Source organism: Rhododendron vialii, chromosome 1a (assembly GCF_030253575.1).
Source record: "Rhododendron vialii isolate Sample 1 chromosome 1a, ASM3025357v1".
NCBI lineage: Eukaryota > Viridiplantae > Streptophyta > Magnoliopsida > Ericales > Ericaceae > Rhododendron > Rhododendron vialii.
This window is the reverse complement of record NC_080557.1, coordinates 30713851-30858029: the sequence shown is the minus strand read 5'-3', so window position 1 is coordinate 30858029 and position 144179 is coordinate 30713851. Positions and strand designations below refer to the sequence as shown.

The 144179-nt window shown below is 39.5% G+C and overlaps 5 protein-coding genes, 2 long non-coding RNA genes and 1 pseudogene across 9 annotated transcripts; 4 read left to right on the top strand and 4 right to left on the bottom strand.

Moving 5' to 3' along the window:
- Positions 1 to 26453: 26453 nt before the first annotated feature.
- LOC131318613 (CAAX prenyl protease 1 homolog) lies at positions 26454 to 39332 on the bottom strand. Its single transcript, XM_058348521.1, has 14 exons — positions 39174 to 39332; positions 37877 to 38024; positions 37708 to 37792; positions 37533 to 37628; positions 36774 to 36839; positions 36545 to 36643; positions 36323 to 36436; positions 36115 to 36225; positions 33799 to 33861; positions 31682 to 31774; positions 30353 to 30466; positions 28343 to 28414; positions 28179 to 28244; positions 26454 to 26886 (listed from the first exon to the last, which is right to left on the bottom strand). The coding sequence occupies exons 1-14, from the start codon at positions 39202 to 39204 to the stop codon at positions 26770 to 26772; spliced, it is 1275 nt and encodes a 424-aa protein (XP_058204504.1). The 5' UTR covers positions 39205 to 39332; the 3' UTR covers positions 26454 to 26769.
- A 35959-nt stretch (positions 39333 to 75291) lies between these two features.
- On the top strand, positions 75292 to 78019 carry LOC131324450 (protein BPS1, chloroplastic-like). 3 transcript variants are annotated; one of them, XM_058356416.1, is made up of 2 exons: positions 75292 to 75506; positions 76741 to 78019. In XM_058356416.1, the coding sequence occupies exon 2, from the start codon at positions 76754 to 76756 to the stop codon at positions 77810 to 77812; it is 1059 nt and encodes a 352-aa protein (XP_058212399.1). In that variant the 5' UTR covers positions 75292 to 75506; positions 76741 to 76753; the 3' UTR covers positions 77813 to 78019. The 3 variants fall into 3 exon arrangements, with proteins under 3 accessions (XP_058212399.1, XP_058212405.1, XP_058212414.1); XM_058356422.1 differs by having other exon boundaries at positions 75401 to 75536; XM_058356431.1 differs by lacking the exon at positions 75292 to 75506 and adding an exon at positions 75528 to 75649.
- A 1939-nt stretch (positions 78020 to 79958) lies between these two features.
- LOC131325679 (mechanosensitive ion channel protein 1, mitochondrial-like) lies at positions 79959 to 92677 on the bottom strand. Its single transcript, XM_058358073.1, has 6 exons — positions 91893 to 92677; positions 91528 to 91802; positions 89703 to 89803; positions 87043 to 87150; positions 82139 to 82360; positions 79959 to 80263 (listed from the first exon to the last, which is right to left on the bottom strand). The coding sequence occupies exons 1-6, from the start codon at positions 92675 to 92677 to the stop codon at positions 80153 to 80155; spliced, it is 1602 nt and encodes a 533-aa protein (XP_058214056.1). The 3' UTR covers positions 79959 to 80152.
- On the top strand, positions 80997 to 81143 carry LOC131308867 (small nucleolar RNA snoR100; annotated as a pseudogene).
- A 16338-nt stretch (positions 92678 to 109015) lies between the features above and the next one.
- LOC131326039 (uncharacterized) lies at positions 109016 to 110573 on the bottom strand. Its single transcript, XR_009199904.1, has 2 exons — positions 110142 to 110573; positions 109016 to 109226 (listed from the first exon to the last, which is right to left on the bottom strand). It is a non-coding gene; the product is annotated as an uncharacterized LOC131326039 (long non-coding RNA).
- A 52-nt stretch (positions 110574 to 110625) lies between these two features.
- On the bottom strand, positions 110626 to 111141 carry LOC131326038 (uncharacterized). The gene is made up of 3 exons (XR_009199903.1): positions 111085 to 111141; positions 110929 to 110979; positions 110626 to 110797 (listed from the first exon to the last, which is right to left on the bottom strand). It is a non-coding gene; the product is annotated as an uncharacterized LOC131326038 (long non-coding RNA).
- Positions 111142 to 127304: 16163 nt separating this feature from the next.
- On the top strand, positions 127305 to 128626 carry LOC131330491 (uncharacterized). Its single transcript, XM_058364101.1, has 2 exons — positions 127305 to 127625; positions 127775 to 128626. Exons 1-2 carry the CDS (start codon positions 127305 to 127307, stop codon positions 128624 to 128626), a joined length of 1173 nt encoding a protein of 390 aa, XP_058220084.1.
- Positions 128627 to 135436: 6810 nt separating this feature from the next.
- LOC131330471 (probable receptor-like protein kinase At5g24010) lies at positions 135437 to 136834 on the top strand. Its single transcript, XM_058364068.1, has one exon. It carries the CDS (start codon positions 135437 to 135439, stop codon positions 136832 to 136834), a length of 1398 nt encoding a protein of 465 aa, XP_058220051.1.
- Positions 136835 to 144179: the final 7345 nt, after the last annotated feature.

The following is a 144179-nucleotide window of genomic DNA, read 5'->3' as shown; positions in this document are numbered from 1 at the left end:
AAACTGTAGACACCCCGATCTGACTTCCCGATCGTTTTACTTTGTTCTTCGGTTTCTTGATTCCCCGATGATGAATCAGGTCGAAAACAGTCTCGAGAACTTGGAATGGCTTGAGTTTGGCATGTGAGGAACCCATTCTTAGCCCTTAAACCCTTGAATCAGAACCTGGACCTTGGGTTTGAATGTCGCGCGACACACTGGGATCCTCGCGCGATGGTCCATTTGCCAGGTGGTGGTCAAAGTCAAAGCTTTGACCATTGACCCTCGCGGGGTTGGCTGGACCCTCGCGCGATGCTCTCACTTCATCGCGCGATGGTCAACACCTGTCATTTTCACCCAGATTGCGTGGTGGTCAAGGGGCTACAGGCCTATGTGACCCCATTTTTCTCGGCTGAATAGCGTTCTGGGGGGGCTCCCCTTGCACCACCTCACCCCCCATTCTCCCATCACCTTTGCCACCCCACTCCTCCACCAAGCAATTGTAACCAGCATTGTTGGCTGGTTACAAGGCCTTGGCTAGCCACCAACTAACCCCTTTTTCTATAAATACCCCCCCCCCCATGCTTCCTTGCAAAGGGTTACCAATCTCTCTCCAAGAAAGAAGAAGGCAAACTCAAGCACAAACATCTCACACCCCACTCACTCCCACATAATCACCCTCCAAATCTCACCACCTCATCATTCAAGTCATCTCCAAGACACTCAAGCAAAGGTATAATATCTTTCTGCTCACTGTTCGAACCCCAGAGGGGGGCTGGCAGGGTCAAGGCTGGTAATCGATACCAGTTCTGGCCCTAAAGCTAGCAGGGTTTCAAGAGCTGTTACCTGGGAAACCCTTGCGCGATGATCCCATATACTCGCGCGACAATTCTGTCTGCGTGAGATTGGACCACGTGGGGAAGGGACCCTGGTTTTTAAGTTTATTATTGTGTTTGTAGTCTTTTTAAAGTCTTTTAAGGAACTTTAGCTCACTGCTTTGCTGTTTTGCATGTTGAAAATCATTGTTTAGCTTAGTTTATAACACCTCTTGGTTTGGAATGCTCTTGGGATGCTCCTGAACATGTCTCAGAGCCCTAAGTATGCAAAGCAATTCCTGGAAGTCCAGTCTGAACAATCGCACGCCTGTGTCACTCTGTCGCGCGATGGTTCTCTGTCTTCCAGGGACTGCCCTTGCACGAGCAGTTTGGCCTTGGCTTCTGTTTAGACACCCCCACTATTTAGGGGTTGCGTTTTTATAATATTTCCATCTGTTTGTTGTAATATTGTTTACTTTCAAGTACCTATAAACTGCTTGGTTTGCACCTGGGTGAGCACTGGTCCTTCCAGAGCCCAGAAGGGGGGGTGAAATTCAAACCATTGGTGAAGCGTCAATACTCGTGCGAGTATATGGTTATGTCACGCGATGGTTTGCTTGCATGCGGATGAACTCAAGCATGCAAGCTGGCTGTTTGTTTGTGCCAAAATCATACACAGCGCTGTCTTGATGTATGATCGACGTTTTGAACTTCATTCCATTTATTACTTGTCATCTCACTCATCCATGCTATTCATCACATCCTGCAAACATGTTACAGTTTTAAATCCCCGATTAACTGTTCCCGTGCCCTAATTGGCTAAAAATTGATTAATCAAACAGAATCGCAAACAAACATCTTTCGCAAATGCCTAAGTAGAGACCGATCTCCGGATTGGGCGAGAGGGGTGCCATAAAACCCTTCCCCTCTCGTAACCTGGCTCCCGAACCCAGATATGGTTATGACGGACTGGTTCCTTAACTTTTTCAAATCAAACAGCGCAGCAAGTGCTTCGAAATATGGTTCCTTGGGTGTCGGACCTTCAAACCCGAGTGGCGACTCTGTATTTTTGCGAGCGTTTGCTTCCCCGCTCGCACTCCCTCGACCCGGGCATCTCGCGTCTCGGAATCCGGAAATTCCGAAGGGCACGCTGCCCACATAAACGTCCACTTCCTTGTGGATCATGTCATGCAATAAGGTCGTGGCAGCCCGCTAGTAAGTAGATCCTGCATTTTTTAACCCGAAAGGCATCACCCGATAACAGTATGTTCCCCATTTAGTGACGAACGTGGTTTTCTCCCAATCCTCTGGGGCCATGAGGATTTGGTTGTACCTTGAGAAACTGTCCATGAAGGAAAGCAAGGCATGCCCGGCAGTTGACCAACACATCAATGTGTGGTAGTGGGAAGTCATCTTTCGGGCTTGCTCTGTTGAGGTCCCTGAAATCAACACAAACCCTAATCCTACCATCCTTTTTAGGGACGGGAACAATGTTTGTGACCCATTGAGGGTATTCAGTTACCATTAGAAACCCTGCGTTGATTTGTTTAGTGACTTTTTTCTTTATTTTAAGCACCTAATCAGGTCTCATACGCCTCAGTTTCTGCTATACGGGTTTTGCATCAGGGTAAAAGGGAATCCGATGTTCCACGATTTCAGGATCGATTCCGGGCATGTCCGCATGTGACCATACGAAAACATCTTCGAATTCTTTCAACAAACTTGTGAGAGCTTAACGCTCTTTGGCAGACAATGCGGAACCAATCTGAACCATTCGGGAATCCCCTCTGTCCCTCAAATTTATTGAAACAATTTCTTCTTTTACAGGCTGAGCATGCCTTTCCTCTTCCCTTTCGATTAGGGATCAGATTTCTTTGGAGACATCCCCATCGAAGTCGATCTCTACATCATCAGGGTCAACATAATTTATTCTAAAGTCAGGGAAGTGATCGGAATCAGATTCATTTATTTCATTGCTAACGAAAGCCTCTAGGGCACCATACACACAAGTAGACTCGAATTCAAAGTACAGACTATGAGGAGTGGGGCCAAGAGGTGACTCAACAAACTCAGAAGACTCAGAAGATTCAGATGACTCGGACTTAGATTTGGACTCAGCGTCAGACCCTTGGCATGTTACACTTGGTATGAAGGTCAAATTCTTGTAATCTCTTGCGGCATCCATAATGAGCGAAGTTGGGTCTTTGGGGACCTCCTGTCCTAGCATCAACACTTTAGCTTCTACGACTGTACCCATTGGCTCGTCCTCCTTGAATAGGACCACTAGACTCCCCATGTTGAAGACCTCAATCCAATTAGCTGGCTTCCCTGGTACCTTTTCAGCCTTAAATTCTTCCTCGCTTTCTGGGCAAATATCGTTGGCAAATATCTCAAATCCCGACAGCAGAGTATTAGTTTCCTTATCCCAAAATGGTTCTGGCTGACCTTGATAGACCTGCATTGCCTTCTCTTTAACAAAATAGTCTTCCAGTCTGTCTCCCATGTTTGTCTTACTGCCATTTGAGGGTGAATAACCAAGGCCGGTAGTGCGCACGAGGGTTCCGCGGGCCTCAAACTCCTTAGGCCCTTGGAGGTTCTTTCCCAGTCCTAGACCTGGCATGTAGGACATTTTCTTCATTATCTTTATGGCGACATTGTTAATGACAAAGTCGTCATCAATTCTGACTGAGAAGACAACATTGGAAGTATCCAACGAAACCTCCCGGAGCAATGTCTTTCTCCCCATGCTGGATTTCCAAAAGTGGGGCATTGTCTTTAGTAGGTGCGCGGATCCTAGAGTCTCCGTGAATGGTGAGTATTCTGGTCTTAAGTCCTAAACGGATTTTCTGGTGAAGAGTGGAGGGTACAACCATAATGTCTAGTCGATGCAGCCAGGGCCTTCCCAGTAACAAGTTGATAGAAGTAGGGATACTTACCACATGAAACTCCACTTCAGTTTGATAGGATCCAAAAGTCATAAGGAGCATGAGGGTTCCAACCACATCGCTACAAGTGTTGTCATATGCTCGGACCTTGACTTCTGATGGAGAGAAGTCCTTATTTTTGTACCCCAAGTAGTAAACAACACGGAGTGGGGAAACGATGATGGCTGACCCATTGTCAATTAAAATCACTGGGACCCATTTGCCATGGCATTTTAGAGTGAAATGGAGTGGCTTATTGTGATATGTCCCCTCGGCAGGCAGATCTCGATCAGTAAAGGTTATGGCATGCTTGATGGGTATGGTTTTAATGAGTGCCACAAGTTCATCTGGGGTTATACTGAAGGGAACTTCCAGGTGAGAGAGGGCTTGGATGAGTCCTTCTCGATGTCGAGTGGAATGAACGAGCACATCCCAAACAGACATTTTAGCTTGAGTCTCTTCGAGTTGTTGCTTGACCATCCCTTCAGGGTTTTTCTCAGGGAAAGGTTTTTTGGCTGGTGGGGCGAAAGGTTGGAAAGTGTTTTTGGTTAGAGTAATGAAAGAGTTTGAGGGCTATTTGGCTAGTGGAGCTGCAGGGTTAGAGGATTCTCCAATTTGGAGGTTAAGAGGATAATACACATGGCCACTCCTAGTCAAGTGATCGATCTGGCGGAACTTTGATTCTTCACTCCATAAGTCGATCGGGGCCTTGCGCTTGGTTCCAATGGAGGTATCTTGAAGGTTGGATGCTAAATCGGCGATAACCAAATCTTCCCAAAGATCTTCTGGTTTCCACTGTTCAGCTTCCATTATTGCCTTGTTTACAGTCCATTCCTCATTTCCCACTTTTATGTTGATAACTTCGGAGGTGGCCCATGGTTTGGCTCCTGGTTCATCTTCCCATAAGTTCATTATGGCAACATCGACGTCTTTCGGGAAGGTGACCAAGGGTTCTGATTTCGCTTCTTCCATGATGTAATCCATGGGGTTAAACTCACTACTAGCCACCTCCTCCTCAGGTTCTGGAGGTTCATTATAAAAGCTTGGATAAAGGGGGACAGGCTCCAACCCACCATAGGCTGGCATCTCGGGTTGGTATTCCTCAGCCAACATTGCAGGTAAAGAGAACATATCCAACGGGTCATTTCAGACTAAAAGTTGATACTCTATCGGGGTTGGGTCCCATTCCCACTTTGGAACTCCTTGAGGGATCTGGTAGTCATTGTTTTGCCCTTCGAACATCATGTATAGAGAAAACCCATCAAGGGGGTCAGCATAAACATTCTGCCAATCAACTTCCCATGCAGGCCCGAATGGTGGTTCAACGTCCCTCTGGAAACTAGCTGTTTCGAATTCCTCCCAATCAGAAATGAGATCTCCCCATGTGTTTTCCCATTTCCCCAGGAAGCAAAGAGCAATTTCTTCAGGAATTTTCACAACCGGTTTAGGTTCGGTATTCGGGGGTAATGAAAAGGGTTGGGTCAAAATCTTGGGTGGTTTTATCCGGGGTTAAGGTGATTTGATTAATGCGAAAAGAGGTGTTATGTTGTGGTAAGGGATTTGAGACGGTATTTGGTTTATCTGGAGGAGGGGTTTCAATCACCTTGTTGTCGATGAGGTTCTGGATCTCATGACGAAGGCGAATGCAGTTGTCGGGTGGTATGGCTAGGCATCTGATGAAATTCACAATAAACACTTTGGTTTAGGTTTGGTGGAATAGTTTGTGGTGGCGGGAGAGGTTTTAGTACCCCGGCTTCTGCGAGTTTCTTGAGTAAAGTAGATCTGGGGGTGCTGAATTAGGTAAAGGCTCAATTCTGGGATTTTGGTTTTTCGAAGATCTGGTTAACTTCTACAGGCTTGGCTGAAGAAGTTCCAGCCTGATTGGTATTCCCGAGGAGGACATTGCTGTTACCAGAGTACGCTCTTTTGGACTTCGATCCCGTTTCCTTCTTTTCCAAAGTACCATCCCGTAAGGCTTCTTCCACAGCCAATCCAGAGTCATTGAAAGTCTCAAAATTTGGCGCAGCCTGGGAAAGAACCATATATGGGGCGAAGGAGCTTGGCAGGTTCTTGGTTATGATTCGTATCTATTCTTTGAGATCTGGCTTGTTTTGCATTTGAGTAGCCTTTGCCCTCCATCGTTTTACAAAATCAGCAAAGCTTTCCTTTTCACCCATCTTGGTACTTTCTAACTCCTGAGTGGTCATTTTTTGATCGACATTGAAGTTGTATTAGACCACAAAGGCTGTCTCAATGTCTTCCCAAGTTTTTTTCTTGGATGGCTCAAGAGTGAGGAACCATTGCAAGGCCGAATCGGACAAGGACTCATGGAATAACTGTGCCATAGCCTCCTTTTCGATTCCTCGCATGGAAAGAGAGCCAACATACCCTTGGAGGTGTGCCTTTGGATCATCGGTGCCATTAAACTTCGCAAAGTCCATGCCTTTGAATTTTTCCAGCAACTTGGCGTAAGGGAATAAGCATAGCTTGCTCATGTCGACTTCACCCTTCCCAAGTTTCCTAGTTTCTTGAACGGACTCCTCTAACTTGCTGATTTTGGCAACGAGAACGACCATCTTAGGATCTATAGCTGACGTTTCTTCTTTGGGCTGCTCAGGTTGTGGTGAAGGTTTGGTTTGAAGCTTATCACTAATTTCTTGCATGGCCTCCATCACCATGATTATGTCACATTCTTCATGGACACAATGGAAGCCTTGAGCTTTGCATCGACATTGGCAATGGACTGTTTAAACTGAGTATCTAAGGCAGCCATGTTTTGCCTAAGCTCCTCTACCATATCCCCTTGGTCAGCCATTGGTAAGGGGCTTTTAAGTGGTATTTCTGCTAACGGTTCCTGTGGTGTTTCTATTGACGGTTGCTCTTCCTGTACTACCGGAACCTCAAACAATTGAGTGCCTTCCAGGGTGTCTTTGCGAACCAGTCTTTGGAGGGGGCAAAACCAATTGGGTACAGTTTCTTCTCGTAGGTGACCAATGTTTCAGAACTGGCAACAAAGCAAGAGGGGAAACTCAAGACTCATCACAGATACGTAGCCTACCCTTCCTCGTGCCTCCTAGAAACTAGGCCTAAGACCTACCGTGATCTGGATCTCACTTAAGATGTTTGCACAAAAGATTTCTGACAATCTGGGTAGGTGCTGTCAGGCAGGTTAAATTTTGAATGTTTCGAAACCAGAGCCAATCTCCTTACCTTGACCATTCAAGGCAGAGCAATATGATTGCCGAAATCCAAATAAGTACACACTTAAGGTTAGTTCTGGACCAGGGGAGCCGTTCAAGCACGGCAAACACCAGAGGTATCTCAAACTCCATGGATTTAAAGTCTCCTGGACTGACCAAATCCTAAGGGAACCTTACCCTCTAGCCTGCAGAATGCAAAGATGCATGAATGATATGTATGTACGGAAATGAAAAGCACATAAACAGGATACATCACATAAGTCCTAACAACGGGTTCCTGTCTTAGTTGGGATGGTTCAATGGTTATGTACAAGTGCAAAGGCCGGTTTGGGTCTCAAAAGGGTTCCCCGGACTAGAGCCAAGATGTACTCCCCATGTCAAGTGTATTGCAAGACAATGGTCGAATAGCACGATGGCTCATCATCGTCGAGGGTTGCAAGGCATTCTGGGAGAGCTTGTCACCGGCAAACCGGGCAAGATTACCGAAACACACTGGCGAGGCTTGTGCGGTGTAGAGTGTACAAGATAAAAGAACTTTATTTTTCCAAAAGATATTAAAAATTCCCTTTCGAAAATGTTCTTCAAGCTTGGCTCACATTATTAATCAATATTTTGGAAAAAACTACACAAGCGAACAATAGTAAAAGTCCCAGTTCGGATTATTGGATGTAAAATCATGTTACTTCACCATTCTGTTCTTCAGCAGCATGGAGCGTACTGTTTTGACAGACTTTTGAAAGATTGTTCATTTGTGTATTAATTTCCAAACTTTTGATTAATGCAAAGTCCCCAGCAGATTCGCCACTGTTGGCTCCCCGACCGGCGCGCGCCCGAGAGAGTCGCCACCCGGATTTTTGAGATGGATGATCCGAGAAACCGATGACTCGTTTGAAAAAGGCTTTTGGTCTAGCGAAAAACGTCGAGACTTTGGGTCGTTACGAATGGGGAAGATTTTGTCGAAAAGCACCCCACTCGCCCGTTGAAATCGGACTCTACTAAACATTTTCAAAAGGAAAAATTTTCATGAATCTTTTGGAAAATAAAGCTCTTTAATAAGCAAGTAAGAGGGGAAGGGACGTGGGAAATATATCACATTGACGTGTACGTGGTGCTATTTGTACAAAGGTGATAAAGATGATGCAGTGCATAAAAGAAAAGGAAATTTTCTGGACAAACTGTCTGGACCACTGTGATCTCCTTCACGGCATACTGTAATGCCGCGCACGACTTTACAATATGTCGTGCGGGGTATCTGTTCTGTTATCAGACTGTCATTAGCTCTCAGAATATTACTTTCAACATTTTTGAGAGGCATCTGAAGATGCTCTGTCGTTGGATCACTTTAGGACAGTACCATTTCATCAAGTCATGGACGTAAAAATAACTTTTAGCACGTATAATCGCTTGAGATGGTCAAGACAACCTTGTTTATAAAACGGAACATGGCTTGTAGATATGGTCTTATTCTGAAAACACTGATAACTGATTTCTCAATAACAGAAATAGACCTTATGAAAGATAACTTTGATGCAGAGAGTTTAATCAAGAAATCAGTAGCTGATGAAAGACCGTGCGCTTGAACACACTATGACGCGCGACGCATCAAAACGCTGCGCGGCGTGGTGCCTTCAGGATCGTGGCTGCTTTATTTTCTAAAAATGATTTTTAAGTCAAAACTTAACCAAATGGGGTTAAACCTGATAGTAGAAAAAGCTCCCTCAGGGTCAAGACTGAGCCTAACCCAAGGAAACTTGGTTTTTACCTTCGATTTTGAGCTTGAATGAGGACGGATCACAGTGGATGAGCGTTGGTATGGTCAGTTGAAAAGAGAGGCGTGGATGTGTGTAATAGATGAGTATATTGGGTAGTTGGGATCTTAAAGTGAATAAAAGGACTCACTTTTAATGGTGAGGAGAAAAATGGAGGACTTTGAGAAAGGAGAAGCTCAGAAAATGTTTTTGGAGCAAATTTTTTCAAGACTTGGGAGTAAGGAGTGGGTGTGAAAGCATGATGAGAGAAAAAGAGAGTTCAAGTCCCCTTTCCCTTGAGTGGAGGGGTGTATTTATAGGCAAGAGCCAATGATTTTGAATTCAAATGGTGAAGGTATTTTCTGGGCGGGCCAGAAGTGCCTTTTCAGCTTAGCTAACTTGTAGCTGTGGCTCAAGTGGGCATGGCCGACAGCTAACTAAGCCAGTCAGAACTTTACCGGAAATGTCGTGCGGTTAACCACATGACTTCGTGCGGCATAATGAATTCTATTATGCCGTGCGGTGTAGAAGTGTTCCACTCGGTATTCTAGGTCCAGTACATGGTTTTTGGGCTTTTGGTTTGGGCTGAAGGAGTCTCTTATCCAAGCTCTCAAAGGTATTGTTTCATTTATTTCATCATCGTGATGTTCAAAGACCCTCCGAGGTCCGGATTGAGGTGTCTACGCTCATTTTTCACACAAGTTAGTTAATTTTGATCATGTGAGAGATTTGGCAAAGTAAAAGTGGTGCATGATTTTTTCAGTTTTTTTTTTTTTATTGGAAAAATAGCAATGAATGAACATGAATTTTGTTATTAAAAAACTTACAAATTGGGAGCTTAACAAATGCGAAATAAATTTGAATAAAGACATGGATATTTCCAATATTATTTAGGTAAAAGTAAAAAAAAAATTGGATTTTCCGATTCTCTCATCGAGACGCATCAAGAATCCATAAATATTTGGCGCAAAATTAACAAATGCAAAATAAATTTGAATAAAGATAAAATACCAAAAAGCTCGTAGGAGAACAACACCTCATTCCTCTTTAGTCTTTCCCACGCCAAACTCTCTCACCCTTTCGTTACCAAATAAAAAAAACTCACTCACCCTTTGCTAGAAAACAAAACGAAGATAAAGATAGGATCCAAATTAGTACTACTTACTTATGCATCAACCCCATATTGGAGTAATATAAATAAAGATATAATAAAGAAAATAGAAACCTTATTCTGATCGATGGGGCTTCAAATCAGAATCCTGTTTCTTTCTAACGATTGTTTTGATTAAAAAATAATTCACAACCACAACCAAAACCACCACACCCGATTTAGTGTTCATCTTTTTAATCCTCTTCTATAATAGTTAACATAGGAGTAGTTTTGGTTGAGAGAGGGAAGAGAATTGAGAACTGATTAACGGAGATCACAAGGAACCCAATAATTGGTTAATTTACTCATAATTCTCAACTAAAACATTACAATAATCCCACAGTTTATGTAGACCAACTTCAACTAATTAATCACCCCTTTTTAACCAATCTTTATTTTGCCAATCAACTTAGGTAAGAGTGAAAAAAGAACTCCGCGTGAGAGGGAGACGGAGAGGAAGAGAGGGGAATCTTGTTGGATTATTGTGGTAGGGGTAAGTGGTGGGCCCAGGAGTTACTGCTATTGCCACATAAGATTCGTTAAGATTTGAAGGGCGAGGGACATTTTTCAAATTTGAAGAGATTGAAATTGTATCTAAAGGGTGGCTTCAAATTATTTGACGTTTGAGAGATGTGAAATGTTAGGGACACGTCAATGTGTCACATCTTCACCACACTTCTCTCACATGCATATGAGAGAATTTCACAATATATGTTAGAGACCCGCTAGGGTTTGCTGAAGCACTGATTTCATGATTAATCCCTTAAATTTTCTGAAATTTGAGATTTGAGGAATTTGCTGAAGATGCTCTTACTAAACTTTCCGAAATTTTAATGGTACAAAAATCTTTTAGAACTCATTGGTTCACACTCTTCTTAAGTAATCGGTGCAACATGATTATTTTTTTGTGTTTTTTTATCCAAGTCAACCATATTTTCGCAAGTTAGCTAAAATGTTGCTCCATCTATCTCAATCTTTTCTGGATAAGTCTTTCTCTAAAGTTTAAGCATTTGTACTTGGTGGGTGTGGGCGAAAAACTATTTTGATAGATTTTTAAATCGATTTTGCTAACCTCCGTCTACTAGGCGAAAGATAATATGCACATAATTCCACACAACTTTGGATATCAATATATATCTCTTGGATATTAATACATTTCACAAATATCAAAACATTTTTCTCGGATATCAATGCATTTTTTACCTATTATCCTACACTATTTGAGTCGAGGTTAGAATAATAATCCTTTTTAAATTATAGCTTCTAAAAATCAATTTATAATGTTTGTCAAAGTTCTACGTAATTGATTTTGGAAATCTAAAGATTCTGAGAACCTGAAAAATCAAAGAAAATTTTAAAAATTCCGAAGCTGAGTTTGGATAACTTTTGGGATGTTGCAACACAAATTGCAATGACCCGCACTAGCTGACCTGCTACCCATTCGCCTAACCACGTGGCTCATAAGGTTAACCTCAAATTATACAGTAGCTCAGTGCGAGCCATTATATATCACTTTTGTTTCCCAACTTCTTGGGTTCTCACACATATTCTATAAAAAAAAGAAAAGAATGAAATTCTCAAAATCTAGCAGTTGCCACAAACAGGTTTCTCAACTTCTACTAAAATTCGGAATCTAAAATCTACAGCAAAATCTCCAACTAAAATCTAAAAATTGTATCCACAGTCATCGCAAATCATGTACGGAGTAACAATTTTTAGTTTTATGCGCTAATACTTTCAATAATTCCTAGTCAACGAATGAGAGACTTAGCTTTAAATTAAGCAACAAAAAAGTTACATCCACCCAGGTGTACTAATCATGCGGGCATCAATTCTACATGTTCGAATAAATATCTTTTAGATAGATTTTTGTGTGTTCCTTTAATAATTGAGCTGTCTTATTACTTTCGACATTAAATATTTGCCACAGGCAGTCCTAAAACTCATCTTTCTAGAGTAATGATCCCCGACTTCTTAAAGATAATGCCAATTGGGGATAGTGCTGTTTGACAAAAAAAACAAAAGAAAGAAAGAAAAAAGAAATGGGATTTCGGTTGTTCAATATTTTAGGTACAATAATAGTCATGGAATTATTGGAGAATGAATTAGGGCAGTCCCTACTCCCTAGTGGGAATCAAAATGGACCACATCAAGTGTGCCAATGTAGGAGTTAAGAAAAGCAGAGATGTCTTTTCTTTTGCTGCTTTTTTTTCTTCTATATAACTTAAGTTTCGAGCTAGCTTATGCGTCCCTTGACTAATTTTGGAGGCTTGATTCCACCGTCCACCTGCAGAGAGCCTAATTAATACCTGAATGACCCCAAAGGAGTTGATAACACATTCAAGGTTTCAAACTTACGATCATGGGAAAATGACGATCAATGACGTATTTTGATAATTAATTCAGAGTACTAGCCAATGACATGGTGAGAATATTTGTTAATGCTAAAAATGTCCTTGGCAGGTATTAATTATCAAAACACGTCATGGGCCGTCATTTTCTCTAAGATCATAGGAGGAAATAGGCCCATAAATTACATGTCTTAACCACCAGGCCAACTCCTTGGATGCCAAGAGTACTGGATTTTGAAAGTGATTGATCTATATCTACGTTACATAGGGCCGGCTTAGAAGAGAAGCGAGAGAAGCATGTGCTTCGGGTCCCAAAAAAGGCTAAAAATGAAAGCCCCCAAAATTTTAGAACCCCTATATATATCTATATGTATGTATGTATATATGGCCCCAAAAAAATTTGCACTAAGCCTCATTTACACAAAATAGGACCAATTGAAATTTAGAAGCCACAAAATATGCCTAACGGTGGAATTACTAATTAGTAACACTCATTATCAACTCCCATAAGCCATAACTCATTATGGCATTACACTAAGAAACGCTAGAGGCGATCAAAAAACAAAAGAAAAAAGAAACGCTTGACATCTGACAACTTGAAGGGAAGGGACACAACGACCGTAGATGAAAAATACTTGCATACGGCACACCTTGAGGCCCCTCTTTTACCATCTCTAACTCTCCATCTCTATCAAGTAAGTTTTTTATTATCTCAAGTAGTTGACCTAATTGATAAAAAAATTTAGAGTTTTTTTATTTATGGTGATGAATATAATAATGTGGAGTTTGAATTGTTTGATTTTAATTCATGGGTGTTCATTTTTGAATATTTATATGCTTATATTTTGTAATGGTAAATCTTTTGTAATGGTTTTTTTATGTAACTCTTTGTAGACCAACTTTTGTATGGAAAATATAGGGAAAACTTATGAGCCGACCCAACATAATGTACTAAGCACGTATATCACACACGATGCGTTCTCGTTTTTAGACCAAAAAAAATATCACACAAAAATATACCTCAACGTACCACAAATCTCTCTCTCTCTCTCTCTCTCTCTCTCTCTCTCTCTCTCTCTCTCTCTGCATTTTTCAAGCACAGGTACATCTTTTGGTAGGAAGTGATTTGTGCTCACAACAATCTATCTTCTCTCAATAGAGGAAAAAGTCTGCACAATTACACATACTGTATTTGGATTATGGCTTGTGAAGGGATTGTCAAGGAATAAAATAAGAGAGAAAAAACTAAAATGAAAATGACCTTTCCAAATTTATCTGTCATTTTTCCTCCATAAATATAACACAGCCTGCCTGTTGAAAACCCAACTTGTAGTCAGAAAATGCCAAAGCAAGGAGGAGAACTTCAAGACCAAAATTTTATGCCAAAAAAAGAGCTCAAAATTCAAATTCAGAAATGATTTGGATAAGAACAAGAGACAAGGGTAAAGAGGAAGAAAATCCATCTCCAAAGGTGATGAGATAGGCAGCAATTTGTTCTTAAAAGACAAGACTTGTGGGCAACGTGCCCTTTAAAAGGATTCCGTTCCTTTTAAATGCCAAAATCGAGGGAGCGCTAAGCGGGACGAGCACTCGTAATTCAGAGAGTCACCACTTGGGTTTGAAGGTCCGACACCCAAGGAAACGAATTCAAAATGCTTTATACTCTGCTTTGTTTTGAAAAAGTGAAAGCACCAGCCCTTCATAACCATATCTGGGTTCGGGAGCCAGGTTACGAGAGGGGAAGGGTTTTAAGGCATCTCTCTCGCCCAATCCGGAGATCAGTCTCTACTTAGGCATTTGTGAAAACATTTGCGATTCTTGTTTGATTAATCAATTCTTTAGCCAATTAGGACGGGGGAACAATTTAATGGGGATTAAAGCTGTAACAATTTGCAAGATGTGATAGATGGCATGTTCGCTTATTGAAACAGTTAGTATAGGATGAAAACAGACTGCTATGGGAGTTTTAAACAGACTGGAAGGCCCCTGTTTTGGAGTGTCATACGCAAGAAAAAACCAGCATGCACTGATCAGGACACTGCATGCTGATCACACCTGCGCGCGCTACTACAATACCTGCGCGCGCCAGTAAGCCTAAACCCACAGCTCTTATTTTCAAACCCTTTGGGCTCTGGAAGAACCAGTGCACACCCAGGACAAACCAAGCAGTTTATAGGCTGAAAATCCCTACAAATTAATAAAGCATCCCATAAACATAGGGGACAAAATAGAGGCCTAAGGCCAAGTTACCAAAGCAAAGACCACTCACTGGTTAAGGACTGACCGGCGCGCGCGGGCACAAGGCAGGCGCGCACGGGTATGAGTCAACCTTCCCGTGTTTGGTTTTGCTCATCTTGTGTTCTAGGACAAGTCCAAAAAGATCCCAGAGGTACTCCACAGCAACAAGTATGAACATTGAACTAAAACTAACAGTTTTAACTAAGAAAAGCAGTAAACTGGTTATTAGCATGCTTAACAGTGACCTATATACAAAGCAGAACACAAAACAACAAGGCACCAGTCCCCATGCAAGACTTACGCGCGCAGCCACACAGTGGCGCGCGCGTATTGACGGCCTGCGCGCGTTGGTCCTTGCCACTACGATTTTTGAAACCTTGCCAGCTTTAGGGCCAAGGCATGGTATTGATTACCAGCCTTGACCCTGCCAGCCCCCCTCAAGAATCAAAATAGAGAGAAACATAAAAGCGTGTGGGTCAACGGTCAAGCCTTGACTGTTGACCACCACCTATCTGTTTGACCGGCGTGCGCAGGTTTGGGTGAAGTGCGCACATGTACCACCTACTCACCCTTTGGTCAATGGTCAAGTTTTGACCATTAACCAACACCTGTCAAGTTGATCTGCGCGTAGAGGCTCCAAATCAGCACGTTCCGGTAGGGTTTTTGGCTAAGGTTAGGGGTTCAAGGGTTTTCCAAACACTCAAAGCTCAAATACTTATCATTCCCGGGGTGTTCTTAATCCGTTTCATCATTGGGGAATCAAATACCGTAAGTAAACTAATTTGGAAGCCCAGATTGGGGTGTCTAAGTAGCCCCTCTTTGACGGCACTTAAAGCACCATCGACTTGGTACAAGTAACGACAAAGATTTCTAGACACCCCTCAAGGCAATGCAAAGCAGAACATACTATTAAAGTAGACAAGTAAACTTAAGGAACCTGATTAGCGGAATGGACGAATAGTCCATTGTCGGGGATGGAAGTAGAAGTGAACGAGTGAATTGCCGCTTGTTGATCGAATTCGGACAGGACAGGCTGTCACTGCAGATTGGGCAGGACAGGTCGTCGTTGCTGGGGATCAAACTATCCTCGGCATAAAGCATTCCAACAATCACGGGTAGGTTGTGTCATGTAGGTTGAATTCCATTTGTTGGGAATCAGAGCCAATCTCCTTATCAAAGACCATTCGAGACAGAGCAATAAGATTGCTGAAAGATGCGCGTGAAATTAGACTGAAGTAGAGGTGGTCGTTTGGGGTAGGCCGAGGCGGACTCTCTTGGGGAACAATTAGTTACGGATGGGTGGACCATCAAACGATATTTTGATCGTTGTTGGGGCTTGAAAGGACGATATTCTGATCGCCATTGAGAGAGTGAACGCGGACGATAGTGTGATCGTCGTTGACAGATTGAAAGGGGCGATATGGCTGAACATCGTTGACGGATCGAAACGGACGATATGGTTGATCGTCGTTGATGGATGAAAATGGACGATATGGCTGATCGCCGTTGATGATATGACTGATCATCGCTGAATAACTGAGATGGAAATGGACGAATCATTCTTCAGGATGATCGAGCCATTGGATTGGACAAGACCGGCTATCATGGATGGGGACGAGCAGATCGGGCCGCCGTTGACTTGAGACGGGCAGATCGTGCCGTTGTTGACTTAGACAGGCAGATCATGCCATCGTTGATTTGGACGGGCAGATCGTGCCGACGTTGACTTGAGACGGACAGATTGTGCCGCCGTTGATTGAGATGGGCAGATCGTTCTGCCGTTGATTGAGACGAGCAGATCGTGCCATCGTTGACTTGAGACGGCAATGGACGATATGGCTGATTGCCATTGATGATATGACTGATCATCGCTGAATAACTGAGATGGAAATGGACGGATCATTCTTCAAGATGATCGAGCCATTGGATTGGACAGGACCGACTGTCATGGATGGGGACGAGCAAATCGTGCCGCCGTTGACTTGAGATGGGCAGATCGTGCCGTTGTTGACTTAGACAGGAAGATCATGCCATCGTTGATTTGACGGGCAGATCGTGCCGACGTTGACTTGAGACGGACAGATTGTGCCGCCGTTGATTGAGATGGGCAGATCGTTCTGTCGTTAATTGAGACGAGCAGATCGTGCCGTCGTTGACTTGAGACGGGCAGATCATGCTGTTGTTGACATAGACAGGCAGATCGTGCCGTCGTTGAGTTGGACGGGCATATCGTGCCGCCGTTGATTGAGACGGGCAGATCGTGCCATCGTTGATTTGGACGGGCAGGTCGTGCTGCTGTTGATTGAGACGGGTAGGTTGTGGCGCCGTTGATTTGAGACAGGCAGATCGCGCCGCCGTTGATTTGAGACAGGCAGATCGTGCTACCGTTGATTTGAGATGGGCAGGTCGTGCCATCGTTGACTTAAAATGGGCAGGTTGTGCCGCCGTGGACTTGAGACAGGCAGATCGTGCCGTTGTTTATTTGAGACGGGCAGATCGTGCCGTCGTTGACTTGAGACGGGCAGATCGTGCCGCCATTGACTTGAGACGGGCACATTGTGCCGCCGTTGATTTAGATGGGCAGATAGTGCCGTCGTTGATTTGAGACGGGCAGATCATACCGTTGTCGACTTAGACAGGCAAATAGTGTCGTCATTGATTTGGACGGGCAGATAGTGCCGTCATTGATTTGAGATGGGCAGATCATGGCGTTGTTGACTTAGATAGGCAGATAGTGCCGTCGTTGATTTGGATGGGCAGATCGTGCCGCCGTTGATTGAGACGGGTAGATCGTGCCGTTGTTGATTTGGACGAGCAGGTCGTGCCGCCGTTGATTGAGACGGGCAGGTCATGCCGCTGTTGATTTGAGACGGGCACATCATGTCACCATTGACTTGAGATGAGCAGGTCGTGCCGCCGTTGATTTGAGATGGGCAGATCGTGCCGCCGTTGATTTGAGACGGGCAGATCGTGCCGTCGTTGATTTAAGATGGGCAAATCGTGTCGTCATTGATTTGAGACGGCCAGATCGTGCAGTTGTTGATTTGGACGGGCAAGTCGTGCTGCCGTTGATTGAGACGGGCAGGTCGTGCCGCCGTTGATTTGAGACGGGCAGGTCGTGTCGCCATTGATTTTAGACGGGCAGATCGTGTCGCTGTTGATTTGAGATGGGCAGCTTGTGCCGCCGTTGATTTGAGACGGGCAGATCGTGCCGTCGTTGATTTGAGACGAGCAAGTCGTGCCGCCATCGTGCCGCCGTTGATTTGGGATGGGCGGATCGTGCTGCCGTTGACTTGAGGCGGGCAGATCGTGTCGTCGTTGATTTGAGACGGGCAGGTCGTGCTGCCATTGATTTGGGATGGGCGGATCGTGCCGCCGTTGACTTGAGACGGGCAGATCGTGCCATCATTGATTGGTTTCGCAAGAGATTTCATTGCATCCTACTATGAGAATAATGCCGCAAGAGATTTTCAATCGCATCCGTCGACAAACAAATCGAGGATTAGGGAGATTTACATTGCCTCCGCTAAACAAACGATAACGATACCATAGGAGATTTTTCAATCGCATCCGTCGGCAAACAAAAACTTGATGGAAACCATTCGGGCATAAACTCCCACAAACTGGCCACCTTTCTGTTTTCAACAGTTGATATACACAATATGCAAATGATGTATACTATATGAATACATAAACTGAAAATGCAGACCCTAGCTAAGGGCTGCTCCTTGGAGGAAAACGATGCTTAAGGACTATCACTGAGCCCCAATACGTTACTGTCTTTTTTTTCTGAGATGCACACCCAAATAAATAAACGTTTGAGCGGGTCGGCGTGCTCCAGTTGACATTTAGCGGTGGTGGCAATGGGCCTGTGAGCACTTTCTCTGATGTTTGGGCAGATATGCCACATAGATATGCTTTGCTTGGTCTTGGGCTAATGTGCCCTTGCCGTTCACGAGTTTCCACAGCTTAAGGATTACATATGTTTAAGGTAGCAATGTAAAAATTGCATTTTCCAGTTTATTGACATATGAACCATCCGCAGATATCTAATTTGCATTGACAAGTGAATTGAGTCGATACATAGATATGCACACATGCACAAACTCGCCTAGCTCGAACGAAAAAGAAGAAGAGCCCCCGGATGCGACACTGACTCTTAAACACATAGAAAATAATGAAATTTTGGGCATTAACGAGCCAAAACTCAAATATCCTCTTGACAGGTGAAACTGACACTTGCGTAAGGTCAAATAGGTGTATAATGACTTGTACAAACTAACAAAACAGAGAAAAGCATCCCAAAATGACAATGGATTGAAAAACTGGAAAAATGTCACAAAGATGGACATAAGACGCAAATGATGACTCATATAGGCCCGGACTGAAACCGACACCTCCATGCAGTCACATTAGGTCCATATAACTTGCACGGCATGACAAAACTTGGCAAAAAAGCCCCTTGAATGACATTCAAAGTGCTTTGAACCTAAGATGAAAAATGATAAGTTGGAGGCAGTAGCTAACTGCTTCTGACTGCTGTTGAAATTAAAGAAGTCATGTGCAGGTTTGAGACTAATGCGCATAACTTTGAACAAACGCGCGTGTCTATAAGTCTACTGCAACTACTCACATCGGACTTCGCTGAACTTAACATAAACTGCGAGCCGTTAGGCCTCGCCAGCATTTCGTTCTATTTTTTATGCTTAAAATCTTTTAAAGCATTTGCTCAGCTTTGAAATTGAAGTAGTAGTTGAAAATAAGATTGAAAGACAAAAGGTTTTTCCCCTTCTGCACAGATGAAGTTTGTCTTCTTCTCAACCACGGCAATGTACCAAAGCCTTGGATCAAATTGATAGGTTGTGACCGAGTCTCGAAGCAAGACTGCCTACGTATTCCACGTTTTGGGGAATTAGGTCAATACATAGTTCAGGCCAAGGTTCACTCGTTTGTTTTACCTCACCTTTTACACTCTAACTTTTGCCTATAACCACCCATCCAGGTTTTCGGTCTAGCGAGCTTTCAAATATTGCCTATTTACTTTTGCATAGACCTCCTTCATAGGTTCTCGATCTAGCAGGCTACTCTAACTTTTGCTTGCAACTGCCCACCCTTGTGGTTTTGCAATCCAACGAGCTTCTCTCAGGGAAAAGCAACACTTATGTTAATCCAGGTTGACCAAGGTATTGAATTTATTGCTATAGAGGTCGATGATCTTTGGCTGTAGCCCCAGATAAAATGGCTTTGATAACACAGGGTCTAGAGTGCTTCAGTTGACATGCCTCGCCCCAGGCCAATTTTGAACTTTCTAACTTGTGCTTGGCGGAACGTTGTTCCTGCAAACTTGAACATGGTATGAGGTGTTGGACCTTCTGAGCTTTGCTTTACATGGTTTGGCACCCGATAACAAAGGGATTTGATACTTCTTTTATCTCAGGATCAATGCCAGGCATGTCTTTTGAGAGACCATGCCAAGATGTCGATGAACTCTTCGAGCCTATCTGACCGAGCACAATGCTCCTCTGGGGACAGTGTTGAACCAATTTGAACCATTCAGAGATCTACCTTATCTTTCAAGTTTATTGAAAACTACAATTTCAATTAATAGGCTTAGCATGCCTTTCGTCTTCCCTTTCGGCAAGGGAACGCATTTCCTTGGGGATGATCCCATCGAAATCTATCCCCCTTCGTCGTTAGGGTCAACACATTTTATTCAAAAATCAGCGAAGTACTTAGAAGCAAGATAATGCATATCAAAAGAAAGCCCCTCAGGGTTGCCAAGTACAGCAAAAGACTTGATTTAAAAGTAGAAGCTACGATATGGAGGGCCAAGAGGCACAAACTCCGACTCAGAGCTAGACTTAGACGACTTGACAGACACTGTGTTAGGGCTTGTTTGATAACTTAAATTCAGCACTTAAAACTGAATCAATTAAGTAATAAGTGATTCAGTAGGTTTGATAACTACATTTTACATTGCTTAACAAATTAAGTACCACTTAAAATATAGGCTAAAAAGTTGAAAAAAATTAAGTAGCTTTAAGCTACTTAATTCTGACTGAATTTTTGTGAACTTACGTTCAACCATCATACCACCACTCCACCACCACCACCACCACCGCTCCTACCACCAATACACCACTTCCACCACCTACACCACTCCACCACCACCACCACATCACCACCACCAACTCCACCACCACCTCTCCACCACAACCACCACCACCACTACCACTACCATCACTACACCACCACCATCGTTCCTACCACCACCATCCCCACCACTCCACCACCACCGCCACTCCACCGCCACTACCATCACTACACCACCACCACCACTCCCACGTACCACTGCACCACACCACTCCACCACCACCACCACTCTATCACCTCCACCACTCCACCACCTCTGCCACCATCGACACCACCATTGCCACCACCACTCCACCACCACCACCACCTCCACCACTCCTCCACCATTACACTAAGAATATTATGACTATTCGTAAATTAAAAGAGAATTGGAACAAAATTAATTCATCATTTTTTTAATTCAGTACTTAATATATTTATCAAACAGCTTTTCAGCTTAAAAATTTCAGCATTCAGTTTTCAGTACTTAATTTTTCAGCTTTCAGTTTCAGTTTCAGTTTTCAGTTTTATCAAACAACCCCTTAGACTCAGACTCAAAAGTGTCAATGCAAAATAGACACAATTGAAAATGTAACTCTTATAGTTACCCTTGGCTTCCTCACAGAGAGGTGGGATCTAGGGGATATTAGGCCCAAGCAACAGCACTTCGGCTTCCTCAGCTTCTTCGACCAAACCTACTCGGTGCTCCCTTGAACAATTGACCTCAGTCCGTTAGTTCCTTCCTTTGATTGATCGGTCCGGTTCTCAACCAGTGCTTTCCAACTTTCAGCCCCATCTTCTATTCCTCAACCTACAGCCATCATGCCAACCTCAGGTTCAGACAGGGTAGACACAATCGGTTTGGGTTGGTTTTGAGGGACGATATAATGGCTAGGGTTGAATATGGTGGAGCTTGGGTTGATTTGAATGGAGGTGATGGATATCTGACCAACTTGAGGGTCAGAGTTGTGTTGAGACAAGGAGTTAGAGACAGCATTGGCTTTTGATAGGAGCGGGGCTGGAATGATGCCATTATCGATGAGATCTTGAATGGCGTGTCGGAGACGATAGCAGACATTAGTGGAATGGCCAGGCATTTGATGGTAGGTGCAATAGAGATTAGGTTTGAAATTGGCAGGTGGATTTTTGGGTAATGGAGCTGGATTGAGGGGCTTGATGGAACCAGCATCGAGGAACTTTTCATAAACTGAGGCCAAAGGTGCAGAGAAGCAGGAAAAAATCCTTGGTTGGGTTCGGCGACTGAATTGAGGGTTCAAAGTGGAACCTTTGCTTGTTTTACAACTGCACAACATTGCACCATCAACAGAATGCATTCTTTTATCTTTAGGGCTGACTTTGTCATTAAGCATGTCTTCCCCTTCGGCACTGACTTTGAACAAGGATTCAGCATCCTCCTTCGAGAAAGTCCTAGCCTTATGAAATACAGCCAGGTCTTTGAACATGTCTTTTGAGCACAGGTTGATTTCGACAGTAGGAGTGTGGCATGCTTGAGGAGGTTCTTTGACTAGCCTCGTGTCCTGTTGCAGGGCTATGGAGGTAAAGAGGTTAACCAGCCCTTGGACCAGAGTTATTTGCTTGTCCATTTTGTGACTAATTTATTGTATAGCCATCTTCAGCTCAGCCAGCTCTGTTTGTGCTGCCATTTTGGATTGATGATCGAGGAAGGTGATATGGCCTTAGAAGTGACAGTGAAATAGCCCCAGCAGACGTTCCCAAGCAGGTTTGGCTCTTCCCTTCGGTGAAATGGCCTAGAGTTTTGGACAGCAAAGTAAATGAGAACTTAGTGAGGTTCCTGCAGCAATTAGAATGCAATGCACACATCATCATCGGTGTCTTCCTAGACTCTACAACTATAGACGAGTCTGTTTCAAGATGTTCGAATGCTACCAGAATCCTCGAATTTCTTTTCGAGGGTGTATCCTTATTTGAATCGACTAACACTAAGAGATGTCAAAATAGTCTAAGCCTTTGACTACTCTGCTCTCGAAGTTTCAATTTTGGAGTTAGAACAACTCGGTGTAGATGACGTGATACCAGAACCAGGGTGGCATAGGCGACATAGCGCCATAGCCTAAACAGTGTACGTGCTTAGCACGATAACCAAGGTGGTATAAGCATCACGGCTTCTCTCCGTTGTTCTTTGTTTTCTGTTTGAAACCTCAATCGGGCATTAGACAAGGACTTAGAAAAGTCTTGATTTCCCAAAGTCTCGTTGATCTAAGGACTTTGAAAATTGATGACATGCACCATCAAGATGCATGACTCTTCATCGGGTCATAATAGTGTCCTAATAATCCTAAGACAAACTCGAAAGAACGAGAACCTAGAAGCCGCCCTAAACATGCTTTTACGCAGAACGATTGAATGTATGTATGTACAAAACCAGAGACGAGTTTGCCTCACGAATTTCAGACGTTGCCAGAATCCTCAATATTTTTTTCGGCGATGTGTCCCTAAGTAGATCGATGGATCCTAAAAGATGTCAAAATAGACTAAATCTTCGACTAGTCCCATTTTAAGCTTCAGCTTTGAATTTGGAACAACTCGGTGTTGATGACATGGCACCTTAACCTTGAACGCGCTGTGTAGAGTGACTTTGCACTTCAACCTGGGTGGCGCCAGTGACACGACATCATTACTTTGTTGTTCCTTATTTTCGGTTAAATCCTCAATCGGGCATAAGCCAAGGGTGTAATAAATTTTGATTTCTCAAAGTCTCATTGAACTAAGAACTTTGCAATTGATAACAAACATTCGACAGAATGAACGACTCTTCATCTGCTCCGACAATGTCTTTAGACAGCGCAAGACAAACTTGAAAGAAAGAATCATTCTAAGCATGCTCCAATGCAAAATAGTGTATGTACAGTACATGCGATAGGGAAGACGGTAACACATAGACAGTATAAGGGGGTTAGATGCAAGTAGATCTTACCCTGTAGGTACCTGTCCTAGTTTGGAGAGTGTTAGTGCTTTATCTATGCAAAGGCCGATTTTGGCTTGTAACAGGTTCCTCGGACTAAAGTTAAGATATACCTCCCGCTACCCATGTAATCATAGAGCAATAGTCAAATGGTAGAATGACTTATCATCGTCGAAGGTTGTTAGGCGTTCGGGGTCCCTTGGCTCCGATAAGCTGTGCTAGATTGCCAAAACACTCCAACGGGGCTATCCCACATCGATGAAAATGAGAAATGCTAAAAATTGATTAAGAAGAAGAAGAATCACAATGCCGCAAAATGCCTTTTCAAATTTGGCTCACTTTATTTAGTCCATCTTTAGAGAAAACTACACAAGTGATCAATCGGAAAAAGTCCCAGATCGGATTGGCCGGACACAAGGTCCTGTTAAATCACCATTCCAACCTTCGCCAGCGCAAAGCTCACCGTTTTGACAGACTTTTAAAGGATTATTCATAAGTGTATTAAACTCTAAGTATAGATTAATATTGGTTCCATCAGTCCCCAGCAGAGTCGCCATTGTGGGCAACGTGCCCTTTAAAAGGATTCCATTCCTTTTAAATGCTGAAATCGAGGGAGCGCTAAGCGTGACGAACACTCATAATTCAAAAAGTCGCCACTTGGGTTTGAAGGTCCGACACCCAAGGAAACGAATTCAAAACGCTTTATACACTGCTTTGATTTGAACACCATTCCGTCATAACCATATCTGGGTTCGGGAGCCAGGTTACGAGAGGAAAAGGGTTTTAAGGCACCCCTCTCGCCCAATCCGGAGATCGGTCTCTACTTAGGCATTTGTGAAAACATTTGCGATTCTTATTTGATTAATCAATTCTTTAGCCAATTGAGGCGGGGAAACAGTTTAATGGGGATTAAAACAGTAACAGTTTGCAAGATGTGATAGATGGCATGCTTGCTTATTGAAATAGTTAGTATATGATGAAAACAGACTTCTGTGGGAGTTTTAAACCGACTGAAAGGCCCCTATTTTGGAGTGTCATGCGCAGGGAGAAACCAGCATGCACTGATCAAGACATTGCATGCTGATCACACCTACGCGCGCTAGTAAGCCTAAACCCACAGTTCTTATTTTCAAACTCTCTGGGCTCTGGAAGGACCAGTGCACACCCAGTACAAACCAAGCAGTTTATAGCAGTTAAAACTACACAGTTTATAGGCTGAAAAGCCCTACAATTAATAAAGCACCCCATAAACAGAGGGGACAAAACAGAGGCCTAAGGCCAAAGTTACCAAAGCAAAGACCACTCACTGGTCAAAGACTGACCGGCGCGTGCACAAACACAAGACAGGCACGCTCGGGTATGAGTCAACCTTCCAGTGTTTGGTTTTGCTCATCATGGGTTCTGAGACAAGTCCAAAAAGATCCCAGAGGTACTCCACAGCAACAGGTATGAACATTGAACTAAAACTAATAGTTTTAACTAAGGAAAATAGTAAACTAGTTATTAGCATGCTTAACAGTGGCCTATATACAAAGTAAAACACAAAACAACAAGGCACCAATCCCCACGCAAGACTTGCGCGCGCAGCCACAGAGTAGCGCACGCGTACTGACAGTTGGCGCGCGCTGGTCCTTGCCACTATGGTTTTTGAAACCTTACCAGCTTTAGGGTCAGGGCATGGTATTGATTACCAACCTTGACACTGCCAGTCCCCCTTAAGGATCAAAACAAAGAGAAACACAAAGGCGTTATACTTGTTGCTTTTGATTTGAAAGATGCTTGAGCTTTGAGGTTTGAGTTTGTTTGAGGTGTTTGAGTGATTATATAGTGTTCAAGAATAAGCTATGTTCTTTAGGAGTTAAAATTCTTTCCACCACAGTCCATTACGGGTCTCACCAAGCATTTTTTGTTATAATCTAAATCGTTCATCTTGTAAAGTCCATATAATAGTATATGCACGTAAAAAATGAGCTTGATCGGACATCAATAGGTATATTAAAATTTGAATTTCAGTTTAGGAAATGGACTGCCATAAACAATTTAACTTCAAAATCTCTGACCCTCCATTCTGTAAACCAAAATTCAAGTTTTGGTATACCTATCGATATCCAATCAAGCTGATTTTTTTTAGGGGTATACTACTCTACGTGTTCTACAAAATGAACGGTTCAGATTGTAACAAAAAAAGTCTTATAGGACCCACATGCGGTGGTGGAAACCCCATGATTTCCACCTATGACGGATAGAATTTACACTCGTTCTTTAGTGCCTTTGTATTTTTGTGGTTTACAAAGAAGAGTGCAAAGGTGTGGAAATTTGTAGCCTAAAACTTTGTAACTTGGTAACCCTTTTAATGGAAGAACCATGAGGGGTATATATAAGAGAGAGGTGGTAGGTATGAAGCTGCAAAGAAAAGAGTTCAGTCAGTCCACGAGGCTGGCTTTAGTTACTTGGTGACTAAGCTTCCCAAACCATAAAGGTGATAGGGACAGGCTTTGACTGGCGCGCGCGTCATACTAACACGCGCGTGAATCAACGGTCAAGCTTTGACTATTGACAACCACCTGTCTATTTGACCGATTCGTGTGGGTTTGGGTGAAGCGTGACGCGCGCGCATGTACCACCTACTCACACTTTGGTCAACGGTCAAGTTTTGACCATTGACCTACACCTGTCAAGTTGATCTGCGCGCGCAGGCTCCAAATCAGCGCGTTCCGGTAGGACTTTTGGCTAAGGTTAGGGGTTCAAGAGTTTTTCAAACACTCAAAGCTCAAATATTTATCATTCCCGAGGTATTCTTGATCTGTTTCATCATTGGAGAATCAAATACCGTAAGTAAACTAATCTGGAAGCCTAGATTGAGGTGTCTACAAGACTACACCATATCCGACAGTAATTAAAACAGTCACCATAACCAAAACCTGCATAGAAACCCAGAGGTGAAAAGCACCAACTATCGAACATACAACCCGTTGAGTTGAAACTTATGATACAACTTAACTGATAGGAGCGTAAAACACTGTTACGAGTTCGTAATTGATAACAAATTTGGTAAACAACATCAATCTATTCTCCAACTCATCTTTTGATGTTTCCTCTCTCCATCTCAAAACTACCTTCGGGAATCAAATTTAAAACCAGGTCATCGAAATGTAAAGTTCCAACAGAATTTGCACGGGAAAACTAAAAACCAACGACCCTGGAGCTTGGAAATGCTCCGGTTGAAAGTATGATGAGTATGAAATTGCCTCGAATGTATTCACCAACTTTAGCAAGCCCATGTTCGTTTTAGTCTTCCTTCTTGTCAGGTTCATCAATTGCAGCCAGTCTTTCAACAAGAGGAGGATGAGAATAATGGTAGGTAGAATACCAAGGATCTGTGTTCATAGCTGAGAGGTTTTCCTCCTGAAAAGCCATTACCGCAGTTAATCAGTAATTCACACTTTTTCATCAGGTGGTGTAGTTCTAAGAGAATCCATATTAGTAATAGGTTTAGAATAAAAGCATTTAACTAGAACAATAGGCAAAGAAGTACGACTAACATGCGCGATAAGGTGTTATTCCGACATACCTTTACTACCAATTATGAGCTTTTGATTGTTTTAAAAAAAAACATATCCAACCAGGACAGTGAAAAGTCCTCACTATTCAAAGAATGTGAGAAGCAGATGAAGATCACTTCATGTATGAATAACTCAAGGAGCCAGTTCTATGTTGCTATCACATAAGAGCTTTGTGGCCCCTGACAGGAAAAAAATCTATACTGCCCAAATTATGCCTTTTTCAAGATCCGTTACCACAATTCATATCCAACATATATGCTGCATCCCCCAAGAACAAGAACCAAAAAGAAAACAGTCAGGTGAACCAACATGTAACTAAAAGGTCGTGGGCAAGATACCTTTGTCTTCTTCATGAAGGTTTCTTCAAGTTTGTTTAGATACAAACAAAACTAAACAATTTCGTAAGATCAAGATACCCAAAAGGTTTGATAGTCGGAGATACATAGTGACCATTTATAACTCATAGCAATAGCAACAGGGCCTGCCCTGAGCTTTTTCCGTGTATGTGTGGGGCTTGTATGGCTGAGAAACCACTTTCGCAATTATATCATTAACAATAAGTTGAAAAGCATCTAGTGTCTTGCAAGTTCATATTGCAACGAAAACTCGTCTACAATAAGAAACAACACGCACAAGATTTAGAGCTGTAACACCAAGCAAAATTAAACAAGTTGTCTTTTAACCACAGCCCTTCTAGCGTTCATTAGATTCAAAATTACTTGTTAAGCACGTGACCAAATTTTCCTGTTCAAAAGAATTCTTCTTCATTCTCAACAAGAATGCATCAAGAAAACTACCCTTCCATAAGAAAACTACCCTTCCATATAGATCGTCATGGCATGATTAACTTGTCTACCACATACTCTTCAATGCATGATGCAGTTAACTCATCAAGTCTTTCTTATGACATGATTGGACATGAGTTGGGCCCTTCATTCAGATGAGGCTTATTCAGAATAGTTTTGTTTTTATGCATAACACTAAGACTAGCAAACTTAGGGGCCCTACTCTTAGGCAAACATTGGGGGCCTAAAGCTGTTGCTTTGGTGGCATATCCCCAAGGCAGGCCCTGAAAACCAGCACTATTCGAATCATTAAAAAGTAACTAATATATCCCTTGAGAAGGAAAATCACCTGAAGTTTCACAAGACCAGCACGAAGTGGAGCGCCATAGCCAAGTTTCTTAGCAAAAGCATCAGCCTAAATCAATAGAAGCAAAATAAAAGAAGTCAGCCTTCCATAAATGGGGGAAAGAGACACTAAGAACCACAACTACTACCTCTGTGGCAAACAATTACCTGAAACTCAAAGGACCGGCTAACGAGATTAAGACCAAAGCTTACAAGATGCTGGAGAGGTGTTACAGTGTGCTGCAACCAAGGAGTTTATTTGATTATTATAAACACAATTCTGGAAGCATGTTTCACTGCTTCTCAAAATAATTACTTAGAAAGACAGTAAAGATACCATAGACTTATTTGCTGCATGAAATTTTTCTTGCTTCTAAACAAGCATCATTAATGTCCTCCGGCCATTTGAGTGTCCAGAAAAACCAGCATACCAAACAAGTTTGTGGAATAAATAAAACGAGCAGAATACTTCCCAAGTGCGTTGAATGTCTTCCATTACATTAGGCTGTTGTTCCCATGTGCTTCAACCTCTTCATTGACCGTTTTACTTGTGTTTTTTTTTTTTTGCTCAGCAAAATAAAGATTTTATTAATCATTGAAGTTACAACGATCAAATGGAGCCAAAAAGTGATGGCTTCACTACAAGGAAAAACCGGAACTCCAACAAAGTTAGAATCACAACCCTCGACAATTATATGCCTCTAAGGACCCAGTGGAAAGGGGAGGGGGAACCAACCAAAGGTTGGAAAAATCAAATGGGCCAAAAAAGCCCGAAAACCTGAAAATCTGAGATGAGCCCAAAAAAACCCATCTCAACCCAAGAACCCAAAACAACCCTAGCTTTAATAAAAAAAACCCTAAACAGCACCGCCGCCCTGATCTGCTGCCACCATCCACCACCAGAAAAGCCCACACGTGACCGAAAGAAATCTGGATCCAGAAACAGCAACGGACACCAGCAGCCCCCACCGCCAAGGAGAAGTCCGAACTCTCCTCAAGACCGGCCAAGAACCTCTGCCGCACGTCACCACCACATCGTCCCCCTATGAGATCAGCGAGTACCAGAAAACGCAGCACACGATCAGACGACCAAAACCACCGGCAGCCACGAAGTTTCCCCTTAGCCATTAGGCCTGAACCGAGATCACCCAACAGTAGATCTTGGGCAGAAACAACGAGGTCCGAACTACCACAGTTCCGCCGACCATACCTCACCGTTAAGTCCAAACCGATATTAACCAAGGAGAAATACCAGTGGATGATTGGAAGAGACAGGCAGTGGACGAAACAAATCGGGAAGGCAGTTCTGCCGACCATACCTCGCCGTTAAGCCCAAACCGATATTAACCAAGGAGAAATACCTGTGGATGATTGGAAGAGACAAGCGGTGGACGAAACAAATCAGGAAGGGAGAAACCAAAGGGAAACAGTACAAAACCAAGAGTTGGGGGAAGAAAAGAGAAAGGGGGGAGAGAAAAAAGGGAGGGGGGAAGCAAGTAGAGGAGGAGGAGAGAGGCGCCCGGGGGGAGGAGGAAGACGGCGCCGCCGCCGCCCCCCCAGCGGTGGACAGAAATCGCTAGATACAAGGGGGAGTTGGATCATTTTAGAGAGAGAGAGGAGTTGGAATGACCGTTTTACTTGTTACAAGGGGACAGAAATGGAATAGCATAGAGGAGAGCAGTAAACTGGAGTTGGGAAAGGGATTTTCCTCCTTCGAAGGCATTGACAGAATTGTCACCTCATGATAGTAATACAAGTTAGTCCCAGGATATACTTGCATGAATCCAACGACTTAAAATGGATTAAGCACTAGATCCTGATACTGGAAGTCAGCATTGTGTGCAAGTGTTTTTTCATCGCTCCTTCAAGAGGATTGTTAAAAGTAAAACAAAGAGAGGATGACCGTTCAGGTCAACATTGGTTAGCGATAAGAAAGGACAGCCGTTAAGGGTATCGCTTCTAATAGCCAACTGGGGGAAATCAGAAATGGATCCCAATGTAATAGGGATGAAGGCTTCTCGGGTTCAGTTGTTGTGATTGTATTAGCACATTGTAGTTACCTCACACGAAAGAAGAGAACAAGTTTGGCCCGAGATATTCGTTTAAGTGTTACGAGATGTTCAACTCATGCATGTGCTACATCCCTCCATAACATTTATCACTTCACATATTAAGTACCTGAAATATGATGAGCCCAATGAGGACCGGTTGCGTATCAAACCCGAAACTATGAAACAGATCCTTTGAGTTCCTCACAAGAGTGTACCCTCCAAATTGCAAGAATGTGAGAATCTGCAACGGCACATCAAACAAAAGATAAAGCTTAGAACTCAGTCAAAAAGCTCCTTCATAATAAAATTTTCAACAAGATCACCTAAGAGTCAAAAAGGCTGCAAAACTTACAAAAAAAAAAAATGAGCTGCACAAAAATAATACCCAATTTCATGCTCAAAGATGCTAATATGAGGAAAACTTAACCAAACTAAGCCTTGTATCCTAACCAATTTGGGCTGGCTAAATGAATCTTTCTTTCACCATTATGCACTGTCGAAGCCCATAAAATCCACTAAACTACATATCCTTCATAGGCGATCATAAGTTTTTGTCCTCTTGGAGCACAAAGAAAGGCGGAAAATGCTTGGGTGAAATATGATGTTAACAATGAAAACGCCAAATTGCACTACTTTATAGCAAAAAAAAAAAGGATTATTAAAGTAAAAACTCAGAAGTAACTTGACTCAACACATTCATGGAGATCAGGGTCATTAAAGATCCGGCCACGGCATGCGGGCCAAATGGACTCAAAGTACCCATGATCAACAGTGGTGACGCCAGGATAGAGGGATCGCACTGCAACAACCCGGAACCACCAGGTTGTGACATGTAGCTGCTCTAATACCGTGAGTAAAACCCACAAGAACCAACAGAACTGGCCAGCCAACAAGGTATAATTGGGTTCATTGCACCCACTAATAGACCCAAAAAATCCACTGTGCTATATTCTGATGCGGGTAGGGTCATTATAACAATTGTCCTTGGTAGGAACACATTTATTAACATTAAAAAAGAAAATACTCTACGAAAAAGAAAATACCAAAAGGACAACAAATCCTCTTCAGGCTAGGAAAACCCAATTCTCCCGAAGTCAATTTCATGTATCACTAAAAACTACCAAATCAAATTATCAGACACTAAGAAGCCTTATAAAAGATCCAGCCAGAGGACTTTGATAACTCTTCCACAGAATCAAGACAGGCTATGCGTTCCCTCAAACCATCATGCAACGACATGGCAGTGCCTTCAGTCCTCAAGCCTCTTCCGACATCTCCTAGTGCAATCCTGATGAGTTAAATAACTAAAGCAAACTTATATATTATGCCAGAGGGGACCTCTTCCTAATCAATTATAAAATGCACACTATTTGGAATTATTGTGAGCAACATAACAAATAATTGAAACCACTCAGGCCCTAATGCCCTATTAAAAAGTTACAGGCCTAAAGCATACCTGAACAGCAATGAAGGAGTACATCGTGTGATTGAGCTTCCAATGACCCAATTCATGTGCAATCACTGCAACAACCTCCTCCACATTTTTGCACTGCGCAAAAAGATACTTATTCAGCCCTACTAAACAAGAAAGGTGGGGTGAGGCAGTGAGGGTGAGGATAGAAAGAGAGAGCACCATTGATAAATGAAGACATGAAAATCTAAGTTAATTCGATTCTCAAAACCAATGCTGTGTTTGGATGAGTTTTTGAGAATTTTTTTATGAGAGTAACGATTGGAATGAGGGGTAATGAGTGGAGAGAGATAGAGAGAGAAATAAGAATAATGATTGGAGATAGGGATAATGAGTAGAAAGTAATGACTGGAAGTAGGGGTAATGAGCGTTTTTTAAGTTGGAAAAAAAATTTCAGATCTTGATCCAAACAAGGCACAAAATTCATCAGACGACTGTTTTAACCAGCCATAGACAACACCAACATTTCAAACTAATGGCAACCCACAAAACTAAACTAAAAAGACCCAACAAAGAGCCAATTTATATCCTACATCAACGAACTACATGAAGAATTCTAGTTCACGAGAACCCATGCCTGACTTTCAAGAATTTCAGTGGTAGCTCAATCCCCATGAACTAGACAATACCATTAAAGCAAAAGCCAAAACAAATAGGCACATTATTTATATGTCAGAGAATATGCAGGGGTGAGCAAAATGGCTTGTGATAAACCACTAACAGTAATTAAGTCTGCACAAAATGTATACACTCAAACACATACCGCAACTTAAGAACAGAAGAAGGTACTACAAAACGAATGAGAAAAAATGGGCTTCATGATACATGCAGAACTCAGAAGCACAACACAAGCTAGGATGTAATGTAAACAACTCAAATGACTTGCTTGATGTTTATGGGCTCAACAGCTGTTCTCCAATTTCTAATATTTAAACAATAGCCTTCTTGATCAGAAAATAGGGTACACAAAAGGAATGCATATTTGGAAATGAGTTGGAAAACGGGGCCACAACAATGTTCACATAGAATTCTACTGACAGAAGAAAGTGGGCATTGACTTCGTCCAGCGAGACATAGGCTTGAGCACGTCAATCAGGGTTTTAAAAAACGCCTGTTACATAACATAACGGCCGTTGTGTAACGGGTTTTTGAAGGCCCGATACCATTACGGGTGAAAATAACGGCCTTACGAAAATTCACGTGTATTGGCCGTTACGTATCGCCATTGTGTAACGGGTTTTTGAAGGCCCGATACCGTTATGGGTGAAAATAACGGCCTTACGAAAATTCACATGTGTATTGGCCATTACGTATCGCGTAACGGCCGCTACACCCTATTATGGGACAGTTACATCTACAGAACACCGAGAGCTTCTTTCTTTTTTTTCCTTTCTCATACCTTCATGTGATCCTACAATGTATTCTTTGTAACTTTTTGAGATACCTTCACATGCAAAAACAATATTTTGAGAACCAAACTCTTGTTAGAATGAGGAAAAAAACTTCAATTTTGTTCTTAAAACGCATTTTTTATCAAATCTTACTTAAAAGTACTTGTAAAACGAAAATATTGCTTCAAAACATTCAATTTAGTCATAAATAAGGTTAGAGCATGTGTATCAATGAAGTTTCCAGCACTTGCCAGTGCTAGAAAAAAATTCACGAGTGCGGTGTCCGATCCTATTTCCGTTACACATTGACCGATACTGCAATTTAAAACCATGATGTGAATACAATAAGAAATCAAGAACTCAAAGATAAAGAACTTTTTAAGTATCGCTTCATGTAGGAGCCAGCAAAGTAGCTTTGTTTTTCAATGCAGCCAAGCTGACATATAAAGTTTATGTTGACAAAAAACAGAACAAGGATTTATTTCATCCACATGTGCAAACTGCAAACAAAGAGGAATGATTCCAGAGACCCTGCTGGATCAAACTGAGCAAAACTTCAAACACGAGACCGCTTAACATTTATTTATTTTTACAGAACAGTAACCAAAATGAGCAGATTAAAGTAAACATAAGGAGCAGCCAGCAAGTCACAAATGGATGAAAGTCTAGAAAATCAACATCCTAATTTCCAACTGTGGAATGCCTCCATACCTGCTGAATCAAAGTGTCGTAGAGGACAATGCGCTTGTTCTTAAAGAATCCGTACATATATGCCTGCAAAACAGTGGCGAGCAGGTCAGCCCACAATAAAAACCATGGCATCTCAAATTGAAGTAGTCATTAGCCAGACGGTAGTAGAATATTACCGTTCCACAGTCCACCTCCAACCATAATGGTCATCATAGCAACAAAAGTATAAGCATTCAAAGCCGGAGCATAGGAAGCCTGAAGCCGGTTTAGAAATAGAAGGCAAAAAAAATTCTTTTCCATAGCGGAGGAGATGGGATGGCAAGAAAGGGGTTATTATTTGGGCTCTTAACAGATGGATTCACAATGGCAGCACTGTTAGAGCATGGTTCGTGGAAATAATAAGGCAGTACTTACTCTTTTACATTGTTTAAAAAACCGGCCTAGGTGTTGCCCAGGCACTAGGTCGCCACCTCCAACTAGGGGCCAAGGTGCTGAACTAGGCAGCGAAAAGATTAGTCGGCTGCTAGGCGGGATTAGTTGGGGACTAATCAGCTAGGCGGTGGGGCAGGACTTGGCGGCATTAGTCGGAGAATTAGGCATCCAGGCGGGAATAATTGAGAACTAGGCCACCACTGGACAGCGACTAAAGGGCTAGGCGGGACTAGGTAGTCCTTGCAAAGTGAAAGACCATAAGGATGACAAATGTAAGTTGCATAATGATCTCCAATAAACAAAACAAAAATCCATTTGGCTTTAACCAGATTTTGGATGCAACCCTTGGTCGCAAATGAATGTCTAGATAAGAGACTTACGATTGGCAAGTATTATGTGTGACTGTTTGTCTCCAGCATGACCATTCGATGAAATGTGGAGGGAAGAGGGTTAAATGGTTGACAATCGCGGAAGGATTCCTCTTCGGCTAATAGTAACTGTCATTACTGACAATGTACCTGGTATTCTTGGTGTTAGGCATTATATACAAACTTGATACATGGCCATGTTCGAAGATATTTTGATGATTGTGGTGGTCAAGATAGGATTTAGGGCAATACAGAGGCAACGGATTGCCGATGTTTTCCCACAGGAGATTTTTGGACGTGTGAACGATGTACCAAAATGTATCTTCAATGGCTTTGAATTTGTGAGGCAAGGTGATACTTTTATCCTAGGGGTGAAAGTTAAATCGGAAAAACCGAACTGGGCGAAAAAAACTGGTTTGGTTAGGTCAGGTTTTGTGATATGGAAAATATTTGTTTTTGTCCGTTTTAGGTTTTTGTAGAGTTTGGTCGGCTTTGAACCAGACCGAATGGAAAGCTGAAGAGAAGCTAACGCAAATTAATCTTGATTCTTGACCATTCACGTTATACACCTTCAAATGATCAGTATCGATCACGATCATCCATCTAATCCACCCTAAACCTAATCTCTCTCAGAAAACATTAAGGATGAATCTCAAACCCTCAACACATGAACCTCAAACCCTCAACCGATTTAGGCAGTCACAAGCACTAAAGTCGAATCCTCAATGGCAAAGGAAGGAATTCGTAGATCTAACTTTTGCAACTGTCCATTGATCGTCAGCAAAAACTACCAGCGTGACTGGAGATGGAATCACAAGTTGAAGTGCTCTCTCTTTTCATTCTCATTCAGTTTCCATCTCGTATGTGATCTGTGCTCTTTAGGTTTGGACTTACTTGACTCGGCTTTTTTTTTTTTTAAGTGTCCCTTTTCAATTTTTCCAACCGAAAGAACTGGAATTAACTGACCAAACCGAAAATGCTGAACAGGACCGACCCACTTCAGCTTTGGTTTGGTTCAGTATCTATTCTTCAAACCCAAAATGCTTGGTTCGGTTCAGAAAATTGGCGAAAACCAGACTGGTTTGCGCATAGACTTGGAAAAGATTAGCTTTCCACAAGCTGACATAAACTGCAAAAGCTCTGGCCAAAAAAATGGTGCAAGATTACATGAGCCTACCACTAGGTTCTTCCTTCAAGTCTAAGATAAAGCTCTGAAGAACCATTACAAATCATAAGATTATGCTAAGTTTCTAACATGGACAAATTAACTTACTGACTTAATCTAATCAAAAGTGTGGACATTAGGTTATGTACAATTTGAAAACAGCTTTCTCCAATCAGATTCTGCTCTGACTCCATAGATCTCATCTCCCAATAAGGCGGCAATATTTTTATGGAATCAGTGTCCCAGAACTTTTAAGGATATCCTTGCCAACTGGCCAACATCCCCATGTTAACCAAAATCCAATTCATAACTAATGACATGGTATGGCATATATAAAAAGTTCTCAACAGCATATACAAGAGAAAACCTCACATTGCTATGGCTTGACCTCGTAGATCCATCGACAACGAACAATTTCTTTAGAGGGAATCTGAGCGATGAGGCAAGATTCTCAATTTTCTCCCTGAGTTCTCCTTCTGGAAGCTGTTTGTCACAACATACCATGGATCAAGTACTCCTCAAACTAAAAAGGAATTTGATTTCTTCTACTAGCGGGGCAACAACTGATGATGGAACTTACTGGAGTGAACTTGTTAAAAAGTGGTGCAATTAAAGTTGGGTAAATAGTCATCATCACAAGAGATAGAACAAACATAAAACCCCAAAGATAAATGGCCAAGTAAGGACCTCCTTTCTGCAACCCAAACCAATAAAAATCTTTAGAAACATATGTGCATCATGCAGCAACTAAATCAGGTGGATCAATAACAACCACATTACCACCATAAGCAAGTAAAAGTACCTGTACTATTACAATAATTGCAGCAACCACAGGCGGCCCAATTATAATCGATAGCATTATTCCTTTGATCATATCCCGAAAGAATAACCATATTGTTTGCTGTATGAAATAGGGAAAAACCATTTTAGAGAGATACTTCAAAACAGGAGCAACAGTTTAAAACAAATATTCCTGGGCTAGAAAACAAAGTTATCGAACATGGCAAGCAGTTCTCAGAAAGAATACATACTTTATTGAAGCCATGACGGGCCTCGATGACAAATGTCGAGTACAGAGAAAATGGTAAATCAGTAATCTGCAAAGAAATCCAAAAGACGATATACCAGGCGAATAAGAGGTGAAGCCAAATCAGGCAAATTAGCTTCTCACCAACAAAACCACAAAAGATTGTGGCAGGACAGGGATCCAATATGTGCTTCCTCAAACCAAATCAACCAATTCACACAATCACACTCGAATAAAAGTTAAGAACAAGAAAAGAGAACCCCTCTGTTGATGTCAGACCTATCCGTGCAAAATTTCATATGGTAATAACTGTATGTCACAATATGCCACCTAAAAACCTCCGAGAATCTCTGGTGATATATTCCATTATGACAACAAAGAAAGATAGGAAAACAAAGAACATCAATATCCGAAACTAGAAAATACTATCATGGCACACGAAGATTAACTCCATGCTAAGCAACCACACAGCAGTGGCTTTATCTGGTCTTCAAATAGGCCGGAACCCATAATCAACCCCCATCATACAACTTATTGCCTCACTTAAAGATATCAACTGTTAATGCAATGCAACAAAGTCTATACCCATCAGAGTTGAGCCTCTTGGATGCTTAAAACATGATTCTAGAAACATACCTTTAAGACATATGTACCCAACAAAAAAAAAAAACTTAAGACGGCTAAATTTTTAAGCAGTATGACACATCACAAGAGAACCAGATATTCATTATCTTCACAGTGCAAAGAATGTTGACAAGTGCACCTGTGACCAAATCATAACGCCAGCCAAAAATGCAAGCGTGTGAACTATTTCATTCTCTGCACTAAGGCCAAGGTATACAAGAAAGTCTCCTGATCTCTGCAGTGAAGAACGGGATTAGATATAGAGAATAGACTTTCAGCAAAGCAAGTGAAGACAATAGCAATGGATGGCACACCTTCCAAAACCAAGGCAATACCCCAAAAACCAAAATTGCACAGTCCATCAGTATGGTTACGAACTCATGAAGAAAATGGAAGTGGCTGAAAGTTACAAAAGGCAAGTCAAGGTTCAGAGCACAAATATAACAGAAATGTCAACCAACAAAGAGAAAATAACTACTAGACCTCTTATCAATACTATAGGCCCGAGACTTTTCAAACTTTTCTTGGCTTATTACCCCCTCCAACGTTTTGGGAAGAGTTGGCAGTTTAAGAGCAGCATGTTGCCGCCAATCAAGATAAGTTTCGAAGATGTACATTAAAATCATAAATCCTGGAAAACAAAAGATGAGGCAATAGTTAACCGACATGCATAGAACTTCAAACCCAACCACTGTCACACTGTCGATTGGGAGGGGAATTCAAGCAGAACACAGAGCATATATCAAAACTTAGAGCACAGTACAATCCATACAACAAGAAGTCCACCGATAAAGTTACAGGTACAAAAATAGTATATTCTTAATTATCAAAATCATGATTTCTGCATGGTGCCATGGTCTGTAACCGTACATGCAGTCAGTATGCATTAGAATAGTTACTGAGGCTGGTAATATATTCCTTTTCCTGCTCCAGCAATTCACAAACATGATCTCCCACCAATACAAACTTTGTGTAATACATACGTTATGCATTGATTGCACGGACGGAATCGAATATTACAGCGAGAATCACCTGGTGACTTTGTGTTAGGTTCATAAAAACAACACCCAAACACCGCAGCAAGGGGGATGCTAGGTACAACTCACACAAGATTATAGGGTCAAATCAACCTCATCCAATAGTGAGAAAAACTAGATACAGACAATACATTTGCATGCTTAGAATGAGATTTCCCACATTATCCCGTCAACTTAGGGAGTGTATGTAAAACAGGATCTTGAATTCAATCTAGTATATGATTTTCTATGTACCATTCCCTTCTGTATCAAAACATTAAGAAAAAGAATTACGGAAGCAAAGAAATTGAATTCAGTTGAAAGTAAACAAGTTTTTTAGGGATAATTCATAAGTAACAGCAGTTTGGTGTGGAATGACATACTTAAAAAAAAATAACAACCTTAGCGGAATGGGGCCCAAATGACCCTATCGAACGTAAACTCCCGGAGCCGCCACTGGGCTCTAGGCATAGTTCCTTCTCACAAAGATGGTTTCTTTGTTACGCAAACAAGTATCAAAACCAAAACCCTAATGTAGGACATAAACAAAAACCCTAATGTAGGGCATAAACCCTCACCCGTAACACTTAAAATTAACTCCTGCAGAAACAAAACGATTGGAAAAGAAATCCTGAAAATAATGCTTGGAAAGCGGAGGATTTCAATGAGCAGCTCGTTCAAGGAAACAAGGAAAGCATAAATTAACTCGAAACCTTTTAAACCGAACACACATAAGCAAAATTTATAGGGAGGCTCGACCATACCGACGACGGCTTCCATGTAGGGAAAAGCCATGGCTGGTTCAGTAGTTGCAGTCTTCGCAGAGAGATAGAGAGACAGTCTTCGCAGAGAGATAGAGATAGAGAGAGAGAGAGAGAGAGAGAGAGGTATTTTTCTTGAGCTCGAAACGCTAAGCGGTGATTTATATAGTGCAAATGATATTTAGGGCAAGGATTAAGTAATTGATTAAAAATGTTTAATATATTTAGTCAAAATTAAGTGCATAAAATCTTTTATGCATTGCAAATTTTGAGATTAAAAAACTTTCTTTTATTGAACTTGATTATCTCGTTAACTCTCAAAATTGGTGCGGTGTTCCAGATTTATCCTTGGTACTTCATATACGAGATAAATAATCTCTTCTATTGATTGGCAAAAAAACGCCTATTTCAATTTACAAATAAAAGGAGGAAATTCTTGTTATGATTATCAGATATTAATAGATTAAAGAGTAGGCGTAAAAAACTTTCGCATATTGAGAAAGAAAAAGACACTCTGTTGAAACACCATTGTGTGTAACCTAGAAACGAGAAAATACATGTAAATTGTTAAGTACGTTGTTTTAGGAGTTTGAATCATAGAAATCATTCTCTTAAAAAATACTTCATCCGTTCCAAAAAGAGGGATCTTTTTGGGAAAGCGTGTCATTTTCAATTGCTTATATCTTTCAATGTTAGTGTTAAAAAATATGCAATATGGATCTTTTTTGATAAATTTTAATTAGTTCTATTAAACAAAGTTTTCAAAATAACATAAAACTTCATAAATCGGAAGATATAAGCATTTTAAAATGACATGAAATCCCAAAAAGGTCAATCATTTTGGAACGGAGGGAATAGTAAGATTGTGGATGTTTAAAAAAAATGTTTACCTTGCGAAGGCTTATTGACGGATGAAATCAGCTTATAAAATTATATAACTCATAATTTTTATGAATGTGAAGTAGGCATCAAACTTAACTCTCTCCATTTCAGAATTATGTTTTTTTTTTTTTAGTTGAAAGATTCTTATCTATGAAAAGAATATCTTAAAATTTTAGAATTCGAACCAAACAACTTTTTGCCGTAAAAAGAGAAAGAATCGACAAACTCGACTCTCTACAATCGCAAAGCAGCCCTTCATTTCCTTTTTATTTACGAGAGATAATTTACCATATTTCAAAAAGTTAACTCAATATTTTATTTTATTTTATTTTTGATCCGTAGAAAGTTACTCATTACCACGCTGCTTTTGCATATAATGGTTAGTTATACTCTGAGGATATAAAGAAAATGCAAAATCCACATTGAGGGTCCACAAAATATTATAATTCAAATATAAATAGAGCGCATAATATGTGTGTGTGAGAGTAGAGCATGGCAAAAATTGATATATAATCGAACTATGCTTTTAAAGGAACTAAATCTATAAGCATTGACAAATAGATTCCAACCGAGTAAAACTAAATTATTACAAGACATTGCATTCAACACCATAATCCATCGCTTTTCTCACAAGACTTCAAGTCTCACATCATTAAATTGATTAGCGATAACTATCTAGAAAATAATATTACAGCTCAGTTACAGAGACCACATTTAACGTCAAAATTTCATAGCTTCTTTCACAAGAATTGTGAGTCTCACATCATTAACTCAGTACCTAATGATAAATTATGACAGTGTAAAATTACAATTCAACAATTTGCATGCATCGTTAAACATCAAAACTTCAATCCTCCTACAAGCCTTGTGAGCCCCATTGCATCACCAAGGCTTGCAAATCCCCAATCAACAAACAATTGATCAACTACAACAATTATACTAGAAATCAAAATTTTGTCGCTTCTCTCACAAGATTTTTGAGTCCCACATCATTGTGTTGCGTGAGACGCATCACCCAACAAAAGAGGTAGTAAAAAAAATTTCATGCTTCATTTGATGTGGGTGTTTCCAAAATTCTGGTGCTGAGCATATATAGTATTCATTCCAAAAGCAGAAAAACAAAAACCAAAAAGGTGCAGCCTCATATCTACTATTACAAATTTTCCTTAAAGCTAGTGACGCAAACATTTTCGACAATGATTTTTTATCTTCAAAAAAAAAAAAGGGAAAAAAATATATTTTCTTCGAAAACCAATTTCTGAATAAAGAGCATTTGGTGTAACCACACATTGACCGTGACTCGATTAACTTAAACCTTTCTTATACGTTGAATGGTAAAGATATCGATATAAACGTCTACCCAACCAGTTTTCATTTCGTATTGTATCTACCTAATCAGTTAAAAGTATTATATTTGAATTTTGATGTTAAAATGACTCAAACTTGAAATCATAATTGCAAACGGTTTAGTGGGAGCATGATGTCGGATAGGGCTTTATTTTCCCAAACTCGGATTCGACTTTCACAATTGGGAAAGAACTCAGTAGACCACTAACAAAGTTGCACAATAGACTTCCAAGACTCTGAAAAATGGGCGAGGTTATTCTAAACCAGCGCGAACAACAGTTATCAAACAAAAAACTTCTTATTTTTCTTTCTATTGGATCTAATTTACTGCAAAATATCAAAAAACTTGTTCGTAAAACTCTCAACTTGAGAAACATTAAAGGGAAAAAAAATGTAATGATAATGCCAAAACTTGTTTTGTTGCTGCCAAAACTCACACTGGTTAAATGACTTCTATGTCCTCCTCTCAATCCCTCATTCAATGCCAACACTGCCTCTTCTTTCCGTTTCTTCTTCCTCTTATAGAATCAGTTATCACCATTCCTACTCTCTCTCTCTCTCTCTCATCATTTTGTCTACCTGCAACTCAAGCTCAAACATCCCCAATTTTACTCTCCTCATTTCTCAAATCAACTCCTTTACTTGCAAGAACCGATTGTATGACATTTATACTAATCATTGAGCATGAATCCAAACAAAACCCGCGTTTTGCCCAAATATAATCAACTCAACAATGGAGAAAGCAATTTGTTTGCTTCACCTGTTTCGAGTCTTCAAATTACAGGGAACCATTTTGAGCTCCAATTTCGATGATTAAGTCCTGTGATCCAGGATTGAACCCTTGACATAGCTAGTCGTTAGTCTAAATCTCGGACTTGATCATACCAGCGACTCGATAGATTTCATGAATCGAGAACGATCTCAGCTTGTGTTGACGACTCGCTCAGGATTTCTTGGTGTTTCGGCTCAAAGATGGCTCAAGGACTGAGCGGGCGTGCCAGGACTTGTCGTGTCTAACGTAAAGGACTGAGTGCCCCTTTTTTGACTTCTCAATTGTGAAGGCAATAGAGCTGCAACCTAAGGGTTGGATTGCAGTAAAGGTCCGTGGTTTTGCCTCTACGAGCGAGGACTAAATAATTTCCTAACCGTGTTAGGAAAAGAAGTAACAACGTAAGAATAACTTTATTATATCGTAATAATAAAGTTGGGGGTACAAGAGAGATAGGAATAACTTTGTTATATCGTAATAACAAAATTGGGGTACAAGAGAGATAGAAATGAGGGAGAAATGAGATAATTACTTCGCTAGGAAGACTTTGGTTTTAAGCGTTGAGCTTGATTGGTGTGTGAACCATTTTTTATTCTTGTCTTCTAGTATTTATAGGCCAAGGGTCTTTGATTTTTTGCATGCAAGGGGCTTGTTGTCCTCTTCTCGTGGCGCCATGTGTCCCTTGTAACTTCCAATTCATGGGATCATGGGATAATGGGTAGTTATTGGAAGTTACAAAAGATTGTGGGCAAATATTGCACTGGTCCAGATCTAAGCCAAGTTTCCTGCCTTCACCACGAGCTGACATGTGTCCCGAGTTGGCTCCAAATGTTGCCAAGTGTCTGAAATAGTTACCTACTAACATATTTAGTGGGATCATGGTTGGTTATTGGAGATAAATAACAGTTACTCATGTGCTAATTCTTGATTATGGGCAGTTAGGAAGATAATGGGCCTATTTCCCTCCTTCTTTTGTGGGCAGTAGTAATGAGCCATTTTGACCCGGTCAAACGGTCAAATGGCTGAGTAATGCATTATCTCCATGGGCCCACTTCCTATTTGCATGAGTCCACTTCCTATTTGCATGGGTATTATTCGGAACAACCCAGATAAACAATTCCAACCATGGGCTTTTATATTTCACTTAGCCAATTAAGCCTTAAATACTCTTAGCCCGTGATCGAATCAAGTTAAAATCAATTGGGCCTAATTTGCCTAAGCTTGGCCCATTGTTTTTAACCCAATATAACTTCATTTTACAGCCCAACTTAATTAAATAATAGTTAAATGGCCCTCCAATGCTTGTCCAGGACTGGGTGCAAAAAACAGGTGTAAACAATGCCCCCCCCCCCAGGCCTTGATCTTGTTCAAGATCTTGGCCTGTTGATTAGGACAGAGTATAGTTTTTGGCAAATCAAACGAGTCCTTTGATCTTTATCAAATCTTCAAAAAGTTGTTAGGCTCTATCTTAGCCTAAGAACTTTGTTAATGGTGGCCTAAACTCGAGGCCTTTATGTATGAATGAATGGCATGGCCTCAGTTCAGTCCTTTTTTATCCAATCTTCTATGGCTTCCTTGGTAGGTTTTCCCAAAAATCTCTCATTTTTCACATAGTAGGATAATGATGTTTGAGGTATTTTCCATTTGTCAAATGCTTATGTAAACCACCATCCAAGTCCATTAGAAGAGAGACGTTACCTCTAAGGACTTGAGCAATTTGGTAAGGTCCTTCCCAGGTTGGAGACCACTTGCCATATCTTGGAATCTTTTCTCCTAAGGGAAAGACAGCTCTTCAAACCAAGTCCCCTTCAGAAAAGCTCTTCTTTCTCACACGCTTGTCATAAGATCTAGCAATTCTTCTTTTCCGAACCAACATGTGATCCAAGGCCGCGAGCCTAACTTCATCCAAGTCTTCAAGCTCTATCAGCATGGCCTGAGTGTAATCTGCAGGAGTGAGGCCATGTTGATATGCTATCCTTGCTGACTTCACTGCTACCTCCATTAGTAGGACTGGATCGTGTCCATATACCAACATATAAGGGGTTATATTAGTAGCTTCCTTCTTTGAAGTTCTGTAGGCCCATAAAGCCTCAAAAAGCAATTCGTACCAAGCCCTTGGATTGTTTTCCACCATTTTCTCTATAATATTGACCAAAGTCCTATTGGTGGACTCAGTCTGGCCATTCCCTTGTGCATAGTAAGGAGTAGAGTTGGACATAATGATGTTTTGCTGGGTAGCAAAATTGACTACTTGTTCTCCCATGAATATTGTATCCCTATCTGCAACCAAGTGTTCAGGCAGCCCAAACCTATGGATGATTCTTTCCTTGATCACCTTGATTACTTCTTGTTGATCCATAGACTTTAATGGCACCGCTTCTGCCCATTTAGTAAAATAGTCCGTGGCTACCAAGATGTAAGTATGATTCCCAGAAGAGGGCGGATAGATTTTTCCAATTACATCAAGGGCCCAGCCTCTAAATGGCCAAGGTTTGACCACAGCATGATAATCAGCTGCAGGAACACGCTGAATTGGGCCGTGGGCTTGGCAAGGCTGACATTCTTTAGAAAAACGAATGCAATCCTCTAGAATGGTTGGCCAATAATATCCATACCTTCTGATTAACCATCTCATATTTATCCCTGATTGATGGGCTCCACAGACTCCTTCATGGACTTCGCTCATGACCCTCATGGCCTCGGGGTGCCCTAAACACCTTAACAGCAAGTCATCTTCAGGGCTTTTCTTGTATAGTTCATCACCCACGAGGATATAGCTCATAGCTCTTCTCCTCACCTTCCTAGAGGCCCTATGATGAGGCCTCTTTAGGAAAGAGATTATAGGTGTATGCCAATCGTTCTTGGGCTCATCATCTGATTCTTCTCCCGCGAAGTCAGAAGTGAATACCTCCAGTCCTAGACCTCTTCTCCTTACAGAAGGCAATAATCTCTTTTGGACTGTGATGATCTTACGAATAGTTTCTGGAGCTAACCTTAAGCCTGTAGAGGCTTGAGCCAAGCTGTTGGCTTCAATGTTCATACTCCTTGAGACATGTTTGATCATGACATTATCAAAATCTTGAATTAATTGCATGGCTGCCATATAATAAGGGGCTAAGTCCTCACTATAGCATTTGAATGTCCCTGCCAAGTGATTGATAACAAAGTTTGAATCCCCAATAACTTGCATTTCTCTGGCCTCTAGATCTCTAAGAATTTCAAGGCCTATAATAACCCTTCATATTCAGTTTGATTGTTTGTACATGGGAAATCGAATTGAAAAGACAATTCAGTCCTCAGGCCTTGGGGAGAGATGATAATTACTCCATAGCCTGAGACCTCTTGAGTCCTTGATCCATCAAAAAGTAGTGTCCAAGGAATGAGTGATAATTCAAAAGTGCTCAGCCCTTGTTCCGATCCATCGTCGATATCTACGCATGAATGATCAGCAAGAAAATCTGCTAAGGCCTGGCCCTTCACAGCTTTTTGTGGAATGTATTGAAAACTGAATTCCATTAGAGCTAAAGACCATTTGCCAATTCTGTAACATCCCGTATTTTCCTTAAATGGTAATTTTATTTGAGCTGAATATTTAGACAATATAGGAAATAAAAAGAAAAAAAATATGAAAGCGGCATTCGGTGGTGGCGAGAGGAGCTTTGCGTGAGTGTGTGAACACATGGTAAGTGTATAGAAATAATGGGTAGGTGGCACACCTTTGTCGCTATAAGTGCTTATGTATTAAAATGGTAAAGAAACTTGTCATCTTCGTATATATAAGTAATAAAATGATACTATCCATTTTACTATGAGTTCTTCGAATACATGCAAGCCGTTGAGTTATCCTCTTTTGGAGCAAGAAAATCATGGGTGATTTGAGGTCTGGTTGAAATACAAATTAGGGTGCCGATTCTTGAGGCAGTGTTCATAGCTCATACGATAATTTTAAGGTACCAGGTAGTGTGCAATACATTCCTAGCTAAATCTCTTTGCAAAGAGTATTATTTGATTCTCTCATATTTGTACTCATTTGATGTCTAAGCTTGTTGATTCAGTTATTGTCACTTCTTGTTTCGTGACAGAGAAAGTATTTGGCTGAAAGCCATGGAACAGATTGGTACATGTTTAAGCCCACCGGGTCATAGAGTTATGAAAGATGTACGATGGACTGCCCCACGGGGAGTCCAGAATATTTATGGGGCCCATGTGCCCAATACAGAGTTTGACCTGGGTGGTGCTTGTCATGTTATCGAGATGAGCCGGGTATGAGGCTACAAATGAAAAGCATTCAGAATGATCCTACTTGATTTGTTATCCTAGTTTATTGAGCATATTCTTATTGCTAGCCATGTTATTGTCCTCATATTGCATATACTACCCGGGCATTTTATATTTTTTAGGCGCAGAGCAAATTAGTGAGGACCCGAGTTGGAGTATTTGAAAGATTTAGCTTTAAAAATCTGTATCATTTTGGAACTTTTTAGGGCCCACCATGTATATTTGTTCTTGAGGACTTGTAATTATTAGAGATGTATTAATTTTGAGGTAATGTAAAAAATTCGGGTCGTCACAGTTGGTATCAGAGCTTAGGGAATAGGTCTTACATGGAACTTGGTGGGCATGTGACTTTTGAGGTTATAGGAAAATTTGTTTATCAGAGTTCGCAGCGGAAGCTTAGTTATGATTTTTTGGGTTAATAGGTTATTGAATTTTGAGGGTATAAGAATCCCTGATTCTTTTTTGAGGTTACAGGGAGGAAAAATATTGATCAGAGTGCCCAGGGCTTCGAAAGACAATGGACTTATTCTTACAATCTATAGTAACACTATTGTTAGATAACTAGTCCATTCCTAGAATTGCATCAAAGTGACCTATAGGCATAGATATTAGGTCTGCTATCAACTTTCTACCCCCGAACTTCACATCAAACTCCCTATATATCAATTTACATATTGTGCTACCATTCAAAGGTGTTGACACTAATAATTCATATGCAAGTGGTTCAGGGCTTTTAGCCAGTTTGTGTTGAAGTTGCCTAAAAGCCCTGAACCACTTGCATATGAATTATTAGTGTCAACACCTTTGAATGGTAGCACAATATGTAAATTGATATATAGGGAGTGTGATGTGAAGTTTGAGGGTAGAAAGTTGATAGCAGACCTAATATCTATGCCTATAGGTCACTTTGATGCAATTCTAGGAATGGACTGGTTATCTAACAATAGTGTTACTATATATTGTAAGAATAAAGTATTGCACAAACTTCCTATAATAACCAGCCAAACCCATAAAACTCAGAATTTCGGTTCATTTGCTCCAGCACAGGTGACCACCTCAGCGCCTGTGCCTGATAGGAGAAGCACACCGTTGGTGGAATTTGAAAGATAAGGCAGAACCGGGTATGGAATGGAGGCGTTTTGTGGTAGTATTCAAAGAAAAGTACGTCCCTCAGGCGATCAGAGATGCGAAATGTTTTGAGTTTTTGGATTTAAAGCAAAAAGGGGGAATGATTGTATTCTAGATGTCAATCACTTTTTCGTTTTTCATCGATACGCTTCCTATGTCTTGTCATTCAGCCCAAATCTTTCTGTCCCATTCGGAAAACGGGAATTCGTGCCCTCATATGCATCTACTTCAGCTTTAGATGTTCTTTTCATATTTTTCTATCGAGATCTTTCCTTGTCAGCTTTGATTATGATGGCACCCTCTAGAATAAGTCCTAAAAACGTGTTAACAGTAACATTGTCTAAGAAAAATACAACTTCTTCTAAATGAGAACCTTGACCCGTTGATACTCCACCAATTATTCCCTATATCAACTTGTTTGAAACGTTCAAGAAGTTGAGTCAATTACTGCTTTCGAAATAGATGAAAATTAAGGAAAAAGAATCATATTCAGATTCGACATTTAACAAGTTCCATGGAGTAGAAGAAGCTTTTAGATTGATCAGATAAGGCACCATTTAGAAGAACAAATCTGAGCATATAGCAAATTTGGAGATCGAGCAAATTCTTAGCTTGGTTACAACACATTTCTTTCTGAGTTGTTTGAATAGGAATTGGGTTCAGAGGCAAGGGGCATGGAAGAAGAAAATGCACAATTTCTGATTTGTACATTCACTAAACCCACATAAGCCGAATGAAACCAAGTTTACAAAAGAGTTAGAAAGGAGCTGAAAATGGAATTGCACAAAGTCTAGGGATTAATCAACTTACTCAAAAGAGTTAGAAAGGAGCTGAAAATGAAATTGCACAGAGTTTAGGGATTAATCAAGTTACTCATATGCACATCTTAGAAAATATAATGAGGGCTGAAATAGAAGAATTTCTGAGGTTTCACCATTAGGATTCACAAAAAGCAAACAGAACAAAGTTATACAAAAGCTCAAAAGAAGACCACAAGGGCTAATTGAATCAAAGTTTCACAATAGAGTTCAAAAGAATACCACATGAAGCAATAGAATCAAAGTTTCACAATAGAGTTCAAAAGAATACCACGTGAAGCAATAGAATCAAAGTTTTGCATCATAGTTCAAAAGAAGTTGAGATTGGAATTTGTTGGGAGTTTAGAGACTAATCTAGATACTTTTCTTAAAATTGCGTCAGCCTAACGCATTTCAAACCAAACATCCAAGACTAGTCATGTGATAAAGGCAGAAAAATAATTTGGAGAACAATAATTAGTGTTCAAGGGCTGTACGGTACAGTTAAAGAGTAATAGTTTTCATCTTGCAATGTGATGAGAGCTGCGAACAATTATTGGAGTTCAAACTTCAAACAATCAATGGAACAATTCTCCTATTTTATTCCAGAATAAAGAACAGCAGTAGAGATAATTACTTTCAAGAAGGTGGAAGCAAAGAGTACGATTCAGATTCATTCGGATAACCCTCAATTATAAGAAGTTCAATAGAGAAACAATGCTAAGAAATAGGCAATACTTATTCGAAATATGCCCATCAAGTTCATATTTGATCACAAGAAACACAAAGAAAGAATTGAAGCCAATGAAACAAATGAGACTCATCAATAAAGAGTATTGTATGTCACAAATAGATTGAACAAAATTACCTTATGTCAAGAGGACTTCTAACAATATTGACACCATGAGAGTCAAGCAAATAGGCTTCATCTATAATGAGTGTGATCTTATAGCTCTAGATTATTGGAAAGTTACACTTGATAGCCAAGCTTCGCAAAGACTCTTTGTTATTTGATGATTATCAATATATTCAAGTTTGGAGGACCAAACTTCTTAAGGTGGGGAGAAATGTAAAGCCCGATTTTTAAAAAAATGCACTTATGTGACGCTAAGTAGGTTACGGTATTTTAAAAGAAATGTGATTAAGGTTAAAGGAATATTTTCAATCGACGTTTTTAGGACACAAGGATAGTATGATATAATTTTAGGGCTTCAGCACTTTTCTTTAAGAAGCGAACGACACGTTAATGATCTACACATTTTAATTAGTCTATGTTGGATTTTTGAGATTTTTAGGAGACTGAAATTCGTAAACTAATGCTCTGATACCACTTCTGTCACGACCCAAAACCTACCTTGGAAGTCATGACCGGCCAAGCGGGTGTTAAGCTGCCAAAGGCCTGCACATATTCTAGTTTAGGGATTTCTCACTTATCATTGTCAATTTAAACCATATAAGCAAAGTATGCGGAAGCGTAGAATAAATAACATAATCCCAGACCTCAAATCACCCATGATTTTCTTGCTCCAAAAGATGGATTACTCAATGGCTTGCATGTATTCGAAGAACTTAGAGTAAAATGGATAGTATCAATTTATTACTTATATATATGAAGAGGACAAGTTTCTTTACCATTTTAATTATGCACATAAGCACTTATAGCCACAAAGGTGTGCCACCTGCCCATTAATTCTATACACTTACCACGTGTTCACACACTCACGCAAAGCTCCTCTCGCCACCACCAAATGCCGCTTTCATATTTTGTTTCTTTTTATTTCCTATATTGTCTAAATATTCAGCTCAAGTAAAATTACCATTTAAGGAAAATACGGGATGTTACAAATTCGGCCTCTCATGATTGGCCGAGAAAGGAAGTATTTAACTAGGTCTGTTTTACTCATAATGTAAATCAAAACAGGGAGCATATAGTGCCTTAACTTTATTGCTGAAAAGTACAAGGCAAGACAGATGTTTTTAATAGGAGTGTATCTCCTATCACAATGAGTCAACAACCTACTTAAATAATAAACCGCCTGTTCCATTCCTTGAGCGTTGTCTTGAGCCAAAAGGCCTCCAATAAAGCCTTCAGCTGCTGAGATGTAGAGTTTCAATGGCTTGTTCTTGATAGGAGGCATAAGGACTGGAGCTGTTTCTAAGTAGCTTTTGATCTCATCAAAGGCCTTCTAATGGCTTGCCTCCCAAACAAAAGTGTCATGGTTCTTCAGCTTCAAGAGTTGAGAAAAGACCTGAACCCTTCCAGCTAGGTTTGAGATGAACCTTCTCAAGAAGTTGAATGAACCCAAGAGCTTCTGCAACTCCTTCTTGGTGGTAGGAGGCTTTGTTTCCATAATTGTTTTGCCCTTGTTCTTGTCAACCTCAATTCCTCTGTTGTGAACTAAAAATCCAAGGAATTTTCCTACGGACACTCTGAAGGCACACTTTAAGGGGTTTACTTTCAAATCAAACTGTTGCATCCTCAAAAATGACTTCCTCAAGTGTTCCAAATGTTCATCATAGGATTGAGATTTGACTACGATATCATCAATGTAGATCTCCATAAAACGGCCAATGAAATCATGAAATATGGCATTCATTGCTCGTTGAAACGAAGCACCTGCATTTTTCAGGCCGAAAGGCATCACGACCCACTCAAGGGTCCCTAGGGCTCCAGGACACCTAAAAGCAGTCTTAGCCGTATCGGCCTCGTCGATGAAGATCTGATTGTAGCCAGAATGTCCATCCATGAAGGACAAAACCTTGTGACCAGAAGCTCCATCCATTAACTGATCTACAACTAGTATTGGGTACTCGTCATTTGGAGATGCCAAATTCAAATTTCTAAAGTCCACACATTCTCTAACCTTACCGTTCTTCTTAAGGACTGGCACAATATTAGAGAGCCAAGTAACATACCTGGCCGTGCGTATGAACCCAGCGTTGAAGAGTCGTTCGATCTCATCTTTGACCTGCAAATAGACTTCATTGGACATCTTCCTTGGCGGTTGCTTGAAAGGTCTGAATTCTGGTTGAATAGGCAGCTTGTGCTGCACTAGGTCTCTGGACAGACCTGGAAGCTCTTCGTAAGTCCAGGCGAAACAGGACTTGAACTCCCTTAAGAGCTGAATAAACTTTTTCTTGACATCTTCTCGAAGATGTTGGCTAATATATATAGGCTTGGGATTCTCTGAATCTCCCAAGTTAACTTCTTCCAAAGGATCTTGCACGTCAGCTTTTAGATCATCCAACTTGGCTGGGGCTGCTTCAAGGTCTTCCAGTCTGATTTCGTCCAGATCTTCAACTAGGTTTTCATCCTCATTGATTACTTCGGCTGCACAGGCTGAATGATCTTCCTCTAATTCTTGAACACCCATCAGCCTCTTTTCAAGCAAGTAGGCTTCAAACTTTGACAGTGTGGCGTGAAAGGCCACACTATTTTCTTCTTCTGAAGGGTTTACTGACATTGAGAAGGGCGTTTGAATGAAGTTGTAATTGGCCTGCTTGACTTCGTGATCATTGGACCAATTAACTCTTGAAAAAGTGCATTTACTTCTTCCGCTGACTTGTTGCCATGTATAGGAGCTATCTTGTGGCGGTCATACTTGTCAAGGCCTGCCACTTTCATTGGACCCACCCCTTCATCGTATAAATGGGCCTCAGCATGATTCGTAGAGGCCTGGAAAGGTCTGCGGTCAGCCCATATCACCTCCACATCATCTTGATTCCAGAAAATAAGGCATTAGTGAAAGGTTGAGGGAACTGCCAGGCAAGAGTGAATCTAATCTCTCCCCAACAGAACGTTGAAAGAAGAGTGTGAATCAACAACAAAGAAAGGTGTTGTTAAGGTCTTGGACCCTACCGTTAGGTACCTGATCAGAATACCTTGACAAGCTGTCTCCTTTCCAGTGAAATCAGTTAACGTTGAAGTGCAGGAGACTAGGTCTTGATCAGTCTTCCCCAGCTTCTGCATCATAAACCTAGGAATGAGATTGGCTGCTGACCCATTGTCCACAAGAAGACGATTGATTGGCATTCCATCAAGACAACCCGTGATATACAAGGGCTTGATGTGTTTGTTCATCTTGAGACCTGGCCTCTCAAAGATCACACTAGCTGCCCGATCCTCAGTCTTTCCTTCAGTCTCATCCTTTAGCACAATCACTGAAGGCCCGTTCAGTCCTACAGAGAAGGACTCGTTTAGAATTTCAGCAGTTTGCCCTATCTCCACAATATCTCCTTCCATGGTTGTTGGAGTGTTGTCCTTGGCTTCCAGATCTGCTGGTAGGACCACAACCATGTTGCATTGCATATTAGAACCCTATTTAGGCTTGAACTCCTTGGCCTGTGGATTCAGATTTGACTTGCCCCCCGAGTCTAGCTTTCTAGGATCAAGGGCTATCTTCTGGAGCAAACTGACTTGTCTTGGTGGAGGCTGGATCCTAGCCTCCTTAAGAGTTCTTTCCAAGAGAGGTTGTTTCTTGGATACAGTTACTTGCTTTGGAGGTGGTTTGGTAATGGCCTCCTTGTACGTCTTCTTGAACGAGACTTGTTTCTGTGGTAAAGTCCTTGGAGGAGGCTCAACGATAGCCTCTTCCATAGTCCTTTCCAAAGATTTGTATACTCTTTTAGCCTTAGGTTTTTCGACCATAGGCTCTTCCATTGGGATCTCCATCTTTGTCTTCCCCTTGGGATCATCCTCAATCATTGGGTCATCCAATAGATCTGCTTCTTCCTCAGCCCTTCTTGTTGCCTGCCTGAATAGTTGGCGGCGCCTCTTCTGAGATCTGGACAAAGGTGGAGGTTCAGAAGGAAACTTAGGATGTTCAACCCTGTGACATTCATCTGGAGAAGTAACGGGAGGTCTCACAACTCTTGGCTTGCCCTTGGAAGGAGCAGAAACCTCAAATTGCCCAGCTCTTCTTCAACTTCAACCAACCGTGGCTTAATTCGGTTGAACACAGAATCACGTTCAACCCTTCTTCCTTTAGACTTGTGTGACTCTTCAGACCTTGGTTCAGTCCTTCCCACGATAATGCTCTTCAGGGCTGGTTTGCTAGGCCTGCTAGGACTGGCATGATGACCGCACTCCGTGCATATTATGGAACAGGTTGGCCTTTCTGGTTTCTTTATCCCTGTAGGTTTGGACCACCACGAATTTTGTTTTTCAAACATTCTGACCCTTTTAGTTATGAAATCCCCTTCATCATAATAAGGATCCCAGTACCTGCTGGGCTTGGACCTGTAAGCTGCCTTAGAAAGAGCTCCCAAACTTATCTTCTGCCTAGGAACAGTCCTAGGCATGCCTCTCATGTCCACAGAGACCATATTTGTACTCAGCCCTAAGGGGAAAGGATTGCCATCAACCCCCATGAGCTACTTGTCCTTCTCAGGAAATTTGAATTCTCCTCGATCAATTTTGTCCTGGATATCATTTCTAAATACTATGCAGTTATTAGTTGTATGACTCCAAGAATTATGGTACTTATAATACTCTTTGCCCTTCAGTTCTTCCGGAGTTGGAATCTTGTGACCAAAGGGTAGTTTGAGCAACTTGTCGGCCAGGAGTTGATCAAAGATAGCTTTAGCCCTACCAACGTCAAAAGTATAGGCCCTAGTTGGCCTATTGAAAGTGTTCTGGACTGGCTATTTTGTGGGCTCCATCTTGACAAAGGCCTTGCAAACGTATGGCTTTTTGTTGATGATTTCAGCCACTGCCATGTCGGGGTCTGCCTCTGCCTCCACTGCAGCAACCTCGTAATTAAGGTCACGGTAATACGTTCCTTTGGATGCTGTCTTCCTGTCCTACTCCTCTACCAAGAACTTTTCATAATGAGAAGCCTTAGAGGATAATTCAAACAAGTCTCTGAATTCTATCCCATAGAACTTCTTCTTCATTTCAAAGCCCAGGCCGTTTAATGCTATACGCACATATTTGGCCTCTGGAAGGACTATCTTGCACTTGAATCGAGCAGTCTTGAAACGTAAGAGGTAGGACTCCACGGATTCTAGATAGGTTTGACGATAGCATGACAGGTCTGCCAGCGTCACTTATGGTTCTACCCTATAGAACTGTTGGTCGAACATCTCCTCCAATTATGCCCAGGTCTGCACGGAGTTAGGCAGCAAGTTGATGTACCAAGTGAAGGCTATCCCTGTAAGAGAATTGGGAAAGAGCCTCAACTTTAGAGCTCAATGGTTCCAGCCTCTCCACATTGAACTTGAAACCTAGCAATGTGCTCCATTGTTGATTGCGCGCTTTCACCATTGAAGGTCTGAAATTCTAGAACTTTATAGCCCTTTGGGAAAGGTGTATTGTCCACCTCCTCGATATGAGGCTTCCTATACATTGGCCTTCCCAAAGGTCTGAAACCAGGCCCTAGTTGCTCCTGGAGCAAGTTTAGCGCTTGGTCCCTTCCCATAGCTAGGTCTGGCACAGGAGGCAGTTGCGAGTGTGCCTCTTGTGCTTGTTGGTTCTGGGCTGGACTTGCCCTCCAAGTATCAGAGCTTTGAGGAGTATGAGCAACTCCTTTGTCCTTTCTAGAGCCCTGGCCTCCTTGCAAAGGCCTTTTGTCCATCTTGTCAGGTTTGTTCAGATCTTCAACCAAAATAAACCTTTGATCGTTATTTACTGGAGGCGACTGGGCTCTTCCAATCACGACTCCCTTCTCCTTTGCCCCCCGAGTGCAGGGCTACTGGATGATGTAGCGTGATAGAATGTTTGAGGAGGGGGAGGTACCCCCAGTAAGCCAGCTTGGTCTTGACCGTTGCCATAAACACCAAACTGTGGAAAGCCCTGTTGCTGAGGAGCGAGCGATAGCCTCTCTATAAGCATAGCGACCATTTTATGGACTACTATGGTCAGAGGTTCCAAGGACTAAGAGAACGATTGTGAAATTGAGTGTGTCACATCGCGGGAGATCTCACGTCCTGCCAAAAACATATAATTTTTGACGCTGTCAGTAGCGTCACTAAGATCTTGAGCGCTAATTTGAGGACCAGCCTCCTCGAGTAATGACACGTCGACTGCCACTCCTTCAGGACTCTGTGGTGGATTCGGGATGGTTGGATCCGATTATTGCTGCTGTTGCTTCCTTGCCATAATAAAACACTTCGACGATTAGGGTCCCACCAGGCGTGCCAAAAACTGTTTCGGCTCCGAGATGGCTTAAGGACTGAGCGGGCGTGCCAGGGCTTGTCACGTCCAACGTAAAGGACTAAGTGCCCCTTTTCTGACTTCTCAACCGTGAAGGCGATAGTGCTACAACCTAAGGGCTGGATTGCAGTAAAGGTCTGTGGTTTTGCCTCTACGAGCAAGGACTTAATAATTTCCTAACCGTGTAGGAAAAGAAGTAACAACGTAAGAATAACTTTATTATATCGTAATAACAAAGTTGGGGGTACAAGAGAGATAGAAATAACTTTGTTATATCGTAATAACAAAATTGGGGTACAAGAGAGATAGAAATGAGGGAGAAATGAGATAATAGCTTCGCTAAGAAGACTTTGGTTTTAAGCGTTGAGCTTGATTGGTGTGTGAACCATTTTTTCTTCTTGTCTTCTAGTATTTATAGGCCAAGGGTCTTTGATTTTCTGCATGCAAAGGGCTTGTTGTCCTCTTCTCATGGTGCCATGTGTCCCTTGTAACCTCCAATTCATGGGATCATGGGTAGTTATTGGAAGTTACAAAAGATTGTGGGCAAATATTGCACTGGTCCAGATCTGAACCAAGTTTCCTGCCTTCACAACGAGCTGACATATGTCCCGAGTTGGCTCCAAATGTTGCCAAGTGTCTGAAATAACTACCCACTAACCTATTTAGTGAGATCATGGGTGGTTATTGGAGGTAAAAAATATTTACCCATGTAGATAATGGGCCTATTTTCCCTCCTTTTGTGGGCAATAGTAATGAGCCATTTTGACTCGGTCAAACGACTGAGTAATGCATTATCTCTATGGGCCCACTTCCTATTTGCATGAGTCCACTTCCTATTTGCATGGGTATTATTCGGAACAACCCAGATAAACAATTCCAACCATGGGCTTTTATATTTCACTTAGCCAATTAAGCCTTAAAATACTCTTAGCCCGTGATCGGATCAAGTTAAAATCAATTGGGCCTAATTTGCCTAAGCTTGGCCCATTGTTTTTAACCCAATATAACTTCATTTTACAACCTAATTTAATTAAATAATAGTTAAATGGCCCTCCAATACTTGCCCAGGACTGGGTGCCAAAAACGGGTATAAACACTTGGTCTAGAGCTCAAGCAGGGCTAGCAGCTACCTAGGGAGAAAAAATAAGGAGGCGTTTAAGACTTTAATTAGGAAGACATAAAAGTCATTTAACAAGTGTGAGTTTTGGCAGTAGCAAAATGGGTTTTGAACATTATCATTAAAAAAAAACATCCAACTTTGTTGCCGGAGTGCAATGCTCCTCTGTGGGGTCGATCAAAACTGCATCCTGGATTATGCCCTAACTCCCTGTTGGTGCTGAGGTTGTTTTGTTGTTTGGGCAACAAAATTTAACTCACCTCAAGAAACACCCCCCCGCCAAGCTCCCCCTACCAAGTGGGGTGCCGAGCGGCATCCGACCGTTCATCTTGACATGAACGACTCGAATTGAATTTGAGCACATAAATGTAAAGACCCGATTTTTTTTAAAATAATAATAATTATTCAAACAAAAATAATTATTTTGCTTGAATAATTATTTATGCCGTCATACAAAATTTTATTCCATTATCATTCGTGTGTGCGCGCGTACCGGCGAGTAATTTTCCTTGTGTGTACTTTGGTCGTACTAGAGTATTTTTCCTAACCTAACACTAATACCCAGCCTCACCTTCTTCTTGTAAGTAGTCTTTTACTTGCCATTTTCTCTAACCAAACCATCTCAAACCAACTAAAACATCATTTTCCTTCCCATCTGTCCATCAACTTCTCCCATCACCAGGTTTGGCCATTTCTGGCACTCACTTTTCTTTGGCCAATGAAATAGCAACACCCTAATGCAATACATTCCTTTAACTCCTAAACTAAACCTTAAACCCCACACTGCATTACCCAAGAGATATATACACCTCCCTATATTACTCTTCTTTCTTTCTTTTCTTCTTTTAACAACACCAATGCACACACACACACACTTCAGCAGAGAGAGGGAATTGTAGAGAGAGAGAACAGCTAGCCGGGCCTCCATTTCAACCCAAGACCACCACCTCCTCTTCTTTCCTCCGCACCAGCCGAGTACCACCAACACTACCACTTTTCGACCGAGCTCCGCCGCCGCTCTGACCCGCCACCGAATCACTCCGTAAACCTTTTTGTCAATCAAGAGGTAGTTAAAACTTACGTCCCTAAGTATATATATTTGTTGCTAGTATAATATTGAGATGCTTGGCGAGTAACCGTGATTAATCGAAAATGTCGGCATGGAGAAAGATGTGTTAAACTTTTAGCTCGTGTTCTAGAAATTTTGATTTAGAGGACCAGTTATGATTATGAAAGTCTTGGTTAATCTTAATTAGAAACTTTTCAATTTAGTATATATGTGGTTATGCATGCTCTAAACCTACATTTCGTAATGTTAGCTTACTGGGATAACAAGAAACAATGCCACGTAATCTCATGCTTAGTGACTTTCAAAATCCATGCTCGGACTTAGAATATTTTAATTTGACAAAAATGATTGAAGGAAGTTTATATATAATTTCGTTCAGTGTTAGTCATTATCAGAATTGATATGCATCTGTTAAATGCTTAACATTTCTATTAGTATATTAGTTAACAAAAGTCCTTGTGGATAAGCTATTGGATGAACAAAATAGAAAAGAAAAAGAAAGGTTTAATTATGTTTTCGTGTTTGTCAGTATTATTGTTAATGACATTCATTATTGATATTGTTACTTGTCTTGATAAATGTTATTGTCCTACGAGAACTTAGAACGGACTTAGGTTCACGTGGTGGTACACGATTAGAGAATCACGTAGACGCTGATAAGTAAAGGATAAATTGGAAACTGATTGAGTTATGATTTTAAGATGGGCGCTAACAGGGGCCCAGTCTTGTGTTAATGGGTGCTAACAGGGGTCCAGGTTGTTTGAGAAATGTAACCTTAGGTAGGGTGCAGTGGTGATTGGCGGTGAGAACAGATTTAGTTCCTTCCTTATGTGGTTGCGTCGACTGTAGATCCGAGTAAATAACTTGGTAGCTATCAGCGGGACACAACAAGGAGCTGTTTGAATCACACTGGGTTGCCTTACGCTGGAGGTTAAGGGTAGGACGGATCTCAAGGTGAGATCTTAGATTTCACATAAGTTAAGGAGTAGTAATTGAAATCGAGCGCCATTTATTATTTGCATTGCTATCCTTATCTTGTTATGTGTAAGTTATGGGTTTCGGGTAGGTTTTGGCTACTGAGCGTCATCGCTCATGGTACTATGTTGCCTTGGTAACTCGAATGCTAGGTACCGAAGACAGAACAGAAGTGCCGTACAATCCAACTGGAGTCAACACTGTTGAGGAGGGAGCCGAAGAATCTTGATTTCCATATGCGTAGTTGCTCTGATTTAATTTAAGTCAACTTTATTTTGGAAGCTCCAAGGTTTATTTGGAAAATTGTAATATTTGGTCAAATTTGGCTACTTAAATTAAATTCGATATAGTTGTACTATGATGACATCTGCTTTTTAAACAGTGATGTATTAAATCTATATATTTTAAATTGGAAAAATTGTCTTTAAAATGTTTTTATTAATATTCCGAGATTCAGGGCGTTACAACTTGGTATTAGAGCTTAGGTTTAAAGATAATCGTGAGGATGTGAGTAATGGGTAGAAGTAAGCTCGGGGATATTTAGTATTGGTAGCTAAGCATACCATATATTCACTATTGCCACGTTTCTTTCAAATTATCAATTTCTTTGAATATTTTACTAATAAAAAAATTAAAATTTAAAATGTAGGATGTCAAGCCATTCATCAACATCAAAGTCAGAATCCGACGACCTGAGCTTTGACACCTATGGATGATGGAGGCAAAGAGGACGTCATATCATTCCTCGAGATGAGCGTCAGCTTTAAGGAAAACTTAAATGGCAGGCAGAGAAAAGCATCATGTGGGACATCAAGAAGGTGCACGAGGACACCCCGGACTGCTCCCTGGAGAAATAGAAGCTACTGGTGGACTATTGCCTCAAGAACCACGGCTTGTAGTACAAGGAAGCTCGAAAGATTCTTGCCAACAATGGGCACTACGAGCACCTAAGGGCAGAGGCTTTAGCTCAGCCTTATGTGTCTTATCGACCACCGTCACCAGAGAGCATGGGGTCTTACGTTGTTGGTCCATCTTTGCCGCCAGATTCGCCTGGACAGACGTACCCACCACCTGCGCCAGCACCTCCAGTCTATATGGACATATCTTCGACTCGGAGGAGGAAAACACAGAGGAGCCACCGATGGACGACTCGGACTAGAGTACTATAGTACTTGTCAGCGAACCTTAGTTATACTAGTATTAAGAAGGGAAGGGTCGCTGTACTCTTGGTAGTACTCTTTTGTTCACGGTAGCAGTGTTAGTAGTAGGGTTTCTTGTAGTACTCTTTTGATGATGGTAGTGCTAGTAGTGTGATTTTCTTTGTGTATTGATAGAACTCTGATGTCGAGATTTGTGATTGCACTCTTTGACTATTAATGGAATGATATTTCAGTTCAATATTATGTATTTCTCGTCTTAAGTAAAATAATAATAATAATAATAATAATAAATTTTGCAAACGGGCAACACAACTAGAAACCCCTTTTTGATTTTCGAATCCGACTGATGTAGATGGTGGGGACATGAAATGGTAACGGCGGTAATAATAACAACTCGGGTGGAAACAACAACAATGGGGACACAAATCAGAACGTCGCGGCTGCCCTACAAAACGTGGCCCAGATACTCCAGAATCTTACCGCTAATCCGCGAGGACCTCAGCCTCGAGCAACCCCAGACCGTACTCATCTGCTTTCTGAATTTAGAAAACAGAGACCTCCAACCTTTCAAGGGGCACCTAACCCTCATGTTGCCGATGGATGGATCCGTCAGATCAAAAAGATGTTGGACACCATGGGAGTTCAACAAGGTGCTGACCAGGTGGCCTTGGCCACGTATCAACTGGAAGGAGAAGCTGACTATTGGTGGGAGGTTACCAAGAATACCGTGAATCTCGCCACAATCACATGGACTCAATTCGAGGAGATCTTTTTGGAGAAGTATTTCCCTACACCGATTAAGGACCAGATGGCACAGAAGTTTCTAGAACTTAGACAAGGAACAATGACAGTGACACAGTACATGCCACGGTTTGAAGAGCTATCACGACATGCACCGATGTATGTCCCTATTGATGCCGCTAAGGCAAGAAAGTTTGAGTGGGGGTTAGAGAACCCTCTTCGGGGAAAAGTCGTTAGGATGGAGCTTCCAACCTTCTCTCAGGTGGTGAGGGCCACTTTGATCAATGAAAGGGAACTCAACGACTCTCATAGAATTTTGAATCAGAAGAAGGCTACTCAAATGGGAGGACCAATCCGTAACAACAACCAGGGTTTCATTGCACCAAAACCGTACGCCCACAAAATCCAATCAAACCTGGAGGAACTTAAACCATAATCAGCCTCAGGCTCAATACCAGAAACAGAGTCGAGATTTGAGTGTAATAACATGCTTCAATTGTGGCCAGGAAGGCCATATCAAGCGCTCTTGTCCTTGTTTGGCCGAATCCGAAAGCTCTGGGTATGGAGGGTCACAACAAACTGCAGCCAAGGCAGATTATTGGAAGCCGCAATAAGGAGGCCAGAATCAACCACGTGTTGGTTGGAATCAATCACAACAGCAACCTCGGCCATTTCAAAATGCTGGAGCTAGGAAATGGCCAGTTGGGCCAAAACAAGCAGTGGGAGGGAGAGTTTTTGCACTCTAGGGGGAAGATGAAGTGTATGATCTGGCAGTGATACAAGGTAACCTTATACTTTTCAGCACTTGCGTACAAGCATTATTTGATTCTGGAGCATCACATTCGTTTATATCTGCTAAATGTGTACATGCATTGGGACTAGAAATTGAACACCTAGGATCAATGATGCGTGTTACCTCACCGTTAGGAGGACACATTTCAGTGGGTCTAGTTTGTAGATCTTGTGAAATAGAAGTGTCGGATCTGCGTATGACTTGTGACCTCCGAGTCCTTGATATGGTTGACTTTGATGTAATCTTGGGAATGGATTGGCTATCCGCCCATCGTGCTGTAATCGATTGTCATCAGAAGATAGTGACGGCTTATTCTCTGGACGGGATTTGTTTCCGATTTAAAGGGGATAAACAAGATCCTACCTCTGAGACAACCCCACGATCGAGGTGGAAGGACAAGCTGTCAGGATGGCTAGCGAGCCTCATGCTTGAAGAAGAAGACCGCATGGAGTTGGGACTACCACGGATAGTTTGTGAATACGCAAATGTATTCCCTGACGAGTTGCCTGGACTGCCGCCGCAAAGAGAATTGGATTTCATAATTGAGTTACAACCGGGGACTGCGCCTATCTCCATGGCACTGTTTCGCATGGCACCTGCGGAACTGCGGGAACTAAAGGTTCAACTTGAAGAGTTGTTAGAGAAGGGTTTCATCCGGTGGAGCACATCGCCATGGGGTGCACCTGCGCTCTTTGTCAAGAAGAAGGAAGGAACTCTTCGACTCTGTATTGATTACCGTCAACTCAACCGAGTTACGATTAAGAACCGCTACCCTCTTCCAAGAATAGATGATTTGTTCGATCAGTTGAGAGGAGCGAATTGTTTCTCGAAGATTGATTTACGGTCAGGATACCATCAATTGCATGTCTGAGATAGTGACATCAACAAGACTGCGTTTATAACTCGCTACGGACATTACGAGTTTGTTGTGATGCCATTTGGATTGACCAACGCGTCTGCCGTATTTATGTGCTTGATGAATAAGATCTTCCCGCCGTACCTCAACCGATTTGTTGTGGTATTCATCGATGACATATTGGTATATTCGCCGTCGGAGTAAAACCATGAGGAACATTTAAGGATAGTCCTGCAAGTGTTAAGGGAGAACCAATTGTACGCTAAGGCCAGTAAATGTGAATTCTGGATGAAAGAGGTGAAATTCCTTGGTCATGTTGTGTCAGAGAAAGGAATTTCAGTGGACAGAAGTAAGGTGGAAGCAGTCATGGATTGGAAGCAACTGAAGACAGTATTTGAGATCCCAAGTTTCTTTGGGTTAGCTGAATACTACAGGAGGATCATTCAGGACTTTTCCACGCTAGCCAAGCCGATGACTAGACTAACACAGAAGGGTGTCAAGTTTGATTGGAATGAGGCTTGCGAAAAGTCATTTCAGGAGCTCAAAAGAAGATTGACTAGTGCACCCATACTGATCGTACCAGAGAGGAACGTGGGTTATGCAGTGTATTACAATGCTTCTAAAGAGGGTTTGGGTAGTGTATTGATGCAAAACGGGAAGGTTATTACCTATGGATCACGACAGCTGAAACCACATGAGAGGAACTACCCGACGCATGATTTGGAACTTGTCGAGGTCGTGTATGCTCTCAAGTCTTGGCGTCACTACCTCTATGGGGATTTCACAGATCATAAGAGCCTCAAGTATTTATTCACTCAGAAGGAGCTAACTCTGAGGCAGAGGAGATGGATGGAATACTTGGAGGATTATGATTTCACATTGTCTTATCACCCAGGCAAGGCCAATGTCGTGGCAGACGGTCTTAGTCGCAAGATAAGGGGAGAGTTAGCTAGACTATCTATGAAAGAATGGGAGATGGTAGCAACTCTCAATGAATTTCAACTACAGCCAGCCAGTAGTGAAGGAAGAGCTTGTTTGTTTGCCATAGTCGCCACACCAGCATTGCATCGAGAAATTCTAATAGTGCAGACTTTCGATCAGGAATGTGACTTCATCAGGTATCAATTGGCACAAGAAAAGCCGCAGTAGGATGGACGATCCACGCTAACAAGAGCCTCAGATTCCGAGATCGAATCTTTGTACCTGATGTGAATACTCTGCGGGAAGCTATTCTGAGAGAGTTTCATCAATCAAACTTTGTCGTGCACCCTGGGGGAAACAAGATGTACCAGAACCTCCGCAGACTTTATTGGTGGGGAGGAATCAAGAATGACGTAGCCAAGTACGTATCCACATGTCTCACGTGCCAACAAGTGAAGGCTAAACACCAGAAGCCAGAAGGGACCCTTCAGCCATTACCGATTCCAGGATGGAAGTGGGAGCACATCACTATGGACTTCGTGACAGGATTGCCCAGGTCGGTCAAGAAGAACACCACTATTTGGGTAATTGTGGATCGACTGACCAAATCTGCTCATTTCTTACCCGTTCATATGACTAATACCATGGAATCTTTCAGTAGACTCTACATCAACGAAATCATTCGGTTGCATGGAGTGCCAGTATCTAGAGTTTCTGATCAAGACCCCTGTTTCACCTCCAAGTTTTGGGAAAGCCTGCATAAAGCATTGGGAATAGATATTCGCCTAAGTACAGCATTTCACCCTCAAACTGATGGACAATTTGAGACGACGATTCAAACCCTGGAGGACATGCTCCGAGCTTGTGTGTTGGATTTTAAAGGAAGTTGGGAGAGACACCTACCGCTGGTGGAGTTTGCCTATAATAACAGTTACTAAGCTAGTATTGGAATGGCAACTTATGAAGCATTGTACGGACGACCATGTTGATCGCCCATCTGTTGGACCGAGGTTAGAGAAGACACCCTACTTGGACCTGAGCTAGTCCGAGAAACTACTGAGAAGGTGAAGGTGATTAGAGAGCGACTCTTGACCATGCAAAAAAGGCAAAAGAGTTATGCTAACAAGAGGACTAGGCCTTTGACATTTAACGTGGGAGATCATGTATTCCTAAAAATCAAGGCGCGACGGGGAATCATCCGATTTGGCAAAAAAGGGAAGTTATCGCCACGGTACATTGGTCCTTTTGAAATTTTGGAGCGAATTGGAGAGGTAGCCTATCGCCTAGCTTTACCGCCGTAGATCGCTAAAGTTCACAACGTCTTCCACGTTTCTATGCTCCGAAAATACATGGCTCATCCCACTCATGTGCTCAATTGGGGGGAAGTCACACTGGATGAAGGTACAACTTTTGAGCAGCAGCCAGTGGAAATTCAGGATCGTGGAGAAAAGGTTACCAGAGGGCGAACGATCAAACTAGTCAGGGTTTTATAGCGACACCGCGCACTAGAGGAGTCAACTTGGGAACGCGAGGACACAATGAAAGCCAACTATCCGCAGCTGTTTCAAATCGAAGGTACATCTTAATTTTGAGGACGAAATTGTCTTAAGGGGGATAGGTTGTAAAGACCCGATTTTTTTTAAAAATAATAATAATTATTCAAACAAAAATAATTATTTTGCTTGAAAAATTATTTATTTTGCTCGAAAAATTATTTATGCTGTCATACAAAATTTTATTCCATTATCATTCGTGTGTGCACGTGTACCGGCGAGTAATTTTCCTTGTGTGTACTTTGGTCGTACTAGAGTATTTTTCCTAACCTAACACTAATACCTAGCCTTACCTTCTTCTTGTAAGTAGTCTTTTACTTGCCATTTTCTCTAACCAAACCATCTCAAACCAACTAAACCATCATTTTCCTTCCCATCCGTTCATCAACTTCTCCCATCACCAAGTTTGGCCATTTTTGGCACTCACTTTTCTTTGGCCAATGAAATAGCAACACCCTAATGCAATACATTCCTTTAACTCCTAAACTAAACCTTAAACCTCACACTGCATTACCCAAGAGATATATACACCTCCCTATATTACTCTTCTTTCTTTCTTTTCTTCTTTTAACAACACCAACGCACACACACACACACTTAGGCAGAGAGAGGGAATTGTAGAGTGAGAGAACAGCCAGCCGGGCCTCCATTTCAACTCGAGACCACCACCTCCTCTTCTTTCCTCCGCACCAGTCGAGTACCACCAACACTACCACCTTTTGACCGAGCTCCGCCGCCGCTCCGACCCGCCACCGAATCACTCCGTAAACCTTTTGCCAGTCAAGATGTAGTTAAAACTTACCTCCCTAAGTATATATATTTGTTGCTAGTATAATATTGAGATGCTTGGCGAGTAACCTGTGATTAATCAGAAATGTCGGCATGGAGAACGATGTGTTAAACTTTTAGCTCGTGTTCTAGAAATTTTGATTTAGAAGACCAGTTATGATTATGAAAGTCTTGGTTAATCTTAATTAGAAACTTTTCAATTTAGTATATATGTGGTTATGCATGCTCCAAACCTACATTTCGTAATGTTAGCTTACTGGGATAACAAGAAACAATGTCACTTAATCTCATGTTTAGTGACTTTCAAAATCCATGCTCGGACTTAGAATATTTTAATTTGACAGAAACAATTGAAGGAAGTTTATATATAATTTCGTTCAGTGTTAGTCATTATCAGAATTGATATGCATCTGTTAAATGCTTAACATTTCTTTTAGTATATTAGTTAACAAAAGTCCATGTGGATAAGCTATTTGATGAACAAAATAGAAAAGAAAAAGAAAGGTTTAATTATGTTTTCGTGTTTGTCGGTATTATTGTTAATGACATTCATTATTGATATTGTTACTTGTCTTGATAAATGTTATTGTCCTGCCAGAACTTAGAACGGAATTAGGTTCACGGGGTGGTACACGATTAGAGAATCGCGTAGACGCTGATAAGTAAAGGATAAATTGGAAAGTGATTGAGTTATGATTTTAAGATGGGTGCTAACAGGGGCCCAGTCTTGTGCTAAGATGGGTGCTAACAGGGGCCCAGGTTGTTTGAGAAACGTAACCCTAGGTAGGGCGCAATGGTGATTGGCTACGAGAACAGATTTAGTTCCTTCCTTGTGTTGTTGCGTCGACCGTAGATCCGAGTAAATAACTTGGTAGCTATCAGTGGGACACAACAAGGAGCTGATTGAATCACACTGGGTTGCCTTACGCTGGAGGTTAAGGGTAGGACGGATCTCAAGGTGAGATCCTAGATTTCACATAAGTTAAGGAGTAGTAATTGAAATCAAGCGCCATTTATTATTTGCATTGCTATCCTTATCTTGTTATGTGTAAGTTATGGGTTTCGGGTAGGTTTTGGCTACTGAGCGCCATCGCGCACGGTACTATGTTGCCCTGGTAACTCGAATGCCAGGTACCGAAGACAGAACAGAAGTGCCGTACAATCCGATTGGAGTCAACACTAATGAGGAGGGAGCCGAAGAACCTTGGTTTCCGTATGCGTAGTTGCTCTGATTTAATTTAAGTCAACTTTATTTTGGAAGCTTCAAGGTTTATTTGGGAAATTGTAATATTTGGCTATTTAAATTAAATTCGATATGGTTGTAATATGATGACATCTGCTTTTGAAATAGTGATGTATTAAATCTATAAATTTTAAATTGAAAAAATTGTCTTTTAAATGTTTTTATTAATGTTCCGAGATTCGGGGCGTTACAATACAGATCTGAACCGTTCATTGTTCGATCAAAATTCAAACCGTCAAATTTCAAGATGGCACTCGGCACTGCTGCCAAGCAAGCCAAGCATCTCCCAATCCCCAAAAACACATTCTTCAATTCTCATAAGCACTTTTTGCACACTGGAAAACAAGGTAAAATCATGTAGCACATACGTACGAACTTCCCATAATTTTGATTAGTCTTTTGTACTCTTACCCTTACTTTTTTTTGGCTCCATCTCAAGCCCACGATTTTGAGTTCCGTGAGCCCCAGGAAAAACAATATGCATGAAAACTTAGATGTTATCGGTAATTGCATAAAAATTATATTTTTATTACAAAATGAAAGACTAGTATAATATCTCAAATTTAAAATGTATATTTTAAATAATTTTGTTCATGTGCATAAGATCAAAGTTTGTTAATGCTAGTTATGTCATGACCCTACCCGCACTACAAAAAAATTGAGCTGACAGTGACAAAAAAGTTGTCACTTAGCTGTCACTAAAAGTTGTCATTGAACCATCTGTCACTATAGGTGAAAAGTTGTCACTAAAATTTTTTAGCAACACACTTTTAATGACAGCTCAGTGACAACTATTTTGTAAGTATCGCTCATTATTCATATCAATTTATAACATCAGGCGTCACAGGCGTGAATAAGCTTAGACGTTTTTGCATTATCCCATATCATATCATAATCATGTCTTGCTAGCCTTTTAGCACTGTTCCCCAGCTAGATGGGACGTGTTGGGATGCTATTAATAGATAATAAAACATTTCAACCTTCCATTTGATATCCATGGAGTTTATATCATTGCAAAACTTGTAGTTAAACTGTACCTTTTGTACTAGAATATAAAACATGTGCGACACCATGTAATTTATGTATTTAAGTCACTCACCTCGATCTGAACTTTCACCCAAGTCTCCTATTGTAAAAAAAGTAATGTAAAAACATATTAGGCATCAATAGTCATTCAAATTTCTAAGATAATCTTTCTAATTACCTCATGTTTTACTAACAAGATTCTAGGGTCAATGTATGTGGTTAGGTTGAGATTTAACAACTTAAAAGTAATGTGATCGTTAATTTGTGAGAACCCACTTGGGGCACAATCCCACATCGGTGGGTAAATTGAAAGTGAATTGATTTATAAAGTGATTCTACTGTATAACTTGAGGTTAACCTTTTGAGCCACGTGGCTAGGCGAATGGTTAGCATGTTAGCTGAGGTGGGTCATTACAAATTTCGGTAGCAAGACCATCGTTAACAAAAACTAGACTTCAAGAGCTTTGAAATGATAGGTCATAGGTTAGAAATGGAGTTCGGACAACATAACTACACCCATTTAAAGTTGGACATTTAGTTTCGGAAAAATGGAGTGCAGCTACACCAACTTCAAATCAAAATTTGATTTTGCTCAGGAAACATCAAGGCACAATCTTCACATATTTTGAAAGATACATGAGTCTAGTTTTAAAATCAAGAAATGGTGTACAATTTCGACTCTCGTGCTAAAAGATATAGTCGTTTTCCCAACATATGTCTGCGCGGACTGCACATTGATGCATTTGACTGCAACTAAGTCCTGAAAGCCTATTATACTTTATATTATTTTCTAAACTTTTACACAATATAGTAGACGCATGCATAAACAAATGATCAGTAAAAATATTGAAAATTCACAAGCTTTCTAAGTGCATGTAATATTTTCGTGAAAAAACAGGTATATATCAAGTTCAAAAGTTCCCGTCAGAGTTCCATCAAAACTCCATAAAAATGAGTTTCATAACTCAAACTCAAAGACACCGAAATTAACCCACTAAATTACGGATTTAAGCTTGTAGATAATGAAATCTAAGATGAAGGATTCAAGTTTGCCCAATCCTCCTACTCCTCTCCTTCTTTTTTTTACTTCGGAATACTTCTGTAACGCTCCGAATTTTCAAGGAATTTCGGAGGCAATAAAAATAATAAAATTTTATTGAAATAACTCAAGAGCGACTCTAGTCTCGATTCATATCCCAAGCATACTCAATCTCTGCTTCTGGTATTCCTCCTATTTCTGGCTCCTCCATTGAATCCTGCACCTTTTGGCAAAATTGATCGTCAAAGCAACCGATTTACCAGAATACAGACGTATTCGTGAGTGATAAATCACTTAGTAGAATAATCCAACCCAACACTCCTCATACTTTACAGCTAGCAGGTAACAAGATAATACTGAATCGAAAAAGTCAAGCAGAGATTTTACACATAAACCAGTTTTTTACTATCCATTAACCTAAGTGAAATCTAAGATCTTTTCCACAAGATCCTTTCCTCCCATATCCACTAACTATGACCGTGTCATGGAAAATTCCCCCTTGCTTGTCCTACACACGGGGTCCTAAATGAATACACCTAAATTATGTACTTAGCATGAATTCATTTAAGACCATAGCAGGGGGTACGATTACCCTTTGGAACTTTCATTGGCGTACCATACGTTAGGGTCGCCACCGTACTTAAGACACTAACTATGACTGTGTCATGAGACAATCCCCCCTTGCTGGCCCTGCAAGGGCACGATTATCCTTTGGAACTTCTCATGGCGTACCATACGTTAGAGTCACCACAACACTAACTATGATCGTGTCATGGGACAATCCCCCCTTGCTTGTTCGGCAAGGGCACGATTACCCTTTGGAACTTTCCATGGTGTACCATACATTAGAGTTGCCACAATAACATCACCGGGCCCCGCAGGTAACCCATTTCAATACAATGCCCAACTGGTAAACCTTACCATTGCAATGGTCCAAATCAAATCATCAATCTCACAACTTCAAAATTTTACCATTTTTCCATTAACTTAGTATAGTCTAGATGAAATCTATTCGCATACCACCTCATGTCTCTAGGGTCCAATCTAGCATTCAAATCAAGTATCGGTGCAGTATAATAATTAAAACAAATAACAAGCAATGGTATCGGTGCAATATACAATTAATCAAATAATAATGAAAACAAATAACAAGCAATGCAATCACATAACTTTTTATGAATGGGTCATTGCCCTTAGTCTTGTATGGCCAAGAAGTTAATAATTAAGCAAGAAACTTTTGTCTAATTAATAAGAAGGAAAATAATAATTTTGGTCAAAAATTAGTAAGCCTAGGCTTATACTAGTTTTATTTAAGAATTAAAATAGATTAATAACCATAATAAATACAAAAAAATAGATAATAATATTAAATGAAGTAGCATGACCTTAAAACAAGTCCTACGGTCCTATGCAACATGTTCGAGTATCAAAAGTTAGATCCGAAGGGTCGCGGGAATATTTAAAAAAGAAGAAGATATTAACGAAAGTTGTTGAAAGTAAAATAATTAGATAATAAATAATATAATAAATAAAATATGTTGAGATTAACAAAGTTTCATCTTAGGAATGTAAAGAGTCTAAAAAAATTTACTCGGGCATTAATAACATAGCTTATGAGGTCACAAAGATTTTTCGTTTGCAAAGTCTTGGAAGATAACGAATAAATAATTCGTAAATAAGTAATTAATAAAAAAAATTATGATCTTAACAAGATAAGATATGATCTTTAAGGTGTCAAGAGTCTAGGAAAAATAGTCCGGGCATCAAAAATCGTGTTTGGAAGGTTGCAAAATGGTTTCGAATGTATTTTAATAAAAACCGAATGGAGTTGGCATCTGGGGGTCCTGGCCGCAAGGTTGGACCAGGTCAACCTTGCGGTGAAGCTGTCCACCGCGAACTTTGACTGGCTCTTGCGGCCCGAACCTTGCGGCTGCAAGGTTGAACGTTGGATTCGTTTTTTTTTTTTTTTGCTTCTCCTCGGTTTCGATGCATGGGACCCTATGGGACTACGGGTTAGGCCTAAAAACACTTAAATATACTTAGAAGAGAGTTGGATAGGATTATAACACCTTAGTTTGGATCGAATTAAATCAAAAACGAAAATTTGAATTTTTGAGAAGGTGACTTCGGTTTCATCGATTGGGGAACCTTGGGACCGAATTGGTTGATGTTTGGGAATGCTTTGAGGTGTAGGAGGTGATTTGTATGGTTGAATTGGGTTTTGGTTGGGCGTAGATACAAAACCCGCTTTTTCTCTCTCACTTTCTCTCTTTAAAACTCCATAGATTGGAGTTTTGTTTTCTTTTGTTTTTCTCTTCTTCTTTGGTCGGTGGAGTGTGGGAAGTATCGTGGTGTGCTCGTGGGTCAATGGGGTGGGGTATTTATAGGTGAATTTTGGTGGAGTAGGATAGGATTGAATTTAATGGAGTTGGATTCATAGAACTAGGTATGGACAAATTGGAACTGTTTTTAGGGCTAGAGAAGAAGCAATGAATGGATATGAACGAATTGAATTTCGGATTTTGCTTGGGGATGAAGGATTTTTCGGTTTTTGGCAATGGGGAATGAACTTGATTTTTCTTGGAGGGAAAGAAATGGAAAGAGTTATTGCATGGAGAGAGATGGAGCTGTGGGAGGGAGAGAGGCTACAGGAGAGAGTGAGGTGAGGGAGATGGAGAATTGTGCGTGCGTGCATGTGAAAAAAATATATGTATAAAACTATATAGTATTGGCATGCAAAATAAGGCTTAATAATATTATTAAAAATAATAATTTAGACTTAATAATATTGAAGCTAATATTATTACAAAAAAAAAAAAAGGGGTCGAGAAATCCGGGTCATTACAATTTTCTCTCTCCCTCTCTTTCTCTGTACAAGAGGGAAGCGGTGGGCAATGGTGAAGCCAGGATTTGACCGTGGGGTGACACCGTCTAGTGAAAATCTAGTTATATGCTGTCAGAAAAAATATGAAGAAGAAAATTAAGCAGAAAGTCATATAATTGGGTTTTGTCGTTCCCTTTTTTTTTTTGAAAATAAATAAAGGTTTGTTCTAACTCTCTTATGTTATTCAAATGGAAGACATTACGATATTAATTTTTCTTGATCTAAACTAAGCATTATCTGAATTTTAATTTTCGTACAAAGTTTTTTTTTTTTTTTGCAAACTTGTAAATATCTAGTCCAATCATGTTAGTCCATAAAAAAAATTTATGTGTTCGAAAGTGCAAAGGACACTTGTTCCAATTATTAGTGAAAGCAATTACAAACTTTGTGGGGTTATGCAAAAATTAAGAATGAGAGAGAGCGCGCTAAGTGGTTTTAAACTCCCGTGTCCAAGACCATGGGACACGTTTTCACCACTGAGTTAAAATTTTCTTTGGGCTTTTGTTAATGTGTGCCTTAGGGGCATATGTTAAACATCATTAGATGAAAAATAGATAAGCCCACTACTATGAGAAACAATGCCAGAAGTTAATGAGAGAAAAAGTTATTTATCCGAGACCAGAATACCCTTCTATGTTTCCCAACTTTCATTCTCTTTCTCCCGTTTTCCTTGCCCCTTCAACTCCCTCAAGTTCTTTATCAAAATATCAACATATACAGATATAGTCCCCTGCAAAGTAAAAAAGAAGAAAAAAGGGATGGATAACTGAATATAGAAATGCATGTACGTACGTAGCATTTTACCTGTTAAAATAACGCTTTTAAAATATTGTAAAAAGTATTTTGTAGAAGTTATTTTTAGTAGTATTGCATACATGGTTGGAGAGTTGAATTATTTTTTTTGTTTTCATTCAAATTTTTTTTCTCACAGTTCTACGTCAATCTTTTTTTGGATTATAGGTTCTTCTTGACAGGAAAATTTTCAAAAGTTCAAAACTATTTTTTAAAATCAAGACAAATATAATCCAATGCAAACAATTTTTTTAATTATAATTGTCTTTATTAAAAAATGATTAAACTTAATTTTGAACATTTAGATTTCTCTCATTGAGACAACTAAACCAATAATTCATTAAAATTGATCAAAATTAACAAATCCGAAAAAAGTTGAATAAAAAAGACAACATAATTCAAATGGCTTAGTAAGCCAAACCTAACCTTTTTGCAAATTAAATTTTACTTGTTCAGCTTTGTTAATCTAATTCTGTTAGATTTTTGTGAGCAAGTTTTTAGTTTTTTTAACTCAAATGTCAAGGGATTTTGATGGTTAATTTGGGTTCTTGTGGAAGATTTGCAAAGGTTCGATTGGTGGAGGGAATGAGGAAGGAAAAGTAAAGTGGGGGTATTTCGATCACATACTAAAAAAACTGTGAGTCTTCCAAAGGAAATAATTTATTACTCTACCATAACCTTTACATTCCCCATAAAAAGTAGAGTGAAATAGAACATTTAATGCAATTCTATCATTTGCTCTTAGGGCACATATTAACAAGACCCTTTTCTTTGATAGACTTCTCATATATTTTAGTAAATTTTCTTATATCCCTTCGACTTTCATGCAAATTTCACTTCAACCCTTTTATTTTTAATTTGGACAATGCTAACCTTATAGTTTCGATTGAGTTTCAGTGTGACCCCTCTATTGACTTCCATCCAATTTTTGGACTGAAAAAAGTCATTTTCCGTCCACATAACAGCTCTACAAGGTCATTTTGGTCCATTCCTTCAACCCTCTTCCCCACAAAAACTATGGCAGTGTCCAAACCTTCCAACTCTTTTACTTCTCTCTCTCACTCACTTTTCCATCCCAATTCCTAAAAACCCTCATAGGCTCACTACCACCCCCACTACTGTTACCGTACCTTGGCACCACAGATGAAAAAAAAAAAACACCCGATCAACCACCATGAATGTCACCGCAACAAACTTATTTATTTGCAATTCTCTCTTTGAAATAAAAAACCCATCTTTCAATTTCAACGAAGTTGAAATCCTCCACTCTTCGAAATTAAAATTTCCTATTTTTTTTTCCGTTTTCCCTTTGATTTCATGCATAATGTAATGGTAGTGCTGAATACAAACAAGAGCATGTACAATTCTGTAACTTTTTTTTTTGGCATAGCCGAGCTATGAAGAATTTTGGCATAGCGGAGCTGTGGGCTGATTGATTGAAAAAATAGGGTGAGATAATAAATTCTGGTCAAAAATCAATTTGGGTTTCATATGTTTTGTAGAAAGAGAATATGAATGGATTTAATTTGCCCTCATCTTTAGAGAGAGAATATGAATGGGTTCAATCAAACATTATTACATTGTTATCCTCTTCCTCCTCCTCCTTCTCCTCTTTCTTCTTCAACTTGTTTCCAACTCCGAAGATGGCAAATCGATGGTGTCGGAATATGTCAGAAAGCCGGTGAGCTTCCACTTGATTAGATGGCTTTCGTAAAAATTGTGACTTCTATTCCTATGAGAAATCCAAAGACCAAAGCGAATAGAACTAATACAATGTTAACCGACTCACAGCTTATCCCGTCGTCGAAAAAGCTTATCCGAACTGCGCAACCATCACTTACACCCAATTCAAGGTCAGATTGCTAACCGTCGAGCTACCCGAAAACTCACTCATCTGCCGAAACTACGTACTCCTCCTCTTCCGTGGCCGCCTCCACATCGTCGTCGAAGTATAGCTCATTGTTCACCACTGCCTCTTCGCCCTCCCTGCGTAATCAGCCATCCACATGCCTAATCCTAATGCAAACTCACAGTACACTAATTTAGGGGGAATCAATTTGGGAGATTTGCAGGTTGGGGTTTTTTTTTTGTGGGGAAGAGGGTGGAAGGGAGTGGACTAAAATATCCTTGTGGAGCGGTCACGGGGATGGCGCATGGCTTTTTCCAGTCCAAAAATTGGACGGAAGTCTTCAAAGGGGCCACATTGAAACTCAATCAAAACTGGAAGGTTAGTATTGTCCAAATTAAAAATAGAAGGACTGAAATGAAATTTGTATGAAAGTTGAAGGGACATAAGAGAAATTTACCCCATATTTTTAGATTTAACATTTTCATATGTGAATTTTTTTGTGTGTGGTATTTTTAAAACGGGGTGGTACGTGCCGCTCCCCCCACTAGGTAGTTCCGTCGTTGTGGGGATACAAAAAGTCTAGGATCACCGCTGTTAGTCCATAGTTGTTTTCTACCACTCTATATGGGGCCCACTCTGGACCTATTCAAAAAATACAAAAAAAATTGTTTAGAAATTTTAAAATATTTTTGATGTGACCTTTTTAAAAAATAGTTCCATCGCATATCGATGAATATTTTTTTTGAATTCAATGGGCAAAATTGAGATCGAAGTAGACCTCACATGGAGCGGTGCAAAACAGCGGTGCGGTGAACGTGTCACTTCTGTTTTCTTTATCAGAAGAAACAGACTGTTTTTTTTTTTTTTTTGTCTCTCCAGCCACATTTATCCATTGGGATGGTAACACGTGTAAGTCTCCGAGTCCAACCGCAAAGAGATACCTTCAAATTTGACCCATTCGAAATTTTGAATTGGACGAATCGAATGAGATGCCGGACACCACATGGCAATATGCTGCCCGTACCCAAAATTTTATCCTAAACCTAACATAATCGTCCCACGCTTTGCCACGACTTCAAAGAAAGCCGCACAGATAGGTCTTCTTCCATCTACTACGCGTCTCTGCGACTCTATCTCCTAGCGCTAGGGTTTCATTGTTTCTTAACTCATTTCAGGTACTCTTTCGCTTTTACTCTAAGGATCCGGTGAGTGTTTGGATATGTGTTCATGGCTTGATTTGATATTTGATTTTTTGTTCATCTAGTGTTAGATTCGTTGGATTTATCTGATGAAGGCTAGATCTTTGTGTTTTGTGGTGGTACGTGCCTGCAATTTCAGATATGCAACTAGATGATGAATAAAATGCTTGAACTTTTGTGAAAATTGTGGTTTAATTTTGCAAGGTTGACTCTTTATGGTGAATATCATTTTTCCCTTGTTAATTTTGTAGGAAATGAAGTATTCAGGCCTTTCTTTAATCTTGTTTTGGTTTTGGAAAGGGGAAGAATTCATCTGATATAAATTTTTAGCAAGGCTGGGTTGAACGGTGTTTTTTTTTAAATTATATGAGCAGATTTAGATCCTTTCTTTCATATGCTTCTGATAAAACTAGGCTACAAGAGCAATAGATGGTGTTAGCCCCACCCCCGCGGAGTAATATCTTGTTTGTTTGACTGGTTACCATCGCATAAATCCTACAACTAGGATCAAACATGAAATCCGGTGATGGCTTTAACTATTTGGATAAAATCCATCACAGACTCACAGTTATGACTTCAAAATGAGGTGATGTAATGGGTTTTTCCTATTATTTGTCGTCATGAGGGCTTACACGTGCCATAGACTCAATTGCAAAGAGTCCCTTGTAAAATCCTTCTGAAGAAAATCCTGCTGAAGACATCATTGATGCCTGAAATAGGCTCAATTGCAAAGAGTGGCTTTTTCATTAGAACTGAATGCCATCACTTGGTTAAAATAGACTATGTTGCAACGGGTACCTGTACCTTGAACTACTACCGAAAACCATCACTAATAGCTGAAATAGACTCAATTGCATTGAGTGATTTGTACTTTAAATTATTACTGAAAAAAAGGGGGCCATTTAGTGTCTGGGGCAGCTAAGGAAATGGGCCATGATGGTACTATCTTTCTGTATAAGATTGCTGTAGTACTGATAGAAAGGTTTTGATTTTCATTTCCACTAGAGATGCTGTTATTTGGAGTCATCTGTTTGATACATGGATGTTTAGCATGACTTTCGTTATTGTTAGGACCATATAGCATGATTGTATGATTTCAAATTAATTGAACAGCATGTGCATGAAGCCTTTTTTTCTTTTTCTTTCAGTTTTACTAGCCAGTTGTCTTCTTTTGTGTATTCTCTTACTTGTATTTTAATTTGTTCTACAGATAATATATCACAATGAGTCGTCAACAGGATCCACAACGCCCCCTCTTCCTGTTTGGCAATCCATTCAAAATGCTAGTACCTAAGGGGTCGTACTTGTCTCCTAGGCTTCTTGCATTGTTGAATGATTTTGAGTTAGCCTTGGCAGAGAGACTTATGAATCTTAAGCCAAAAGATAAGGAAGATATCCTGAGCTTATCATGGATGGGATCTGCTATGGAGTTGCTTTGTCAAACTCACACCGACATTAAAACCATTATAACCAAACTCGAATTGCCTGTATGTGATTGGGATGATAAATGGATTGATGCTTACTTTGATGATAGTGTGAAACTGCTTGATATTTGCAATGCTTTCAGCTCCGAGCTCACACGGCTCAACCAGGGTAATCTCTTGCTTCAATGCGCATTGCATAAAATGGATGCCCACGATTCCGAACGGTTTTTAAAGGCTAGATCTTCACTTGATGGCTGGAGGCGGCACATTAGTTCTAAGAATCCAAGACTTGGGAATTGTTTTCCCAACTTAGACAGTCTTATTGGCACGCTTAACCGGCCTAAGGTCAAGAATTCAGACAAAGGCAAGGTTTTGATGAGGACCATGTATGGAGTTAAGGTGGTTACTGTGTTTGTCTCAAGCATCTTTGTTGCTGCCTTCTCAGGTTCTGCGAATAAGTTGGTAGATTTACAGGGGTTAGAGACATGCTTGTGGGCAGATGCGTTCACTGATGTGCAGGCTTATATAAATGGGGAGAGTAGAAATATATTATCCAGTGGACGGGTTACAGTATTGAAAGAGCTTGAATCAGTTGATACAAGTATTAAGAAGCTGCTTCCAATGATACAGGAGGGGGTGGGTCCTATTGAACCTGAAGCTGTCCAAAATTCTGCTTCAGATTTAGGAAAGATGGCAGCTAAGCTTTCACAAGGACTGGATCTTCTCGTGGAGCAAGTTGATGGCTTCTTCCAAATTCTTCTAAGTGGGCGTGACACTTTGCTTTGTAACCTTAGAATGGTTAGTAGTGCTCCTGACATAAAGCAAGAGACTAGACAAGGGCAAGCTGTGAAGAGCTAAGTAAATTCCCTTGTACACATGGGTTTTGGTGTGGGCTCTTCATCACATGGTTGGGTAGAAGATACACTGTGGAATGGCACATGATATTTGTTGTGGTTAACTTGTGGTGTGTATTGTGTTGAATTTTATGTCATTAGTGTTTTTTTTCCGATCAAATGTATATAAGCATAGCACTGTTAGCAAGAAAATTGCATCTTAATTTGTTTTCATGGTGACTTTTTTTTTTTTTTCCTGGTAAGTGTTTTCACGGTTCCTTATTCATAGCCTTTGTTTTTAAAAGTCCTACTTGTTTTTTCTTTTGAATGGCAGACGTCCTCTCTCTTTTTGTTTCTTGTTCTTTTGGGCTATTTTGAGATGGATCTTCTGCCTAGTGCTGCGAAATTGTGACTGGTTAGCCAACTAGGAAATCTGGTGGTTTCGTCTACTGAGTTGTTCAATAAGCTTTCAAATGTAGTTTTTGATGCTCTAGTTGTTGATCCAAGCAGTATTGTTTGCCATGGGGATTCTTTATTTTGGTGACCAAAATCACCAAATGATGCACATCTGATTTTTGTATTGCCTGCATTTGACTTGTGCACGAGTGAGTGACGTTTTATGGAAATCTTTTGAGGTTGCCGTGATTTTGTTTTTCCATCTGGCATATTTTATTGGTACAAACTACATGCTGCGACCATTGGCGGTGGCACTCTTGTGGACTGGCTGGCAGTTTTGGATGGTTAAGGTTTTTTTATTTTTTGTTTTCATCCTTCGCCTGGTTAAGGGAATTTGTTTTTTTTTTTTTTGGAATTTGCGTGGTTAAAGATTGAACTCGTTTTTTCCCTCTCCGACAAATGCTAACATAACATTGTTTTGTCAAAGGGATAATGTCATTTGATCCATTTAAGTTCTGAGGCTTGTACGGTTACTTTAACACCATGCTAGGCAAAGCTTATGAGGATTAACGTGAGAACAGGATTCAGTTGGTTTCGCTCATTTCTTTCACTAAAGTACTAGTTGAAGAGATTCCTTACAGTTTATCAGAACTGCCTTCTCGGTGGGGCACTTGCAAAAATGGTTTAAGAGGATCCTTACAATTTATCTCCGTTGTTCTTAATTTGATGCTCTACCATTAGGGCTGATAAACAAACAAAAAAGCTCAAGTTTGAGCTCGTGTTCGCTTGTTAAAAGCTCGTTTGAGACCGATGTATTACATGAACAAACCAAGCTTGAACTTATTTTTGAAGCTCGCTTAGGTTTTGTACCAAGCTTGAACAAATTATTGCTCGGCTCGTTCAACTTGTGATGTGTAAAAAATTCAAGTTACTTGAAATCGATTCGATTAAAGCTTCTTTGATATCATTTCGTCTCATAAATAAGCCAAGATTGAATATATTTTTAAAGCTCGTTAAGTTTTCAAACCAAGCTTCAACGATCAACTGTTCAGCTCGTTCGTTTTGTTAATCAGCCCTATCTACCATCGGCTTATTGTCACAGGACCAAACAGGGCATGTCACCAAAGCTTGACGCATGAATTTGACTACCATTTAGAGAAGAAAATACTCCGTCATAGGAAAATCAAGGCAAGAATTTAGCTGCATTATCTTCCTACTTAACTCCACAAATCCATGATTCAAAAACAGCCTTGGCAGGAATGGCCCCAGTCCAATCTCAGAGAGAGAGAGAGAGAGAGAGAGAGAGAGAGAGAGATGCTACAACTTATGACTAGGGACTAGATGGCCGCACTATCACTGCGTTGCTGTTATTGTTGAAAGGATGGGGTTGGCAGCCACAGATAATTATCCTCCAAGGCATAGGATGCATTTCTGTACCATCCCATGAGCATTATAATCATGTACAACTTGTATGCACAAACAAGAATAACTCCTTGAAGTCTTGCTTACCTTCATAACTGACTGACTGTAACGTCACAATTTCGGGTTTGGGCCACCTGTAATTTGTATCTGTACTCATCCATTATGTTGATGAGTATTTGGTGATTCAAAGCCAAACTCTTCCCAGTGTAAAAAAAATAATGGGGACTAAACATGTAAGCAATCACCCACTTGGAAAAAAGGAGGAAAAATGAAGCAATCACCTCATGCTTTGAGCTGACCACCTATCTTAGTTGGTTGAACGCTCATTCAATTGCTCACCAATCATACACACATTGAGAAAATCAACTCATGCACTGAAATGTTTGGAAAAGGGCAAAATTAACTGCGATCACCGAAACTTCAGGACTGTGAAACTCATATCCTCAATCTATCAACACGTCAAATTGCAGTAAGTACAAAACTAGGAATTCTGGATTCGTTTTTATTTGTACATCCAGTGTATCACTAACTGGTCATGTCCATTGTATCACTGACTGGTCATGTCCATTGTGCTACCCAGTCTAGCACCATGCTGCTTGATTATCTCGACTGACTGCAAAAGAATATCTTGCTCTGTCGAAAACAATTCGTCTTTGCTCTACAACCACCAAAAATAGAACAAAAGAAAGGCCAGGTTTAGTAACAAAGGAGATAAGATAGTGCATATCTGATCAGATTTGAATTACGCAAAGAAAATAGTCCAACTGCAAATCACCGAAAACAAAGACCCGTCATATAGATATTAGAGCAAGTCTATTCATTGGTGTCAAAATGACTTTTCCAAAGATACGATTGGTTACCTGCAGTGCCATTTTGTCAAAACATAGCAGAGTTGCTCTAATGGTGCAATGCTATTTTGGCAGAACTACCTTTAGCCCCTTCTAATTAAACAATTATGCAACAGCTAGGCCAACTGTAACCTGGGCTCATATTGTGTGGTTTCCTCACCATATTCCTAGGTGGTCCTTTATCCTATGGATGGTTTGTCATGGCAAGCTGTCTGCTAAGGACAGATTGGCTGCTTGGGATGTGATCACTGATGATGCTTGTGTCCTATGCTCTACAGGTGGAGAATCACAGTCACCTCTTCTTTGAGTGGCACTTCTCCTTCACAGTTTGGAGAGCATTTTATGCAGAAGTGTGGGTATAGTAATTATCCTCAGAAATGGAACGATGTTCTCGGTTGGACGGCCATTCGAGGCAAGGGACAAATCTAACTCTAGTATTGTTCTCAGGCTAGCTTTTTCAACCATAGCATACCATCTTTGGAGAGAGAGAAATGGCAGGGTATTTCAACAAAGAAGAGGCTATGTGGAGACATTTATTTTGGGCATTGAAGGGGGATATTAGAGCAGGCCTTATGGGGTGGGAAAAACTGCGCCTTTTTCCATGTGCACAAAAATTGATTTGGGTCTCTAGGCCTGCCCTCTTTGATGCCTTTCGGCTTTGATTTGGGGGCATGACTCTGCAACAAAAAGTCCCTTTAGCTCCTTGGTTCTTGGAGGTATGTGGTGGGGGGGGGGGGCATTGTTTCAATGGTATTCTATGATGCACGGACACGGATACACTCTAAAAAAATGGGCACACGGACATGGCGGGGGACAAACCAAGTGTATATTAATTTATATGTATATTTCAAATTTCTTTTCCAATTTTTCAATGGCTCTCAAATTTTTAAAAAAAAAAAAATACATTTTGATCCCCAAAATTTTTAAAAAATTACAGTTTAGCCCCTGAAATTTAAAAAAAATTACAATTCGGCCTCGCCGTGTCCCAATTGGTGTGCCCCCATGTCCCCCTAAAAAATTTAAATTAAATTATAGGACACACCACGTGACATGTTGGACACGTGTCCCATGCGTGTCCCCATGTCCGGACATTACGATACATCGATCTCTATAAGTATTGGTGCTTCATAGGAGGTATTCTTATGAGAGCAGACACTTTATGCATATATTACCAAAGGCTAGGTCTATCTCCAATCCTCCTCCGCCCATACCCCCAATGATTGGCGACTAGATGGGTTCTGTTATTGTTGTTGTTTTAATGTTTCGAATTTCCCAAATAGATGTCTTGTGTAGTAGCTGGGGTGTAGATCTTTATAGGTCCTTTGTATTTTTGTATAGGCTCTCAAGGTTATACCCTTGGCCTTTTGTTCTTGGTGGTGTTCTCTAATAAGAATTACTTTACCAAGAAAATAAAATAAAACAATAATGTTTACAACTTCACAGTTTACACAAGTAATACGAAAAGAATTCAGAAACTGGAGTGAAGATGGTCAAACCCTTATCCTTTCATAAGGTAACCTAGAACAAATCCTTGTGTTGAATGGGTTCATGGTTATTATCCTCAAAATGCTGGTCAATTTCAGCATGCACAAATGTACGAACTATATACAAAATATGCCAATAAAATGACAATCAGTATTCAGTAGTGACTAATAACATAAAAAGACTTGAGAAAGAAGATATACCATTTGTTTCAGATTGCATCCCAGAGTCAGTTCAGCAAACGATCGTTCTATCCGAGAGAGGAAACAGTATGGGGGCTCCTTCTCCAAAAACACTTTTGGATTTGATCTAAGCATGGCCTTTATACCCTCTGATATCAGGGGAACCTTCTCGACATCCTCAGTTTGGAAAGGAATTCTGGTGATCATGGCACGCCAGTGGGCCCTTGATTTATTTACAATTACCTAATGTGTTAAATATGACGTAAGGAACAGAACATATGGCAAAAGATCAAGGAATAGCAAAGGAAAAGCAACCCTTCGTGGAAATTCAGACTTTTCGTAATGGATTAATCAGAAAATGGCCACTGAAAGTAATAATCTCAAGAAACCAATAGATAGGTACACTCAAGTAACTCAAATTCCACAGTGAACATAGTTTTCATGCTGGTATTTTTACCCAAATACAAAGCTCTGTTTTCTATTTTCAGCAATGGGGGAGAAAAAAAACAATAGCGCAGGATACTAGCCATGGTTTAGTCATTCTAAGAAACTCAGCCCAGGCCCCAGGAGAGCGACTCAGCATTTGTAGATCTAGGATATAATACTCTCGCAGTTGCTCAAACAACTACCTTGAGCAACTAGCACCAGCTTTTCGTGGGCAAATTTGATGATGTAACTGGATGAGGACTCTAGTCTCCTCATCCTTGAGCAGATTCCACAACTTACTTATATTGGATGGCGCAATACTTCCTCCACTATACACTGTGGTACCAACTACCAAACCAGACCCAGATGGCCATGATATTCTGGCGACTGTCTAACCAGAAATGTTACTTGCAGTTGCCTAAGCCAGAGGGAACATTAGCTAGGGAGTGGACCAATTTGTTAATGGCAAGTGCCATGATTAAACCACTTCTTTTAATATTCTTTGAAGACCTTCAGTCCTTCACTAACAGTAACAGTTTCATTCTGAGAAAACTGGCATCACAAAATACAATACAATTTCATAAACTGGGCAAAATCTTCTATTGTCTTCTTTTTCTATCCAGCAACAATCTCATATGAAAAAGCCAAGTGCCATGATTAATGACTTCTGTTTATCTACTACGAAAACCTTACTAACAGTAACAGTTACATTCTGGGAAAATTGGCACCACAAAAACAATAGAATCATATTAAACTGCACAAATCTTCCATTGTCCTCTTTCCAGGTCCTTTTAGAGATTATAGAGGTCCTGGTACTTCTGCTCAATAACGTTTGCGATAAGAAAAAGGATTCCACTTGTATCCGAAGTTGTGGGGAGTAGCCCGAAGGGTCTCCCGGAGGTAATGGAACAGTATAAATTACCCACAGATCTCTCAAACCCAAACAACTTCAGCAAATACAATTAGAGTTTTTAAACTAATAAATCTTTCTTAAATTTGTATTTCCACAGCTATCTCCTTGCCTTACATGTACTTGACACATGACAACTATCATGACATTCAGCCAAGTTTTAAAACAAATTTCTCTCCCAACCTTCGTAGCCCAACACCCCTGATAATAGGTATATTCTGAAATAATAAAGAAATAAAACTAAACAACCTACTATGTAAAAGTTTTTTCTTTTATGTTGATGATGGAAAACTTGTTTCTCCTCCATTTCCATCTTCCCAGATGAAGTTTCCAGTGTTCTAAATGGCGGCCGCCGAGGCCGCCTAGGCACTTGGAGGTGCCCTGCCGCCACGCCAATACCCCTTGGCGTTTGATTTGGCACCCAGGGAGGTTTGGCGGTGTTTGGCGGCCGCCTTGGTGGCCATGGGGGTCTCGGCGGTCTTGGCGGGGCTTGGTGGCGTCATCGGCGTCTTTGGAGGCCTAAAATGTATAGTATTAAACTAATGGAGATCAAGTTTTGGAAGGGTATGGAGGAGAAGAGTTAAAGGAAGGAGATGAACTTTGAACTTGGCATTAGGGATCTCCGATCTCGTTTATTTCTACTTATTGTCTTATTCAACTTATTTGCTAGTTGCTGCTACTTAATTTCATTTAGGTTTGTACATTAAACTTTGCATTATGATTATGTAGAACTTTGAACTTGCATTATGGATACATAGAATATAGTTTGATTGGATAATGGTTTGTTAAAAAAAAAAAAAACGCCGAATTGCTTGGCACCGCCTAGGCTGCTTGGCGCTCGGAGGTGGGTCTCCGCCCTACTAGCGCCAAGCGCCATTTAGAAATTGGAAGTTTCTCAACTCGAGTCATCCTAAGTAATGAAATTGAAGCACAACACTTAAGGAAACTTATAATAACAAGCTGCCAACAATTGGGTCTGCTGTGCGATTAGGATAGAAAGAGATTCTAGGGTTTTGTTTTATAAGGGAAGATAAATTATAAGGTTTGTACAAGAAAAGGAGCTAAAGTCGGTTTGGTTTCAAAAGTAGCAGCTTGTTGGATTTTACCTCTTGGTTCTCCACTTTTCCCATTTTCTCCTAGTGCAAAATTAAGATGTCAACACAAGAGGAATATAGTTATTGTAGGACTCTTATGAAACTTACGATAAAGCTGCCTAAAATACATTTGTGTAATTTTCGGGCAAGTCCAAGTTCAAGGATCAGGTTATAGAAGGTGGAAGATGAATTATTCTTCAAAAGGAAAAGAGCTAAAAAGAGAAGATCATGGTCATGGATACAACCAGGAGCTCTAGGCTGTAGATTAATTGCCATGTTTTCCTCCTCCTCTCTCATCCTCGTGTTCTCTCTCTCTCTCTCTCTCTCTCTCTCTCTCTCTCTCTCTCTCTCTCTCTCATCATTCAAGGTTAATAACCTCTCCAAAGTTTAATTTCAGAAGTGTAGGGGTAACAAAGAAAGCGAGAGAGAAGGCGGGTGTGTAAAGAGATAAAAATGACTTACGGGTAATTTGAGAGGAAAACATTTTCAGTCATGTAAGGTAAAACATTTTACTTTGGAAAATATTTACACTATTTTTACCCAACCAAACAACGGTAGATGAGATACTAGAAAACATTTTAAATCGAAACAAACGTAGCCTTATAGTTTGTCAGATTTCCATAGCACAATTTATTTGAAGGGCTAAACAATGAGTCTTTGTCAAGTTTCCAGAACACAAGTTAATTGAAGGACTAAGTCGCTAAACAACGAGTACTTTTGTGATTTCATCCCTGCATTTCTGGACAGTGTACGGCAAGGAGTTGATGTTAGTATGAAATTGATTTCCTAGGGTTTTGGAATGAGAATATAACTTTAACAGAATAACAAACTTGTAGAAGAGAAAAAGGAAAGAGAGAAATCAAGAAATTTTGTCTATAAATCGCTAAGAATATCTCCCAAGATAGAGCGCATGGAGGAGAAAAAGCTTCACACTAACTATCTAAACTCCCGTCCCATTTTGAGGAAAAGTTTCCATGGATACTTTGAAGTTGTTCAGGACTCTATTCCAATGACGATTTCTGTACATAAATGGAGATTATTACACCGTACAAATAAAATTATTCTAGAGCTATTAAAACCCGTATAAGAGGCCAAAGTCATGCTTGAGCCAGACAAACTATTGGTACTGGTACAGCCCATCCATTAACTTAAAACCAACAACACCTTATTATTCAAAATACACAAGAGAAAGCTCATATTGTAAACCTAGAAAGACCATCCTTGTAAATTCCAAGTTTGCTTTCTTTCTTCTTTCCATTCTCGTCACCAGAACTGGAATGAAATCAATAGATTCGCAAGACTAAACACAAAAAATCCAGTGCATGTCATGAAGCGTTATACAAGAGCTTGTGTGGTACTCTATTCGAGACAGAATTTTTGTTGCCGAGTAATAATAAAGTATAGTGGAAAACCTAGATAGCGGGTCTTTGCTCTAATTCAAATCATGCTCCTACTTTCTAATTCATATTCCCCTTGAGTACTTGCTACGCACACCAGCAAACGTCAGGACACATTTTAATATTTGACGTATCTTTCTGTCTGTCTTTCCAAATTGTCCTGCTTAAGAATATAGGAACCATGATCATACATACATTTCCATAATGGCTCTATATGAAAAAGATGAAAAGAATTAATCCTCCTCAAAATCACACGTCTCAATATCCAAGTGACTAGATTTACATTCTTTATGGTCTAGATACACAAGTATCCGTACATTGACTTGAGGTAAGCTTTCTTTTTTTGAAAAGGAGGTAAGCTTAGGATAGTCCTAATACGAGTAACAAATAATACACCACATTACTGAATTACGCTGATTCTAGCACAAGTCCACAAGGAAAGGTAACAGTTTAACACATTAAAGAATTTTGCTAATTCTAGCACAACTCCATAACGTAAGTAACAGTTTATGCTTGTTTGAAGTAGACATGTAAGCCATGCCAATAGTCTTAATTGACATTCGAAGATATTAGGAAACAATACACAAAATGATACTTGGTGAAGTAGTTGAATTAGTTCCTGCAGTCACACAACTACTGTGTCAGTCGAAGCACATTTTGGGAGGGAATCATATGCTTTGTCCCTTACTGGGACTTGTGTCATTGTCAACAGTAAGTGACATCATCTTATGGTGCTTTGATACCCTTTTACAATAATTAAGAGTATGGGGGTCTAAAAAGAAAACAAGTTAACATCAGCAAGTCTTTGCAGAGCTTAATTGCATTGTTTGACCTCTTTCTAACAGCTCAAGTTTTTGAGACAATGAGGACTCATCAAAACAAATTTTCCTTCCTACAATAGTTCTATGAAAGGAACAAGTGACAAACTACGGCATTGCATTGTACAAAACGTTGTCCGGTGAACATCTTGCAACGTGGTCCAACACAAGTAGTAGGGCAAACAACAAGATTGACATGGCACAACATTAACAATCCGCATCGGGAATTGCAGAAGAGCTAGAAAATAAACATTATGGGAGTAAAAGATAGCATGCCAACCTGACTCGAGAACATTGAATTTGGAACCATGGTCGGAAATTTCTCCCCACTTAGTAATGATGTTGTCGTAAGTCCCATTTCCACAACTTGACCTTCAACAGATCCAGCCTGCAAAAGTAGTATATTCACAACTATGGGAAGAATTAAAGAACCTGAGCAAGGACTTTAATGAAATAACTCAATAATGTAACATAATCACTCATTCAAGACATTGTAGTCAGCGAAATCACTTCATGTTTCAAGGACTTGCCTCAGATGTCATAATACTAGACAACTGCTTATTACCGTTAAATGAATCTGAACTTGTCAAATCTCTTACCAACTATGAAGCACTGACACACCTACAGGTCGCTGTATCTTTGTTGGACACATCGGGACATGCCAAAACACAAATGGACATGACAGGAACACCGCAGGTACACACATGGTGGAATTTGCAAATTTTAAAACTTTTCCAGGGTAAATATTGATAACTTAAAAAAGTAGGCCAAAAGTGTAATGCAAAAAACATGTATGTATATAGGCATTCACCATCGCCCGATAATGCATTCGATAGGAGTGTCAACGTAGATATTTAGCGGTTATAACTAACAAATATTTAAAACAAATTTGCCATGTCCCCCACCGTGTCATTGTCCCTATTTTATGAGAATTGTCGTGTCCCCACTGTGTTCATGTCCATATCCATATCTGTAGCCATTCTACATACCTCTCCAATGATTTGGGATATATGACAAATCCCCCTCCATCATTGTGCTATAAGATTATACTTAATGTATACCAATGTGTTTGTTGCATACCATAACCCACGTCCTTTTCAGAGTTTCCCCATCCTTGCAGTTCTATAACATAGAACCATGTAAACCCTAATAACCGATGCAGTTGGTAGCATTTGTTGTGCATGGAAATCCATGTTAATTGTCAAATTGGTGCGGCCTAACTTCCCGACATCAAGTAATTTAAATTCTCCAAAAAAATTCTCTTCACGCTACGATTGTAATATATTTCAACCTCCGTCCACTTAGGCAATTTGCTACTTCAATAGTGTAACATTATAACATATTCTTAGAACATTGATATTCATGGACTCAGAGTTATGTGTTACAATATACACACTTTGCCAAAAGAGATCATGGTACCAGTGAAGAGGGTGATGCACCGAAACTGAATAAAAGGAAACAATTCCAAACTATTGGCTACACAATTCCCTATGAGGAATGGAGGGATTAGTATGACCAAGAGGCCTAATCTTTTAATTGAGAATCTATTTCAGCACCAATCCGCAAATAGTTATACTTTTTCCATTAAATATTTGATTCCATATATATATGTGTTACAATATACACACTTTGTGTTACAATATATATATAAGTCAGCTTCAGGTAAGGGCGCCCTTACCGTATTAAGTTGCGGACCTCCCATTTTCTCCCATTTTCCGATCGAATTTCAATGATCCGAGCCGCTCAATGTGTTCAAAACGTGATTTTAAGGGTACCAACGAGAAATTAACAAAAAAAAAAGACCGGAAAGGGCTTCATCCGAGTAGTTTTTATTTGAACTGTTAGATAAAAAATAAACAAAAACAGCTTGGATGAAGCCATATATACAGATTCAATCAGGTAAGGGCGCCCTTACCTTGTTAAGGTAAGAACCTCCCATTTTCCAATCGAATTTCGATGATCCGAGCCGCTCAATGTCTTCAGAACGTGATTTTAAGGGTACTCAATAGAAATCGGCAAAAAAAATGATCGGCAAGAGCTTCATCCGAGCAGTTTTTGTTTATTTTTTATCTACCAGTTCAAATAAAAACTGCTCGAATGAAGCCCTTCCTGGTCTTTTTTTTGCTAATTTCTCGCGGATATCCTTTAAATCACATTCTGAACACATTGAGCGGCTTGGATCATCAAAATTTGGTCAGAAAAGGAAAGAAAAGGGAAAGCCCTTACCGTAATACGGTAAGGGCGCCCTTATTAGAAGCTTGCTGTGTGTGTATATATATATATATATATATATATATATATATATATATATATATATATATATAGCCGACCCCAAGTGATTGGAACATAAGACTCGGTTTGGTTTGGTATTTGATTCCATATATCGCACATTCCTTTTCCTTATAAGTTTGACCATGGCAACCAAGTGTGTTGTTATAACCACGAGTTGGCTGTTTGAGTGTCATACCTTTGTAGCTGCATGTTTTACCAGAATCTAAACCCATTTCACATGTTTACGAAATGCATTTTGGTTAGCATGGGTGGTGGAAGCCATCCTCTTTTTTCAGTCCTTAGTTTGTAATGCCATATTGCTAAAATAGCTTTCCTTGGCACTTATTTGATGCATTCTAACTGTTAAGTCTCTACACTACATGGAAACTTAAGCACAAAAATATACAAACACATAATATCTACTTAGATAATCTCTTCAACCACATCTCTCTCTCTCTCTCTCTCTCTCTCTCTCTCTCTCTCTCTCCGATTTCTGCAACCAAAGTTGTTTATTTTGATGACCATGTTCCTCAATAGAACTCTTACGGTCCATCTTGTTCCGGATCACCATGTTGTTGCTCTCGGTGCAAAAAAAAGTTATACAGACGAACCCAGATACACAAAAAAGTTATTTCTCCCAATGACCACTAAAATACGAAGCAAACGTACTTTTATCGTATCTCCAATTGAAAAAGGTTGTGAAATCTGCAGAGACAATCCACTAAGAATATTCCCAAGAATGTCTCTAGCAGCAAAAGCAGTAGCCACCCCTGTACAAAAGATATGATGACATACGGGTCAAATTTCAAGCTATGCTTAAAAGATAACAAAAAAATGATGTTATAAAAAGATCGCATCCGCTATTACACCTCCCTCTTTAGTAAATACCTATTCCATTGTAATCTTGGCACTGTCTTTCGTCTATTGCATACATATTTCTGCTTTGGATCAAAATGTTTGATCAGTATCGTCACAAGTTTCAGTGAGTGATAGCAAATTTTCCATTCAAACGTCCGTTACATTTCTCATGGATGGTTGCATTGGATTCTGCCACACAATAAAACATCTTCGTAGCTACTAACTTCCAATGTTCTAAAACTCGCTACTCGGTACTGGCTCGGCCAGGCAGCTTGGAGAGAGTACTCGGCTTTAGTCGGCGAGTACTCGGTGAGTAATGCCCACCGAGTAGGGGATTAGTCCCCTCGGCCAGGCACCTTGGAGCGAGTACTCGACGAGGAATACCGAGTTTTAGAACACTGCTAACTTCAGTGTTTCTTGGCCAAACAGGAGTCCTTCTAGATGCGAAAGCCTATGGGGTCGCTTCGATTCTTCTAGAAGACTAGAAACAATAGGACCGCTATCCTCAACTCAAAAGACAGTTAAAAATGCGGCAGTATGGAAAATACAAAAAGCTGGACTAGTATAGTGACCCCCCACCTTTCACTCCACACAAAACACAATCATTGCAAGCTACAATAGGGTTCAAGGCCATAGTAGATATCTTATTGCAACCATACAAAGAGGGTTCCTTAGATAAGAAAATGCAAAAGATTCCTTCAAACCACAACATTCTCGAAGTTAGACCACCAACATGAAGAAGGATTGCAAAGCAAAAGGTTACCTAATGAACTAGCTCAATTATACCCAGAGAAGGAATAATTGATATTGTTGCCCCAGACAAATGGAGGCTGGAGCAACCGAGCTGCACTGATAAGGGGTAAGTAAATAAGTTTCCACTTATTAAGTGCTTCAAGAGATGCCGATAGAAAAAAAAAAAGTCCTTCAAGAGATCTAGATGAGACATCAAATGGAGACATACTTATTGATCATTGGAATTTATTACCCAATCAAGGAATGGTGCATAATGCATATGAAAACATAACAAATCAGATCGTGATGCTAAAAAAAGGAACATATGCAACAGATGGCCAGATCATGGAGAATCACATTCTAGTATGAGTGATGATCTGAATTCTAAACTAAAGTGGAAAGGGCGTTGAAGAAGTTGCCAATGAGCATTTTTTTAGATTTGTAAAGCAAATGGATAGTTTAGACTTAAATTGATTAATTGAATACATACGTTGAAATAGAACAACCCATGCAATTGAGTAAACTATCAATCAATACACAACAGGTGTTGAATCCTTCATGCATTTGGCAAATAGAAAACATAAATCAATTTGCAAGTCGATGGATACATATCAAATGCAATTCACCAATCACAAAGTTTCTTATTACTGTATAGAAATAAGGGTCATAAACTTCATTCCTAAATTTAATACACCAATGATTTATAGCTATCGAAACCAAATATGTTAAATGTAATTTTTCCCAAATCCCTATAAAAGTAGTTTATTTACAAAATAACACAAACAGAAAATAACGTATAAAGATGCAAAAAGAGAGAGCTTATTACTTCAAAGATGTTAATTTAAACTTTTCCTACTATGGAGTAATTAGTCTCGTGGACATCCATAATTGTGCTAAATCTCACCTCCTATGCCACCGACAGTCAAAATAGATTGCACAGCCACCCCACAAGCCTCAGCTAAAGCCATTGCTCCAAGCACAAAGAGACCAACTGATGATACTTTGTCCAAGGTTAACAACTTTGCTCGATCAATCTCTATGTTCCTCGCTTCCAAAGCCCGTGCAATTACATTTGATTTCCACCGATGCAAAAACCAAACAAAAGAAACAATAACAGCTCCCCTCCAAACTGGTCCAATGTATTGTGACGCAACAGTTGTAGGCGCAACCATCACCGCTCTGCATGTATAGAGGGAAATAAAAAAGAGATTTCGAGCCAAAACCATAATACGTATGCAAATGTAACTTCATAAAGAAGTTAATACTAACATTTGGGAAAATGCCATGAAGGTGATAAGATATCGCAGTGGATCCTCAAGAGCACCCCAAAGGCTCTTCTCGTAAGGAACTGGGCCCCATAACATGGTTCCAGATAGTAATGCAGCAGGGCCTTGCGTCGAGTACTTATGTAACCTCCTTAATATCCTCGGCAAAACCACCCAAGCTAACACAGTACCGGTCAAAGTACCACTAACCGGAACAATGACATCTCTAAGATAGGGATGTGATTCAAGCACCTGTTGAACACGAGGAGTTACTTCATTAGAGGCTTCTTTAGCCCTCTCCCCTACATAAGTGATAGCCTCTACAGTCGACATCCAAGTATCCTTAGCCATATCAACCATATCACTACCACCACTCCCACTTTCACCAACAGCAGGCTCACCTCCACCCAAAACAGCTGAAACTTCCGTGTCCCTGGCTTTATCCCCTTTTCCACCAAAGAACGATGAATACAACCGGCAATTCAGCACGGGGCTGATTGCAGCAGGAGAAACATTGCTTCCCAAATGCAGATTCGACGGTGTGGGCGAAAAGGAACCAACGAAATTGGTCCTATTATATTGATAACCAGAAAGTGATTCCAAACCTCTCATTCCAAAACCACTCTTCAAGTAATTCCCAGTGCCCCCGGATTCTTTTCTATAGTTGTTAGGGTTTAGTAAAGTAAATGATGGTCTAACGTCAATCGCATCTTTGTACTTTGCGATTCTCAAAGAGGGTTTAATGGACGAACAGACTGATTTCGAAATAGAAAACCTAATGGCAGCCATTGCTAACTCTAACTACATTCAGCAGGATCTATTGCCTCGTTTCCACAAGTCTGCACGATTTGGAACAAGAAAATAAATATACCAAATCAGATACTAATAGAATAACTCTCGGGAAAGAAAAGAATAACGTATTAGATTTTTTTTTTTGGTCAATCAATAACGTATTAGTTAATCACTGCAAAAAAGCTAGGTTAAGTAGTATAAGGCCACCGCCATTAGTAAATTTGCTGTTGTTCCGTATGGAGAAATTTAGTTTTTTTTTTTTTTTTAAACCTCTGAACAACAAATCTAAGGGAGAGAAATTTAAGCGCACAAAGTTGGGTTTGTTGATAGAATTGACTGACCTGTTGTGATTGATCTTAGAGAGTTGGTTGGGTTTGCAGGGAACGGGGGAGAGGAGGTATTTGCTTGTAAACCAAGACACAAAGCCCTTGCTAGGCAGGGGCTCTGTACAAAGGAAGAGGGGAGAGAGGGAGAGTGTGTGTGTGTGATGAGGTGGATAGCAAGGTGTAATTTGTTTCAATATTAATAATTCGAATTGAATTTTTTGAATAAATAATTCTTCTTGACGTTAGCAATTTAAAATTTCAAAGTTTATTTTTACCAAAAGCTACAAAAATTACTAAAGACGAAACTCATACCCGTTCCGTTCAACTTTTAGCATTTTTCGTCTTTACTCAATTTTTTTTTTTTTTTTGCATTTGTTATTTTTACGCCAAATTTTTGTAGATTATTAATTCACCTTGATGAGACAAATCGAAAAAGTTATTTTTTTTACTTTTACCCAAATATTTTAAAAAATTATCACTTTTTAGCCAAAAAAAAAAAAAGGTAAAAAAACAAAGTCAATTTTTTGATGAAATGTGATTATTTTTCATAATATTTGGATAAAATAAAAAAATTATACTTTTTCGATTGCTCTCGTTGAGACGAATCAATAATTTACAAAAAATTAGCAAAAACTAACAAATGCAAAAAAAAATACAGATAAGGACAAAATCAACTTATTTCTCTAAAAGTTAAGTGGAACACCGTCTCAATCGAAAACTTGTTCGCATTTTTTAAACTCTCTTAAGGTGATTAATCTCAAATATTTTGGCACTGGGAATATCTATTATATTTGAAAATGTACTTAATTTAGTCTAAACTATCTGTATCTGTAACGCCCCGAATTTTGGAAACGTTAAATAGGACAATTTCATTGAATATTAAAAGGAGTCTGGCTCAATATTACGACATAAATTTCAAAAGAGTACTTCTAATCAACAAAGAAGGGGTAGCTAGGGTTCCTATCTACTGCTCCGCTTCCTCTTCCATTCGGGCTAGCTCTTTGGCTCCAAAAGCTTCCATGGTATAAAATTCACCATGTTCATCTATGAGATCTGACACATTATACCGGTGTCACCACCAATATAATATGTTAGGGTCACCAAAGGTAACACTGTGAGCTACGAAGGCACAATAGAATAACTCATACCCACTAACCCTTAACTTACAAACAATTGATCAAAAGTTAACGATTTCGACAGGTACATGATTAACACCACAATTAACAATGATACACCACATTCACTATTCAACTAGCGTAGGTGTCTATGAGTTCTGAGTTTCTCCTACGCGACTTCTCGTAGACCGTGTCATCATTTTTCCACATTTCATTAACCTTATCATTATTTTCAAAATCTGTTTAACACACCCAACCTCGGTTCCGCCGTTCCGGGTTCCCGAGTATCCTCACAATGGTTCCGCCGCACCGAGTTCCCATTGGCACACTTTGTATTGGCTCCTCTCCTCGGATAACCAAGCCACACACCCAACCTCGGTTCCGCCGTTCTGGATTCCCAAGTATTTTCATAATGGTTCTGCCGCACCGGGTTCCCATTGGCACACAAAACACACACCACACAATGGGCTACCATGTCCTGGCCACATTGCGGTTTCCAAAATATTTCACCTTTTCAAAACACGCATTTTCATCAAACCACACCCTAGGTGTCATGTTTCTACTTTCTCGATTTTCGTGTCTCATTTTCATGCATAGACTCCGCGGTAGGACTTTTCACAAACATAAATTATTTATTGTAATCTTAAAACTAAACTAGCAAGATCATCCAACGCTATATTAGTAATCATGCTCATAACCATCCTAAAGATCAAAATATGAATACTTTTATCAACGATAAAGTCTTATCTTTCGAAAACCGTTATTTCTTCCTTTATGAGAAATTCAAAACAACACATATTTATTAGAGCAAAAGTAGCTCATTCAACATGCTCATTCTTCCATTATTAAGATACATTTGTTGACTACCATGCATGGAGATAATAAACGATAGATAACCTTATCTACTTGAAAACTAAACAATAGATAACCTTATATACTTAAGGGAAACGATGAGGATATTGATATTTTGAATTAAGAACATTCTACCTTCTAACGTACGATTCTATGCTATATGTAGAGTTATTGGACTAGGGGTTCTACATTTCTTCTTGGCGGTAGTGGCGACTAAAGAAGATAAGTTGATGGTCGGGGCGGAGTAACTTCCTACGGTTGGCTTCTGGTAGTTTCGAAAGAGAAAGGTTTCTCTCGAAACTTAATCTTGACTAAACTACTTGAACTTTTCGGATCGAAAAGGGGTTTTTGGGTGGATTTCTTGAAGAACTTGGGAAGAACTTCAAGAACAAGGAAGAACTAAGTAAGAACAAGCAAAAACACAAGACTTTCTTAGAGAGAGAAGTTGCTAGGTGAATATGTGAGTTGAATGGTGAGTATGGGGTGCTATTTATAGCAAAATTTTGGGCTCCCTCTCCTCCCCCATGGCCTGCCATCTCCCTCTCTCTCCTTTCCCATGGATTTGCTCCGTTGTAAGGTCAAATCAAACATGCCCTGCCTTGTCATTTCAACTTTAAGCCATACCTAGTTCATCATGAAGATTTTCATGGCTTGTCATGTCCTAGAATAGGTTGCTTGCAAGAAAGAAGAAGATGATTGGCTAGATTGTACTTTAGGAAGACTAGAATGGGTTGTAAAGTGTACTAAGGTAGAGTTTGAGAGTAGTTAAAAGGTTAACTTGTGTAAGGCTCCGTTCCGGAATCGAAAATAAGTCCTTATTTTTTAAGAAGATAATTTCAAGCTCAAAAATTATGGGCTAATTGAAATATAAAAATATGCAATATAGATCTTGTTTGGAAGATCACGATGAGATCTTTTATACGATGCAAAAAAAATTGAAAAATTATTTTTCATTTACTTTATTTTTGAATTTGAAAATGTAAAATAAGCTGCTTATTTTTTAAGAAGGTTTCTGGAACGGGGCCTAAGTGTCCAAAAGCATGTACACACACACCTTTCTCTCTCTCCCTCTCATTCGGCCTCTCTCTCTCTCTCTTCTTCTCCCCTCTCTCTCTCCCGGCCTCATCCCCCCCCCCCCCCCCCCCCCTCCCCCTCTCTCTCTCTCTCCCTTTGGTACTATGTACAAACATATATTTATATATATAAGTATATATGCATATACACATCTTGGAAAGTAACCCTAGGATAATAGGCTTAAGGCTAAAAACTAGGTTGGCATGCATGACATGGCTAGTCTTGCTTCTTTTGGAAGCAAAAATGATGGCTATGACTTGTCTAGTCAAGGTTATATACATTGGCAAGTCAAAGGTCAATTATCCAAAGGATAATATTTTTCCTAACATTTATTGTCCAATGGACAAGGGAATATTGGTGATAATTAGGGTTTGAAATGACTTATCATGGGAGTAAAATGATTACTCCTATGGTCTAATGGTTCAATAGGGTTCGGAGGGGTTCATAAGGCTCAAAGATGGTCAAAAAGGTCCAATTAGGATTAGGGTAATATAACTAGGTGGATTGGTAGCTCGGTTCCTCCAACTAATCGGTTGGAAACTAACTTTACTAGCCACGTAGGGCTTTTAATTAAGAAATGAAATTTAAAGGACTAAAATCTAATTATGACGGATTATAGAAATTAAAAAGGAATGTTAAAAGTAATATTAAGTAATTAAAAGAAATTCCGATAAATAAATGAAATTTTTATTCATTAAAAATTCTGAGTCGTTACAGTATCTGTGTGACATGGGATTTTGAATTTAAAGAAAAATGAAAAGAGATTTGAGTTAATTAAAAAAGAATCCAAAACGGTAAAAAGTTGCAACAGGAAAGTAAAGCAGCTACTACTACACAGTAGGAAGCGGGCTCCTTGTATATATATTCTTTCTTGTTTAAATAACGACTTAAATTTAGTAAGTACTCAGTATTAACCAAAGAGTGCTGCTATGAGTACCGACCGGACTCTAATGCAAATGTCTTAAGAGTGCCTCTAATGCAAATGTCTTATTTTGTTTTGCGTTTCTCATTAACCAAATGTAATCTCTCAAATCTAATACTTTCGTCAATAACATATACTACATAGGTGTATATATGGACTGGGAAATCCTACAGGTGCAACCACACTGCAAGAGTTGTAAAATGGCCGATTGAGCTATTCATTTTGACGTCGACGGCTTAAATTTAATCCGAGCTCGTAGTGATCAGAGCCGTCCATAAACAGCCGGATTGTCGCCCTACAACCCTGCAGTGCAAATTGCACTACAGGATCCCTTGGTCTGTATGTGTATGACTCACATGAGCATTCTTCTAAACTTAATTTTGAAGCTTAACTTATTTTTGGGTCTTTTGGAACTTATATTATAATTCTATAAGGTTGTGTTCTTATGAACTTAACTTAAATCTGAAAATTATCTTTATTTGAATTTTTTTTCGTATTTGTTAGTTTTGCGTCAAAATTTTGTGGGTTATTGATTTGTCTCAACGAGAGGAATCGGAAAAGTAATTTTTTTTTTTACTTTTACCCAAATATTTTAAAAAATACGGAGTAACCACTTTTTAGCAAAAAGAGTCAGTTTTCACGCAAAAAACTGGTTATTTCTCAAAATACTTGGGTAAAAGAAAAAAAAAATTACTTTCCGATTCTTCTCGTCGAGACAAATCAATAAGTCACAAAAGTTTGGCGCAAAACTAACAAATAAGAAAAAAATTCAAGTAATGACAAAATTCTCAGATTTAAATTAAGTTTAAGTTAAGTTCATAAGAACACAACCTAAATTTTGCACATGCGTTCTCCTAATTGAGCTGAACTTATTCGGCTAAAACACTTAATTGGGCTTGTTTGGGAAGCCTCAAAGAACTTAAAAAATAAGTTCAGCTCCAAATTAAGTTCAGGAGAATGCAAGAACTTAACAAATAAATTAAGCTCCAAATTAGTGCCTAAGTTACCTTAATTTACCCAAAATTTGTACAGTAAAAAATCTACGATAGTGAAAACTGTTAAACACTAGATAATTGGTGGAAATACAACTTATTATAAAATCTTAAATCTACAGAGAGAGAGCTCCACGTTTCCCGAACTAGGTTAACAAAATTACAAATTTTTGGAGTGGTGTATTCTTTAATGAGTCGGAAAATAATTGTATATTGTTTTGCACACCCTAGACCCTATTGTGTTGATGAAAGTGAAGTATGAGAATTATTAGTTTCTTTGCATTTTTATTAGTTCAATTAGCACCAAAGTTGTAGGACTTGTGTCTTTAATTTTCCCTTTAGGATAAATTCTCTCAAAATTGATCCTGCAAAAAGTACTAGATTTTTCAGAAACTTTGCTTTTAAAACAATTCCCTTACAATAGAAGAGAAACATTTTTGTTTACGTTAAACCACTATACACACACACACACACACACTAGCGCATGCCCATGCCTGAAGGCACGACGCTACGTATTCTGAACCTAACCTAAATGACTTCTCTTCTCTATTATTAACCACCTCTACCAGTGAACCCGATTTCTTCGGAAAGAATATAAGGCTGAGTTTTCCTATGGGACTAAGGCCGAGTTTTATCTTTTAGCCCCATAGGGAAACTGAGCTTAATACTATCTAATCAATCAAGCAGGGATTCATATCACGCCCATGTACAATATAATTCGCCCAACAACCAAAGATAAGGAGAAAATTGACAACTCGACTACATTTTAGAAAATAAAACACATATTATCGTTATTCATCAACTCAAAGAAAAACACACGGGTAAGGAGATTGTATTTCAGTAATCTTGCCACTTGTACATTAAACTACTACCTGTTAGTTTTTCCTATGAGTATGGCCCACTAGACTCCAAGTTTTGTGCATGTGGGACTCCACTATCAGATAAGCCAATGAAGTGATATGGTTCATTACGATAACTAATTAGAATTATAGATGAAGGAAAACTCTTGATAATAAAAGAGACCTTGATGGACTAGGTGTCTTTTAATAATTATCTCTAAGGTCCTCTTCTCTCCTCTATAAAAGGTAGAATACCTACCTCTTATTCCTATGGTTTTTCCATCAACTAAAGTTACTGGGGTTTTTCAGAAAAGTAGAGACAGAGAGAAGAATGTGAGCCAAGAATTAAGGTATTTCTAATTGAGAGGGGTTTGTTCCTTCTAATCTTGATGGCCAACAAAGGTATGTTATTTATTGTTCTTGAGATGTGTTGAATTCAAGATCCTTGTTATATCTGTTTTCCGCATGATAGATTAAATACAGATATTGATTTACAGTTGGTATCAAAGCGTGATTTTCTGAATCAATACATCTTGGAATTTACTCTTGTCAAACGTACTGCCATCTTGGGATTTAACCCTATTGTTAAACTTTAATTAACGTTACTCGTACATATTTTGTTTATGTACTGCCTAATGTTTCGTCGTCAATTTAGAACATGATTAAGATGATCTCTAGTTCTCTAATTATTGGATCCTATTTATACATGGCTTCCTAAAGTCTTTTAACGTCATGCAAAGGCTTGAATATCTACTGGCTCTTGTTTCAAAACCGTAGATAATTACGATAATGAATGGAATATTTTATGCTACTATGTTGTTCTTCATTCGGATAGAAAAGAACAGTTTCAAATCATTCAATTGCTTTTGATTGCCGTCATCAATTCACGGGCTGACAATTGAATATAGTAGCATAATATTTTACTATTTTGTTGGTTACTAATTGATAGATGGATTATTATATTAATTTTATGGTCCATTAATTTGTAGTTCACTATCAGTTAATGCTAACATGTGGACTGTGATTGGGTAAACTATTGATCGAGATCAATTTATGTTACATTGATTGGATCGTGATTTTGATTCATTTACCGATCATAATTGGAGAACCGAAAGGAAATCACTTACATGTATGCATCTTTATGTATTCCTGATTTTATGTTATGTGGTCCAGTAATAGAGGTAAATACCGTAATCACATGCTTACAAAAATTAATTTGTTTTTGTCAGATTATGTTTTTTGCAATTATGTATGATTGTTTTGAAGTACTTAATTGGGAAAGTTTTTCTATTACTGTTTTCCTTCATATGTGAGAGTTATGGTTATACTAAATGTCATTGAACGGATAATCAATCACATAAAAGAATACTTAGTTGTATATTTTATTTTTCGGTAGTAGTGATTGAATTAAAGAATGACATCCGCATAACTCAAATAAAAGAATAGAGTATACCATTGGTTAGTTGGATAATCATAGAGATTACTAACTTGGTAGTCACAAAAGTGACCTAGGTTAGTGAAACTTATGAATATTAAACTACATTAAAGTTTTGTTAAAAGGGTAACAATTAAGTCAATGATATTCTCGATTATAGTCATAATTATAAGAATGGGACTAGGCCCAAAGGAGAGTCACATTTAAATAATTATGAACTTGGTAGGGTGAGTAATTTATGCAACTTAGCGGGTTAGGATTGGATATCCAAAGATAACATGACTAACTTGATAAGTTGTATAAATTATTTAGACCTACTTAGGTGATTATGTTGCACCTAATTAATGAGTGAATAATAGGTATGCTTAGGTTTCGCCCAAAGGAGGACCTACGTGATGTCAATAGTTCATCATTATAAATGTTTATAATTCTCAAAGCCTTTATTAAGTATTGTCCTATGTTATTTCAGTTATAGTTCCTGTTTCACTGCACTCTCATGCATCCAATGTTCCTACCCTCACTGGACCCAATTTTTTGGAATGGTCTGAGCATATTCAGTTCATACTGGGTGTATTGGACCTTGATATGTCATTACTTGTTGAAAAACCTGCGGACATTACTGATGAGAGTTCCGAGGAACAAGTGTTCAATTTCAATTCATGGGAAAAGGTCGAACATGCTCAGTTTAATGTTCATGAAGATGACCATTGCGAATAACATCAAAACCTCCCTACCACAAAATACTAATGCACTAGAATACTTAAAGGCTGTGGAAGATCGTTTTAAATATGCTGAAAGATCGTTTTAAATCTACTGATAAGTCACTCGCTGGCACAATTATGGCTGAATTAACCACAATGAAATATGATGGTAGTCGTGGAGTTCAAGAGCACATCTTGAACATGTCTAAAAAAGCTGCAAAGCTTGCAACCTTAGGAATGAAAGTGGATGAGTCATTCCTTGTTCAGTTTATACTCAACTCACTTCCAGCACAATTTGGCCCATTCAAAATTCACTATAACACCAATAAATACAAGTGGAGTTTGAATGAGCTAACCAACATGTGTGTTCAGGAGGAAGTGAGATTGAGAGGGGAATGGCGTCACACTGCATTGGCAGTGACTCAAGTTGCTATGAAGAAAAAGGGTAAAGCAAAGAAGTATCCACCAAAGAAAGCCAGTGGACCTGGGGAAAGTAGTCAGGCTCATGGAAATAATGGTTTCACTGTCAAGTGTCACTTTTGTGTCAAGAAGGGACATGTGAAGAAGGACTGCAACAAGCATAAGGCTTGGTTCGAAAAGAAGGGTAATAATCTTTCTTTTGTATGTTACGAATCAAATCTTGCTGAAGTTCCTTCTAATACTTGGTGGATAGATTCTGGAGCTATGACTCACATTACGAATTCCTTGCAGAGATACCTTTCAACCCGAAAATCGGAGGAAAGTGAGAGATTTGTCTTTATGGGGAACCGTCTCAAGCCTGAAGTGGTAGCTGTTGGTACTTGGTTTTAGATACGGGTCATCAGATAGATCTTGAAGACACTTTTTATGTTCCCTCTATTTCTAAGAATTTGGTTTCTTTATCTAGATTAGATTGTTCTGGATATTCAGTTTCATTTGGTTGTCGAAAACTCAAATTGATGTTTAATTCAATAATGGTTGGTTCTGGTGATTTATATGATGTTTTATATAAAATTGCCTTGAATCATGAGTTTGCACAATCATTAGTGACCCTGCATTCGGATGTTGGTTTAAAATGTACTCGAATTGATGAAAAATCATTTACCCTGTGGCATAGACGATTAGGGCATATCTCCAAGGATAGAATTGATAGATTGGTGAAAAATGGGATTTTAGAAGACCTAAATTTCACTGATTTTGAAATTTGTGTGGATTGCATTAAGGGAAAGCAAACCAAACACACAAAGAAAGGTGCCACTAGAAGTAATGCACTTATTGAGATAATCCATACTGATATTTGCGAAAGTCCTATTCCATGTTTTACTAGACAAAAATACTTTATCACATTTATAGATGACTTCTCACGTTATGGTTACGTATATCTAATTCATGAAAAGTCTCAAGCCGTTGACATCCTTGAGGTGCACATTACTGAGGTCGAGAGACAATTTAGATAGAAAGGTCAAAATAGTGAGGTTAGATAGAGATGGTGAGTTTTATGGAAAATATGACGAGTCAGGCCAAAATCCTGACCCATTTGCCAAACTATTAGAAAAGCGAGGCATACGTGCTTAATACACAATGCCTGGTACGCTGCAGCAGAACGGTGTTGCTGAGAGGCATAATCGTACACTTATGGATATGGTTAGAAGTATGATGAGTTCTTCAAATGTACCTGTTTTCTTGTGGAGTAAAGCATTAAAGACCGCTATGTATCTCTTAAATAGGGTTCCTAGTAAGACGGTTCCTACTACTCCTTTTGAGTTGTGGACTGGTAGGAAACCCAGTTTAAGACTTCTACATATTAGGGGTTGTCCAGCGGAAGCTAGAATATATAATCCACAAGAGAAAAAGTTAGATTCTTGAACAATTTTTGGATATTTTATTGGTTATCCAGAAAAGTCTAAGGAGTGCAAGTTTTACTGTCCTAACCATAGTACGAGAATAGTTGAAACTGGAAATGCGAAATTCCTAGAGAATGGCGAAAATAGTGGGAGTGAGAAATCAAGAAAAGTTAATTTCGATGAAGAAAGAGTTGATATCCCAACAATTCTTCCTCATCGAGAAGTTGTTATTCCCCAACCAGTTGAGGAGAATGAACAACATGTAGGTAATGATTCTCCACTTCATGAGGATACTGCCATTGAAAATATTGTAGAACCACCACAACCGGTAGTTCTGAGAAGATCTCAGAGGGAAAGAAAGTCTGCCATTTCAGATGATTATGTGGTGTATCTACAAGAATTGGATTTCGACATTGGGATTAAGAAAGACCCGGTTTCATTTTCACAAGCCATGAATAGTGATGATTCTAATAAATGGTTTGACGCTATGAATGATGAGTTGAAATGTGACACCCCGCTTTCCGGTGGCCGGCGGTACTGCACGAAGCAGGCTCCGTCCGGACGGGAGGGGGCAAGTCATGGTTTATAAGGAAAGATCCCTCCTACTTGTATAAGGCCTTTTAAAGCCGTGAGGGCGGGCCAAAGCGCATAGGAACTTCACAGTTAAGCGTGCTCATCCTGTGATAGTTTAAGGATGGGCGACCTACTGGGAAGTCTATGGGCTTTGGGCGTCTAAAGCGGACAATATTATACAAAGATGGAGCGGGTCGTTACAAATGGTATCAGAGCCCCGCCCTGGGCAAAGTGGTGAGTAGGATGCGCTCTGCTACCACGGACCCCAGGGGAGGTTGTTGGGCCTGTGCAACGAGGACGTTGCATCCCTAAGGGGGTTAAATTGTGACACCCCGCTTTCCGGTGGCCAGCGGTATTGCAGGAAGCAGGCTCCGTCCGGACGGGAGGGGGCAAGTCATGGTTTATAAGGAAAGATCCCTCCTACTTGTATAAGGCCTTTTAAAGCCGTGAGGGCGGGCCAAAGCGCATAGGAACTTCACAGTTAAGCGTGCTCATCCTGTGATAGTTTAAGGATGGGTGACCTACTGGGAAGTCTATGGGCTTTGGGCGTCTAAAGCGGACAATATTATACAAAGATGGAGCGGGTCGTACATGAAATCAATGGACCAGAATAAAGTTTGGGATCTCCTTGAATTGCCTGCTAATTGTAAGAAAGTCGGCTGTAAGTGGGTCTTTAAGACCAAGCGCGATGCAAAAGGCAATATCGAACGATTTAAGGCTAGACTTGTGGCCAAGGGTTTCACTCAGAAAGAAGGCGTTGACTATAAGGAGACTTTCTCTCCTGTGTCAAAGAAGGACTCGCTTAGAATCATCTTGGCCCTAGTAGCTCATTATGACTTAGAGCTGCATCAAATGGATGTGAAAACCGCTTTTCTGAATGGTAGTTTAGATGAGGATATTTACATGGAGCAACCTGAAGGATTCGCAATAAAAGGGAAAGAGCATTTGGCATGCAAATTAAAGAGATCCATATATGGTCTTAAACAAGCTTCCAGGCAATGGTACTTAAGGTTTAATGATACCATTACCTCCTTTGGATTCAAAGAAAATGCTGTTGATCAGTGTATATATCTGAAGGTCAGTGGGAGTAAGTTTATCATTTTGGTGCTATATGTGGATGATATTTTGTTAGCCAGTAATGACCTTGGTTTAGTACATGAAACTAAGGGATATCTCTCGAAGAACTTTAAAAAGATTGATATGGGTGAGGCAGCTTATGTTATTGGCATAGAGATCTTTAGAGATCGATCACGAGGACTGCTAGGACTGTCTCAAAAGGGGTATATTAACCAAGTTCTAGAAAGATTCAATATGCAGTTTTGCTCAGTAAGTGATGCGCCCATTGTCAAGGGTGACAAATTTAATGAAAGCTAGTGCTCAAAGAATGACTTGGAAAGAAAGCAAATAGATGAAATTCCATATGCATCAGCATTAGGAAGTTTGATGTATGCCCAGACGTGCACTAGATCGGATATTAGTTTTGCAGTAGGGATGCTGGGCAGATATCAAAGTAATCCAGGAATGGAACATTGGAAAGCAGTGAAGAAGATTATGAGATATCTCCAAGGAACCAAGGACTATACGCTTACTTATAGCAAATCGGATCATTTGGATGTGATCGGATACTCGGACTCTGATTTTGCTGGCTGACACGATAGCAGAAAGTCTACATCAGGTTATGTCTTTCTGTTGGCTGGTGGGGCAGTGTCATGGAAGAGTGTGAATCAATCCATTATTGCTTCATCTACAATGGAGGCCGAGTTTGTGGCATGCTTTGAGGCCACAGGTCATGCGTTATGGTTGCGGAACTTCATTTCTGGTCTTGGTGTTGTCGACTCAATTGCCAGACCGATGAAGATTTATTGTGATAATTCTGCTGCAGTTTTCTTCTCTAAGAATGGAAAGTACTCTAGTGGTTCGAAACACATGGAAGTAAAGTATTTGGTTGTTATAGAACGAGTCCAGAAACAACAAGTGTCTATTGAAAACATAAGCACCACTTTTATGATTGTTGATCCGTTGACAAAAGGATTGCCTCCAAAGACATACGAAGAACATGTTATTAGGATTGGTCTTTTGAGCAATCCTTGATATTAGTGGTTGAGTGCTTATTGTTATTGACACTATTTAGCGCAAATAAAAGTTTGTTTCTGATTTTTCTGTTTCCAATTATGCATGCACATATTATTTTGGATTATGTTCAATAGGAAATGTCTTGACAAGACAAATTACAGGGGCTTTACGCATTATAGCCTAAATAATGATATTTTTCCTATTATAGACTTGGTTAGTAAAGGTTATCAATGGTGTGGTGCATAGAAGGGAATATGGCATGGTGCTATACAACCGCTATGACTCACATTGGTGGTCCGAATTAATCATAGTATTAAAGTTTCTAATTGGTTTGAACCTATTGGCTATTTGTCATAGATGCAAATATATGCAACAATGCTATAGCTTGGAGTAGAACCAAGCTAATTGTCATAGACTTGTTGAAGAAATGCAAATACAACCTGTTCCATTTCCTTTTAAAGTTTCACTGCACATCGTTAGCCAATTAGAGCTTCCAACCATGGAAGCTTAGTCCTGAATATACCATCTTCCAAGAAAAATACCCAAATGTGAACAAAATTGAAGAAAATAGAAAAGGAAAACAACCAAACGTGTCGAGTACTCTCTATAACTTTGTGCAAGTGGGCGGTGGAGCCTTCAGGATTAGTTGAGGTGCGCGAAAACTGGCACGGACATCTGAGTTATCAAAAAGGAAGCACGTTTCAGGAAAATAAAAAGGTTATGGGTGGAATTTTGATCAGAACCGCAACTATATTGATCATAATTTAGCAAATCAAAAGCTGACCAACAATCTGTAACGATCCGGATTTTCGACCCAATTTTTTTTTTAAAATATAATATTATTAGAATTATTTTCCTTAATGTAATTCTTTTTTTTAAAAATACAATTATGCATGTAATATGTAATATATACATGTTTTCTTTTTAAATATTTTCCTACACATATATGCGTACATGCACACTCCTTCTCCTCCCTCACCTCAAACTCCTTCCGTCTCTCCGTCTCCTACTCAGTCTCTACTTCCTCCCTAACCCTAAAACCAAGCCAAATTCGTCCATTCCAAATCCCATGAACCCAACCCTATTAAATTCACTCTTATTCTCTTCCACCAAAATTCTTCTATAAATACCTCACCCCATTGACCCACGAAATTTACACCACAAATATTCCCCACGCCCTACCAGTCCAAAAGAGAGAGAAAAATCAGAGAAACCCAAGCTTCAATCAATGGAGTTTTAGAGAGAGAAAGAAAGAGAGAGAAAAGTGGGTTTCGTACCAAGACTCAACCAAAACTCAATCCGACCATTCCAATCTCTTCCTACTACTCCTAGCATCACCAAGCATCGTCCAATTTGGTTCCAAAGTCTTCCGATCAAAGAACCCGAAGTTTTTCTTCCCCAAAATTCAAGATTCGTTTTTAAATCAATTCGATCCGATTAAAGTTACTATAATCCTATCCAACCTCTTCTCTAAGTATATTAAGTGTTTATATGCTTAACCCTATGTCCCGAACAAAAAAAAATATAGTTTATTGCGCGTTTTCTGCCGTATTCACCAATCTGATATTATTTTTGAGCTCGACATAGTATTTGTAATTATTTATGAAGAAGATGACCCTTCTGATATTAATTTTACAACCTTTCTGATATTAATATTATAAAAAAATACTGACTTGATATTATTTTCTAACAATATAATATCAACTTAGTATAAAACGTATTAATTATATCAGTTTAATTTATCTGGTAGATTAAGTTGGTTTTAAACGTTTCGAAACAACTTTGCGACCTTCCGAACATCGTTTATGACGCCCGAACTATTTTTCCTAGACTTTTCACAACTCAAGGATCATAACTTGTTAAGATCATATTTTTTTTATTTAATTATCAATTTATTTAATTATTTATTAGTTATCTATCAAAGTTTACAAACGAAAAATCTTTGCGACCTTCTAAACAACGTTTTAACACCCAAACTAATTTTTCCTAGACTCCTTGCATCTCAAAGATAATATCTTGTTAAATTAATATTTTTTTTATTTAATTTACTATTTATTGTTACTTCTATAGCGTTTTCAATCAAAAATTCTTTACGACCTTATAAACCTTATTATAAATGCCCAAATAATTTTATTTAGACTCTCTACATTCTGAAGATAAAATTTTGTTAACCGTAATATATTTTAAACTGTAAATTATTTATTATCTATTTACTTCACTTTTAGTCACTTTATTTAACGTCTTTATTTAAATAAATCCCGTGACCCTCCGAATCCAACTTTTGACACTCCACTGGTTGCGTAGGATCTTTAGGACTCTTATTTAGGTCATGATAAATACTCCAATATTTTTATCTAATTAATGTATTTTATTGATTTTTAATTAATCTATTATCTTAGAATTAATTAATAAAAGCCCAGAAAATTTTCCTTTTAATTTATTTTAAAAACTCTTACTTTATTATTGACATTGTGACTATACAAGATTAAGGGCAACGGCCCGTTCATAATAAGTTGCGTGATTACATTGTTTATTAATTGTTTTAATTATTATTGATTTGTTGTATATTGCATCGATACTTGATTTGAATGCTAGATTGGACCCTAGAGACATGGGGTGGTGTTGCGAAATAGAACTCATCTAGACGATGCTAGATAATGGATAAATTGGAAAGTTTTATTTTTAGATTGCCTGCAGGCGGGATTTTGAGATGTGATGAGTTGGATGTGATGGTTTGAAACTGGCAAAGTAAGCCCAGTGTTGATTGATGAATGATGATTGGCAAAGTAAGCCCAATGATGAATGATGTATTGATACTGGCAAAGTAAGCCCAGTGATGATTGTGAAGTGGTATATAAGATAAGCGAACCCTAGTTATGATTCGGGCATGATAAGCTTTCTTTTGTTGTAATGAGAGGGATACACGCTAGGTACATAACTGAAGTGCAATCCGCGACAACAAAAGAAAGTGAGCTCATGGGACAGGGCATAGCTAGCGGTTGGGGAGGAAAGATCTCGCGGAGAGATTTTAGATTTCACATTAGGTTATGAATAGTAATGAACTGGCTTATGTGGAGAATATTTGTTTGGCTTCTTCGATTCAATATTATCTTGTTACCTGCTAATTGTAAAGTAAGAGGGGTTGTTGGGTTGAATTATTCTACTGGGTGATTTATCACTCACGGATACGTCTGTATCCTGGCAAATCGTTTGCTTCGGCGATCAATTTACCAGTGGGCACAGGATTCAATGGAGATGATTCAAAGATGGTGCAGTTCAACACGGAAAGAATATCAAGAACGAAGATCTAGTATGCTTCAGATTTGTATCAAGCCTAGAGTCAGCTCTGAAGTTAATGTATTTTGAATCAGTAAATTTATCTTGTGACTGTAATAGCTAAACTTTATTTTGAAAAATTATATTTATTTAGCAAATTTTCTTAAGATTTTATTTTATATTGCTTCCGAAAAGTCGGGGCGTTACACAATCAGTCTCACACAAATTCATCATAATAAGTAGTAAAGCCTTCATTGTGGATAAGTAAGATTTGTATCAACAAAGAACTGGAAGACATATACAACTACGTAGGTCATACACCAAGCCACAAACATTTAGGAATATAAAAATCAATATCATCACAAAGCAAACCACTAATTCAATTGACAATAATACCGTCATGACCAAAGAAAAGCCTCCAAAAACAATAGTAATCATGGTCATAATGCATCAATGCCCCCATGCTAGCACCAAACTCCAAGTGTAAAGCACTTTTGTAATGAAGCATTCGTGACCTATGTGGTTACTCCTAGCTAGTCACCAACCTGCTAATTAGAATAACAATAGCAACACTTAAGCACTAAAGATTGTACTGGTATTGATCACAACCGACACCAACTGCACCCAACCGCATTGCACTTGCATTAATCACCATCGACCAATCCGACGCGACCATACAGTAAATCTGACTCAAAACTCTTTTATAAAAAAACTCAAGTAAACATCAAAGAAGTCCATCCATTCAGGAATAACATGGACTTCGATGAGGAAATTCTAAACTTCCTACACTCTTTTCCTCTTTGCCAACATTTGTTAATTGGGGTTCACGTGAATAAATTCTAGACTTCTGCACTCTTTTCCTCTTTGTCGGCATCCAAGGCCTTTGGAAGGTTAAACTCCAATTCTTTAGAAATTTCACAAACATCCAGTTTTCTGTATTAAACACCATGTCCGCAGTTGATGCCAAAGTGGTTTTCAAGTTTCAACACAAATACATACTTCAATCGCCTATTAGAAGCCTCATTAGTTTAATTAGTTTAGTACCACTCATACAACTCTAAAACATAAGAGAAGAGGAAAAGGAAAAAGAATGCAATATAACTTCCATGCTAGTTCTTTCGAGTTCTAGTTCAATTGTAGCAATTTGACAATAGATCCAAAAATGATTTCCAAATCTGGTGGCTAAGGTTGAGGGCTGTCATGGCCTTTAAAGGATCCCACTTCACTGTTAGATCATCAAGATGACAGATTGCACAACGCATCCTACCAATGTTTGATGAAAAAACATCCTAAGAAACTTATTGAAGAAATCTAACCATCAAAAACCACATAGAAATATACGCATTTGGTGCTTAGAACCAAATTCAAGAGGTGCCGAGTGAAATAGATCCGTAAATTACCACCCCAAGGGAAAAAAAAGTAGAGAAAGCAATAAAAGAAGAGAACCAGAAATTTCTTACCTTCCTATTTTCTTTGCACTAATTTTATGCATGACGTGTGTACCTAGAAAAAGGAAGGGAAAAATCACCTTCATCAACGCACAGAGTTTAGTGAAAAAGTAGAGAACCATAATTTTTTAGAAACAAATAAGAAAAAACAACGAATTAAGGGGGGAAATGCAAGGTAAACTTTTACCGGCGACACTGCATTTCCTATAGTCCTTGCAATTTGCATCAAAGACTCATCTAAATCTCTAGATAGATCCCCTTGAAGACCTGAGGACAAAAGCGATAAATAAGGGTAAGAAGTTGAAAGTGAACAGATAGATCATCACGATGTAATGCAATTTAATAAATCTGTAAATAAGTGTTGACAATTGGCTCACTTTGTCACAAAAACATGTTTGATTCAAGTTGCCAACCAAGCATTATAAGTAGTGACATTGCACCAAAAAAAACAGAAGAATTTTAATTAAGACATCATGATTAACAAATATCTTTTGGAGCATAACTAATAAAGATAAAATTTTTGAAGCAAAAAAGTTATCCAAAGGGTGGAAACATTAATGATTACCCCTTCGCCACGGACCTAACCTCCACGGATCTGTTTGTCACAGCAGATGGCTTTGATGAAATTATCCCCAATACTGCATCCCTCAAAAATTTCACCTTTGGAGCTGCAATTCAGGAAAAGAAAACAAATTTGGAGACAAACATAAAAAGAATGAAGTTGGTGACATTAAAGTTAAAACAAAAGCAAACTAAAAAAATTAGAAGTTTAAAACTAAAAAAGAAAAAACAATTATACCTTTAGATCCCGAAGAGCCTTCTTGCAGCCTAGATCACTATATTGAAGGTGCTGGTACCAAAAAAAAAAACACGAATAATTAGAGACACATGATTGGAAATACCAAATACGACATTTTAGAAGAAATGTTACAGAAACGACTGGTTTCAAACCAACCCTAAATTATGCACTGCATTGTTCCTTGACTGTCCAACCAAACATAGAGAGCAACATGGGTAATATAAAGGCCGAGATTGTGTGTATGAATCGGTTATCTAGAATAGGAGTAGTTTCCATGGTGGAACCAGTGAGGGAAAGATGTGGGAGGAAAGAGAGAGAGAGAGAGAGGAGGGGGGGAGGGGGGATACAGAAGACATGGGAGTGTGAGGAACTGCCGTGTGTTCATGAGCGCCAAAATTGGAGAGGTCAAATCCATCCCAGCCGTTGCTCAATCTGGCTTTTAATCTCAGCCCTTGATAAAAGAACATATCTTTCTGTGATTTTGGAAAACTATTCCCGTGATTTCGGGAAAAAAAACGTACAATATTTATTACCATACTTGTAGCCGCAGATATAGAAGTATAATAAATCTTCCTGCTGTGATTTTGGAAACATCTTGCTGTGATTTCTGGAAGTAAGAGTATCCTTTTTAGATATACTTCTAGCCTTATTACGCGTTAATCTCAACCGTTGATTTCGAAAACATTTTGCTCTAATCTCGTTTTCCCCCATATCCATCACAGCCGTTGCTCAATCTGGCTTTTAATCTTAGCCCTTGATAAAAGAACGTATCTTTCTGTGACTTTGGAAAAATCTTCCTGTGATTTCGAGAAAAAAAACGAATAGTATTTTTTACCATAGTTGTAGCCGCAGATGTAGAAGTATAATAAATCTTCCTGCTGTGATTTCGGAAACATCTTGCTGTGATTTTTGGAAGTAGGAGTATCCTTTCCAGATATACTTCTAGCCTTACTACACGTTAATCTCAACCGTTGATTTCAGAAACATTTTGCTCTAATCTCATTTTCCCCCATATCAAGAAAACATGTAGGAGTAAAATTTAAAAGGAATGTAGAATGAAGGTCGTTGATTTATGCAGGACAAGGGGATAAATCTGGACCGTTGGTTGTCTTTTGGATTCAAACACTTCCCTGTCATATTATATATATATTCATTTTCCCTTATGTGACATCCGATAATACTACGGAGTATATTACAACTTTCAATCAAATGACTAAGGTCCCGTTCCAGTTTCTTTAAAAATGAACTTTTAAAAAAAAAGATAATTTCAAGTTTAAAAATCATGTGTTTAAGTAGATGTGGCAAATGAGCGGATTTGGACGGGTTAAAACGGGTCACGGGTCAAATAGTAAACGGGTTGAAATGGGTCGGGTCGAATATGGGTCAAGTTAAACCCAAACCCGACCCGACCCGACCCGTTTTCCCTTCCCCCCCCCCCCCCCCCCTGAAGATAGTTAAGGGGATAGGTGATACATTTATAGCATTCACAAATGCATTCAAAAATTATTTTCTTGTTTTTAGAGGAAACGAATTTTTGAGAACTTGGGAACATCTCTTTTGGAAAAAAAAATTGCAAAAAACAAGTTTCGATATCCGTCTAAAATTGCAATCTTGTCATTGAAGAATACGATCGCACTGAAAATCATTCAGATTTTAAATTACACGCGAATGAAGAAATCTGAGAGAGAGAATACGTTCAGATTTCAAATTACACGCGAATGAAGAAATCTAGAGAGAGAGAATACGTTCTGGACGAAGAGGTAGTTGGCGACGATGATCATGACGACGAGGGAGGTGGAAAGGATCACGCCCGCCGAGAAGCACTTGATCTACTAGCCTAGACTCTAAACTCTAATCACTTGGAAGTTGTCTCGTCTTTTTCTTTTTTTTTTTCTTGTCTTTTTTTATGTTGAAACAGAGGTAGGGATTAATAGTGGAACAGAGGAATGAGATTGATGAACAGAAGTGGAGAGAGAGAGAGAGAGAGAGAGAGAGAGAGAGAGAGAGAGAGATTTATTTGTAGAAGTGGGTCAAGAGAATTGATTTGTGTTTCCATGAAAATGGAGAGAGAGAGAGAGAGAGAGATTTGTTTGCACAAGTGGGTCGAGAGAATTGATTTTTTGAACAGCTTTAATTTTTTTTTTTAACAGCTTTTCTCTTGAGTGAATAACATACAATGAGAATGATGAAGCAAATTACAGAAACAGAGATTGAGATGGAACATGATTCGATTTAAGGAAGAAGAGAGAGAGAGAGAGAGAGAGAGAGAGAGAGAGAGAGAGAGAAATGTTGCTTCTCTGGACCAGTGTGGGTTTTGGACTTATGACGGGAGCAATTAAAAAAAGTTTTGGACTAAAGACGGGAGCAATTAAAAAAAACAGGCCAGCATGAATCTTTTCCTTTCAACCCATATTGAACCCATTTTTAACCCACTTAAACCCATATAAATATGGGTTGAACCCATATCAACCCTGAACCCATATCAACCCATTATATTATATGGGCGGGTTAGGTTGGGTTATAAGTGGGCGAATTTGGGCGGGTTAAAAATTATGAGTTAAGATTGCCACCTCTATGTTTAAGCAAATAATTTTTTTATCAATATGGATCTTGTTTGATAGATCTTATTAAGATCTTTAAAACGGTGCAAAAAAATTAAAAAATTATTTTTCATTTTTATTATATTTGAGTTTGAAATTACATTCTTTTTGAAAAAAAAAGTTTTAAAAAGAAAGCAGAACGACACCTAAATGAGTATAGTTTTTCTCTACAAGGATTTTCACAATTCAACGGGGGTGTCAAATTATGGAGTACTATTATTTTTTTAAAATGGAGACGTGTTTATTTTTTCCAAAAGTTGAGAGGTAGTATTTATCAACTGATCCCCATGGGAAAAGCTTGTGAGTCCATAGATCGGACACTCCAACAGAAAGAGCGTATAAACGCATAGATACGCCGCTCTACAAATAAGAAGAAACCTCCCAAAGGAGGACAAAACCCCCCAAAGGAAGACAAACCCTCAAAGAGAGGACATTATTAAAACAAATAACAAAATAAAAGAAGCATCGCCGAGACATCCGCTGCCACTATTTCGCAACCACTTGATAGATTTGTAACCACCACCTCTACTTCACAAAATAGGGACACATCATTGGGAGGTAGTTGCCCAGCAAACGTGGTAGACGACGTTAGGTCATAGATCTGAGACGATGGAGGCTGAGAATAGTGGTGGACTACATCCTACCCGCAACCATTGAAACCGAAGCCTCGGAACATTGCCAAAAAATGATTTGGCTGAAAAGTTCCCAATTGATGCCCGAACTTCAGTCGCGGGATTGAGAGAGAAGACGGTTCGACGGTGGGGGGAAGAGAACAGAGGGAGAGAGATCGGAAGAGGAGAGGGGGGGGGGGGGGGGGGGGAAGGAGGGGAAGGAGGGTCACTACAAGAAATTTCGTTTTTCCTAGCTTTTCATAAATGCCGTTAAAAGTTCAAAAAATACCGGTAAAGAGTATTACCGGCTTTATTACAAATTTCGTCTAGAAGTGTGTCGGTAAAGGTACAAATGCCGAAAAAAGTCTCTATAAATGCTGGGAATAGTGGGACTCATTTGCTGCTGAGAAAAATTGTACCACATAAGACAAAATGCCACGTGGCACTTCTATGGCACCCACGTGGCACGCAAATTTTGTGGAGAAATTGCTTACCCCAAGATTCGAACTCGTAACCTTTGCCTCGCGCAGGAATGAGGCTACTGACTGGGCTAGCCTTCATATTGGCTCACCTTGCACAATGAAAAATATTTATAATATACGAAGATTTTTTCTAGCATTTTTTTGAACAAATGCCGGTAATAGTTTGGCGGTATTATTTTGGCGGGAAACTCGACTTTTGTCGGCATTTTTTTAAACAAACGTCGGTAATAATTAATTTTTTCGGCATTTTTTGAAATGCCGGTAATAGTTGTTTTTCCGGCATTAATTACAATGTCAGGAATGACTATTTTTCTTGTTGTGGGTTGTTGGTGGCTAGGGTTTGGAGATTTTGAGAGAGAAAGCCCAGTTGAGAGAAAGAGAGAGAGAGAGCCCCCTAAGGGAACATGTGTTAACAAACCCATATATGTGTAATAGTTATTGGATTTTTTTTTGCTTTCATGGAGTCAGATGCCCCCACCCAACGGCCTGTTCGTTAGCTTCATAAGAGAGGGAGATATGACTTTACCTTGGATATAGATATCCGAGATGTCTATATCCCTTGTTCGTTTACAAAAGGGAATCCAAACTATTTAATCCCAGTGTTATCTAATCCCCCTCCACCCTCATTTTTGGACACCTATCGAAATACCCTTGTCGAGCCTTACACCTGTAGATGCAGAAGAAGAGAGGAGAGAGCAGAGATTGCGATTTCTCTCTGGGCTAACGGATTTCGAATACCAATTTGCCCCAACTACGCTTTCGAACTCCCCTGTAAACCGGGTGTTTGTTGTTAGTAGTAGTGAATTGGTTTGACAAGTTCGAGACCGAGTTTGGCAAGGACTGAGTAGATCCAATTGACGATGGGAATTAGGTTTTGGTGGTTTCAGTTTCCTCTGCTGAATTTTGTGGTTTGTACATTGAAGAAGAAGATTGAGTTCGATTTCAATAACTCATTGATAGGTAGTAACAAGGAGGTCTTTGGCATGTCTAATTTAACTCAAGAAGAAGATTTTGTGGGGTTTTTTTTTTCCTCTTCGTATTTTTCCATATTTTCTCATCAAGTGAAATTAAAAAGTTAAATGTTTTGATAAAAATTGAAAAAAGTTCACTCATAAAAAGTTTGTGTGTGTGTGTGTGCGAGAGAGAGAAATTTGGTTTATTTCAAAACAAGGGCAAAATAGAAATTTGACACAATTTTACATTATCCACCCTTTTATATCCCCTCCTAAAAAAAATTAAACAAACCAAGTAACTTTCAATACCCCCTTTTTTAAATAATCCCCCTTCATTTCATATCCCCCTTCTCCCCTCTAAAACATATCCCTTTACCAAACGAGCCGCAAGTGTATATGGCATCACCAATACTTGTAGGACATTCGATTTGACACAGTCAATCATATCTTGAATGCCCAAATCTCACTATTAATTAATCAGTATAATCTAAAAGTCTTTGAATTTTGTATGTCATTAGTAGATAGACTTCACATTCACCAGATTCTTAATTTCTTATGATTCATATCCGGTAAGACAAGTAAAATGGCGGGACTTACTATACTTTCTTGCAGCCATAAAAGGGTTTCTTATGGCAAATTAAAAGTATCAGTCTAAACCTCAGATGCATTTCAGATACGTATTGTTCTATTGGCCAATACATAGATCTTTACACTATAGCACGAGATGTATGTTTTTTTTTGATAGGCAACACAAGTTTTATTAAGAACACTTGACAAAGGGTACATCAAGTGAGGGAAAGAGAGAGGAGAATCCAACCAAGGGTTGGATGAAAAAGAAAAAGAAATGTCAAAGTCCACCGACACCCCAAGGGCCAGACCCCAAAAAATAAAGCCAAGAAACCACATGGGCCTGGCCCAAATCAAGTACCAAAACAAACCCTAAGCCCAATCTACTCCAAACACCGGCAACAATCAAGCACAGCCGCCGCCAGACACACACCCGCCACCACCCACCCAAATCACAACCCACCACCTACACCCAACTCTACCACTGAACCACTAGCCCAAACTTCCCACTTTCGCAACCCACCACCACCAACAGCCAAGCCACCACCACTAACCCATCAGACGACAAGCAAGTAATCGAAACCGACAGGAACCCCATGAGCAGTTGGATCCCGAGAAAAACTGTTGAGGAGCCAGCGGTTCGATCCTCACAAACAGTTAGGGAAACCAGGAACTGAGCACTTTAATCCGTTAGCATCGAACCACCGCCACGCTGCCTGAAAAACGACCGCCACTATCACTGCCCCCAAACTTCCACGGCCAACCTCCAATCGAAAGACCAACAAAGCCGTTAAGCACGCCCACGCTCATCCATCAACGAAAGTCGTGGTGGGATCTATTCTACCTCTTCCCCTCCGGCAGCTGACAGCTCCAAGCCGTTAGGACCCAATCACCCCCAGAAGTGATGATTGGTAGAGACCAGACCGATGATAAAAAGAGACGAGGTAGGGAAGAAAAACGGCGGCAAGGAAGAAAAACGGTGAGAGAAACAGAAATCGGCTAGGGTTTGGGTAGAAAAAAGAAATGAGGGAGATGTATGTTTATGATGTACTTCCTTCAATCCCATGTGTTAAGTGTGTATCTAAGTGTTGCATCTTTGTTTATTTCTTAGTAAGGGTATTCTTGTAATTCTCTTGGTTGATAAGTATAAATACTATGGAAGGTGTAGAAGCCAGTTAACGCTTCTTTCTCCTCTCCTCTCAATCTTCTTCTCTACCTCTCCTCTCCTAATAAACCCTAATTCCATATTACACAATTTAACTTGGTATCAGAGCCTCCCGATTCAACCCTAATACAAACCTAAATCTTTCAGCGACTATATTCAGATAACCAAACATGCTAACGACATCTTTCCGTATGATGACGTCAGCGTGACCTCATCTTTCCATACGAACATCTATAACACCCCCAAATTCTGGATACGTTAATAAGACATTTTATTACAAAAAACAAAGTGAGTCTGGCTCATTATTACATCACAAAGTCTTACAAGAGTACTTTTCCAACAAGGGAGGGAACTAGGGTTCCTAACTACTGCTCTGCCTACTCTTCCATCCTAGCAAGCTCCTCGGCTCCGAAGGCCTCCAATGTATACAGCTCACCCTGTTCATCTATGAGGTCTGACACATTATACCGGCGTCGCTACCAATATAATATGTCAGGGTCACCAAAAGATAACACAGTGAGCTACAAAGGCTTAATAGAAAAACCCATACCCTCTAACATTTAACTTACAAACATTAAACCATAAAATCAACGATTTTCACATAGTTCAAACATATTTGACAAACAATGACACATCCACATTCATTATCCAAACTAACGTTAGTGTCCATGATTTTCTGAGGTTCTCCTACGCGACTTCTCGTAAACCATGTCTCCATTTCATAACCATATCAACATTTTTCAAAATCATTTTTTTAACACACCCAACCTCGGTTCCGCCGTTCCGGTCTCCCGAGTATCCTCACAATGGTTCTGCCGCACCGGGTTTCCATTGGCACACTTTGCATTGGCTCCTCTCTTCGGATAACCAAGCCACATACCCAACCTCGGTTCCACCGTTCCGGTCTCCCGAGTATCCTCACAATGGTTCCGTCGTCCCGGTTTCCGTGTCTTGTTTTCATGCATCGACTCCGCGGTAGGACTTCACATGTAATCATAAATCATTCATTGAAATCTTTAAACTAACAAGATCATCCAACTCATTATTATACCACAAGTAATACAAGCAATTCATGTATGCATGCTCATAACCATCCTAAAGATCAAAATACGAATACTTCTAAACAAGCGATAAGTTTCTATCTTTCAAAAATCCATTCTTTTCCTCTTTTGTGGAAAGTTTCAAACAACACATGTTTATTGAAGTAAAAGTTCATTATTCAACATGTTCATACCACCATTAGCAAAAAGAGTTTGTTAACCATCATGTATTCTAAACATAATAAACGATAGATAACCTTATCTACTTAAAAATACTTCAAGTTATACTTTAAACTAAAGAGTAAGGACATTCTAGTTCCTAACATACGGTTCTATACATAGAGTTAGGGGACAAGGGGTTCTACCTTACTTCTTGGCAGTTGGTTGGTTTTGAGAATAGGTCGTCGGTTTTGTGAATCAGCGGCATAAAGGCTCCGAAGTGCTTCGAAAGGAAGAGAGATGGATTTTCTCTTCCTGAAACAACTTTGCTAACTAAACTAGGCTACTTTAAAGATCTGGGGGTGGTTTTTGGAGGTGGTTTGGTGGTAGCTCTCAAGAACTTCAAGAAAACTCAAGAAACTTGAACTTTGAAACTTGGAAAGCTTAGAAATTCTATAGAGAAGTTGGAGCAAAGAGTGAAGGAGTGAGTTTAAGCTTGGAATGACTTGCTATTTATAGGCCAAGGCTCCCTCTCTCTCCCTCTCACCCGAAATCTCTCTCTCTCTCTCTCCATATCTCATTTTTTATTCAACTTGTCATGCTTTCTTTGAAAGATCAAGATCTAGTTCTAGGCTTGCATGGCTAGATTTAGTACTTTGGATTGATTTGGAAAGATTTTGGTGGAAGAAAGGAGGATGGTACAAGGTTTTATATTGGCAATTGTACATATAAGAACAATGGAGGATAGATTTTTGCTTGAAAGAATATATAATCAAAGATTGAAAGGATGTAAGAAGATCATGGAAGTCAAGTCAAGGTACAACCAAATCTCCCTCTCTTCTTCTTTCTTTCTCTCTCTCTCCCTCCCTCCCTCTCTCTCTCTCTCTCTCTCTCTCTCTCTCTCTCTCTCTCTCTCTCTCTCTCCTAGCACTAGTACACACACACACACACACTCTTCTAGGTACAAGTAAACATATATATAGGAATGTACTTAAGGTACTATATGATCTAATGGGATTTCAAGTCAAGATTTTCCTATTAAACTATTCTAATAAACACATGTGTACTTTTGTAATAATATAAGTGTATATATATATATATAAAAGTATATATAAAAGTGTGTACCATGCAATCTAGGTAGATTTCCAAATATCCAATAAAAAATTATAAGATCAAAATCCTTTATTAAAATAGTCCAAATTGACACATGTTCTTATTATAATATTGGATTATGTACTTAGGAAATTTAGGGTAGTAAATCTACTAGGTACACACACACACACACACACACATATATATATATATATAAGTATATCATCACATTGGAAATCTAGAAAATGATTTATTTAATAAACCCTGGTACTTGTTGGTAAAGACTAACTATATTATCCAATGGGTAATAATTTCCCTAGTAGTTATTGACCAATGGATAAAAGGGTGGGGTACTATATATACTAGAATAATACCATATGTCCTTTAGGCATGTGTATATATAACTATATAAACAAAATCTACTAAATATTTTTGGTAGAAAATCTAGGTTTTCTATTGTCCAATGGATAAAGATTTCCCTAACATTTATTGTCCAATGGGTAATAGTTAAAAGGTAACTAAATGGATGGGTAGTTCGGTTTCTCCAACTAGTTGGTTAAAAGCTAACTATATTTGCCAAGTAGAATCTCTAGCCAAGAAATATAATGTAGGAGTCTCAAATCTAATCATGACGGATTAACGAGAGAATTATAAAGCCATCCAAGAGAAATTAAGGAATTTAGAATAAACAACGAGATTTTTATTTACTAAAAATCGGAGTTGTTACAACATCAGCCATCGATGAACACATGGCTTGATTCGTCTTGATCTCGTGGTAATATTGGTGAGTTTTCTGGAATTTTTGGCCTTCGTCCTAAAGGTCTTTCGATTTTTGGAAGATTTTCGACTTTTTTGAACCCAGTTTTTTCGATCTGAAATTCTGGGCATGAATCGAAGCCTTCGCTGCTTGAAGCCTTGCGTCGAGGTAAACGCTCTTGTACTCAACATCCCATTGCTAAGTTTGTTTGCTATGATCATATTTCACCTTGCCTCCACTCATTTGCTTGCACATTGTCTTCTATTTCTATTCCCTCGTCTTATAAGCAAGCTATGTCTATTTCGGGTTGGAAACATGCTATGGGTGAGGAAATGAGTGCTCTTCATAAGAATCAGACTTGGGAGCTTACTAATCTCCCTCAAGGGAAACAAACAGTTGGTTGTCGTTGGATGTACACAATAAAGTATCTCTCGGATGGTTCTATTGAGCATCTTAAGGCACGCTTGGTGGCTAAAGGCTACACTCAGACCTATGGTGTAGATTATTTGGAGACATTTTCTCCTGTGGCTCGCCTAAATTCGAGTCGGATTCTTCTCTCAGTTGCTGTCAGTCGATCTTGGCCTTTGTATCAGTTTGATATTGAAAATGCATTTCTTCATGGTGATCTTCAAGAAGAAGTGTATATGGAGCAGCCTCCTGTTTATGCTGTTTCTGGTAGTGCGCCTCTTGTCTGTCATTTGTGCAAAGCTTTATATGGTCTCAAACAGTCTCCGCGTACTTGGTTTGATAGGTTTAGCTCCGTTCTGCTTGCCTATGGATTTCGACAATCTACTTCTAATCATTCCGTATTTGTTCGCCACTCTTCTGTTGGCATTGTTGTCTTGATTGTCTATGTCGATGATATCATTATTTCCGGTGATGATTCTGTTGGTATTGCTGACCTCAAGCATCATCTAGGTCAACAATTTTGTACTAAGGACTTAGGTTCTCTTCGCTAATTTCTTGGGATTGAAGTTGCTCGTTCCTCGAAAGGTATTTCTCTCTCTCAAAGGAAATATGTGCTTGATCTTCTTTTTGATACTGGTCTTCTAAGAGCTCGGCCTGCTGACACTCCTATGGATTCTACTGTTAAGCTTGATGCTGACCAAGGCGATCTCTTTGTCGATGTTGGTCGTTATCGGCGCCTTGTTGGAAAATTAATTTATCTCACTGTTACTCGTCCGAACATTACCTACACTGTGGGTGTAGTTAGTAAGTATATGCATGCCTCTCGCCAACCACACTTTGAGGTTGTGTGTCGTATCTTACGCTATTTAAAGAGTGCTCCAGGTCGAGGGTTGTTGTATCGGCCATCTACATCCTTGTTTGTGACTGGGTATAGCGATGCTAATTGGGCTGGTAGTTGCTCTGATAGGTGGTCTACTTCTGGCCATTGTACATTTGTTGGCGAGAATCTTGTTACTTGGTGTAGTAAAAAACATGTTGTTGCCTATTCTGGTGCTGAAGCAGAATATCGTGCTATGGCTCATACTGCTTCTGAAATGTTGTGGGTTCATTCTCTCCTATTGGACTTTGGCATTACTGTTCCTAGTCCCATGGAGATGTTTTGTGATAATCAAGTTGCCATCTTCATTACTAGCAACCCAGTCTTCCATGAGCGCATCAAGCATATCGAAGTTGATTGCCACTTTATTAGAGATTTATTGTTGCAGAAGCGTATTGTCACCCCGTTTGTTCGTTCTGAGGACCAACTGGGTGATATTCTCACGAAGCCTCTTGCTCGTACTTTCTTTCAGCAGTTAACCTTCGAGCTGGGCATGATTGATCTTTATGCTCAGCTTGAGGGGGAGTGTTAAGTGTGTGTTTAAGTGTTGCATCTTTGTTTATTTCTTAGTAAGGGTATTGTTGTAATTCTCTTGGTTGATAAGTATAAATACTATGGAAGGTGTAGAAGCCAGTTAACGCTTCTTTCCCCTTTCCTCTCAATCTTCTTCTCCGCCTCTCCTCTCCTAATAAACCCTAATTCCATATTACACAATTTAACTCCATATTTGACCTTTTTGGAATTCTGTGTCATTTTAGATTACTTATATCTTTTAATTTATAAAGTTCTATATGATTTTGAAAATTTTGTTTAATATAATTTGTTAAAATCTATCAAGATTTATTTTGCATATTTTTTATCATTCACATTAAAAGATATAAACTATTAAAAATGACACGCTATCCAAAAAATATCTAACATTTTGGAACAAAGGAAGTATAGTTTACCATAATAAATGTGACCGTACTATTTTTTACACGCCATATTTGCATAATCTCGTTGACTAGGTCTTTTACAACAGTAGTTTTCAATTTATAAACACAAATGCACATATAAATACTTACAAAAAATTAAAAAAAATCCCCTTAAGTTAAGAACCTTTGAGTGGCCCAACGCACTAGTATAATTTATTACTCTTTACAGACCGGGTCAAGGCCCAAGTGCATACATTTAGGCCTTGTTCTTTTGCAGTTAAACTTAACTTAAATTTTTGACCCTTTTCAAACTTAAATGCAAATAAGTTAAATTTGGTGAGTTCTTCTAACTTAAACTTAAGTGCAAAAGAACAACATTTTGGGTTTGGGATGAGGCTGTTTGGGAAGACAACAATTTAAGTTTAAGTTAAAAGGAATGACCTCAACTTAAGTGAACAATTTAAGTTAAGTTTAACACCCTATTTGGACGAGAGATTAGACCCTGGATATATCATGCGGCTGGATTGGTAATCCCTTCCCTCATCTTCTTCGATCTTTGGCTGGAAAAAAGGGAAGGCGGATTAGAGGGCTCTTCGGATTACATATCCACATGTGGGTGGATGCAGGTGGATTAGCCAACGACAAGGGTATCCCCTGTCATTGGTTATGCGGGGCCATGGAAGACAATACTGCCCTAGATTATCCTCTTCATCACGTGTTTTGCTCCATTTTTTTGTCATCCCAAAATCGAGAATAAGAGAGAGAAGAGAGAAAAGAGAGGAGGAGGTCGACGAATAATTTTTGGTGACTCCACTGCGGCGGTGGAGGAAGGAGGTTGAAGGTGTTGCTAGAGGTTAGAGGCAGTGGCAGAAAACCCCAATCTCTTCTCTTTGTTTGAGAATGGGTTCATCAGTGGTGGGATTTGTGTGGGGAAGAAAAAAAATGAGTTTTTGCAGATGGTGGGTTTGTGCAAATGGAGGGTGGAAGAGAGAGAATGGGTTTGGCTTAAAATTGGGGGCAATTCTCTTCGTCTGAGAATGGGTTTTGTTAGTACCTAGGTGGGTAAGTGAGAGAATTTTTGATTGACTTAAAATTGGGGGTAATTAAGTCATTTAACAATTTATCTCTTTATATCCACCTTTCATATTCCCTTCTCAAAAAATCATCCAAACACTGGATTATAAATTCACCATTCTTATAAGGTAAGCCCACCATTCTTACATATCACCCATCATTCCATATACACCCTCAAATCCACCATCCTTCTTGTAAAATCTTGCCTTTTCTTTAAAAAAGAAGAAGTAGTAGTTTAGTCACATGGTCTGAATAGGAACCCGACACACTGTATGAGTTTCGCAATGTTGGGATTTTACTTTAAAAATCCGACACCGCCACGATGACCCTTAAATTATTATTAGTCTGTGTTGAATTTTTGGGATTTTTTTGAGACTCAAATCCGAACGCGTTTGGTCAAAGTTTGCGTTAACGGGACATGAAATTTGCTGAGTCATGAGAATTATTACAGGTGTCTTTTTGCATGTCTCACTTTCATGTTCCACCAAAGTGTGCGTGTGTGTGTGTGTGTATATATTAAACCTATTATAGGTATTAATTATCAATTCAAAAGACAAAAGCAAAGTAAAAAAAGAGAAAGATAAAAAGAGTAAAGAAGGAGAGAGAGAGTCTCCTGCCTATGCTTCCTTTTTGCCGAGATCCATCACTTTCATTTCCGTTCGTTTCACCAGAGGATTTCCACAATTCCTTTTGGTAATCTTCTCACCCATTAATCTATTTTATAGTTACTAATAAAAAATATGTATCTGTTTATGACAGAGGAAGTAGTTTGGGAATAAACTTCTTACAACTCTCACACGTTAAGTGCACATAGCATCGCACCGATCTGGTCACTCTTTCTCACCTTTTCACCGCATCTTTTCTCCTTTCGCATACGTAGCACCCGAACCCCTAAAATTTTCTCACAAGCGAAACCCCCTTTTCGGCGAAGAGTTCGGCTTCGGAACTCGCCTTCTTAAATTGATTTAATTAGATTGTTTGCAGGTATTATTTTGACTATTTTTAACTCTAAATTTAGGAGATTAATATAGGAGCTTGATTAAGTTAATTAAAGGACTCCATCAAATCTTCGTAAACAATACTTATGCCGACCCGATGGCCTAATGAAGAAATTAGAGTCAATTACTAGATCATGTTCAACAACTGTAACAAATAGAAATTCGTGATACATTTTGTATAGGTACCAGTGCCTTGAGCTAGTTCGGTGCCACGTCAAGTTAGACACTACTTTTTGGTGAGTTGTGCATACCTTAGTTACATGTATTTTTTGAATTTTCGGAAACAAATGACATTGCTTGTTTTGCTGGAAAATATGGAACTTGAGCTTCCTGCTTGCCTTATTTGATGTTAATGCATGCAATGGTTGGTTTACAAATCTTTTGCGTTATAGTTAATCTGGACCATGGCAATATGTTTTGGAAACTTGAATTTTACTTCTTGTTAGCACATGCTTATGATAATCTGAATCATTCGAACGATGTCTCGAGCATTAGGGGACATGTAAAGAAACTAGTGGCGTGAAGTAATAAGGTAGGAGATACAGCCAGGCATCACCGAGTAACGATATCTTACCACTCTTCAATGGGGTCACTCCCCAACCGACTGGCAAAAATACCGTTGAATGTTATTATTGCTCGAATGTGTAAAAGTGAAAGGGAAGAAGAAAAGTGTCCATCTTTTGGATCAAAAAATTGAATTTATGGATCGAAATGCGTGTTATTAGAAAATTTAATGAGAATACTTGAAACGTTGCTCGGTTCTTGAATTGTTTTATTAAGGTATTTCCATGGTCAAACTTGTAACTTTGGTATACGTTTCTCACCCGAGCTTCGGCTTATGGAAACCTTTTCTAATTTTCCAGGTTATTGTAGATAGCAACTTGGGGGGCCAGATGCGTTGTTGGTTAGTTATTGTAAATAATACGTCTGTAAAAAGGAACAAGAGTGTTGTGTAGTTTTGAGACTTGTAGTACTGTAATAGTTGTCATTGTAAATTATGCTTAGCTATGTTGTATAGACACTTTGGAGTTGTATGAATAGACGCTTCCGCTGTTTCTCTTTATATATTATTTAGTGTGCTCTGAATGGTAAAAGTGTTAGAGGCCTTGGTGATTCTGTCACCAGCTGTTCACGTGACCTGTATTGGAGTTGGGACGTGACAGAGGTGATATCAGAGCCTGGTCTGGGATTTAGGGTAAAACTCCAGAGTATAGAGGACACATCACATATTGGCACTGTACAAATAAATTAAATATAGAGCCGATAGAAACAAATAAGTTAGTTAATGCGGTTTCTTCCTCCTTTTGATTTGTAGGAATGGCAAATTATAACTTTCACCAAGGAAGGGACGAATGGGGTCGTTATAAGGTGGTTTCATAGGGACTAGGAGTGTACCATTGTAGCTTTATGGACATAGCAGAGCTTATGGAAAACGTAAGGAGGGATGCGGAGGCCAAGGTGTGCCAAGAAATAGAAAAATAGAGAGCATCGGTATCCTCCACGGATGACTCAAGCGGTTGTCAGACATAGGTTGCGATCGCAGAAGCTAGTCTTTAAAATGACTATGGAACTGGCTACTTCTTCAGATACTTATATGGAGTTAAGGAATAGAATGGCGGTGAGAGGGTCCGTAGCTCAGAACTTCGCTTCATTTGCTCTGGCACAGGCGTCCACCTCAGCGCGTGCGCCTGATAGGAGGGCACAACGTGTATCTTTCTGAGAACCTATGGTCGTTGAGGGAGCCGGTTCCGATTCAGAGGAAGAGGAGGAGGATCCCGAGGAGAATCCTGATATAATTGTGATATCTTCTGACTCGGAGTAGCCAATAGGAGTGTGCTGAGATAGCTAAGTGAATTGACCATGTAAAAATGTAAAAAGTGTATAGTACGTATGGTAAGACATGTGTAATGGTACGTATGACTGAAGTAATGTATGTAATCTTGATGATGTGAATAGTTGTACATGGTGTTGTAAAAAGAAGAAGAAGATGGTGTACTCACTTTTGTTGTAATATAAACGTGTTTAGTTATGGTTGAAAGACTGTGTTGCCCTTATTTTACTTTAATTGTTATGACTAAATCTAGATTGTGATCATCTTTAATCTATTTTGTTACTTAGACACAACTATGGTGCGACGTCGCACTCAGGTAGAAATTGCGTCGCAAACGAGATTTGAACGCTTAGAAAGGACAATTGCAGACCTAACCACTATGGTTCAAAATTTACAACAAAATCAACCACCCCTTCCTCCACCACGAGAACAACCACCCCCCCAAGAATAACCACCTCATATGCCACCCCCACAGCGACAACTTGTAATACCAGAACAAAATGGTAATCAGAATCAACCCCAACCGGCAGCAGGACTTGATCTTAAAGAGTTCTTGAAATTGAAGCCTCCCACGTTTTGAAGGTGGAATAAATCCTACTGTTGCATACAAATGGCTAGCTGAAATCAAAAAGATTTTTATGGTAATTACGTGTATGGAAATGCAAAAGATGAGGTTGGCAAGTTACAAGGTGAAAGGAGAAGCACATCGCTGGTGGAATTTGAAAGACAAGGCAGAACCGGGTATGGAATGGAGGCGTTTTATGGTAGTATTCAAAGAAAAATACGTTCCTCAGGCGATCAGAGATGCAAATTGTTTCGAGTTTTTGGATTTAAAGTAAAAAGGGGGAATGACTATTGTTGACTATGAAGCTGAATTTACTAATTTGGCAAAATTTGGGCCCCACACCATTGATACTGATAATAGGAAGGCGCGTAAATTTAAAGATGGGTTAATACCTGGAATTAGAAATGTTGTTAAACCACTATGCCTGCCTACATATGCGGACGTTCTCGACCGTGCTCTCATAGTGGAACAAGGATGCGAGGATGTCAGAAAAATTTCTAAATCTAAAACGAGGAATAATATGAATGTTGGGAGAAATACCGGATATGACAATCCAAAGAGACAGAAATTGGGAAAGTGGATCAAAGAGGGAGTCATCTTGCTTGTGTAACATGGGGGAAGAATCATTCTGGAGTATGTTGGAAGATCAGTCAAGGGAATCAGGGATCGAGTATCCCAGCTTGTGTTACGTGTGGTAAAAATCATTCAAGAGTATGTTGGAAAACTACAACTAGATGTTTCAACTATGGTCAGAACGGCCATATTCAGAGGGACTGCCCAAAGAAGTTAACTGGAGCCAATGCGGTGGCAATAGGGATCAACGTCAAAAATCTTACCAGGCAGAAGACGGGGACAAATCAGAAACAAGAAAAGGCTTTCGCGCTAACTCCTAGAGATCCACGAAATACAGAATCAGTTGTTGCAGGTACTATACTCATCTGCTCCACTCCTGCCTATGTACTTTTTGATTCGGGATCAACACATTCTTTTATTGCTAGCCAGTTTGCGTTGAAGTTGTCTAAAAGCCCCGAACCACTTGCATATGAATTATTAGTGTCAGCATCTTTGAATAGTAGCACAATATGTAAATTGATATATAGGGAGTGCGATGTGAAGTTTGGGGGTAAAAAGTTGATAGCAGACCTAATATCTATGCCTATAGGTTACTTTGATGCAATTATAGGAATGGACTGGTTATCTAACAATGGTGTTACTATAGATTGTAAGAATAAGTCCATTGTCTTTCGAAACCCTGGGCTAGATGAGTTTCGGTTTATTGGAGAAATAGTGTTCTCACCTCCATATTGCATTTCTCCTGCTCATGCTCAACGACTTCTAAAAAAGGGTTGCGAAGGGTACTATTGCAGTATAGTGTCGTTTAAGACCAAAAAAGAAATGTTGGAAAGAATCCCTGTGGTTCAAGATTTTTCGGAGGTTTTTCCAGAAGATTTGCCTGGAACGCTAGTGGACAGGGAAATAGAATTCTCAATTGACCTGGCACCCGATATACAACCTATTTCCAAAGCACCCTATTGGATGGCACCAGCAAAGCTTAAGGAACTGAAAGTGCAACTACAAGAATTACTGGAGAAAGGTTTTATATGACCTAGCTCATCACCATGGGGAGCACCGGTGTTGTTTGTAAAAAAGAAAGACGGGACTATGCGGCTATGTATTAATTATCGGGAATTAAACAAAGTGATGATCAAGAATAAGTACCCACTACCCAGAATAGATGATCTGTTTGATCAATTGCAAGGGATTGCAAGGGAGTCAAATATTTTCTAAGATTGATTTGCGATCGAGATACCACCAGTTAAAAGTGAAAAGAGAGGATATTGAGAAGACAGCTTTCCGTACTCGGTATGGTCATTATGAGTTTATTGTGATGCCATTTGGAGTGACGAATGCCCTCGCTGCCTTTATAGATTTGATGAATCGGGTATTCAAGCGTTATTTGGATGATTTTGTGATTGTGTTCATTGATGATATTTTGATATACTCGAAGAATGAGGAACAACATGCAGAGCATTTACAAATTGTGTTGCAAACCCTGAAGGAACAGAAGTTGTATGTAAAATTTGAAAAGTATGAATTTTGGTTGAAGGAAGTGGTATTTTTGGGCACGTTATAAATGGTGAAGGAATTTCTGTGGATCCCCAAAAGATTGAAGCAATTGTGGATTGGCGAAGGCCGACAACTGCGACCGAAGTTCAAAGTTTCATGGGTTTAGCCGGTTATTATAGGAAGTTTGTGCAAGACTTCTCTAAGATTGCAGTACCCTTGACTGAGCTGACAAAGAAGGGGGAGCCATTTATTTGGACAGAGAAACGAGAGCAGAGCTTTCAAGAGCTGAAGCAACGACTCACCACAGCTCCAATTCTTATACTTCCTGATGGAATTGAAGGATTTTCTATTTACAGCGATGCCTCACGACAAGGATTGGGTTGTGTATTGATGCAATATGAGAGAGTTGTAGCATATGCTTCTCGGCAGTTGAAGCCTCATGAAAAGAATTACCCAACACATGACCTAGAATTTGCTGCTGTCATTTTTGCGTTGAAAATTTGGTGTCACTATCTTTATGGAGTGTCTTGTGAGATTTATATTGATCACCAGACTCTAAAGTATATTTTTACTCAGAAGGAATTAAATTTGAGGCAATGACGTTGGTTAGAATTGATGAAAGATTATGATTTTACGATTCACTATCATCCTGGTAAGGCGAATGTGGTAGCCGATGCACTGAGCCGAAAGACGGTGGGAAAGTTGAATCATCTTATTACCCAACAACACACCTTACAGGAAGAGATGGAAAAGCTGAACCTAGAAATTGTTGCTAAAATGTCGAATGTTAAGTGTTATGTGATCACCGTACAACCAGCATTGATTAAGGAAGTAAAGACTCGACAAATGGAGGATTCTAAATTGAAGAAAATATATGATCAGGTGAAGGAAAAACCCCATGTAGATTTTTCAATTGATGAACAAGTGATGAAGTTTAGGAATCGGCTCTGTGTTCCTAACATTCCCCAGCTTAAGCAACAAATTTTAGATGAACACCACACGTCAAAGCTTGCATGTCACCCCGGAGTAACAAAATGTATCAAAGTCTAAGGCAACTGTATTGGTGGATGGGTATGAAAAAAGAAGTAGTGGATTATGTGAGTAGATGTTTGTCATGTCAATAGGTCAAAGCGAACGACGAAAACCCCCTGGTTTATTACAGCCACTACCTATACCTGAAGGAAAGTGGGAGAACTTAACAATGGATTTTGTAGTAGGACTACCTCGCACGCAGAAAGGAAACAATTCAGTATGGGTAATTGTGGATCGATTGACTAAGACTGCTCATTTCCTACCAGTGAAGAATACGCATACGATGGATCAATTAGCTGCTATCTATGTTCGGGAAGTGGTGCGTTTGCATGGAGTTCCAGTAGCTATTGTTTCAGACCGAGATTCGAGATTTGTTTCTAGGTTCTGGAAAAGTTTTCAGAAAGCAATGGGGACCAAACTCAATTTTAGCATGGCGTTTCATTCCCAGACCGATGGTCAGTCCGAACGAACAATTCAGACATTAAAGGATATGTTACGAGCTTGCTCGCTAGATTTGCAAGCCAGTTGGGAAGAGCATCTATCTTTGGCAGAATTTGCTTACAACAATAGCTATCAAGCAAGCATTGGGATGACGCCGTTTGAAGCATTATATGGCAGGTCATGCAGGTCTCCATTATGTTGGACAGATGTGGGAAAAGATCAAATTACTGGGCCAGACATTGTGCAAGGAACTGCAGAGAAAATTCAATTGGTTCAAGACAGACTGAAAGCGGCTCAAGATAGACAAAAAGAGCTACGCAGATGCTAATAGAAGGGAATTGGATTTCAGGAGGGTGATTGGGTTTTTTTTTAAATTTCTCCAATGAAGGGAGTTTTGCGGTTTGGAAAAAAAGGGAAGTTGAATCCATGGTATGTCGGAGCATTCGAAATAATTGAAAGAGTTGGGCCAGTGGCGTATCGTTTAGCTTTAACGCCTGAACTTGCAAGGATTCATGATGTGTTTCACATGTCAATGCTAATGAAGTATATATCAGACCCATCACATGTTCTCACTCAACTACCAGTGGAGTTAGAAGAGGATTTACGATATGAGGAACGACCCGTTAGAATTATGGATCGAAAAGACAAACAACTTCGAAGTAAAGTCATTCCGTTGGTAAAAGTTTGGTGGGAAAAACATTCTGGGGATGAGGCGACGTGGGAAATAGAGGATGATATGTGACGACAATATCCGGAATTATTTGAGGAAGATACGACTGATTTACCTATTTTTTCTTGAACCCCAAACTAACTCTAAGTTTAGACAAATTTGGAGGACCAAATTTCCTAAGGTGGGGAGAAATGTAAAATCCTGTCTTTTCTTAAAAAAACAAAAGTTGTAGTTTAGTCATGTGGTCTGAAAAGGAACCTGACACACTGTATGAGTTTCGCAACGTTGGGATTTTACCTTAAAAATCCGACACCGCCACGATGACCCTTAAATTATTATTAGTGTGTGTTGAATTTTTGGGATTTTTCGGAGACTGAAATCCGAACGCGTTTGGTCAAAGTTCGCGTTAACAGGACGTGAAATTCGCTGAGTCATAAGAATTATTACAAGTGCCTTTTTGCATGTCTCACTTTCATGTTCCACCGAAGTGTGTGTGTGTATATATATATCGGGATGGTTCAAGGGACACCTAAAAAAACACCTAAAAAAACACCCCAAATCTCAATCTCATAGTTTCCGATCAAATTTTTATGATCCGAACCGTTCAATGTGTGCAGAATGTGATTTTAAGGGTGCCCGCAAGAAATTAGCAAAAAATATGATGCGAAAAGACTTGATTTGAGCAGTTTTTATTTAAACTGTTTAATAAAAAACTGTTTAAAACTGTTTGGATCAAGCCCTTCCCAGTCATTTTTTTTACTGATTTCTAGAGGGTACCCTTAAAATCACGTTCTGATCACATTGAGCGGCTCGGATCATCAAAATTTGATCGGGAGCTATGGGGTATTTTTTTAGGTATTTTTTTAAGTGTCCCCGGAACCGCCCCGTATATACACATATATATATATATACACACACACACACACACATATATATATATATATATATATATATATATATATATAAACCTATTATAGGTATTAATTATCAATTCAAAAGACAAAAGCAAAGTAAAAAAAAAAGAGAGAGATACAAAGAGTAAAGAAGGAGAGAGAGAGTCTCCTACCTATGCTTCCTTTTTGCCGAGATCCACTGCTTTCGTTTCCGTTCGTTTCACCAGAGAATTTCCACAATTCCTTTTGGCTTCTCACCCATTAATCTATTTTATAGTTAGTAATAGGAAATATGTATATGTTTATGACAGAGGAAGTAGATTTGGGACAAAACTTCTTACAACTCACACACGTTTAGCGCACATAGCATCTCACCAATCTGGTCACTCTCTCTCACCTTTTCATCACATCTTTTCTCCTTTCGCATACATAGCACCTGAACCTCTAAAATTTTCTCACAAGCGAAACCCCCTTTTGGGCGAAGAGTTAGGCTTCGGAACTCGCCGTCGTAAATTGATTTAATTAGATTGTTTGCAGGTATTATTTTGACTGTTTTTAACTCTAAATTTAGGAGATTAGTATAGGAGTTTGATTAAGTTAATTAAAGGACTCCATCAATTCTTCGTAAACAATACTTATGCCGACCCGATGGCCTAATGAAGAAATTAGAGCCAATTATTAGATCATGTTCAATAACTGTAACAAATAGTAATTCGTGGTACATTTTGTATAGGTACCAATGCATAGAGCTAGTTCGGTGGCACGCCAGGTTAGACACTACTTTTTGGTGAGTTGCACATACCTTAATTACATGTTTTTTCTGAATTTTTTGAAACAAATGCCATTGCTTGTTTTGCTGGAAAATATGGGAATTGAGCTTCCTACTTGCCTTATTTGATGTTAATGCATGCAATGATTGGTTTACAAATCTTTTGCGTTACAGTTAATCTGGACCATGACAATATGTTTTGGAAACTTGAATTTTACTTCTTGTTAGCACATGCTTGTGATAATATGAATCATTCGAACGGTGTCTCGAGCACTAGGGGACATGTAAAGAAACTAGTGGCGTGAAGTAATAAGGTAGGAGATGCAGCCAGGCATCACCGGGTAAGGATATCTTACCACTCTTCAATGGGGTCGCTCCCCAACCGACTGGCAAAAATACCGTTGAATGTTATTATCGCTCGAATGTGCAAAAGTGAAAGGGAAGAAGAAAAGTGTCCATCTTTTGGATCAAAGAATTGAATTTATGGATCGAAATGGGTGTTACTAGAAAACTTGATGAGAATACTTGAAATGTTGCTTGGTTCTTGAACTATTTTATTAAGTAAGGTATTTCCATTGTAAAACTTGTAACTTTGGTATATGTTTCTCACCCGATCTTCGGCTTATGGAAACCTTTTCTAATTTTCCAGGTTATTGTAGATAGCAACTTGGGAGGCCAGATGCATTGTTGGTTAGTTAATGTAAATAGTACGTCTGTAAAAAGGAACAGGAGTGTTGTGTAGTTTTGAGACTTGAGTACTGTAATAGTTGTCATTGTAAATTATGGTTAGCTATGTTGTATAGACACTCAAAAGTTGTATGAATAGACGCTTCCGCTGTTTCTCTTTATATATTACTAGTGCATGCCTGTGCCTGAAGGCACAACACAACATGTTTCGATCATACGCTTGGCGATAGGGGAGAGAGCGAGGGAAAGGAATGTGTTGGTCCTGTAATGATTTGATCACATTGTTTCTTAGGGAAAAGGATGTGCTGGTCCTAACATAATTTGATTTGATCAAACAATACCATTAAAACGAAAAAGGAACAGAGTCCACAACAAATAAACTCTTAATTAGAATTATTTTTAAAAAGTGTTGAATTCACTTTGTCGTGTCCCCAGCATTTCTCCAGACATGTCTCCACATGTTATTACCATCATGTCGCATGTCCTCGCAGTGTTGGACCACAAAGTCTATCCAAAAATTGAGATAGCTTCACAAAAGTGGGCATAAAGAATTAATTCACTCTCTACTATTTTCACTCTGTCAAACATGCATTTTAACAAATACAAATGAGTATCTTTGAAAGACAAATAACAAAAGATATAGATAAATTCTCATCCTAAACAACAATTTTTTTCCCCATAAGACTCCCATCAAAAAAATCCTCATCCTAAACAGCAATTTAGGCCACATTATTTTTTCTGCAAGAAGACCCTAAGGATGATGGGAGTTGTATCGGAAATGAAGACCCAAATCGATTTTGTGGAAGGCTGATTGGTGGAGGAGCTTTGTGGGCACTATTTTTTTTTCCAGAGCGCCGAGGAGTGGATTCTGCAGAGAGAGAGAGAGAGAGAGAGAGAGAGAGAGAGAGGAAACACGATGGAGAAGAGGAAAACTGCTGGGATAGGTGTAGGAAATAGGTTGGAATTAATGATTCAATCCAACGGCCATAACCTATTAGAATTGAGATCCAATGGTTAGAAGGATGCTTATGTTTGTGTGGGTATATAAAAAACCGCTCTATTTTATAATATAGATTTAATGTGCTCTGAATGGTAAAAGTGTTAGAGACCTTGGTGATTCTGGGTCCGTTCTAGAAACTAAAAAAAGTTCTTATTTTTTAAGAAGACAATTTCAAGCTCAAAAATTATGAATTTATTGAAATCTAAAAATATGCAATATGGATCTTGTTTGAAAGATCTCGATGAGATCTTTTATACGATGCAAAAAAAATTAAAAATTTATTTTTTATTTACATTATTTTTGAGCTTGAAAATGTGAAATAAACTGCTTATTTTTTAAGAAGATTTCTGAAACGGAACCTCTGTCACGGACCGGTCACGTGACCTGTATTGGAGTTGGGACGTGACACTTCTATATCCATCCAAAATCAAATCTTCCATCAAACGGGTCGTAAGTGCAAAAGAACAAGGCCTTAATAGATTTGGGGATGCTCTGAGTAGTTTCCCGTCGAGCGGGTGTAGTTATTGATTCGGCTATTCATCTCAGCACGAGAAGCTCAGATCGAATCTAAATATATATAAATTTGAATTGTCCATTACTCAGTTAACTTCCGAACCGTCGATTGTCGAAATAAGTGGCGGAATTGACCTCTGCACTGCTCTCATGTGTCCAGGCTTTATGCCCCAACCAAGGAAGAAAAAACCCACTCGCATTTAAATGAAAAACCAAATTCGAGTACAGCCGAGTTACAGCCCACCAAAGGGCCCCACACGCAGATCTTCTCCTTCTCCTCCATCATCTTTCATCCCTATGAATATGTCATCAAATGAAAAACCAAACTCGCTTTCAATCTCCGATGGGTACTCATGGCAGGACTCCTACTATCTTCTCCCTCTACATCTCCCTCTCTCTCCTCTCCTTTTCGATTGCCTTCGCCTTCTCTCCCACCGATCACTACCTCCTCGACTGTGGCTCCACCAAACCCTCCACCGTCGACAACAACCGCCGGTTCACCGGCGACTCCTCCGACTCCGGCTCACAATTTTTAAAATCAAGTCGGTCGATCTCGCTCCGCGACTCAAACCCGTCGCCTGGTTTGTCCCCGCTCTACCATGCGGTTAGGGTTTTCACAAGACCCTCAAAGTACGCGTTCGAGATCAGAGATAGAGGGACCCACTTGGTACGCTTTCACTTTCGCCCGTTCGATTCGTCAAATTTCAATACCTATGACTCTAAGTTTCACGTTTCCGTTAATGGGTATTTGTTGTTGTACAATTTCACCGTTGGGAAATCCCAAGCACCTATTATTAAGGATTACGTGATTTGGGTTGATGCTAAAAAGCTTGTGATTACGTTTGTGCCGTCGGAAAAGTCGGAAATTGCGTTTGTTAACGCAATCGAAGTGATTTCTGCGCCAAAAGATTTGGTAGCTGATGTAGCGATGTTAGTGAATCCTGAGAGAATTGAGAGAGTCAATGGGTTGATGAAGAGTGCGCTTGAAACTGTTTATAGGGTAAATGTAGGAGGCCCTAAAGTGACGCCGTTTAATGATTCTTTGTGGAGGACTTGGGTCCCCGATGATGAGTTCTTGAAATCGAGTGATGGGTCACAGAGGGTTTTGTTTAGGGGTCGGGTTAAGTACCAGATTGGAGGGGCAAGCCGAGAAGTCGGTCCTGATAATGTCTACAATTGTGCTAGAGTGATCCGTAGTTTGGATGATTACGTTCCCCATAAGAATATTTCGTGGGAATTTCCTGTGATTGGGGGATACGAGTATCTAGTTCGGTTGCATTTCTGTGATATTGCTAGTATGTCGCTTAATTTGCTTTACTTTAATGTGTACGTAAATGGGAATCTGGCGTATGAGAATTTGGACCTTTCGAGCGTAACAACAATGGCGTTGGCTTTTCCTTTCTATGCCGATTTCGTGGTGAATATGGAGAGTTCAGGGGTTTTGACCGTGAGTGTTGGACCTTCAAATATGAGCATGTCACACACCATCGATGCTATTCTCAATGGTGTTGAGATCATGAAGTTGAATAATTCAATGGGTAGTCTTGATGGAAATATTTGTGCAGCTTCAGTTTTGAAGAATTGGACAAGAAGGAACACTGGTGGTGTGGTTCTTTTGATTGCAGCTATGTGTTTACTCGGAACTGCACTCATGGTCATGCATAGAAGATGGGTTAGGGTTAAGAATTCTGTGGGATGGTTACCAATACCTGTGGATGTCTCTGAAGTGAATTTGAAGTGAGGGAATCAACCATCCATAGGGAAAGCATATTTATGTGCATAAATGTTGGATTTTAAGATTTAACATGGGCATGTCATAAGAAGCATGTTATATGCCAGTTGTTTACTTGTGGATAGCTGCAGTTATGGTGACTACAATTTGCACCTCTGAAGATGTTCGGACGCATTGGTACGTTGAACTCTTTAAGTATTCTGTACTAAATGGTTTTACTTTCATCTGCATTTACTGTTTCCCTTTCCTCACTGGTTTTATGTTGTTGTCTAGTTGTCTACTTCTATTTGATTCTGAAACAGTGATGTTTTTGTTTCTTAATCCATCTACAGCTTTACTATCCCTATTTTCATCTTATCTGAGTGTCATTATGCTTTGTAACACGCTGATTGGAAGACTCCATATGCCTTGGCTTTATTTGCAACATTTGGACTCGTTATCCATATCTTTCTGATAACACATTACAAACCATGTGTAACTGAATGTTTTGTTGGTTAAAAATATTGCACGCTGAAGCTGGAAATTTCGAGGGGTACGCGTAGCAGCGAAAGTGTGCACCAATCAAGGATTACAGTTCTACCATAACAATATCTAAGATTTGGATTTTGGAGTATAGGTTGTCTTTTTCTAGTATTTTCTTTTGAATTATATATAATAATAATTCTATATCTTTTTAGTTCTATCCCTGGGTAGGGGATAGAACTATACAATTTTATCCCAAGGAAGGGGAGGTGACAAAAAATGCCTGCTGCAGGATATAGCCATATGGATAAAAATGAATCAAAAGGAAATATTGGGATTCTTGTGTGATATAGCCGGCTGGAGTTGCGAAATAAGCTGTTAAGTCGGGTTGATCGGTTGGGTGTTTGCCCCTCTATGGGCGGTAGGCCTGGAGATATCCTTATACTAGTATTATGATTTTTGCACTCCCTTGCTTACCGCCCGCTCTCTTTTTTGAAAACTGAGACTAGTTTATGCAAGGATACTAATGCTTGCATTTTAAGTTCTATGAATTGCCAGTCTGTAAATTAGTTTTGTAAGCTTGGTAGTATTGTCCTAAGATTTGCTCATTAATCCATACATGCTTCTTAGGTTCCTTAGGCTTGGTAGCTTAGCCATAGGATTCTGTTGGGTCAGCTGGTGCTTGACCTTACCCTAGGCATGGATGTTGGGATCTGAAAATCACCAAAAAAGAGGGGATAGTAGGAATTCATCGAGAATAGTAATCAATTTAAAATCATGGTTGTTGGCTATTCGTGAATGGTGATTTGTTTTTGATAGAGCATTTGATCTAAATGTGCTTCTGAAGTGGACCGATATGCTCTCCATTTTGATCGGAATTTGAAGATAGCTCATTATTGGACCGATTTGCTCTCCATTTTCATCTCTGAGTTAGTAAGAACTTAGGGATATGTTGATGTTCTTCTCTTGCACAAAAATGTTGTGTTGAAAATCATCCGAGAAGATTAGAGCTCTGTATGAAGGCGTTTTGAGTCACGGGTGGAATTGGTCTGGTTTTAGACATTTTGAAGCACCAAACCGGTTCATTCGGTGTGAGATATGTGAAACCGAAACCGGACCAGTTTGTTGTTGGATTGGGTTAGTTCGGTTGTAACCGGTTCGGTCGGTTTTACTGGTATCTACTGGTTTAGAAAATCTCTATTTTGCTTGGGCCACAAGATTTAACTATATTTCTCTTTCATCTGGGCCAAAACCAAGGCGATAAGGCAATGTTGACTACAGATATGGCAACTACAAGTTGCACCTCTGATGATGTTAAGATGCATTGGTACATTGTACTCTTAACTGCTTCATGTGATCTCGAGTGCAAGACATTTAAGGTGCTTTTTAAGTTGTCACGTGACATTAGAAGCTACATACAAAGTGAACTTTTACCAATGATGTTATCAATTCGTCGAAAGTCTATCACCTGTTTGAGTGATGTCCTACATGTTGAAGCAATGTCATAATCTTTTCATATTGATCAAAAGGTGATTATTTGTTCTCAAACTGTATTAGGTGCTTATTGCCAAATATTGGATATGTTGCTATAATATCTTTTGTGTATAGTTGGTACTATCGATTCTCTTCGAGTAATATCTTTTGTCCCTTTGGTAATCACAACCTAATCTTCCAATCTCGGTATGTGATTGTTAGGCTTTGATCTTTGATGTTAACATTCTCTTTCGAGCTTGCCTTAGATACTGTTACTAGTCTATGCCCTCGATACCACAGAGCATACCGTACAATTATCACTGATGTTGCTGTACATGTAAGGCTGAGACTGTTGTGTCAACCACTAAAATACATTTGCTAAAGTATCATTCATTTGTCAAATCGCTAGTGAGGATATGTTGGAATTGTTTACTTTACAGTCTGGATCTCCTCGTTATGATCTAGGAGCCTAAAGATCTATAGGAAGATGTGTTTGGAGTTGTTTATATAATAATACATACTTATAAAAAGGCACAAAATTGAGCTGACATAATTGGATCAAAGATAAGTCATGAGAATGTTGTTCATAGTAATTTAAAACTAGGTACTTGAGTTATGCCTTTTCACTTAGTGGCATGATTTAATTATCTTTTGCCTCTGTTCTACCATTTTGGTATTTAGTTTGTTCTTTAACTTAACATCTCTATGACAGTTTGAAAAATTTGTGCTGTGGGATCTGAACATTATCTTTAATCTGCAAACAATGATTACAAATAGTCGTTTGAGAAATTGCACACTGATTACTAATACAAGTGAGTAATCCATAAGTGCCTACCAGTTGTGGTCATGACAGCCCAACTTTCTTCCACTTTCTCGGGCGTCAAATAGGTCGTCTCGTATATGATGTTTGTACAATACAGTGACTCAGGTGACTCTTTAGAAATTCTTCTATTTGGAGCTTCTTGAGACAAACCACGGAAATCAAAACTCAACATGGAATCTTCTGAACAAGGAAAAGATAAAAAAGAGGTTGGCATTATTCACTTGAATTATCTGATGGTGTTCTACATGATCACATGATTGGTATTCCTTAATCCAAAGGCTTTGGTACCACCTACCAAAAATCCTTTGACGTCCACTGCAAAACACCTTGATCTGAATCTCCAACCACTAGAGGTCTGGAACGAGTCACAACTCCTGATTCACTTAATTAACAGGTATGCGACTTGTTAGCTTCATAAACTAGAGTTTTTTTTTTTTTGATCCGATAAACTAGAGTTCCATAGTGCAAAATCCCTTCTTCATTAGTTTGAAAAATCTCTTGAGCTTTATAAGTCTTATTTTCTTGTGGTTCGGGCCTGTGGCACTGGCCTATGTTACATGGACTCGAGTGTGAGTATCGGGTGCGGGTGCAAGTCCGAACATCAGACCTTCCCAAACTTAAAATCTTAGGATATTGGGATGTGTCCCCTAATTTGGTATGGGTACGGGGACATGTTCTGAACACTTGTTTGTAGTATATATTGCATTATTTTTTTCAGACTATGTAGTGTAAATTATATTTAGAAATGTATTTAAACAAGACGGGATTAAGGAAAATATGTTTTTTCTATTTCCTGTCCATGTGAAATATTCAAAATATCGCTTTTATAGCTAATTTGATATTCCTTTTTTGTAAATATTATAGCAATTAGAGGATCTGAGTGTCCAAAATGGATACGGGTGTCGGATACAATGACACGAAAACTTGAGCCAAAATGAAGAATCCATGTTACTTAGGAACTGTCCCCTCTATAGTATTTTGCTTCATTTGTATTGTTGACAAGGGTTCGGCAATTTAGCAAACTCTTGTAGTCTTATCCATAAATTGTGGATCGTGCATCCGGGAGTGCCGTAGTGCACTCTTATGTAGTGTGCGTGTGAGGCGGCACACAGACCGTCGATCTTATTAATTAACGGTTGCGATGTGTTTTAGAACTATTACCGGTATTAGATTGTTTTTAATCTGAACCGTTGATTGATGAGATCAACAGTTGTGTGTGAGCCACACTACACGTTGTAGTACACCAGCTGCACTACAACGTTTCCCAATCCATTAATTGCACGGTCGATACGTTTTGTGGTGTCCCCTTGTTCATTTTGAGACCCTCAACCTGCTGCTTCGCTTGACTCTTCGAAATTTGAGAAGAAAGTTCACAAGGGAAAAAAAAAAAAAAAGTACAGACAGAATCTACAAAATACACTTTCGAGCTGTCTTTGATTCTTGTTCCTTGTTTATATAATGAAACAACTAGGGAAAAAAAAACATCAAATTACCTTGAAGACTGCAATATTCTGAAATGAGTTATAAATGTCATATGACCGCTTGTGTTCGATTGTATTCTTTTAGTATCTTTTTTGGGAGCCTGATTCTGGATTGTGATTATCTATTGTCCAACATTTGAGAATATGACCTCTAAGAATAGAAACAGTGCACTTAATTTCTATTAAGGATGAACTCAATTTTTAATTATTTCCAAGTACAACTTCATGATAAAATTATCCTTTTACCTTTCAAATACTATTAAAATTCACTAAATATATTCATTATACCCTATGAAAGTGCATAAATTGTAAGGTACCCAACGGTTCAGGCACTTTCATAGGGTTTTAGGATGCACTTTCATATTATAGGGTTTTAGTGGTTTAGGTACTTTCATAGGGTTTTGGGTTTTATGCACTTTCATAAGGTACTTTAGGGTTTAGGTTTATGCACTTTCATAGTGTATCCTAGAGTGTAGATTTAGGCATTTTCGTAGAATTTTAGGGTGCACTTTCCTATTATAGGGTATTAGTGGTTTAGATATTTTTATAGGGGCAATTTTGAGCAAACATTTCAGAAATCCTTAATGGTACATTTTTGGTTTTTTTGGAGTGCGCAGGAAGGGGTCGAGCTACACGTAAAACCCCTCAATATTTTCTGTTTGGCAGCTGCATTTTGAGAATGGATTCTCTCACAATGCATTATGAAAACTACATTTTGGAGGCACAATATGCAAATAAGCCCTGAAGGAGTTTTTCCATTCTCCATTTTGGATTATCAAATTCTGGTGGGATAAAAAGAAGTAACTACCCCTCACCTTTTTCAATTATTTCGAATTTGCCCTCTACGTTATTGAATGGGAACCTTTTATTTGTTGTTGTTAAGGTATGTAGTTTGTGGGTCATTTTTGTTGTTCCTCTAGGCATGGTACTCTCTAATTTTTTATTGCATAATCGTTGTTTAAACTTTTAATCGACAAAAAATTAAGATTTTTACATGCCCAACAAAATTTGAAGACTTTAGTGGAGAAATTTATTTAGGGCTGCTTTGATTTTTTTTCCCAAACTTAAAATGGTTATTCATCAACCATAATATCATACTCCCTCCGTTCCTTTTTAAGTGTCCTGCTTCGTAATTTCAACTTATTAAAAAGACATCATCATTATACCTTTCACATCAACTTTTTTCTCCACTTTTCCTACTTACCCATCATCATTACACTTTTACTCACTTACTTTTTAAAATGGAATTTACTTTTAGGGACAAAATAGACAATTAACCAACTTTTACCCACTAACTTTACAAAATGGACACTTATTAAGGGACAGCCCAAAATGAAATACCGGACTATAAATAAAGGACGGAGGGAGTAATAAGGAAGGGCAACATGGTAAAAAATCAATTCATAATCTATTGTGAGCATTATCCTCCTAAACACTACTCTGTTGCAAAATATATTCTGCACATATCTTTCAAAGACACTATCAAATTCATAATCTATTCTGGCCATAATCCAAAATCAATAACTTACAATCTAAAATGGAAAATGCAAAAATAATTAGGCTCCCAAATGGGCCCAAAAGCTTTTTTCATATCATGTGTTTTTATAGAATGTATTAGTGAAATTCAAACTGCATGATAGTAATGATCTAATAGTAGTAAGTTCCAATTTTGTTTTTTCTAAGTGACTGGGGTGGTGGTTTTGAATATCTTTGGTGGATAGATCAGTAAGCCTCCTTCCCCTTTCCAAGCAAACCTACAAAAAGAGCAACCGTTAGTGCCACCTGGCTGGAATCAACTGGAGGGCACTCCGATGCTTGAGTTAGTACTTGGAGGGGCACTCCGATGCTTGAGTTAGTAGTTGGAGGAGAAGATAAGAGTAGAAAGTAGATCTCGGATTTGGAACAGCTTACCTCCCGTAGGGTTTATCCTTAGGCTTATGTAGAGTGAGCGTGCTTGCTCTCCAAGTTACTTGTACACGGCACGTGTGCCTGAAGTCACGCGTAACCGACTCGGTTAATGGCATCATAGTGACGCTCGGAAGACATGTGGCTGGACCCATGTGCTAGGGGCATGACACCACTATAATATCGCCATCTGACTTCCAGATCTCGGGTCGATCAGGTGACTGTTCGGCCCGGCCCGACTCTGGAAGATCTGGACTGGGTGTGCTTGGTCAGTTAACCCTTGAGATTAAAGTCCACTTTGTAATAATATATGTATCTTCTTTTTCTTTCTCTTTTCTTTTCTTTTTTGCATCAATCTTTGTATTGATTGATTCGTTATGAGCTTTGTTCTGATAAAGGAATCTTTTGTTTGTAAGAAATCAAGTACCTAAGAAATATTTACCCAAAAAAATGAACACAAGAAATTCGATGAGGTGGACAACTCATTTATGTATTGTTGAAAGCCAAAAATCGAGTCACTACATTGTACCTCACCTTCAAATGAGACCAGAGCAAAAATCATTCTGGTTGTGAAATCAATGTGTAATTCATCGTAATTGCAAAAGCAGTCTATGAGGTATATAACTTTCTATTATTGGAAATACTTTGGACTACCATCTATTGTGGGGAAGTCAAAAATTGAAGTCTTTCATTAGGACTGAATCCTAGCGAAGTTAGCATGCTGGAGGGATGACTTAGAATTTAGCTGGGAGGGAGACGATGCTAAAATCAGTGCTCTTGACCATGTCCACTTCTCGAGCAATTTCTGAAGATTAGGAAGCCTCCATATACCATGACTCCTTCGACATAGATATCAATGAGATGGTCCGTCGATGGGGTTTCTAGTTTATCTTCTCCAAAGTATTTGTACCCAATAATTCTTGTCCATGCATCATCGTATGGAAGACTCTAATATATTCTGAAAGATTATGGAGCACTTTAGAGAAGCCTAGATATTTCTGGGAGTATCCGAAAGTTTCCGGAGAGATATGGAAGACTTTGAAAAATTTCCAAGAGAGTTGGTGATGATCTTTAACGTGTAGTTCACCCAAGAGCTGTGAATACACCGTCATTGTTCTCAGTGAATCTAAATGATAGGGATGATGCAATAGAATGATTTCTACACCAATCAAATCATGTAAAAAACGAGAGCTCCTCTCTTTAACCCTAA

What these genes read in the sequence shown, in the direction of transcription:
- LOC131330491 (XM_058364101.1), top strand. Translation starts at nt 127,305, where the DNA reads ATGACTATTGTTGACTATGAAGCTGAATTTACTAATTTGGCAAAATTT. An exon ending in AAGAGGGAGTCATCTTGCTT is followed by an intron (nt 127,626 to 127,774) that starts GTGTAACATGGG and finishes AACTATGGTCAG; the next exon opens with AACGGCCATATTCAGAGGGA.
- LOC131318613 (XM_058348521.1), bottom strand. Translation starts at nt 39,204, where the DNA reads ATGGCTTTTCCCTACATGGAAGCCGTCGTCG. An exon ending in GCCTATAGTATTGATAAGAG is followed by an intron (nt 37,793 to 37,876) that starts GTCTAGTAGTTA and finishes TGTAACTTTCAG; the next exon opens with CCACTTCCATTTTCTTCATG. An exon ending in GCCGGTCCTTTGAGTTTCAG is followed by an intron (nt 28,245 to 28,342) that starts GTAATTGTTTGC and finishes CTATTGATTTAG; the next exon opens with GCTGATGCTTTTGCTAAGAA.
- LOC131324450 (XM_058356416.1), top strand. Translation starts at nt 76,754, where the DNA reads ATGAGTCGTCAACAGGATCCACAACGCCCCCTCTTCCTGTTTGGCAAT.
- LOC131325679 (XM_058358073.1), bottom strand. Translation starts at nt 92,677, where the DNA reads ATGGCTGCCATTAGGTTTTCTATTTCGAAATCAGTCTGTTCGTCCATT. An exon ending in CAATTGGAGATACGATAAAA is followed by an intron (nt 87,151 to 89,702) that starts GTACGTTTGCTT and finishes CTACTTTTGCAG; the next exon opens with GCTGGATCTGTTGAAGGTCA. An exon ending in ATTCAATGTTCTCGAGTCAG is followed by an intron (nt 82,361 to 87,042) that starts GTTGGCATGCTA and finishes TTAACACATTAG; the next exon opens with GTAATTGTAAATAAATCAAG.
- LOC131330471 (XM_058364068.1), top strand. Translation starts at nt 135,437, where the DNA reads ATGGGTACTCATGGCAGGACTCCTACTATCTTCTCCCTCTACATCTCC.